This window comes from Oncorhynchus mykiss, chromosome 25 (assembly GCF_057628025.1).
Source record: "Oncorhynchus mykiss isolate SJ-2025 chromosome 25, ASM5762802v1, whole genome shotgun sequence".
Lineage (NCBI taxonomy): Eukaryota > Metazoa > Chordata > Actinopteri > Salmoniformes > Salmonidae > Oncorhynchus > Oncorhynchus mykiss.
Window position 1 is genome coordinate 53,750,276 of NC_143046.1, and position 113,286 is coordinate 53,863,561.

Below are 113,286 nucleotides of genomic sequence, written 5' to 3' on the forward strand. Positions count from 1 at the left end.
TTGCCCTAATTTCGTCCACCTTGTTGTCTAGAAACTGGAGAAGTATACTCGGAAGCGGTGGGAGGTGTGCACACCTTCAAAGCCGGACCATGAGGCCGCTCCGTCTACCTCTTCTGCTGCGACGTTGTTTTGGGTCAGCCTGGGATTAGATCCAATGTCCTGGGTGGTGGTCCAAACAAAGGATCCGCTTCGGGAAAGTTGAATTCCTGGTTGTAATGTTGGTAAGTTGACGTCACTCTTATATCCAATAGTTCTTCCCAGCTGTATCTAATAACACTTAAGATTCTGGGCTAACAACTTAAGATTTCTGGGCTAACAATGTAAGAAATAATACATAAAAAACAAAATACTGTTGTCATCTATGCATAGTCACTTTAATTAACTATACCAACATGTACATACTACCTCAACTAACCGGTGACCCGCACTTTGACTCTGTACTGGCACACCCCTGTATATATTGTTATTTTTTACTGCTGCTCTTTAATTACCTTTTTCTCTTATTCTTATCCGTATTTTTTTAAACTGCACTGTCGGTTAGGGGCTCGTAACTAAGCACTTCACTGTAAGGTCTACATCAAATAAAATTTGATTTGATTTCCTAAGGTCTCAAAGCGAGGCGACCATCTTGACTGACATTGTGTGGTTGGTTGACAGTATTGCACCCTAGCTGCTGTATTATTTTTGCGCACCATTTTCCCTCAGACTGTTTCATGCCAATGGAATTAATGGCAGGAAGGAAATGCTTCTCCGCTCCTTTCCCAGTTAAAGACACTTTCATTTTATATAATTACATCCAAATTATCACAGAATATGTATGAACTAATGTTAACATGCTAACATGTTAGCTATGCTAGCTCTTTTCCTGTTAGCCATGTACTAGCTTATTTTCAAAATATGCGCCCGTCCAAATCTAGGTAGAAGGTTCAAATTTTTGTTGAGTTTTTAAAAATCCTTTTATGTTGTAGGAGTGTGAGAGAAGCCATAAGTCAACGAACACTGTGGTGTATGTTATTGTCTGTCTCAGGTATGTGAAGGAATTTGCTGTCTGGGTATTTGATCAATGTATTTGTTATTCTACATTTTTATATGGAGCTCGTATGCATTAAGAAAAAAATACTATAGATCAAACAAGAATAATATGACTGTTTCATGCTGATGGTATTAATGGAGTGTGACAGAAGCCATAAGTCAACTAACACTGCATTGTTTGTTATTGTCTGTCCCAGAAATAGCAAATAAAGATTGCATGAGCACCATTGTGTCCGTGGCTGCTGATTGGTTGCCTCAGAAAGGAGTTAGAACCGGAAGGTTACACCTATAGCTGATGATGCAAACAACACCTTACAGATAGTTTTATTATAAGAGACACACAACGAGTATGATTTATAAATAAACAGAATAACATAATTATATATAGGTAATACTGAACACAGAAATTCTGAGATGATAAAGGTAGCGAACATATGAGTCTGAAAGTGCTTTGTCTGCTGTAAAGTGATGAAGTCCATTGGGATCATCAGAAAGATTAGTGGTTTGGTTCACCAGGCTTGCTTCGTAATTATATACTACAGTTTCATTTACCCATCTCATTTACTGAACTATTATGTGGGCCAGTACATATGCTTCCTACCTACACAAATTAGCAAGAAATCCGCCTCTTAACTACTTGGCTCAATCTGCTCTTCTGTTTAAAAAAGTAAATATCATGTCAATCTACAACATGAATATACTCCAATTATGCACCATCATCTACAAGTACACACACTGTACCTCCCAGACATTCTGCACAAACACTTCAATGCATTATTCCAGGTTAATTCCCAAATCCATGCATACAACACAAAACACTGTGATACACTTTACCCTCCCCACTGCTGCACCTCACTATCATGTTCAATTGTAATTAGTATGCTTTGTTTAATTGCTTGAACAAACTGTTTTGTATGTATATATTGTTTATTGGGGGGTTGACGAAAATAATTGACATGGTGGGTAGTGGGGAAAGAGAGAGCAGGGTGATGGTCCGTGCTATCCGGGATCCTTGTGAGGTCCTTACCCTAAACCCTAACCCTTACCTAACCTTAACCATTTGAAATTTCAACGTCAATGGGGTAGGGACGTCCCAAGGTACGGAATAGCATGGACAGTCCCCCTGCTCTCTCCTTCCCCAGGACCCACCATGCCCCTTCTTCTCTTCAAGGATGATCAATGGAAACAGGATGCACCTGAGCTCAGTCTAGAGTCTCATAGCAAAGGGTCTGAATACTTATGTAAATGTTATATTTCAGTTTTTATTTTCGATAAATTTGCCAAAATTGCTTTGTCATTATGGGGTATTGTGTTGAAATGAATGAGGGTAAAAAAAAATAATAATTAAATACAATTTTTGAATAAGGATGTAAAGTAACAAAATGTGTAAAAAGTCAAGAGGTCTGAATACTTTCCGAATGCACTGTATAACCAGAGACTTTGATACAGATGTAACCCCCTCAACCTTCCTACCCCATCCACCCTCAGTTCACCCACATGGTGTCTTATAGTGCAACATATACAGTATATCGATTTATTTATTTGCACACACTTTATTTATTGAGTGATAGTGTAACATACAGAACCCCACCTCTCTCTTTCAATAGTACCCACCTTGCCTCTCCCCCTAAGTACCCACCGTGCCCCATGACCTATATGTAACATATACACCATATATACAAAAGTATGTGGACACCCCTTCAAATTAGTGGATTTGGCTATTTCAGCCACACCTGTTGCTGACAGGTATATAACATTGAGTACACAACCATGCAATCTCATTAGACAAACATTGGCAGTAGAATGACCTTACTGAAGAGCTCGGTGACTTTCAACGTGACACCATCATAGGATGCCACCTTTCCAACAAGACAGTTTGCCCTGCTAGAGCTTCCCCGGTCAACTGTAAGTGACGTTATTGGGAAGTGGAAATGTCTAGGAGCAACAACAGCTCAGCCGTGAAGTGGTAGGCCACACAAGCTCACAGAACTTGATGTTAACTTTCACTGCTATGCGGCTGACACACAGCTGTACATTTCAATTAAACATGGTGAAGCCCCAAAATTGCCCTCGCTAGAAGCATGTGTTTCAGACATACGGAAGTGGATGGCTGCAAACGTTCTACTTTTAAACTCGGACAAAACAGAGATGCTTGTTCTAGGTCCCAAGAAACAAAGAGATCTTCTGTTGAATCTGACAATTAATCTTAATGGTTGTACAGTCGTCTCAAATAAAACTGTGAAGGACCTCGGCGTTACTCTGGACCCTGATCTCTCTTTTGAAGAACATATCAAGACTGTTTCAAGGACAGCTTTTTTCCATCTACGTAACATTGCAAAAATCAGAAACTTTCTGTCCAAAAATGATGCAGATTGCAGATGATGCAAATTAATCCATGCTTTTGTAACTTCTAGGTTAGACTACTGCAATGCTCTACTTTCCGGCTACCCGGATAAAGCACTAAATAAACTTCAGTTAGTGCTAAATACGGCTGCTAGAATCTTGACTAGAACCAAAAAAATTGATCATATTACTCCAGTGCTAGCCTCCCTACACTGGCTTCCTGTCAAGGCAAGGGCTGATTTCAAGGTTTTACTGCTAACCTACAAAGCATTACATGGGCTTGCTCCTACCTATCTCTCTGATTTGGTCCTGCCGTACATACCTACACGTACGATACGGTCACAAGACGCAGGCCTCTTAATTGTCCCTAGAATTTCTAAGCAAACAGCTGGAGGCAGGGCTTTCTCCTATAGAGCTCAATTTTTATGGAATGGTCTGCCTACCCATGTGAGAGACGCAAACTCGATCTCAACCTTTAAGTCTTTACTGAAGACTCATCTCTTCAGTGGGTCATATGATTGAGTGTAGTCTGGCCCAGGAGTGTGAAGGTGAACGGAAAGGCTCTGGAGCAACGAACCGCCCTTGCTGTCTCTGCCTGGCCGGTTCCCCTCTTTCCACTGGGATTCTCTGTCTCTAACCCCTATTACAGGGGCTGAGTCACTGGCTTACTAGGGCTCTTTCATACCGTCCCTAGGAGGGGTGCGTCACTTGAGTGGGTTGAGTCACTGATGTGATCTTCCTGTCTGGGTTGGTGCCTCCCCCTTGGGTTGTGCTGTGGCGGAGATCTTTGTGGGCTATGCTCGGCCTTGTCTCAGGATGGTAAGTTGGTGGTTGAAGATATCCCTCTAGTGGTGTGGGGGCTGTGCTTTGGCAAAGTGGGTGGGGTTATATCCTTCCTGTTTGGCCCTGTCCGGGGGATGTCAACGGATGGGACCACAGTGTCTCCTGACCCCTCCTGTCTCAGCCTCCAGTATTTATGCTGCAGTAGTTTATGTGTCGGGGGGCTAGGGTCAGTTTGTTATATCTGGAGTACTTCTCCTGTCCTATCCGGTGTCCTGTGTGAATTTAAGTATGCTCTCTCTAATTCGCTCTTTCTCTCTTTCTCTCTCTCGGAGGACCTGAGCCCTAGGACCATGCCTCAGGACTACCTGACATGATGACACATGATGACTCCTTGCTGACCCCAGTCCACCTAGCCGTATTATGTTATAATCTCCACCCGGCACAGCCAGAAGAGGACTGGCCACCCCACATAGCCTGGTTCCTCTCTAGGTTTCTTCCTAGGTTTTGGCCTTTCTAGGGAGTTTTTCCAAGCCACCGTGCTTCTACACCTGCATTGCTTGCTGTTTGGGGTTTTAGGCTGGGTATCTGTACAGCACTTTGAGATATCAGCTGATGTACAAAGGGCTATATAAATACATTTGATTTGAATTTGATTTAGAACGAGACCGCCAAGTGTTAAAGCACGTACCACGTAGAAATTGTCTGTCCCCGGTTGCAACACTCACTACTGAGTTCCAAACTACCTCTGGAAGCAATGTCAGCAGAACAACTGTTCGTCAGGAGCTTCATGAAATGGGTTTCCATGGCCGGGCAGCCACATACAAGCCTAAGATCACCATGTGCAATGCCAAGCATCGGCTGGAGGGGTGTAAAGCTCACCTCCATTGGACTCTGGAGCAGTGGAAATTAGTTCTCTGGAGTGATGTATCACCCTTCACCATCTGGCAGTCTGATGGACGAATCTTGGTTTGGTGGATGCCAGGAGAATGCTACCTGGCCCGAATGTCAAGTTTGGTGGAAGAGGAATGTTCTGGGGCTGTTTTTCATGGTTCGGGCTAGGCCCCTTAGTTCCAGTGAAGGGAAATCTTAACGCTACAGCATACAATGATATCCTAGACGATTCTGTGCTCCAACATTGTGGCAACAGTTTGGGGAAGCCCCTTTCCTGTTTCAGCATGACAATGCCCCCGTGCACAAAGCAAGATGCATAGAGAAATGGTTTGTCAAGACAAGTGTGGAAGAATTTGACTCGCCTGCACAGAGTCCTGACCTCAACCCCATCGAACACCAACTCCAACTGCAAGCCAGGCCTAATCGCCCAACATCAGTGCCCAACCTCACTAAAGGGGGGACAAATTCCATATTAATGGACATGGTTGTGGAATGAGATGTATGACTAGCAAGTGTCCACATACTTTTGGTCATGTAGTGTATTTCCCCCCTCCCCCCTCCTCTTCCAACCCTCTGTCACAGATATGACAGACCCCATCCCCCTGCTCTCACCTTTCTCTCCATGATCGCCATGCCCGTATCAAGAAACAGAGGAAGAATCAGGGAGAACATAACATTATTAAAATAATTATACTTATAATTAGAATACTGCTCGAATAAGTCGACATGATATATGAAATGGGTGAAACACTAAGAGTTGACGGTAAATTCAATTATTGAATCAATCAATTGTACTGTAACATTTTCATGCCACTGTTGCTCTGCTGCCAGACACAAGTAAAGGTTTCATAAAAAACAGACCTTGTTTCTGTTCTCAATTTTCTTACTATGTCTAAAACATTGAATAATACTTACTTAACAATATAGCAAGAGACATATTGATTGGTATGCACTGGGGCAAAAAAGTATTTAGTCAGCCACCAATTGTGCAAGTTCTCCCACTTAAAAAGATGAGAGAGGCCTGTAATTTTCATCATAGGTACACTTCAACTATGACAGACAAAATGAGAAAAAAAATCCAGAAAATCACATTGTAGGATTTTTAATGAATTTATTTGCAAATTATGGTGGAAAATAGTATTATTTTAAGTATTATAAGTATTATTTTCTGGTGGCTTTTGGGAGAGATAAAATGATTAAAAAAATAATGTTCAATGGCCTACATACAGTACATTTACAGTATATAGTGCATGTACAGGGTTGTGTAGGTTGCTTTCTAAATGCAATCCGTTACAGTTACAAGTTACCTGTCCAAAATTGTAATCAGTAACGTAACTTTTGGATTACCCAAACCCAGTAATGTAATCTGATTACATTCAGTTACTTTTAGATTACTTTCCCCTTAAGAGGCATTAGAAGAAGACAAAAATGTATCTTATCAATTGAACGACATCTATTGCAGGTTAAAACAATGTTAAAGTTTACATAGCTGGTCATACATGGATGTTAAATGTTACTTTATGGGTTGGTTAAATAGGCTTCCTCTAACCCATCGCTTTCTACTACATATAAAAATAAGATTAAATTATATATTTACATTAATATATTATTTATAAGTCTAAAAATGGATGAAGCAACTACATATTGCCCTTTAAATGTATCAAAAGTGTGCGAGTTTGAGCATGTGTCTATTAGACCTATGGATGTATTGTTTTTATCAGCATGGATTAGGTTGAGTAATAAAAGCCCTACTTGTATTGCATAGGCTGGGATCCACACTATGCATCTGTTGCAAGAGCACATTTTTCATTGGCTGTTCACTAGTTTCAAAAACAATGATTGATAGGCAACTTAAACTTCTTGAATTCAACCATTATTGGGTTCAAATATACATTTAGATTTGTGAACAGCTATCCACAACAACCACAAGGCGCAAATAGCTAAATGAGAGAGCAGCAGTGTGATTCACTTCACATCGATGTGCTATGTAGATATAAATAATAAGTGATATCCGTATCACCGTAGACTACACCACTGCTGTGATCCTTACCTCCAAGCGTTTATTCAAATTGGATAATCTTTGGATGCCGACATCAAACGCACCATTGGAAGACATAGCTTGTAGCCTACAAAAGCCTATTCCTGCTCTTTTCCCGGGATCCATCAAACACATTTGGTGTGTCATCAACAGATTGTACCCTTCCAGCTCCAGCTTCTCCAGAAGGACCACACACCATCTCCTCAGACCAGGCATGTCGAGCTAAAGGAAGTGCACAGTCAGAACGTATTTTCAATTGCAAATTTTGAGCATCTGTAAATACAAAACAAATACCTATTCTGCATTTGAAATAATACCACTTATGAAAAGTGTCCATAGCAAAATACCATGGGTACTGGAAAGAAAACATAATCAATAAAACATAATTATGTGAATTACCATTTAAAATGTCTGTTAAATAAAAAATTATGATATTAGATCAGTGAAATCTGACCATGAGCATAAAGACGCCACAATCATTGCCATATGGTTGCCCAGGAAGTCCCTGTTTCAAGAGATAAAATAATAGTTTGCGTTACAAAATGTGCAACAAAATATTTGAAACCAAATAATAACATTAAAGGCAAAAAAAACACTCAATGCAAACGATCACCTTTAAGTCCAGGCCTAATATTATCATGTCCACATCCCAGGGACAAGCTGCTTTGCCAGTTCACTGAGAGAGCAAGAGACAAATGTAGCGTTATAAAAAAATATTTATGTAAAAAAATATATATACTATATATATAACTTCTATAAAGAACATAATACCAAACACAAACGTGAATAGAAGATGTGATTCTGCAGAGAGCAGAGATTATCCATAACAAACACGGAGAAACGCAATAAACAAGGTCAACGTAGCATAACCAGAAACAAGCACAAACAGGACATGCATAGTCAGCAGAACAGGACCATTGGGTAGCATTGTTTCTGAACCTCTATGGGATCGGTGTCCCCCCTCATGGGACGGTTGAGCTAACGTGCACTAATGTGATTAGCATGACATTTTAAGTAACAAGAACATTTCCCAGGACATAGACATATCTGATATGGGCAGAAAGCTTAAATTTGTGTTAATCTAATTGCACTGTCCAATTTACAGTAGCTATTACAGTGAAAGAATACCATGCAATTGTTTGAGGAGAGTGCACAGTTATGTACTTGAACATGTATCAATAAACCATAGGCACATTTGGGCAGACTTGATACAACATTCTGAACAGTAATGCAATGGTTCATTGGATCAGTCTAAAAGTCTGCACATACACTGCTGCCATCTAGTGGACAAAATCTAAATTGCACCCGAACTGCAATAATACATTGTCGCCTTTCTCTTGCATTTCAAAGATGATGGAAAAAAAACACGTTATTTTCTTTGTATTATCTTTTACCAGATCTAATGTGCTATATTCTCCTACATTAATTTCACCTTTCCACAACCTTCAAAGTGTTTGCTTTCAAATACTATCAAGAATATGCATATCCTTGCTTCAGGTCCTGAGCTACAGGCAGTTCGATTTGGGAATGTCATTTTAGGCGAAAATTGAAAAAAAGGGTCCGATCCTTAAGAGGTTTTTAACTTTATAAGCAGGTCATGGGAACGTGGCCGCCAAAGAACATGTCATCCTCAGGTTGATCTTAAAACACTCAGAGAGCCTTCATGTCCAAACCCTTGTGCTCTCTCTGTATACTTGGAGTCCAGAAAAATATTTATTTATGTTGTGGCCTCATAACCTTTAGGGAACATGCAGTCTGGATGATGAGCAAACAGCAATGCCACAGAAAGAGACAGCTGTAATAGACAGGACCGTAACAGAACAACAACAAAAATGACATTATTCATAACTTCAGTGAACACACACATCAATTGCCCATCCCATGCTGTTATTGGATCTACAACTGGGCTTTAATCAATCCAAATCCATCCAAATAATGATGGCTAGTAATAAACATTGGCACAAAAGGTCTCAATTTACACAGAGCAGAAAGTGCCCATGGGTCCACAAGGTGTCTTTCATGTGAGCGTTCTCGCAACACAAGGGAGGTAATGCACAATAAATTGACTGTCATGTTTTAAAAGGTGGCCATGTATGTGTTTTACCAGAAAGTTTAGCTTACCGTGAAGCTGCTAAGAGGAAACTGGTTGGTGGGTGCTAGTCATGTCGGAGGGGCATAGAGATCTGGGATATAACACTTTTTTGGTTACTACATGATTCCATATGTGTTATTTCATAGTTTAGAAGTCTTCACTATTATTCTACAATGTAGAAATAAGTAAAAATAAAGAAAAACCCTTGACTGAGTAGGTGTGTCCAAACTTTTGACTGGTACTGTGCTGGGAGATACAGTTTGTAAATGTTCAATATAAATATACTTCAAAAATGGTTTCAACATAATGATTACATTAGTCATTTGCATTGTAGTTATTTTAAGTCAATCTAGGAACCTTTGCTTTGGCAGTGATCAACAATGGTTAACCAAGTGGCACATACCCAAGCATTCTCTGCAAAGATCTCCTCTGGCACTAGTTCTTTGGGGACTTCTATTTCCCTAAGATGGTCCAAAGCGTCCTCTGACAGCACAGATGGATGGTCATTTCTTATGTTCATAAATATAGTGTACCATCCTTGTCAGACCTTCATTCCTGGGTGTGTATTCAGTGGTTGTTTGCTCAAGATTGTCTTCGCAAATGTTTTCTGGACATACATCACATGGCAAGTGCTGTTTAACATTCTCAGTGCTGGTCACTGTGTGAAAGACGCCTCTATTCATTTGGAATAGATACCATTTTCCAATGCATTTATAGACACAGGAAACTATGGCCTTGGAGCAAGGGCAGTGCCACGTGTTTTCCTTTGAATTAAACCACCATTACTTTGCCTAATCAGCTGTTATAAGACACGTTTCCTTCAGAGATGATTAAAAACAGATTAAAAATGGATGATTAAAAACAGATTATAAACAGAAACAGATTACCGATCCACCTCTATGCAGACGACACCATTCTGTACACTTCTGGCCCTTCTTTGGACACTGTGTTAACAACCCTCCAGACGAGCTTCAATGCCGTACTACTCTCCTTCCGTGGCCTCCAATTGCTCTTAAATACAAGTAAAACTAAATGCATGCTCTTCAACCGATTGCTGCCTGCACCTGCCCGCCCGTCCAACATCACTACTCTGGACGGTTCTGACTTAAAATATGTGGACAACTACAAATACCTAGGTGTCTGGTTAGACTGTAAACTCTCTTTCCAGACTCACATCAAACATCTCCAATCCAAAGGTAAATCTACAATTGGCTTCCTATTTCGTAACAAAGCGTCCTTCACTCATGCTGCCAAACATACCCTTGTAAAACTGACCATCCTACCGATCCTCAACTTTGGCTATGTCATTTACAAAATAGCCTCCAATACCTTACTCAATAAATTGGATGCAGTCTCCATATACTACCCACCACTGCGACCTGTACGCTCTCGTTGGCTGGCCCTCGCTTCATACTCGTCGCCAAACCCACTGGCTCCAGGTCATCTACAAGACCCTGTTAGGTAAAGTCCCCCCTTATCTCAGCTCGCTAGTCACCATGACAGCACCCACCTGTAGCACGCGCTCCAGCAGGTATATCTCTCTGGTCACCCCCAAAACCAATTCTTCCTTTGGCCGCCTCTCCTTCCAGTTCTCTGCTGCCAATGACTGGAACGAACTACAAAAATCTCTGAAACTGGAAACACTTATCTCCATCACTAGCTTTAAGCACCAGCTGTCAGAGCAACTCACAGATTACTGCACCTGTACATAGCCCATCTATAATTTAGCCCAACCTCTCCCCCTACTGTATTTATTTATTTTGCTCCTTTGCACCCCATTATTTCTATCTCTACCGTGCACATTCTTCCACTGCAAATCTACCATTCCAGTGTTTTACTTGCTATATTGTATTTACTTTGCCACCATGGCCTTTTTTTTGTGCTTTTTTTGCCTTACTTCCCTTATCTCACCTCATTTGCTCACATTGTATATAGACTTACTTTTCTACTGTATTATTGACTGTATGTTTGTTTTACTCCATGTGTAACTCTGTGTTGTTGTATGTGTCGAACTGCTTTGCTTTATCTTGGGCCTCCCGGGTGGCGCAGTGGATGAACGAACCAGAGGTAACTCATTTAAATTTTTTAGGACTACAAGCTGGCAAGCTCTATTTTTCCCTGATATTGGCCCTGAAGCTAGATATACGTATGCGTTGTGATTCATTAAAATACCATGAATGTGAGTATAAATTGCTTTAAAAGTAGTTTCCTTTTAAAAACTATTTATCCTCCTGATATGTACCCTAAAGGTCAAAGGTCAGAGTTCTGTTGACCTGAACATTCTCGAAAATGTGTCTGATGGATAGCTGTGAATCTACACTTTCCAATCATACATGATTAAAGGGTATACATGAGCAATAACTTGTTGTATACGGACATTGTATGTCTTAGCGTAAAATCCGCATGTGAAAAATGAATTGGAATGGAGGGATGAAAATAAGTGATAACACGGAGAAACATACCATTGCTGCACTGCTATCATACATTTTCCAACTCTAGGGACATAGACCTAAAAGAAAATCACAATGAATCCTCATCACCCCAGGTGAGCCTGACCAATCCTCCTGTCTCATAGACTATGTGGGAAAAACATTGTGAGATTTAGCAGATGTATTACGTATGGCTGTATGACTGTTTACTTAGCTTTTTTAAGTGGTTCCTATCATTGTGTTATTCCAATAATTAAAGACAGACACCAGAGATGTTATTGAAAGAAAATATATTTAGACAAGTGTTTTCTCATGCCAATGAAATTCAGTATCAACATAGGTGATCGACAGTCTAAACAACAGGGTCAATAAATAAATCATTTAAATGTCTCCATTGGAGTGCAGTCCATTTAATTTTCTAAGACTATGGCCTATGCAGCACTCTCCCAGTCTACTCTCCCAGAGTAGCTGCTGCCCTTGGTCTGGAGAACGTGCTGAGAGCAGTGTGGGGAGGAACAAGATGGGGCAGCTCGATGTGAACCATGATTCTCCAAGGTTCTCTTCATAGCAGTCAGTTTCAATTCCAGCTGCTTGACTTTGATCAGCAGAGGGCTTAGCCGCCTTTTTCTGGACCTTCGCCACTCCACTTTCTCTGTTAAGTTTGTCCAACTGGCTGGACATTTGGTCACCCAACTCCAGGCAGCCTTAATGAAAAAGAGATTGTATAAAAACTGCCAATTACTACATTTTTAATGAACACAATCAATGGTTGGCTGAAGCAAAGATATTTGGTTATAGAAAATGGGTTTATGGCCTCTTCATGATCATTTAATAGCTATCATTCACTAATGGTAATGTTTTAAATTAAACGTGGCAGTCAACAAGCTGCCTAGTCTTCTGCCACTCTGATTGTGATTGTGGTGATGATAGAAAAGACAGGAATCAGGACCAAACTAACTTGTGAAGCAAGCTCTATGCTGTCCCAGTAGATGTAACACAGGTATGCGAGAGCAGCCATAAATAAAGCTGTGAAGCATGCCCATCCTTCAAAGACAGTCAGGGGCGAAGGGACAACTGTATTGAAAGTTGCATGTCTGACTCTGTTGCTGCCAGTAAAGCCGCTGTTGCTGCCTTTAAAACCAGTCAATAATGCAGAACGCATTCTTGCCCATTCGGATTGAGGTTCAGCTCCTGGAATCCAATCCATTTCAACCAATGTTTTCGTATATATTTTAATTGGTTATATGGATGTAATGCGCTGCTAAAATGTGTCTGCCACAATTTCCCACAAATTGGTCAACATTCTAGAATCTAAATCGTGATTTAGATTCTAATCGTTCTACATGGATGTCACAAACAATGCAGATAGTTATGACAAGGCCTACATTTAGGTGGCTTTTCCGACAACATTTCAACTATCCACCGCATTTTCGAATGCTTTTAAAACACAGAAGCCAAACGTAGAAACTATGGATACAATGCATTAGCATAATTAATAGTAATTATTCAAAGGACATATACATTGCAGTTTACAGCCTAGACTAAAGTGGCCCGCTAATTTAGTACCTTTCTGGTCCTAAACTTTGGAGAATAGACCCAAACTGATCCAAATGGTTGCATAATCATACCTAGGCTGTAGGCCAGTTATTTTGTCAGGAAACTAAACAGGATGCCTACATCACTGCAGTTTACAGCCTATGGACAATAATTGTGTACTCATTTAATAACAATAATACATTCCTAATTGCACTGTGTTGTTGTTGCCCAGGTATAATCATTTTTGTGTCCAAAAACTTAGGCCTGGGCCCAGCAGCGGTGCGTGGGTAAAATCACTGGGGAAGCCAGAAAGATAAGCCATATTACAACCTATGTGTTGTGATAATTGCGTTGTTTGCTCTATAACCTGTTAGTTCATATGTCTTGCGACGGTGATATATAGGCCTAAAGGCAAAGACAATAAGAAGACATAGTGACAGAATAGATTCAACCAAACCTTTGTTTCATCACAAAACCGGAGAGCAACATCTGTCCGGTGAAGTCCACAAAACATATTGCATTTAACAAACCGTTACATGACCTAAAGCAGTGGTTCCCAAACTTTTTATAGTCCCGTACCCCTTCAAACATTCAACCTCCAGCTGCGTACCCCCTCTAGCACTAGGGTCAGCGCACTCTCAAATTAGTTTTTTTTTGCCATCATTGTAAGCCTGTCACACACACACTATACAATACATTTGATAAACATAAGAATGAGTGTGAGTTGTCGTCACAACCAGGCTCGTGGGAAGTGACAAAGAGCTCTTATAGGACCCAGGCACAAATAATAATGTCATCATAATCAATAATATAGCTCTTTATTTAGCCATCTTACATATAAAACCTTATCTGTTCATCAACAAATGTGAATAACTCACCACAGGTTAATGAGAAAGGTGTGCTTGAAAGGATGCACATAAGTCTGCAATGTTGGGTTGTATTGGACAGAGTCTCAGGCTTAAATCATTTTCCACACACAGTCTGTGCCTGTATTTAGTAAGGCCCGAGAATCCACTCTCACATAGGTACGTGGTTACAAAGGGCATCAGTGTCTGAACAGCGCGATTTGCCAAGGCAAGAAACTCTGAGCGCAGCCCTATCACAGAACCGCTTGTTGCAATTTCGATTAGGCTCTCTTGTTCCGATATCGGTAAGTGGACTGGAGGCAGGGCATTAAAGGGATAACGAATCCAGTTGTTTGTGTCGTCCGTTTCAGGAAAGTACCTGCGTAATTGAGCACCCAGCTCACTCAGGTGCTTCGCTATATCATATTTGACATTGTCCGTAAGCTTGAGTTAATTTTCACAGAAAAAAATCATATAATGATGGAAAGACCTGTGTGTTGTCCTTATTAATGCAGACAGAAAACAGCTCCAAATTCTTATTCATAGCCTCAATTTTGTTCCGCACATTTAATATAGTTGCGGAAAGTCCCTGTAATCCTAGATTCCGATCACTGAGGCGAGAAAAAACATCACCCAGATGGGCCAGTCATGTGAGAAACTTGTCATCATGCAAGCGGTCAGACAAGTGAAAATTATGGTCAGTAAAAAAAACTATAAGCTTGTCTCTCAATTCAAAAAAACATGTCAATACTTTGCCCCTTGATAACCAGTGCACTTCTGTATGTTGTAAAAGCGTTACATGGTCGCTGCCCATATCATTGCATAATGCAGAAAATACACGAGAGTTCAGGGGCCTTTCTTTAACAAAGTTAACCATTTTCACTGTAGTGTCCAAAACGTCAGGTGCGCGTAATGATGATTGCCAGGTGTGCGTAATGATGAGTCCCAGGGCCCGTGGTTAGAACTCTGGCGATGTCGTATGCCATAGGGAAGGAGCAGGAGCAGACGTGACAGCCCCGTTGGAAAATATAAATGTATTGCTTGAAAGTGTGAAGATTTTTTTTTTTTACAAAAATATATATATAGACATACAGTTGAAGTCAGAAGTTTACATACACTTAGGTTGGAGTCATTGAAACTCATTTGTCAACCACTCCACAAATTTATTGTTAACAAACTATAGTTTTGGAAAGTAGGACATCTACTTTGTGCATGAAACATTTTTGCAACAATTGTTTACAGACAGATTATGTCACCTATAATTCACTATCACAATTCCAGTGGGTCAGAAGTGTACATACACTAAGTTGACTGTGCCTTTAAACAGCTTGGAAAATTCCAGAAAATTATGTCACGGCTTTAGAAGCTTCTGATAGGCTAATTGATATAATTTGAGTCAATTGGAGGTGTACCTGTGGATGCATTTCATTGCCTACCTTCAAACTCAGTGCTTCTTTGCTTGACGTCATGGGAAAATCAAAAGAAATCAGCCAAGACCTCCACAAGTCTGGTTCATCCTTGGGAGCAATTTCCAAACGCCTGAAGGTACCACGTTCATCTGTACAAACAATAGTACTCAAGTATAAACACCATGGGACCACGTAGCCATCATACTGCTCAGGAAGGAGACGCGTTCTGTCTCTTAGAGATGACTGTACTTTGGTGCGAAGAGTGGCAATTTGTTAAACACTTTTTTGGTTACTACATGATTCCATATGTGTTATTTCATAGTTGATGTCTTCATTCTTATTCTACAATGTAGAAAATAGTAAAAATAAAGAAACTACCTTTAATGAGTAGGTGTGTCCAATCTTTTGACTGGTACTGTAGATAGGAACGATTTATCTTGTCTGATTTAGTATCCCAGATAATGCGAGGAGGAGTCAGGTGTAGGCAGCACCATAAGTAAGTGAGTAAACTGAGATATGACTAAGGAGTTCATCAGTATCATTTTTCCATTAATCGACAGGCATTTACCTCTCCATGTTTGCAGGATCTTGTCTATATTTAGTAGTTGTCTATTGAAATTCATTGTGGAGAGCTCATTTATATATTTTGTGATATAAATACCAAGTATGTCTACTTCACAATCAGCCCAAGTTATAGGTAAACTGCAGGGTATTTTATTTTACCTTTATTTAAGTTCTAATTTACAACTGCGACCTGGCCAAGATAAAGCAAAGCAGTTCGACACATACAACAACAGAGTTACACATGGAATAAACAAAACATACAGGCAATAATACAGTAGAAAAGGTATATCAGTGAGGTAAGATAAGGGAGGTAAGGCAATAAATAGGCCATGGTGGCGAAGTAATTACAATACACCAATTAAACACTGGAGTGATAGATGTGCAGAAGATGAATGTGCAAGTAGAGATACTGGGGTGCAAAGGAGCAAGATAAATAAATACAGTATGGGGATGAGGTAGTTGGATGGGCTATTTACAGATGGGCTATGTACAGATGCAGTAATCTGTGAGCTGCTCTGACAGCTGGGGCTGAAAGCTAGTGAGCGAGATATGAGTCTCCAGCTTCAGTGATTTTTGCAGTTCGTTCCAGTCATTAGCAGCAGAGAACTGGAAGGAAAGGCAGCCAAAGGAGGAATTGGCTTTGGGGGTGACCAGTAAGATATACCTGCTGGAGCGCATGCTAAGGGTGGGTGCTGCTATGGTGACCAGTGAGATGAGATAAGGCGGGGCTTTACCTAGCAAAGACTCGTAGATGACCTGGAGCCAGTGGGTTTGGCAACAAGTATGATGCAAGGGCCAGCCATCGAGAGCGTACAGGTCGCAGTGGTGGGTAGTATATGGGGTTTTGGTGACAAAACGGATGGCACTGTGATAGACTGCATCCAATTTGTTGAGTAAAGTGTTGGAGGCTATTTTGTAGATGAACAGGCTAGTAATAGGGGTTGCAACAATTTTGGCAGATCATTTTAGAAAGAGAGGGTCCAGATTGTCTAGCCCGGTTGATTTGTAGGGGTCCAGATTTTGCAGCCCTTTCAGAACATCAGCTATCTGGATTTTGGTGAAGGAGAAATGGGGAGGCTTGGGGGTGTAGGCAGCTGTGGGGGGTGCAGGTAGCCAGGTGGAAAGCATGGTCAGCCGTAGAAAAATGCTTATTGAAATTCTCAATTATAGTGGATTTATTGGTGGTGACAGTGTTTCCGAGCCTTAGTGCAGTGGGCAGCTGGGAAGAGGTGCACTTATTGTCCATGGACTTTACAGTGTCCCAGAACTTTTTTGAGTTTGTGCTACAGGATGCAAATTTCTGCTTGAAAAAGTTAGCCTTAGCTATCCTAACTGCTTGTGTATATTTGTTCCTAACTTCCCTGAAAAGTTGCACATCACGGGGGCTATTCGATGCTAATGCAGTACACCACAGGATGTTTTTGTGCTGGTCAAGTGCAGTCAGGTCTGGAGTGAACCAAGGGCTATATCTGTTCCTGGTTCTACATTTTTTGACAGCACGAGCTCTGTGTAATGTAAAATTATTTTCTTCAGAGCCAATACGTAATAGTGTACACTTAACATAATTAGGTTTTAGTGCAGAGACCAGAAAAGTTATCTAGATCTTCAATGAGATATTGCAGGGATCTATCTTGCGGTCTTAATATAAAACTTGAATCATCGGCATACATGGACACTGGATTTCTAATCTTCTAATCTTATTTGATCTGATTTTAATATCTAGCATTTCAATGGCCATAACAAATAGATATAGTGACAGCGGACACCCTTGATTAACTCCTCCTGGTAATTCAAAAGTTTCTGAGAAGTAGCCGTTATTTACTATTTTACACCTGGTGTTGCTATACATTATTTTTATCCATTTTATAAGACTCCCCGAAATAGAAAAACTCCAGGCATTTATAAATAAAATCCAGTCTTACTTCATCAAAAGGTATTTTCAAAATCCGCTATAAATACTAGGCCTGGCTTCTTAGATGTTTCATGCCGTTCTATTATTTCTAGAAGTTGTCGTGTATTATCTCCAATGTATCGTCCATGCAAAAAACATGTCTGATCAGGATGAACAATACCTGGTAAAACCTTTTTAATTCTGAGTGCTATGCATTTCGGTAGTGTTTTTGCAACACAACATTGAAGTGTACGAGGCCTCCAGTTTTTTAGATGGACTGGATCTTTATATTTGCCATCTGGGTCTTATTTTAATAATTGTTCAAATCAGACCTCCCTGCTGAGTACCTGACATAATACAATTTTATCAGAGTAGTTAAAACAAGCTAATAATGGAGCTTTGAGTATATAAAAAAGGATATTCCTCTACCAGTATGTCATCAAGCCCTGGGGTTTTCCAGACTGAAAGGATTTAATAGTATCAAAAAGTTTCCTCTGTAATTTGGCCATCACAACTGATCTTGTTGTACATTTTGTTAACTCTTGACCTGACTGCAGTTCGGCATCGTAAACCGACTTTAGTGGGCAAATGTTCACCTTCGATGACCACTGACACGCTGGAGAAGTGTGCTCTTCATAGATGAATCCCGGTTTGAACTGTACCGGTCAGATGGCAGACAGCTTGTATGGCGTCATGTGGTCGAGTGGTTTGCTGATGTCAACGTTGTGAACAGAGTTCCCCATGGTGGCGGTGGGGTTATGGTATTGGCAGGCATAAGCTACGGACATTGAACACAAATGTATTTTATTGTTGATAATTTAAATGCACAGACATACCGTGAAGAGATTCTGAGGCCGATTGTCGTGCCATTCATCCGTCGCCTCAGGCCCCATGTCGCAAGGACCTGTACACAATTCCTGGAAGCTGAAAATGTCCCAGTTCTTCCATGGCCTGCATACCCACCAGACATGTTACCCATTGAGCATGTTCGGGATGCTCTGGATCAACGTGTACGACAGCATGTTCCAGTTCTCGCCAATAACCATCAACTTTGCACAGCCATTGAAGAGTGGGACAACATTCCACAGGCCACAATCAACAGCCTGATCAAATCTATGCGAAGGAGATGTGTCACGCTGCATGAGGCAAATGGTTGTCACACCAGATACTGACTGGTTTTCTGATCCACGCCCCCTACCTTTTTAAGGTATCTGTGACCAACAGTTAAGTGAAATCTATCTCGAACCATGAAAAACAGCCCCAGACCATTATTCCTTCTCCACTAAACTTCACAGTTGGCACTACAGCCTGCATTCGGGCAGGTATCGTTCTACTGGCATTCGCCAAATCCAGATTCGTCCATCAGACTGCCAGATGGTGAAGCGCATTTCATCATTCCAGAGAACGCGTTTCCACTGCTCCAGAGTCCAATGGCGGTGAGCTTTACACCACTGCAGGCAACGCTTGGCATTGTGCATGGTGATCTTAGGCTTGTGTGCGGCTGCTCAGCCAATGAAACCCATTTCATGAAGCTCCTGACGAACAGTTCGTGTGCTGACGTTGCTTTCAGAGGCAGTTTGGAACTCGGTAGTGAGTGTTGCACCCGAGGACAGACGATTTTTTACGCGCTACACGCTTCAGGGGCCCAGTTTTGTGAGCTTGTGTGACCTACCACTTCGCAGCTGAGCTGTTGTTGCTCCGATATGTTTCCACTTCACAATAACAGCACTTACAGTTGACCAGAGAAGCAAAGCAGACATTTTATGAAGTGACTGGAAAGTTGTCATCCTATGACGGTGTAACTTTTAATGTACAGTGCCTTCAGAAAGTATTCGGACCCCTTGACTTTTTCCACATTTTGTTACGTTACAGCCTTATTCTGAAATGAATAAAACAAATCCTGGGTTCGATTCCAGGCTGTGTCCCAGCCGGCCGTGACCGGGAAACCCATGAGGCGGTGCACAGTTGGCCCAGAGTAATCCGGGTTAGGGTAGGTTTTGGCCGGCTGTGATTTCCTTGTTCCATTGGGCTCTAGTGACTCCTTGTGGCGGGCCGGGCGCCTGCAAGCTGACTTCGGTCGCCAGCTGCTTCAAGAAGCAATGCGGCTTGTCAGGGTCGTGTTTCAGAGGACGCATGGCTCTCAACCAACGCCTCTCCCGGGTCCGTAGGGGAGTTGCAACAATGGGACAAGACTATTGGATATCAGAGTAAAAAAAAGCCATGAGGTTGAAGGAATTGTTAGTAGAGCTCCGAGACAGGATTGTGTCAAGGCACAGACATGGGGAAGTGTACCAAAACAATTCTGCAGCATTGAAGGTCCCTAAGAACACAGTTGCCTCCATCATTCTTAAATGGAAGATATTTGGAACCACCAAGACTCTTCCTTGAGCTGGCCGCCCAGCCAAACTGAGCAATCGGGGGAGAAGGGCCTTGGTCAGGGAGATGACTAGGAACCTCTCACAGAGCTCTAGAGTTCCTCTGTGGATATGGGAGAACCTTCTAGAAGGACAACCATCTCTGCAGCACTCCACCAATCCGGCCTTTATGGTAGAGTGGACAGGCGGAAGCCACTCCTTAGTAAAAGGCACATGACAGCCCTCTTGGAGTTTGCCAGAAGGCTCAGACCACGAGGAACAATATTCTCTAGTCTGATGAAACCAAGACTCTTTGCCCTGAATGCCAAGCGTCACGTCTGGAGGAAACCTGGCACCATCCCTACGGTGAAGCATGGTGGTGGCAGCATCATGCTGTGGGGATGTTTTTCAGCGGCAGGGAGACTAGTCAGGATTGAGGCAAAGATGAACGGAGCAAAGTACAGAGAGATCCTTGATGAAAACCTGCTCCGGAGTGCTCAGTACCTCAGACTGGGGCAAAGGTTAACCTTCCAACGGGACACCAACCCTAAGCAAACAGCCAAGACAACGCAGTAGTGGCTTTGGGACAAGTCTCTAAATGTCCTTGAGTAGCCCAGCCAGAAACCAGACTTGAACCAGATTGAACATCTCTGGAGACACCTGAAAATAGCTGTGCAGCAACGCTCTCCATCCAAACTGACAGAGTTTGAGAGGATCTGCAAAGAAGAATGGGAGAAACTCCCCAAATACAGGTGTGCCAAGCTTGTAGCGTCATACTCAAGATGACTCGATGCTGTAATCACTGCCAAAGGTTCTTCAACAAAGTACTGAGTAAAAGGTCTGAATATTTATATAAAATGTGACTATTATTTCTAATTTAAATGTTAAAAAAAAACATTTTAGAATAGAGCTGTAACGTAACAAAATGTGGAAAAAAATCAATGGGTCTGAATACTTTCCGAAGGCACTGTATGTAGCCGTCAAACATTGGACTACGCTAGCTACATTTAGGTTAGTTAGATTAGTTTATCTCACGACAGCCAGCAATATATCTAGCTAGTAACAAGGTAAGCTGATCTTTCTCAACCAGTATGGACAAATTTCAATCTCTGAGTAGGTAGGTTAAAATAATAAATCCTACATCAAATTATCTTGTGGAAACAATCATGCTTTTTCTCCGTCAGCTGCATGGTGAATGCATCATTCAATTTTTACATGCTACATTAGCTCCAATGTTGCTGTGACGTTACTAATGTCTGTTATTTGAGCGGGTCAAGATCCTCTGTCCTCAATAGATGGAAATAATAAAACCAGGCATAAACATGCCATTTTGGTCGGTCACTTCACCCCCTTCTCTCTTTTTTAAGACTGCATTTTGTCATTGATGATATTACTACACTCATAAAATGTTAGTATTTGGGCAAACTAGTGATATCACTACAATCAATGACAAAATATATTTGTAATTGGTGGTGATTGACATGTCGGTGTTAACTCAAATAATGCTTAGACTGCGACGACAACTATTGGAAGCAGTGCCCATCAATAAAATAAAATTAATTCATAGACATCCAGTGTGGAGTAGACAAGTCAGAACCAACTACCCAAACTGGAAAAAACCTTTAAATATATAGGTAACCCCTCGTTATGTTGTGTATATTAAAAAAAACAACATGGCAATGGAAGCGCTTTTTTCTGGGACACTATTTGGACGGTAAGCAATATAATAATGTTTTTCAGAGACCGTGTCACTATCTACAATGCTAACAGCAGAGGCTGGCAACGTTTTTTTCAGAAGTTGTAGAATGTGAGCTATTACCATCTGTGTTTCTGTTTTTCTACCAGGAAGCTGTACGGTGAGATTGGAGAACAAAACCATGTACTGTATTGTCAGTGTCTTTGGGTTGACTGTCTGACTAGTACAACCACCATGTTCCATCTTCCCCATTTTGCAAATCTGACATTTTCCCAACCCTAGTGAAACCAGTCTATGACTTTCTGTATAATCAACTAATAAATGTATCCCTTTCTTTTGAAGAATGTAACTTATCAATATTTTTTTATACACCGGTCTTACTCCTTATATTAAGCAATTTAGAAGTTTCAAATGTATAAATCTGAAATAAACAGTTAGACATGGTTGGAAAATGTGATGTCATTTGGCAAGAAAGTATGACTGCACTAACGTTATTGCTGTTCCATAAAGCACAACAAACTATTTGAATAATTAACAGTTTATATAGTATGCCCCTATAAAATATTTTTTATATACTCTCAATGTAAAGTGTTAACAGGCTAAATAAATAGGTAATACTTTTAAACAAGAATCATCCATTGATATTTGACTGGCATCTTCCTATATACAATGGCAATACTGTGTTACTGTAGTGCACACTGCAACTAATTCTGAATGTGACGTTTTCTGGACATTTAGAAAATGGGAACATGACATTCTGACATCCTGGGGGGGTGGAGAAAACAAGAGCCAAAGTAAAATGGCTATTTTTTCACCATCTATGTCCCTTTCATAAGAAATACAGATTCGTTTCCTGAAGAGTTTACGGGCTAATCAATGTTAGGAATAATAAGGAAAAAGTAAACAATTCAATTTCATATTTTTGAAAGGGTCAATTCAAACATTTATTATTCTTAGAAAGCATTACATGTCTGCCTACTGGACTGAAGAAATGGTGTCTTGATACTCAGAGGGGACAAAAAATGGCAAATAAGATGATTCTGTAGAAAGCTATATTCAGACAAATTCATAGCATTAGAATAGGCAAATGAGCTACATTGTTCTTCTGAAAGTGTTTTATAAAAGTTAATTATGTAGTGAGAAGATACATACAGTGGCAAGAAAAAGTATGTGAACTCTTTGGAAATACCTGGACTTCTGTATAAATTGGTCATAAAATTTTATCTGATCTTCAGCTAGATCACAACAATAGACAAACAGTCTGCTTAAACTTAAACAATTATACGTTTTCATGTCTTTATTGAACACACCGTGTAAACATTCACAGTGCAGGGTGGGAAAAGTATGTGAACCCTTGGATTTAATAACTGGTTGACCCTACTTTGGCAGCAATAACCTCAACCAAATGTTTTCTGTAGTTGCGGATCAGACCTACAAAACAATCAGGAGGAATTTTGGACCATCCCATTCTTGGGATGTCTGGTGTGAACTGCTCTCTTGAGATCATGCCACAGAATCTCAATCGGGTTGAGGTCAGGACTCTGACTGGGCCACTCCCGAAGGTGTATTTTCTTCTGTTTAAGCCATTCTGTTGTTGATTTTGGGTCATTGTCCTGTTGCGTCACCCAACTTCTGTTGAGCTTCAATTGGCGGACCGATAGCCTAACATTCTCCTGCAAAATGTCTTGATAAACTTGGGAATTCATTTTTCCGTCAATGATAACAAGCTGTCCAGGCCCTGAGGCAGCAAAGAAGCCCCAATCCATGATGCTCCCTCCACCATACTTTACGGTCGGGATGAGGTTTTGATGTTGTGCCTTTTTTTCTCCACACACAGTGTTCTGTGTTCCTTCCAAACAACTCGACTGCAGTTTCATCTGTCCACAGAATATTTTGCCAGTAGAGCTGTGGAACATCCAGGTGCACTTTTGCAAACTTCAGACGTGTAGCAATGTTAAAAAAAAACAAAAAAACAGCAATGGCTCTTTTCGTGGTGTCCTCCCATGAACAACATTCTTGTTTAGTGTTTTACATATCTTAGACTCGTCAACAGAGATGTTAGCATGTTCCAGAGATTTCTGTAAGTCTTTAGCGGACACTCTAGTATTCGTCTTAACCTCATTGAGCATTCTGTGCTGTGCTCTTGCAGTCATCTTTGCAGGACGGCCACTCCTAGGGAGAGTAGCAACAGTGCTGAACTTTCTCCATTTATAGACAATGTCTTACCATGGACTGATGAACATCAAGGCTTTTAGAGATACTTTGGTAACCCTTTCAAGCTTTATGCAAGTGAACAATTCTTAATCTTAGGTCATCTGAGATCTCTTTTGTTCAAGGCATGGTTCACATCAGGAAATGCTTCTTGTGAATAGCAAACTCAAATTCAAAATGCCACTGTATCTACATTGAAATGTTCATCATCTGACAGAAATGTAATACAAAGACTGAAGAGGTTGTTTTTTTTTCAAAATCAGGGGGCCATTTTTCACAGGTTGAAACATGTAGGTAAATTAAGGAACTTGAGCTGCTCAGTTTGGCAACTTAAAAGATACTGATAATATCAGAGTAGTAATAACATTAGAAAAAAACACAGAGTCTTCATATTGGACACAAAAGTGCTCAGTTCTACAAACCTTCGAGAAGTAGCTTATCATTCGTTTTTGTGGGGAAGAGGTCAAGCAAGGAAGTGAAAAACCTTGGTCTCTCAAGAACCACTACAGGCCTTTGGTGCTGCAGCTGTTTAATGGCTAGGTCACCACAACCTGTAAGAGCCTTTTCTAAGATGACGTGTAAGTTCTGGACTGATGTGTATTCCCCTGTCCTGGGAAGAGGCTTAAGTGGGGAAGAATGAGCCAGCCTGCTACAGGTAGTAGTGAGTCCCACCTGGCTGTTCTCCTTTACAAAACAGCTACGTCTGTAGGAATCCTGCCGCCGAGCTGACACCACAGGTGGATCAGGCCGGGGGTTGTTGCAGTGTGAAGCCTGGGGCCTCTCAGCATCCTTATCCTTGGAGTTCTCCTGTATGAACTTCAGGAAAGATGACTCGAATCCCATAGGTCTGTAAGTAGCCAGGTCAAATGTGCGAGGGGTGGGGCTTTGAGGCTGGGGGTCCTTTGAAATGGGAGGGTGCTTAGGGAGCTCGTTCTTACGTTTAAGTGGCTGCCGGGCTTGAGGGGAGGGCAAGGGCACAGAAATGTTTGTTGGTTTGCCACCATCTTTGCCTGAACTGTCCAAGAAGCTCTCATCAACACAGAATCTGAGGGAGGATGGGGGAGAGAGATCAAGAGCCGGTGGGTTTGAGGATCTTCGCCTTGGCCTCGCCTCTTGGCTGTGGCTGTTCTGAGTAGCAGGGTCCTCCGTGTGCCCACAGGGTTCTCCATAAAGCAAGTCATCTGCACCGACCAAAACATTCCTCTCAGCAGTTGGCTCCTCTTTGAACCCCAGTGGGTCATAGTCATCCAGTGTTTCTGCTTTGATGGAGTGTAGACTCATAGGCACAGATGGACCACCAGGGTTCTCTGGCTCTGCTTGATACTCCATCTTCAGAACTCCGTTAGGTGCCCTCGTCATATCAGGCCACACAGACAATACAGTATTCCTCTGTATCAGCTCCTCCAGTTGCTCTGCTCTAAACACAAGCTTATCCTCATTCAATTTGAAAGCCCGATTGGTTAATTTGTGGCAATTCAAATAGTGACGTCGCATACTACGTATAAATTTGACTACAGAATCACAACCCTGCACCATGCATGGGTACGCTTCACGTTGACAGCGATCTTGGCACATCTGCAAGGCCTCCTCATGGGAACGGAAGACCATATCTTCAAACTTGTGTTTTGATTTGGACTCTACAATACTTGGGTCAACATTCAAAATTTCACCATCATCTTCATCATGCTCTTCACTAGTTTCTTCAGCCTTAACATCTTCGGGAGACTTTGGGCAGTGTCTCAGAGATTGCCCGAGAGGTAGTTTGGTTGCATCTTTTTGTGGCGTAGAGGATGTGAAGATAAACTTTTTTTGGCAACCAGTGACTGAAGTGTCGTTGTGAGTATTCTGGAGACGCAATACAAGTGAATCATAGTAATTGAGGTGGCTAGAGAGTACATGTTTTTTCAGACTACTGCTTTGGGTGAACACTTGTGTACAGCCCTCATACTTGCTGTACATGGTCGCCGGGTAAGGAGAACTCTTTCTGTGATGCTTTAGGCTACGGTTCACCTGGTAAGGATGCTCACTCTCCAAGTGACGCACCAGGCTACTGTTCAGGAGGTAAGAGGCATTACAGTTGGCGTAGCTGCACCTAAACTTCTGTAAAACTGGGTCTTCTGAAAGCATGGAAGGACGTCCCATCACCTGTGAATGATGCTTCTTCTTGTGGCGATAAAGACTGTAGGTGTGACAGAAAAGCATCCCACAGTCCTTGTGCTTGCACACATAAATGCTGCCTCTGCCCCTTTGCATATCTCCATCCTCACTTTCCTCCTCAAATTGATCCTGCACAGAAGATGGCGCGTGACTCCATTTTGTACTCTTGTCTCCAGACTTAGCAAATTGTACAACGTTTTGTCGCCTCCACATTATTTTCTTTTTTAGGTACTTCTGCTGCCAGGAGGGGTGTTGCCAGGTGAGGGTCTGAGAATTTTGTATAAATGAGACTGTGGGCTTGGTGGGTTCTTTGGGTTTACCCTGAACCCACTTTTTAGACCAGCTCATTTTCTCCACAACTGCCTCGCTAAGTCTATGAGTCTGAAGATAATGAACCCTCAAGTCGGTCTTCTCTCTATGGCATTTGAAGCAGAGGTGGCACTTAAATGTCAGTGACTTGAGGATCTTCATTCCTTTCACCTTCTCCTCTGAGAAATGATGCTTGTTCATGTAGTGGCGCCTTAGGGTAGTGCTAATCACACATCTAAAATTGCAGCCATTAAGCTCACATAAGTATTGTTTAGTAGAAGCTTGCAAAACATAAGGGCTGATCTGGTCTGACTCTAAGTGTTGCTCTGAGGGTAGACTGTGGGCAACAGATGGTTCAACGTTTGATGTCAATTGCCTCCTCTCACCAACAGCGGGTGGAGCTCTCTTTTGCAATAATACAATTGGGGACCTGGTGCCAACACCCTGATGGCAGGATATATTTGATGTGGTGGACCCTGACATTGGGTGGGAGGGCTCAGTATATCCATTTGTAGAGTTGGAGGGAGTCAGACTAAGCTGGCTAAGCCCAATCAAAATCTCTCTCAAATGGGCATTATCATTGGCAAGGCATGATGGAGATGTTGTGGTGTTCTTGGTAAGGGAAGGGCAAGCATTTCCCTGGCTTGATCCCTTCATTAGCAGACAAGCTGCATGTTCATGTTTGTTCTGGTCATCATTGTCCTGCTCTGTTTTGACCTTTAGACCTTTAGATTTCAAGCCCACTTCTTTGTCAAGACCGAGTTCCTTATTCTCTGCCTTGAAGTGCTCTGGATGAATACACCTCAGGTGCTTGTGAACATCTCTGGCTTTGGAGAAGGTCAATCCACACCTCTCAAAACCACAAGTGAACTTTTTTCCATCAAAGCACACAGCAACCGAGGTCATTGTGCCTTTGGGCTCCTTGCAGCTCGATACATGTGACGAGGACGCACTGCATGTATAGGAAGTAGCATTGTTTCCCCCACTGACTAACTCCTCCAGTGCAGTCTTTCTTTTACAATACTTTTTGGGTCTGGCTATGTCCTCAGTTATGGAATCAAGATGTTTTATTTTGGCCTTCCTCTGTGCCTCAAAGTCTTCCTCAGAGAAGGTAATGCCGTGTGTGGCTAAATGCTTGCTGAATTCCTTTTTAGAAAAGTAGAACTTTTTGCATTCAAGGCTTGTGCAGCTGTATGCAGCATCACGAAAGTGCTGTGCTTCATGGTGGTATACCTGTCCCAAGTCAGAGAAAGAAAGACGACATCCTTTGAGCTCACACTGGTAGCTAACTTGATAGCCATGGCTATGCTTATGTGCAACAAGCTTATTGGAGGTGCTGAAACGAGCACCACAACCTGTGACCATACAAATGTAAGGCAGGTCACCGTAGTGCAAACGCTGATGTCGTCGGTGGTGATAGGCAGACATGAAGTGGCGCCGGCAGTAAGTGCACTTTTCCCTACGTTCTTTCATTTCAAAATAATGTTTCACGTTCTGGTCCCCAACGTGGTATTCAGATTTTAAATGCACACCCAAGTACTTGGAATGCTTAAAAGTCTTTGTACAGTGAGTGGCAGGGCATGTATATATGTCATGATTCTGCAATTCAAAATGAAAGTTAATGTAATCAAATGTGACGTTATCTTCAAGTCCAGGGTACCTGGGGGCAGATGAAGCTTGTTCTAAAATGTGCTCCAAAACATCAGGATCATGTGTGGACTGGTAGTACAGCATTAAGGATGGATCAAGAGCAATCTCAACAGGCTCCAAGTCGTCCTCCTCCATTTCCTTATCCCAATCAATCCTCTTTTTGTCCTTTCTCTTTTGCCGAGTGCTTCTGGGTGGCATTCGAAGGTGTAGTTTAGTATGTGGGATAAAATCTTTTCTGCTTTTAAACCTCTTCAGGCAGACAGGGCAGGTGAAAACACCGTTGTTTTCATGCCTCTTAGAGTGAAGAAGAATTCGCGTTTCAGTAACACTTTTCTTACAAATCTTGCAGAGGAACTTGTATTTCTTCTGAAGTGAGCCCTGCTCAACATCTGGCTTCAAAGGTGGTTTACTGTCCCACTCATTTTTCTCATCTTTATTATGACCATCAATGCCAACAATTGTCCGATTTAAGTATTCTCTTGGCATATCAACAAACCCCCTCTCCACCTCCTCCTTTACATCCTGCCCAAGACTAATCTCCTGCTCCTCCTCATCTTCCTCTGGCTCAGGGTCAAGCCCCAGCAGCCTGATGCACTGATGCTTGAGTGTTTTCCAGTCCCAGAATTCAGGGTCGAAAGGCCAGTGGGCTTTAAGTGCCAGGAGCAGTTCACACCGCAGAGAGTTGGGGATGATGGAATTTTCCTGGTCATACTTCTGATCGGTCTGCAGAGAGAGCTCTTCAAGGGAGCTGAAGGCCACATGAGAGAGGCCTAAAAGAAACTCTGTCAGCTGGCAAGCACGCAACACCTCAAGATCGTCTGGTAGGAGGCAGGCTACAGTCTTGCACACAGAAATCCTCGTCTCTGTGTCCTCTTGGTCTGGGAGCTGTAGTGCTTTAACACATAACTCCACAGACGAAGCCAGACCAAGCACCTCTGCCTGTAGAAGAAATGGGGGAAATCAGTGGCCTACAAATGTAAATTTATTTTCAAAGCAAATATTTCACTAAAATAACAATTCAAAACCGCTTAACAATTTATTGCAATGACATTCAAAATGAGAGGGAGAAAAAGCGGTATTTTTCTACCTCTGTCCGAATGACGTGCACAAGGAAGAGCAGATGGTAAACGGTCTTAGCAATGGCGCCTAGCTGCAGGCAACGCTCCAGCAGTGATTCCAAAGATGGGTCAATCCTTCTCTGAAGCTTACTCCACAGCAGTGTGAGCTCCCTAGAAATGAAGCCGCATTGAGAAATATACATTAGAGAGACCCCAAAGCTACACACCAGCCCAGAACTAAGATTGGGCTAAGATTATTCAGGGTCCCTCTGCAAATGAGATCATTTTTTGCGCCTAACATGCATTCACTTCAATTTATCCATATGCTTCCCAAGATTTGACATTGACTACTAAAAACACACCAGGAGCAGTACAGGCTTTGCTGCTGCAGCTGTTGAGTTAGGAAGGTGGTACACAGGATGAAGGCCGTGTTTTCCTCCCCCCCAGTCTCCAAACTGCATGTAATATCCAGCACATCCTTACAGTCCAGTCTGGATATCTGTGGGATATATAATAAAGGCCAAATCATGTATAGAACTACAGTTTTGTGGACCATATCACTTACATCAAGGGCGAAGGAGTTCATACTCTACTTGTGAAGATTGCCCAACACACAACTGTCAGATTCACTATGCCATCACATTTTCTTTCGTAACAGCTTTCTCTGAACGCTATTTAAATAGCAGTATAAATAACATAACTGAGCTAAAAGACAAATGATGCTGTTCTCACAACAACACACTGACAGACCTCCATGATGGCCTCCTCACCGGGCAGCAGGTGGCAGAGGAGAGAGACGTAGGTCTGCCGGAAGGTGGTTTGGTTGGAGACAAGGTGGCATTCGGCACAGGACTTAGCCAGCACAACAGCCTTCGCCACCTCTCCTACTTTCTCCAGGTGTTTGACACGCATCTCCATGAAGCCCTCCCCCTCCAAGGCGATGTACGCCTCAACTGAAGGAGAATGACAGAGCAGCAGTAGCTGGATGACTAATACCAATACTTCAAAATCACAAGATTAGCCTTATTAGTCACTGCTGCTTCTTTGTCCAGCATTACCATGTCAATGCAGTAAGGTGGCGATACTGACCTTCCGCTATGTTTGTGGGGCGACCAGTGAGAAGGGCGCCTAGGACAGGGTTACTCCATGCTCCCCCCTCTCCTGTGATCTGGAGCAAGGCTTGCAGGTCTGTGCTCCCATACTCCAACAAGGCATCATGGGCCACCTGCAAAACCCGTGAGAACACACACAAAGGGGTCGGGCCACAAATGTCCCTTAAGGTAAGAGACGGCGTGGTAAAGTTGTTCATGTAGGACAGCCCTCACATCAAGAAGTGGATTGGATATAAAAATCACTTCCTCAACTTCTCTCAATTCCCTGGCTAATGTGTTCTCAACACATTTACTTTTCAATCAAACAGACCCCATCCTTTACCTGAACAGAACGGTAAAATTGAACCCAGGTCTCATAAGGGATTTCATTTTCAGGCACAGACAGCAACAGTTCAAAACAGCTCCTGAAAGCAAAATAACAAAAAGGACACAATGAGGGACAAGTGACAACTTGTGAAACTTCATGACACAATGTTATCCATTTCTAACATGCAGCACAAAAAAAATTAAGACATGTCTTTAAAAAAAAGAAGGCTATGTATTGCAGCACTCAGCAGAAAGTGTGGTACTGCTGAGGTTTTAAAAAAAAAAAAAAATGTATATGTTAGTACAACCATAACAGTTTCAAACACATTATTACTCTTTGAGTTGACTCACAATGCTAGTCTCTTTAACACGAGGGCCACATTATCAGAGTCTGCGGTGAGGTGTGGCCTTGCAGCAGCGAAGCAGTTGATGGACAGGCAGTAGACCTCCAGAAGGGGAAGACCATGCTCCACAGAATTCCTGCTCCCAGCATAGTGCATCAGTGCCTGCAAAGACAGTCATGGAGGAAAGAGGTAAAAAAAAAAAAAAAACACTTCCAATGACAAGTTAGTTAATAAAACATTATTTTTTTTTATTTTTATAAACATAACGACTTAGCCAACAGCTACAGCTAGCTTAACACTCAATTACTTTCCAATTAATGGTTGAGCAGCCATACTGAACCCAGTTTAGGGTTATCTTTTTTGTTACAATGGTCTCACAATCTTGCCAAAATAGAGGAAAAAGCATAGCAAAATATGATACTACAATTTCTGTAGAAAACAAAAAAACAGTCCTAATTTCCGAATTATGTCAGAAAGGAAGAGGCGAAGCAAGAGGATTAACCAAAATCGCAACAATAAAGCGATAAGCAGACATTTTTTTGTATGGGACGTCTACGAGTGTCAAATTTGGTCAACAAAAAATGTAATTGCTATTTTGCTAAGTGAGGCTTATTTTGTAATGTTTAGGTTGTTAGAAATGTACCGATATACAGTGCGTTCAAAACAGTATTCAGATCCCTTCACTTTTTTCAGATTTTGGTACGTTACAGCCTTATTCTAAAATCGCTTCAATTGTTTTTTTTACCCTTATCAATCTACACACAATACCCCATAATGACAAAGCGAAAACAAGTTTAGAATTTTTTGCAACTTTGTTAAAAATAAAAAACAGAAATACCTTATTTACATAACTATTCAGACCCTTTGCTATGAGACTCGAAATTGAGCTCAGGTGGATCCTGTTTCCATTGAGATGTTTCTAAAACTTAGAGTCCACCTGTGGTAAATTCAATTGATTGGACATGATTTGGAAAGGCACACACCTGTCTATGTAAGGTCCCACAGTTGACAGTGCATATGTCAGAGCAAAAACCAAACAATAAGGTTGAAGTAATTGTCCGTAGAGCTCCGAGACAGGATTGTGTCGAGGCACAAATCTGGGGAAGGGTACCAAAACATTTCTGCAGCATTGAAGGTCCCCAAGAACACAGTGGCCTCCCTCATTCTTAAATGGAAGAAGTTTGGAACCACCAAGAGCTGACTTCCCGGCCAAACTAAGCAATCGGGGGAGAAGGGCCTTGGTCAGGGAGGTGACCAAGAACACAATGTTCACTGACAGAGTGCCAGAGTTCCTCTGTGGAGATGGGAGAACCTTCCAGACAGACAACCATGGTAGAGTAGAGTGGCCAGACAGAAGCCACTCCTCAGTTAAAGGCCCATGACAGCCTGCTTGGAGTTTGCCAAAAGGCTCCTAAAGGACTCTCAGACCATGGGAAACAAAATTCTCTGGTCTGATGAAACCAAGATTGAACTATTTGGCCTGAATGCCAAGCATCACGTCTGGAGGAAACCAGACACTGCTCATCACCTGGCCAATCAATCACAACAATGAAGCATGGTGGTGGCAGCATCATGCTGTGGGGATGTTTTTCAGCAGCAGGTACTGGGAGACTAGTCAGGATTGAGGGAAAGATGAACGGAGCAAAGATCAAAGAGATCCTTGATAAAACCTGCTCAAGAGCACCTTCCAACAGGACAACGACCCGAAGCACACAGCCAAGACAATGCAGGAGTGGCTCCGGGACAAGTCTCTGAATGTCCTTGAGTGGCCCAGCCAGAGCCCGAACCCGATCGAACGTCAGCGACGCTGACAGAGCTTGAGAGGATCTGCAGAGAAGAATGGGAGAAACTCCCCAAATACAGGTGTGCCAATCTTGGGTCTTCTTGGGTATGACACTATGAAACTGTAATCACTGCCAAAGGTGCATCAAGAAAGTACTGAGTAAAGTGTCTGAAAACTAATGTGATATCAGTTTTTTATTTTTATAAATTAGCTAAAAATTTTAAAATATATATTTTTGCTTTGTCATTATGGGTTATTGTGTGTAGATTTATGAGAGAAAAAAAACTTTGCCTACACGGCAATCGGCAAATGCTTTTGGGAGTGGGCAGAAAAGGTTTGTCCATCTACAGAGTCAAAAAGCTGCGAAATAGAGAGACAAAAATAAAGAGAAGGGAAGGACATAAAAGTACCAGTGTCGGCTATGTTGTGTGTGATGGTTGTGATTGTCACAAGACGGGGAATTCAAATAAGCCTATGGCACGTCAAGGGAACTGTTCAGATGGGTTTAATGGAAACTGAACAGTGACTGTAGGTCAATAACCTCTCACATAGCCTTCATATTAACTACTGCAGAATTGAGCATTTCTTGCAGTAAAATGATACACCAAATGTAAGCTACATTTTGACTTGGGAACAGGAGTGGAGTTCTTTGATGCATGCGCAGTTAGATAGCACCTCTACAGATTGTATCTTTATTAGCATCATAAAAGCTGATAGTATATCAACCACATAAAATATGCATCCAAGCTGAACTGAAATCTTATCTTAAACGTTGGGTCATTTTCACAGCTGTAGTGGAAGAATGAGAGAAGGTGATACTGGCGACTGGTGACTTGCAGGTGCCGAGGCCCAGCGTGATGACTCAATCACGATTTATGACATTGTTTGGAAACACACCTTATCCGTGTCTTTCTCTGGGGAGGCACGTTCCCACAGAATCCTGTGAGCGCAAACACCGTTGGAGGAGTGAAATCCTGGCCTCAATCTCCAAACCTCAACCAAATTGAGATGGTTTGGGATGAGTCAGACCGCAGAGTGAAGGAAAAGCAGCCAACAAGTGCTCAGCATATGTGGGAACTCCTTCAAGACTGTTGGAAAAGCATTCCAGGTGAAGCTGGTTGAGAGAATGCCGAGAGTGTGCAAAGCTGTCATCAAGGCAAAGGGTGACTATTTGATGAATCTCAAATATATTTTGATTTGTTTCACTTTTTGGTTACTACATGACTCCATGTGTTATTTCATAGTTTTGATGTCTTCACTATTATTCTACAATGTAGAAAATAGTAAAAATAAAGAAACTCTTGAGTAGGTGTTCTAAAACTATTGACCGGTAGTGTATGTGCATATTATTGTGTGAGCAGATGATGGAGTGAGTGTTAGTATGCGTGTTGGAGTATCAGAGTTCCACTCCAGCCATTACCACGAGCCCGTCCTCCCCAATTAAGGTACCACCAACCTCCTGTGGTGCATAGTGTGTAGGGCACTGTGTATGTATAGAGACATTGCAAAAATAAGAATAAAATACAGAGGCCAACTCAGTCTGTTTAGGCATTTCATTTGTTATTTAGCAGTCCTATGGCATGGGGATAGAAGCTGTTCAGGAGCCTGTTGGTGTCAGACTTGATGCACCGGTAGCGCTTGCTGTGCGGAAGCAGAAAGAAGTCTATGGCTTGGGTGGTTAGAATCTAACAATTTTCCGGGTCTTCCTTTCACACCGCATGATAGGTCCTGGATGGCAGGGAGCTCGGCACCAGTGATGTATTGGGCTGTGCGCACCACCCTCTGTAGCGCCATGCGATTGAGGGCGGTGCTATTGCCATACCGAGCAGTGATGCAACCAGTCAATATGCTCTCAATGGTGCAGCTGTAGAACTGAGGATTTGAGGGCTTATGCCAAACCTTTTCAACCTCCTGAGGGAGAAAAGGTGCTGTCGTGCCTTCTTTACGACTGTGGAGCATTTTAAGTTCTTAGTGATTTGGACACCGAGGAACTTGAAGCTCTCGACCCGCTCCACTGCAGCCCCATTGATGTGGATGGGGGTGTGATCACTCCCCCTTTCCTGTAGTTTACAATCAGCTCCTTGGTCTTACTGATGTTGAGGGAGAGATTGTTGTTCTGGCCCCACACTCTCTCAAGTCACTGACCTTCTCCCTGCAGGCTGTCTCATCGTCGCCGGTGATCAAGCCTACCACCGGCGTGTCGTCAGCAAACTTGATGATGGTGTTTGAGTCGTGCGTGGCCACGGAGTCGTGGGTAAACAGGGAGTCACAGGAGCGGACTAAGTACACACCCCTGTGGGGCCCCGTGTTGAGGTTGGAGGTCAGACAGTTGTTGCCTACCATCACCACCTGGGGTTGGCCCGTCAGGAAATCTAGGATCCAGTTGCAGAGGGAGGTGTTCAGTCCCAGGGTCATAAGCTTGGTGACGAGATTGGAGGGACAAGTGTTGAACGCTGAGCTGTCGTCAAAGAACAGCATCCTCACATAGGTATTCCTCTTATCTAGGTTGGTTATCAGTGTGGAGTGCAATTGAGATTGAATGATCTATTGAGATCGCGCCATCTATATCCATCTGTGACGATGGAGTTCATGTGTGTCATAACCAGCCTCTCAAAGCACTACATGCTACAGGGCGGTAGTCATTGTGGCATGAAGTCAGAGTTCTTGGGAACAGGAATGCATGTGGTTAGCTTAAAACATGTGAGGATTACAGACTGGGACAAGGAGAGGTTGAAAATAACAGTGAATAAAACTGCCAGCATTATTTTTGGTGGATTTTGTGGTTTCAAGCTAGTGAGTTGAACATTCTTCATCAAGAACATGGGCAACATTTTATTATTGACAATGAATGAGGTGGGAAGGTTGTTCCCTTGTCATATACAGTGGCAAGAAAAAATATGAACCCTTTGGAATTACCTGGACTTCTGCATAAATTGGTCATAAAACTTGATCTGATCTTCATCTAAGATCTTCAACAATAGACAAACACAGTCTGCTTAAATTAATATCACAAAAAAAGTATATGTTTTCATGTCTTTATTGAACACACTGTGTAAACATTCACAGTGCAGGGTGGGAAAAGTATGTGAACCCTTGTTTTAATAACTGGTTGACCCTACTTTGGCAGCAATAACCTCAACCAAACGTTTTGTGTAGGTCTGATCCGCAACTACAGAACAGTCAGGAGATGCTCCCTCCACCATACTTTACAGTTGGGAGGAGGTTTTGATGTTGGTGTGTTGTGCCTTTTTTTTCTCCACACATAGTGTTGTGTGTTCCTTCCAAACATCTCAAATGTAGTTTCATTTGCCCAAGGAATATTTTGCCAGTAGCTCTGTGGAACATGCAGATGCTCTTTTGTGAACTTTGGACAGCAGTGGCTTCAACCGTGGTGTCCTCCCATGAACACTATTCTTGTTTCGTGTTTTACGTATAGTAGACTCGTCAACAGAGATGTTAGCATGCTCCAGAGATTTCTGTAAGTCTTTAGTTGACACTAGGATTCTTCTTGAGCATTCTGCGCTGTGCTCTTACAGTCATCTTTGCAGGACGGCCACTCCTAGGGAGAGTAGCAACAGTGCTGAACTTTCTCCATTTATAGACTATTTGTCTTACCGTGGACTGATGAATATCAAGGCTTTTAGAGATGATTTTGTAACCCTTTCCAGCTTTATGCAAGTCAACCATTTCTGAGATCTCTTTTGTTAGAGGCATGGTTTACATCAGGCAATGCTTCTTGTGAATAGCAAACTCAAGTTTTGTGAGTGTTTTATCTTTTGAAGAAGTCATTAGCCTAGGGGTTCAAATACTTTTTCCAACCTACACTGTGAATGTTTAAATTATGTATTCAATATAGAAAAGAAAAATACATTAATTTGTGTGTTATTAGTTTAAGCAGACTGGGTTTGTCTGTTGTTGTGACAGATGAAGATCAGCTCTAATTGTATGATCAATTTATGCAGAAATCCAGATAATTCCAAAGGGTTCAAACAATTTTTAATGATATATTGATAGTAACTGTAGCAATAACAGTGGCAAGAAAAATTATTTTTTCCTGCCACTGTTATTGCTACAGTTACTATCAATATATCATTAAAAATTGTTTTCCAGATTGTATTTTGGCAATTATTTTTCGCAATGTGAATATTGGGTCGCTACTGGGACAACCTGGTTCAGTTTGGGTCCCAAGGCAAAACCAGTTGAGAACAACCTTTGACACAACCTCTATCTTTCTCCACTGTCATCCCCGCTCTCTATCTGTTCAATAAAGTCTGAAAAGATCTTAAAAATATACTTTAAAAATGTAAAAATAAACAATAAATGCACTAGCTAGGAAAGCTATTTATTTCCTGGCTACCAGTCCACATCGCTCTGGCCAACTGACGTTTCTTCTCCACAATGAGTCTGGATTTGCCTCCCTCCAACGTTTTCTAGAATGCGAACACATTCTGATCATTCTGATTGGTCAGAGAAACTGATGGCTTGGGCCAGAGCCGGCCTACAAGATATCGTTATCAATTTTGATACTCTGATTGGTTAAAGACTAGTCAATTGCCGATTCATTTGTTTTGTACAACGCCTCTTATTTTGAAGTCACACAAACAACATCTAGGGTAGTGTTGTCACAATACCAAATTGTTGACTTTGATACCGATATGAGGATTAGTATCACAATACTCGATACCTCCAGCAAAAAAAGAAAGAAAAAAAAAGGCATATTAGCCAAAGTCACAGAATGGCACTTGATCCAGACAGATATTTTATTATTATACAACCATACAATCAATTTGACTGATTATTTAACCACATATCATAATGGTAATCCTTTATTCGAATTGTAAATCTCTCATCTGCTGATAAATTGGGTAAATCAAAATGTTGCCTAGGCCTATTCACAATAGGTAAATGCAGTGTGTGCATGGATTGAGTTTTTGAGCTTGTTTAGGATGATTTCATAGGGCTACAGATTTTTTTTAAAGTTTCCCTTCCATTTTGGGACTTATTTTATTGTACTGATTAACACTATTGCATAGAAGCATAGAAGAAGCAATCTCCTCTTTTATAAAAGTGTGCTGTTTCTTTAAGACTAATGATATCATTCACACACACATTCAGTACAGGATGGAGCAAATTTGATCTTGACTGGGAGAGACGCGAGGTGGGGGAGATGAAGTCAATTAATAAAGCTTTTGGTGACAATCAGCTTTGAAATCACCAATATTTTGCGTTACGTTTAGCGTTACGTTTTACATAAACAATGTAATAGGGTAGTGAATTGATGTTAGCTGTAAACTAGCAAGGAAATTTAACCCACAAAGCAGGAAGCTACTGGTATCTTTTTGCTTTGTACAAAGTGTTCTAGTCTGTATAGGACATTATTTTGCGAACAGTAATTAACAGTTTCAACATTTCTACATGCCGCGTTGCATTATTCAAGTGTGTTAACTTCTGTGCAGCATAAGTGATGATGCAGCCCAGACTCTCAGTGATTTCTCAGAATAGGCTAGAGCTAGCAATGAGTAAGTGGAGCAGGCTCTTGTGCTATAAGGGGACATCGGCTTCGCTGAGAGAGACTTGATCCTCTCTCAACCAGTAGACGACGTGAGACATTTGAAAGAAGTACCAAAAGTAAAACATATGAATTGAAAAAGTACCTAAGTTTCAGTATACCATGCAATACTATTGTAGGGTGGCATATTCAAACAATGTATGTAGCGATTGATAGAGCAGCAGAATTACATTCAGGGTGAGTCATCAGACAAAGCTAATTGATGAGTAATGAAGAACTCTTGCCCTGAAGGCCGGTCACAATTATGCTAAACCCTGCCTATTTCTACCATTTACAGTGCCTTGCGAAAGTATTCGGCCCCCTTGAACTTTGCGACCTTTTGCCACATTTCAGGCTTCAAACATAAAGATATAAAACTGTATTTTTTTGTGAAGAATCAACAACAAGTGGGACACAATCATGAAGTGGAACGACATTTATTGGATATTTCAAACTTTTTTAACAAATCGAAAACTGAAAAATTGGGCGTGCAAAATTATTCAGCCCCCTTAAGTTAATACTTTGTAGCGCCACCTTTTGCTGTGATTACAGCTGTAAGTCGCTTGGGGTATGTCTCTATCAGTTTTGCACATCGAGAGACTGAAATTTTTTCCCATTCCTCCTTGCAAAACAGCTCGAGCTCAGTGAGGTTGGATGGAGAGCATTTGTGAACAGCAGTTTTCAGTTCTTTCCACAGATTCTCGATTGGATTCAGGTCTGGACTTTGACTTGGCCATTCTAACACCTGGATATGTTTATTTTTGAACCATTCCATTGTAGATTTTGTAGATTTATGTTTTGGATCATTGTCTTGTTGGAAGACAAATCTCTGTCCCAGTCTCAGGTCTTTTGCAGACTCCATCAGGTTTTCCTCCAGAATGGTCCTGTATTTGGCTCCATCCATCTTCCCATCAATTTTAACCATCTTCCCTGTCCCTGCTGAAGAAAAGCAGGCCCAAACCATGATGCTGCCACCACCATGTTTGACAGTGGGGATGGTGTGTTCAGGGTGTTGCTTTTACGCCAAACATAACGTTTTGCATTGTTGCCAAAAAGTTCAATTTTGGTTTCATCTGACCAGAGCACCTTCTTCCACATGTTTGGTGTGTCTCCCAGGTGGCTTGTGGCAAACTTTAAACAACACTTTTTATGGATATCTTTAAGAAATGGCTTTCTTCTTGCCACTCTTCCATAAAGGCCAGATTTGTGCAATATACGACTGATTGTTGTCCTATGGACAGAGTCTCCCACCTCAGCTGTAGATCTCTGCAGTTCATCCAGAGTGATCATGGGCCTCTTGGCTGCATCTCTGATCAGTCTCCTCCTTGTATGAGCTGAAAGTTTAGAGGGACGGCCAGGTCTTGGTAGATTTGCAGTGGTCTGATACTCCTTCCATTTCTATATTATCGCTTGCACAGTGCTCCTTGGGATGTTTAAAGCTTGGGAAATATTTTTGTATCCAAATCCGGCTTTAAACTTCTTCACAACAGTATCTCGGACCTGCCTGGTGTGTTCCTTGTTCTTCATGATGCTCTCTGCGCTTTTAACGGACCTCTGAGACTATCACAGTGCAGGTGCATTTATACGGAGACTTGATTACACACAGGTGGATTGTATTTATCATCATTAGTCATTTAGGTCAACATTGGATCATTCAGAGATCCTCACTGAACTTCTGGAGAGAGTTTGCTGCACTGAAAGTAAAGGGGCTGAATAATTTTGCATGCCCAATTTTTCAGTTTTTGATTTGTTAAAAAAGTTTGAAATATCCAAGAAATGTCGTTCCACTTCATGATTGTGTCCCACTTGTTGTTGATTCTTCACAAAAAAATACAGTTTTATATCTTTATGTTTGAAGCCTGAAATGTGGCAAAAGGTCGCAAAGTTCAAGGGGGCCGAATACTTTCGCAAGGCACTGTATCTTCTCAAATCTGATTTTAAACCTAACCACACCAATAAACTTAAACCAACAATCAAATTGTTGTTTTCATGAATTTTTACAATAGACAATTTTGACTGACTGTTGTATTAACTAGTGACAACCCTGCAGGTCTATTCACATGCATGCCTGCAAGTGCCTGATTTCCAGCCAGCCCTGATAAACAAAACGTGATGCCACCCAGCCCAGTTCAGCTTTTACTGTAAACATTTAACAAACGTTGCAAAGAACAACAAGATAAACTAGCTACTTGTTTGTATGTACTGGATTTAGCATCAAAAATATTTTTGCAAGCCTTATTGTCATCCTGGAGCACTGACCGTCTCCCTCTCTGACTAGTCCTTGATCAGGACTCAGTTCCAATGCATTACACATAATAGGCTGACCACACCGTGCGAGCGTTGCAAAATAATTGTAGAAATCTATGTTATTCAATAATTGCGCCAACGAGCGTCTGCGTTGCCACGGGCTGAAATAGAAGTCATTCCTATTTCTGACGCAGATCGCGATGCAAGTCCTGCCTCTCCCATCTCCTCATTGGTTTATAGACGCAGGTACCCAGGTGCCATCTCGTCATTGGTTATACCCACGTGGGTGATTGAAAGACAACCTGTTGCCGTGGTAATACTATGAAAGTGTAGATGCCAATAAGTTATAAGTTAAAGATGAAAAAGCCTGGAAAGAGGAGAGATGATTAGAAACAATTCGGTTGACCGTTTTCATGTGCGGATTAATTGTCGGAGTAGAGAACCTTGTGCATTTCAGGTAAAATAACAACCTAATGTTTATATCCCAGGACAAATTAGCTAGCAACAGCAAGCTAGCTAAATAGGACAAATTCATTGGCCAAATTGCCATACATGTTTAACCCTTTCCGACCTGTCCACAAATGAATGTAATTGGTTCAGAGTTTGTTTAGATATTGTAACCTGCGTGTCGTGATCGCTTTTGGTGTAGGGGGACAAAATACATTTATGCACGATGGCGCACGCGCGGTTCCGTGTAAGTCATTGTTCAGAGCGCGACGCTCTGCCTGAACATTAACACGCATCGCTTGCCGTATGCTTTTGGAAACATTAAGGACCTCCTTATCTGTCATATTGGCGCGTATTTTTTTGTAAACAAAAGGTTAAATTGATAGACCTTAATCGGGTTAGGGTTCCCAAAGGGCCATATTTCAATGTAACAGCGCTTGTTTCCGAAAACAAACTTAAGATAGTTAATTAGCACAGGTATGTATGCATGTAAACTCAAGACAGAAAAATACTGTAGGCTGCAACTGTGTCAAAACAGTGTACAGTAAGTGTCTTTTGCCTTTGTGAAATAGTTTTGATGTGATATGAATGTAGATGGATTTATGTTTATAGAACTGTAACGTTACTGCAATTGATAACCGTTTCATGTTTAGATGGAGCATTATTTGGTTGTTTTGGCTTCCAGAACATAAGGTCCTTGGATTAAGGTGTAACATTATTCTCCTTTAGTCCAACACTGGGCTACTGTACCTCAAGCTTGTAGAACAACCATGTTAACATTGCTAACGTGTTTACTAGCTGGCTAGAGTTTGAACCACTGACGATAGCATGTTGTGTTTTGCACATTGGAGGCATGTAATAGATGTGTTATACTTTGCGGCTTATAGTCGCGCATTAATGTAGATTGTTCGCTTATCCTGGTAACTGTTCTACCTAGTTAGCAACTAAAGGCCATATTGGCGCATACAGCCAACATCGTTCCTTTTCCTTTCAGTTTTGCGTGCACGCTAGTTACCTGGCAGAAGTTGTCGCAATATTCGGTGGAAGATATTTCCGAAATGTCTTGTTGCAAGAGCGTTGCTTCCAGCGCCCTCAAGGTAGTCAGCAAGCCTTCCATGGCGACGAAAGTGTCCTCGGCAGTATTAGACAGCCGATTACTCCAGTCGGGTGCTGGTTCAACATCACTATCCGCCATCCTCACTCCCCGCCACCGCGCGTATGCAGCCTGTCATGTGATCGGCGTGCACTCACCACTGCTCCAGGTAATGACATTTGGTTATGGTAACTATACCTTTCATCTGTTGTTCCACCATATTTTTTTTGCATAGGAATTTAATTTATTGTAAACGACTATATATTATATTCAATCACATACTGCTGAAAAAAAGACCCCCAAATAGTCCACTCCCAGAGACGCTACAATTCTACACAGTTAGAGTACATTCGTGTCAAAGCCTGCTATACTACAGGTAGATAACATAAATATATATTTCAACCTTTATTTAAGTAGGCAAGCCAGTTAAGAACAATAATAATTCTTATTTATAATGACAGCCAAACTCAGAAGACGCTGGGCCAATTGTGCGCCGCCTTATAAGACTGTGATACAGCCTCGTTTTAATCGTTTGTAAACATTTTAATCAAACTATTATATATGAATCTATCTGCAATGATCGCATTATTGTGTGCATGTAACCGTACTCAATGTTTTTGTGTTGTCATGTAGCTTTTAATTTATTGAGCAGTTGTGTTGTGTAGGCCCACGGCACATTGACTCTGTACTGGTACCCCCCTGTATATAGTCTCACTATTGTTTTTTTTCACTGCTGCTCTTGAATTACGTGTTACTTTTATTTCTTATTCTTATCTGTATTTTTTTTAAACTGCATTGTTGGTTAGGGTAAGCATAAGTAAGCATTTCACTAAGGCCTGTTGTATTCGGTGCATGTGGCTAATAAAATATGATTTAATTTCTATAGTCCTTGGCAGCAATGTCAGAAATTGATGTACTGTATGTGTAGCAGCAATAAGCCAAAGATATTTTGGGAAAAATAAATCCAATGTACTCTGGCAAATCTAACATATTATGAACTAAGCAGATATTTCAGCGAATTACAAAATAGCACACTGGCCCGTTAAGACTGGCTTTGGGGAATGGATTGGATCTGGAAAATGAGAAAGCAATGTTGATACGCTTGCAGCAACAGGGAAGGTGCGGACCTCTCGCTACATAATTAATATTTATACAGAGTACATTTTAAACGTAATTTGTGGCTATATTTCCCAGAAATATTTTGCACCAATTGTCTAGTAGAGTGCATGTCTGCGTTTGTCTAATACGTAATGTAAATTCAACATGTCTTGAATCTGAAAAACACAATTGTTATTTTTCTTCTAACATGTTAAATGTTTTTAGCTGTATTTAAAATAAATGGACACATTTTATTTGACATTTTTTTTACTAAGATTTTATAAATTGAACAGTTGAAACAAATACCACGTATTGTTTTTTTTTTACCCCGTCGTTTTATTAGTGAGTTGGATGTCTACCACAGCTGGTAGCAAGCTCTCAATCCCCAACTTAAAGCATTATTTGTTTGGCTCACAAATTCATGTTCCTCCCTCCCCAACCTGGGGCCTGTTGCACAAAAGTAGAATTAAGACATCCGGGATAAATGACTCAGCTGAGCTCAATGAAGCCAAAACATGTGCGTCCAGGCTTAATTGGTTGCACAAAGACCAAGCCAGGATGAGCAGACACGGATTCATTAAGCCAGGTGAAACCAATCCTGGATAGGTGCGCGCTCACGGCTCACTCAAATAGACCCCGCCACAGATCACAGATTAACTGATTTACCATGGCAACTAGAGCCGCGTACTTTTCCCCGTCGGAAGCACAAATCCTCATGGAGGCATACGAGGAGGTAAAAGATATAATTAAGAAGAAAGGCAACACCGCCACAGTGATAAAGCAAAGAGAAAAAGCGTGGCAAAGTATTGCAGACCGCCTGAATGCGTAAGTAGTGCACAATTACACACTCACCGCTCCGCTGAAACATCACAATTACAATTCAAATATTTAATTCACATCTCCAAAAATGCAGTTGTACTGTAATTATGAAACGGTTAATTTTTTTTATTGAAATGCACTGCAGATATGAGTGAAATTGTGTAAAGTAACTCCATCACACTGTATAAAGCTATGATAAAATTTTTGATATTTTTACTGAAAACAAGACAAAAATACCAAGTAATTTTTTGCAGTGTGACTCCATTAAGTGTGTGTGTGTGTGTGTGTGTGTGTGTGTGTGTGTGTGTGTGTGTAGATTAAACATGAACGGGCCAAAACGGACATGGCAGCAGGTCAAAATCAAATACAAGAACATTCTGCAGAATGGTATGGTCCCTGACTAATATTTAACAAAGCACAAGCATATATTGTACCCAGAAGGTGCCTGCTCACACATTGTCTGTACTGTTTTAGCAGTGAAAAAGAATACCCACAGACAAGGCACGGGTGGTGGGTCACCAAAGGCTGACCTTACCCCAGCAGAGGACATGGCCTTGGAGCTAAATAAAGGCAGGCCCGTCTTAGAGGGGATCCCTGGGGGGAAAGAGACGAGCATAGGTTCCTCCCAAGATGCCACCCGCTTCATTCAAGGTATGTCCTTCCATCTCTACATGGGATACAACCACATTCATATTGAATCAATTTGGACTGTCTGACTTTGGTTTACCTATTGCCTTGCAGTGTCTGGCAGCACTGTGTTCCTGTTAGAGCCACCAGCACAAGCACCAGACGATGCTGATCCAGTGAGTACTCCATCAAAGGCATACTGTAGGCCTGGCATGTCTTGTCTACTAGCTTCAATATGAATCCGATTAAATGTGATAGGGTGAAGGCCCCAGTGCAGCAGCAACAGCACATGATGGAGACGATGATGAGGAGGAGACCATCTCTCTGGATTCCAGAAGGCATGAGGTATCATGTTAAGACTGTGAAAGTACTATTTACTCTACAATGGTGAGGAGTCCTCATCAAAATCAAAAAATCTAATTTCTTTTACAGGACCCAGATGCTATACAGTGGGAAAACCAGCCTGGCAACATAGTGCGTATTAATAAAAGGACACCACATCCTGCCAAATTCCAGCTGCGCTAATTGTATTGTGTTCACAGAGCTCACAAGCTATCAGAAAGTTGTATGGCAACCACCTCCGGTGCCAAATAGAACTGGCAGACATAGACATTCAGTACAAGAAGAAAAAGATGGAAAATCTTGCACTGGAGTTCGAAATAAAAAAGAGGACAATTAGGAAACTGGACCTTGAAATAAAAAAACTTGAGGGAGGTGAGATATGCCTTCAATGTACACTGTATGCTAACTGTAACACAAATGTATTAATCATTATTTTTCTTTCCTCCCCCAGCTCCAAGAAGATGACACAGCTCAAAATAAAAATTAGGTATATTCTCGTAAAGTCAAGTGAGCCATGACATATGAGCTCTTATTGTGAGCACACAGGACGGTGGCATCTTTCTAAGGTTTTTTTTTTATTTTCCCAGCAATCAGTACAACCAAGTCATCGTTATAAGGCATCGCCCTCTTTTGCCCACCCCCCCCAGCACCAGGTGTGGCCACTAGCCTATATGAAGGCCCAAAATTGTGTGTTCCTTTCTGCTCTGACAATGGCATGCCCATTCGTGCGAGATGTGGTGGATGAAGAAGCACTTGTGCTGAGGAGAGCCTTCAGGTGAGAAAGGGTCTTTAGGGACCGGTTGGACCCACTGGCCTTCCCTGATGACCATCTATATGAAAGATACAGGTTTTCTGCAGATGGCATCAGGTATCTATGCAGACTACTGGGTCCCAGGATTAAGCACCGCACTGCACGGAGCCATGCACTGAGTGTGGAGCAAATGGTTTGTGTGGCCTTGCGCTTTTTTGCTAGTGGAGCCTTCCTGTACTCAGTGGGGGATGCAGAACAGCTGAACAAGGCCACAATTTGCCGCACAATAAGGAGTGTGTGTCTGGCTATCAAAGCATTAGCAGATGTCTTCATCTCCTTCCCTGGCCACAGAAGACTCTGTGACATCAAAGAGGAGTTCTATAGGATTGCAGGTAAGAGGATCTACAAATTACAGGACAACTGTTAACACATAGTAGGATACTCATTACTTTGTGTGACAGGTTTCCCCAATGTCATTGGTGCAGTGGACTGCACACACATAAGGATAAAAGCCCCCTCAGGTGCCCATGAGGCCGATTTTGTGAATAGGAAATCCTTTCACAGCATTAATGTTCAGGTGAACATAACTTTTTGATATTGTCCATTGACGAACACTCTGCATTGCCAGTGATGTGCATTGATTGGTGTAATATTCCTCATCTTATGATTTCAGATGGTCTGCAATGCTGACTGTGTGATCAGCAATGTTGTGGCAAAATGGCCTGGCTCAGTCCATGACTCCAGAATCTTTCGGGCCTCTGAAATCTATCAGTGCCTATCACAAGGTAAGCCACACAACCCCTATTTATAACCATCATGGCTGTGTCAAGAATATCACTGTGTTTATGAGGTAGTAATGATGAGATTTTGTGTTGACAGGTGAATTCTCTGGTGTGTTGCTGGGAGACTTTCACAGACCTTCTGTGAACTTTCACCTTTCACAGACCCCCAGGAAGCACAGCAGGCCTACAACCATGCCCATGCCAGGACCAGGGCCAGAGTTGAAATGACCTTTGGCCTCCTGAAGGCACGCTTTCACTGCCTTCACAAATTAAGGGTCAGCCCTGTTAGGGCATGTGATATTACTGTGGCTTGTGCTGTCCTCCACAATGTGGCCTGCCTGAGGAAGGAGAGGGCCCCCAGAGTGCCACCAGCCATGGACTGGGACAATCCGGCAATCTTCCCTGATGACGACAGTGGTCGGCTGCTGAGGGACCAATATGTGTTGAATTATTTTAGTTAGTATGTGTGCTTTCAATTTTGGTTAAATATGTCCTGCGGTGGCAGAGGAATTTGGTTTTTTTTGGGTTCGTTTTTTGACGAATTTGGCCTCTTATGATGTTTGTGCGGTATACTGTGTGTAATACAAGGCTGCAGGGAGGCTACTGCATCCATTCATTTGTCTGTTCAGTTGATGTGTATGGATTTGTCCTGCATTTATTTTAGTGTGCAGACATGCAGGGTGTGTTATACACATTCAAAGGTCTGTATATGTATCATTTTGTATAATATGCTTAGATTCTGTGCTTTCCATCTTGTAGAGTCACTGTGACTTCAGTTTTGAAAGGAGCTGATGGTTTACCTGCTTTGTTTTGTCCTTATTCAATAAAGGAACATAATGTTACACATTGTGTTTTTATATTCATATGGAATGTGTATTTGTTTATATGACAGAGTACTAGGGCCACACTGAAGAAAAAGGATAAAGTCATAAATTTATGAGGCTGGTTCTTTCTGCAGAAAAGCTACATATTGTTTTTACAGTTTTGATACTTATGACAATGTGATACTTAATATTCTGGCACATCAGCATGTCTTTGTTTATGAAACCATACTGAAGTACAATTTCACGAAATGCCCCACATCTGTCATTTTAACAACTGTCCTCCTTTAAAACAACTGGTTACAATATTATGACTTGTGTTTTTTTCCCCTCTGTGGCCCTAATATTCTAGCATTTTATATATAGCCTTATAGTCTATGGGAAACTGTAAATTATCTAATGATAGCAACATCATCTAAAAATCATTTTTTATCCAAAATCATTGAAATTAATGATCACAAACGTTTAAATAACAGTGGGTCTAGTTATATGTGATAACAATGTATAGTGAGCAGTGAAATAACTATTGGTTTCCATTTGTGGTGACTGCTGACTGACATTAGGGATGAGATTAAATAGATCCTGGAATTTAGCCTGGTCTGGAGCAGGCTAGCTCCACAGAATAAATCTCCATGGTAATTTATACCATAACATATCCTCCTGCCCCCTATCCATCTTTAGTGCAACCGGATTACGGATCAATTGAGCCAGGATCACCAAGATATCCTGGCTTAATCCCTTATCCTAGTTTTGTGCAACAGGCCCCTGGTCTCAGAGCATTTAGTATTATTCTGTATGTAAATCCGAAACATGACATTTAGTATGGTATGCTAACTTCCGTATGGTATTTATTAATTTTTGGATGTCCATCACCCATTTTCTATGAAATATTACAGCCTTATTGTAAAATGAATTAAATAGTGTTTTCCCCTCATGAATTTTGCAAATGTAGAAAAAATAAACTGAAATATTACATTTATATAAATACTCCGTACTTTGTTGAAGAACCTAAGGCAGCGATTACAGCCTTGAGTCTTCTTGGTTATGACGCTACAAGCTTGGCACACCTGTATTTGGGTAGTTTCTCCCATTATTTTCTGCAGATCCTCTCAAGCTCATCAAGTTGGATGGGGAGTGTCGCTGCACACCTATTTTTAAGTCTCCAGAGATGTTCAATCTGGTTCAAGCCCGGGCTCTGGTTGGGCCAGTCAAGGACGTTGAGACTTGCCCCGAACCCACTCCTGCATTGTCTTGGCTGTGTGCTTAGGGTCGTTGTCCTGTTGGAAGGTGAACCTTCGCCTCAGTCTGAGGTCTTCATCTAGGATCTCTATGTTCTTTGCTCCGTTAATCTTTCCCTTGACCCTGACAAGTCTCCCAGTTTCTACAGCTGAAAAACATCCCTACTGCATGATGCTGCCACCACCATGCTTCACTGTAGGAATGGTGCCAGGTTTCCTCCAGACGTGGTGATTGGCATTCTGGCCAAAGAGTTCAATCTTGGTTTCACCAGACTAGAGAATCTTATTTCTTATGGTCTGAGAGTCCTTTAGGTCCCTTTTGGCTAACTCCAAGCAGGCTGTCATGTGCCTTTTACTGAGGAATGGCTTCCATCTGACCACTCTACAATAAAGGCCTGATTGGTGGAGTGCTGCAGAGATGGTTTTCCTTCTGGAAGGTTCTCCCATCTCCACAGAACTCTGGCGCTCTGTCAGTGAACATTGTGTTCTTGGTCACCTACCTGACCAAGGCCCTTCTCTCCGATTGCTTAGTTTGGCCTGGCAGCCAGCTCTAGGAAGAGTCTTGATGGTTCCAAACTTCTTCCATTTAAGAATGAGGGAGACCATTGTGTTCTTGGGGACCTTCAATGCTGAATAAATGTTTTTGTGCCCTTCCCCAGATCTGTGGCTCGACACAATCCTGTCTCAGAGCTCTACGCACATTTACTTCAACCTTATTGGTTGGTTTTTGCTCTGACATGCACTGTCAACTGTGGGACCTTATGTAGACCTGTGTGCCTTTCCAAATCATGTCCAATCAATTTAATTTACCACAGGTGGACTCCAATCAAGTTGTGGAAAGATCTTCAAGGATGATCAATGGAAACAGGATTCACCTCAGCTCAATTTCGAGTCTCATAGCAAAGGTCTGAATACTTATTTACATAAGGTATTTCAGTTTATTTATTTTGAATGCATTTGTTTTGTCGTTATTGGGCTATTGTGTGTAGATTTGAGGGGGAGGGAAACGATTTAATCCATTTTAGAACATGGCTGTAACGTAACAAAATGTGGAAAAAGTCAAGGGGTCTGAATACTTTCCAAAGGCACTGTACATCCCCTTGCATTGTCAACTAAACAATTCAATATTCATTTTGTAATATAGTAAATAGCCTAAAGGCTAGCTAATGTAACATTCAACCTTAAAATGAGGAATAGTTCCATGTCCACATTTTGAGGTTACCGTTAATATAAATGTCTTCTTATGTAATGATATTAAGCGTGCATGTTCAAGATAGCATGCATAGGTCATCGCAGGTCTGTGGAGATTTTCAGTTGCTCTAAAAATCTGTGCAGAATCTTGAACGAAAGCACTGACCGACAGCGAACGTCAATGGATGTTGAAATTCAGACATCTATTTTTTACAAGTTTGAACAGTACAGTCGGGGGTTAGGGTGATTCTAAGGGCCTGTGACCCTAAAAATGGGCCTTAAAAAAATGACATTTAGGTCAAAAAAAATGCAATATTAAATTATTAACCTATCATCATTAATATAATATTTTATTTACAATGTATTAATAAAACTAACGGTTTCTTCTTCTTTTATTGTTTTTGGCAAAAACAAAGTACACATCCAGAGAGCCTCTGTATTGCCCAACCTTCACCCCTCTATTTATATGAAATGGTTCGGTCCTGCCCCCAAACCAGGCACGAACTGTACTTGCTAGCAGTGAATTGCTAGTGAGGAGTGCCGGTAGAGCATCATGTCTCAGCTTCCTAAAGATAAATCTGGCTTCCAAAAACGGAAAGACAGGAGAAAGAAAAGAAAGGGCGACAGCATGTCATTCAATTTTTCATAGAGGAAGGTGGGTGTAGTCCGTGAATGGTGGAAATGAACCTGTTAGCTTAGTCCATATTGAAATAGGGTCTTTTTGCTCCCCCAACATTCTCGTTAGTTTCTTAATATATTGACAGAAAATTCGGTGTTTACATTTCGCTCCTTTGCCGACATTTAATCAATGCCATATATATATATATATATATATATATATATATATACAGTTAAGCATATATTGTCAACCAGCACATTAATAAAGTAAGTAACAACTGGTTTCCGTTTCCTGTGTAACATCAATATGAGTAACATCAATATTGCTACATGTTCTCTTTTTTTTATTTTTTTAAATATTTTTTACAACAAAGGCAGACTCCACCTAACTTTGGCTTGTAAGTCCATGTCTGCAATAAATTGGAATGTGAACTGAATGTTCGTTTACTGTCTCTGACTGTCCATTATTATAATTTTTTTTTTTTTTACCTTCACACAAATTCTTTCAGGTGTATATGTCTTCGGATGGCCCTACCAGACCTTGTGTGGGCAGTGTTGATTACATCAGGAGGTGCTTGACCTGAGATGTTTGGATCTTCTTGTTGAGGTGCAGCATTCAACTCTAGATTGTGTTCAGTACCCTGCTGGGCGTCAGCTGGAGCTCTGTTTACTGGCTCTGTGCCAGGCTCCTCAACAGTGGGGAAATCCTTTATTTCTCTGTTCTTCCTCAGGTGTCGCCTGTACCTCCTGAAGACTTGGCCCTGTTCTGTCTTCACCTCGTAGGACCTTTGCTCCACAGGTCTGACTACTGTGCCCCTCTGCCACCACTGTTTCTGTCCTGTGAGTGGCTGAACTCTCACCCTGTCATCTCGTTGCAGCTCTGTGAGATCCTGAGCGGAGGTGTCGTAGTACTTTGCCTGTTTCTATTGTGTTTCTTTTAACTTCTCCAGCTGACAGTTTTTAACTCATTGTAAATAGTGTCTTTGTATGTCTTCCCATGAGCACCATTGCAGGGCTGCTGTCTGTTCCTATTGACAGAGTATTTCTGTGATACAGCAGGGCCAGGTATGGGTCAGCATCTGCTCTCTTTACTTTTGCCATCAGTCTTTTGGCTGTTTTCACTGCCGATTCCACTTTCCCATTACTTTGCGAGTATCCTGGAGACAATGTTTTGTGTGTAAAGTCCCAAGCCTTGCTGAAATGTTGGAACTCGTCTGAAGAGCACTGGGGTCATTGTCTGAGTAAAGGATGTCCGGTATCCCATGATGTGCAAAGTGTGTCTTCAGTTTTCGAATGACTGTTTTTGACTGTGTGTTCTCCAAATGGTCCACTTCCCAGAAGTTGAAGAGATAATCAACTGTGACCATGTAGTCTATGTCGTTGAACTGGAACAGGTCAGTCCCTATTTTTTTTCCCAGGGACGCTTTGGTGCTTCGTGTGGCCTCAACATTTCTTTCTGCTGCTTCGTACCCCATGCAGTGCAGGTGCTACATTGTGCCATGCATGTTCTCAGCTGTGCATTCATGCCTGGCCAGTAGACACACTCACGAGCTCTTCTCAGACATCCCTCTGTTCCTATGTGTGAGGAATGGATTAGCTGCATTATCTCTGACCTGAGGGCAGTAGGCACAACGACTCGCTCACCTCTGAAGATAACTCCATTTTGCACACTCAGCTCACCTCTGTTGTGGAAATACATGGCTACTTCCAAGGGTGCATGTCCTTTCACTTCAGGCCACCCCTGCAGGATCACATTTTTCAGTGTCTGGAGCTCCTTGTCCAGCTCAGTGGTTCTCTGGATGTGCTTTAGTCTCTCGCTTGACACAGGCAGGTAGTGTATCATATTGATTGATTCCACTTCGACCTCCATAAGGCCTCTGTTGTCTTGTTTTGTGAGGTACGCCCTGCTCAGGGTGTCGGCCAGCACCACATGTTTTCCCGGAACATATCGGAGACTGACCTCGTAGTTTTGGAGTCTCATGAGCATGCGTTGTAGTCTTTTTGGTGTGCTGAGGAGAGGCTTTGTCATGATGCTCTCTAGAGGTCTTGTGATCTGACTGCACGTCGACAGTTTGTCCATATGTGAATTGGTGGAACCTCTCCATGCCAAACATCACTGCAAGCAGCTCCTTCTCTATCTGTGCATACCCTTTTTCAGTCTCTGTCAGGGCTCTGCTGGCGTAAGCTATTGGTTGTCCTCCCTGCATCAAGGCTGCTCCTAACCCACTCTCTGAAGCGTCACACGATAGTACAAGCTGCTCTGTTGGGTTGTAGTATTTCAGCACAGGGGTCTGTGCAATGCTATCCCTGATTTTATTGAAAGCCTGCTCATGTCTCTCTGACCACTCCCACAGTGAGTCCTTGTGTGTTAGCTGTCGCAGTGGCTCGCAGAGCTCCGTGGCTAGGTGGTTTACCATGCCCAGGAAGCGCTGCACCCCCTGCACATCTGTAGGCCTAGGCATCTGTTTGATGGCTGTCACTTTTCCTGGGTTCACTTTCAACCCCGCTGATGTTAGCAGGTGGCCAATGTAGGGCACTTCCTTCAGCCTGAGCTGCAGCTTCTCCGGATTCAGCTTGAAATTGGCTTCCTGCATCTGTCCAGGAGCATTTTCAGGTTTTTGTCATGGTCCAGAGTCGCCGCTTTATCATTGTCTCCTCCTCCCACAATCAGGATGTCATCTGCAATGATTTTGACTCCTGGAAGACCTTCCATTGCCTGGTTCAACTTCCTCTGAAAGATTCTTGGGGCCTGGACTGATTTCCATTGGCATGCGCTGCCACCTGTAGCATCACATGGGAGTAGAGAACGTGGTGAGATAGCTGATTCCTCCTCCAGTTCCACATGCCAAAATCAGTTTTTTTTTACATCAAACAGAACACGCGTGCTCTGTTCAGATCTGGCAGCACGTCTTCAATAGTGGGAAGTGAGTAATGGCTCCTCTTGAGAGGTTTCAGATCAATACACACTCTTAGCTTTCCTGGCGGTTTCTTCACTACGATCAGGCTGCTAATCCAATCTGTGCTTTTTTTCAACTGCTTTTATCATCCTTCTTTTCTCTAGACCACTGAGCTCCTCTTTGAGTGGTTTATATAGCGCTACTGGCACTCTTCTCTTTGGCAGCTGGACGGGCGCCACTCGCTCATCCACTTCCAGCTTCATTTTGCCGGGTAAGCATCCATCTCCCTTGAATACATCAGAGTACCCCTGTTTAATTTGCTCTTTAGTCCAGGATCCTGTTGTTTTCTCAATGGCCAGGATGTTGTGATGCTGCACAGTAATCAACTCCATTGCCTGGATAGCCTTACTGCCTAGAATGGGCCTGTGCACATTCTTGTTGACTACGATGAGCTCAACTCGGTAGGTTTTCTTATTGTGTGGATTGATCACTTTAAGTGTGCACTGCCCCAGTGGCGTCAGAGTGCTCTTGTTTATACATCACCAATACCTGACTGCAGGGCTCTATGTGACTGGCTTTTATGAGGTTTGCAGGGATAACATTACAACTAGCACCACAATCAAGCTGAAGTCTGACATTTTGTTGACCTGCATGGTTGCAAAGAGAGCTGCCTTGGGGTCTGTGGTTTTCTCCTGCACCACGTTGATGCTCTCTGACTTTGGCCCTAGTGTGATGCACAGAACATCCTCACCGCTCTGAGTCAGCTGACGCATTTTCCATTGCCAGGACTCTGTTTCTCTTGCTTGTCCCTGCACTTTTGCAAACCGTAGAGAAGTGATAGTTTTTTCCACAATATTGCTACACTATTCATACTAAATCAGTTGTCCCTGCCGCTGCCTGACCGAGGTAAAGACAGTTTCAGGTAGGATATTTGCGCTTTCAAATCACTTGAGCCACAGACTCCAAATAAGTTTCATGATGTTGAAAAATTTGCGCACGACATTGCACAGGTCTTATTTTCATGATTTGGACATTAATACGCTTTGCAAAGCTTATAAACATGTGGAAAGGTGAGATTTTTGAATTCCTAGTTATGTCTCCTTGGTCATGTGACCTACTGACCTCAAACAAGGTTCAGAAGGTACACTCAGTGGGCCTACACATTGCACACCCTTTATTTTGTCCCCTTTCATCTAACACAATTTTACTTGAATTCTTCCAACTTTCTAATTTAAATAGCTCCTTGGTCATGTGACCTACTGACCTCAAACAAGGTTCAGAATGCCAACTTCCCTTACCTACATTGTTATAACATGCCAGAGGCTGTTCACCTTGGAGACCTGCTGCGGATATGAGTACGGCCCGGCATGAGATTTCCACCCTTTCCCCCGGATTTTTTAAGGGTCAGGGAGAGCTCACCGGACTTCGCCGCAACACTTTCCAGGGCTTGGGCCCCTCTCTTGGGGCGAACCCATTCCAGGGCGCCCTGCCCTTCACAAATAAAAGAGAGCTCTCCCTGGGGCTCCCGCCAGCTTCTCCGGGATTGGTCACTTTACCACAGTGGATGCCTCACGGCGCCCGTCTCCGCCAGTCCGTGGAGATTCTGAAAGTAGTTTGAGGTCAGTAGGTCTCATTACCAAGGAGCTATTGAAATGATAAAGTTTGGAAAATGTATGTAAAATCATGTGAGATGAAAATGGACAAACTAAAAGCTGTGCAATATAGAAGGGTAATCAGTGGACATTCTGAACCTTGAGGTCAGTACGTCACATGACCAAGGAGCTATTGAAATTAGAAACATTGATAAATATTTAACATTTAATGTGAAAAGAAAATGGACAAACTAAAGGGTGTGCAATGTGTAGGCCCACTGAGTGGACATTCTGAACCTTGTTTGAAGTCCGTAGGTCACATGATCAAGGAGCTATTGAAATTTGGAAAAATTCATGTAAAATCGTGTGAGATGAAAATGGACAAACAAAAGGGTGTGCAACAAACTCAGCAAAAAAAGAAACGTCCTCTGTCAACTGCGTTTATTTTCAGCAAACTTAACATGTGTAAATATTTGTATGAACATAAGATTCAACAACTGAGACATAAACTGAACAAGTTCTACAGACATGTGACTAACAGAAATTGAATAATGTGTCCCTGAACAAAAGGGGGGGGGGGGTCAAAATCAAAAGTAACAGTCAGTATCTGGTGTGGCCGACATGGACTGCACCAGATTTGCCAGTTCTTGCTGTGAGATGTTACCCCACTCTTCCACCAAGGCACCTGCAAGTTCTGGGTCATTTCTGGTGGGAATGGCCCTAGCCCTCACCCTCCGATCCAACAGGACTCAGACGTGCTCAATGGGATTGAGATCCGGGCTGTTCGCTTGCCATTGTACAACAATGACAGTCTGGTCCAGCAACGGTGGGTTTGTGCCCGTAGGCGACGTTGTTGCCAGTGATGTCTGGTGAGGACCTGCCTTACAACAGGCCTACAAGCCCTCAGTCCAGCCTCTCTCAGCCTATTGCGGACAGTCTGAGCACTGATGGAGGGATTGTGCGTTCCTGGTGTAACTCGGGCAGTTGTTGCCATCCTGTACCTGTCCCGCAGGTGTGATGTTCAGATGTACCGATCCTGTGCAGGTGTTACACGTGGTCTGCCACTGAGAGGACGATCAGCTGTACGTCCTGTAGCGCTGTCTTAGGCTTCTCAGTACCGACATTGCAATTTATTGCCCTGGCCACATCTGCAGTCGTAAGGCACGTTCACGCAGATGAGCAGGGACCCTAGGCATTTTATTTTGGTGTTTTTCAGAGTCAGTAGAAAGGCCTCTTTAGTGTCCCAAGTTTCCATAACTGTGACCTTAATTGCCTACCATCTGTAAACGGTTAGTGTTTTAACGACCGTTCCACAGGTGCATGTTAATTAATTGTTTATGGTTCATTGAACAAGCATGGGAAACAGTGTTTAAACCCTTTACAATGAAGATCTGGGAAGTTATTTGGATTTAATTATGTTACCGTCATTCTGTTGTCAGGTGTTAATCCCCTTCACTTACTGTAGTTCAATAATCAAAATAGATTTTTTTTCAAACTCAAGGGGCTATATTGTCGGCTGTCATTTAAGCAAGCGCAATTGTCAAACGCACGCTCGTTTGCAATTTCGACCTGTTAATGCCAGCTCTCTTCTGTTTTCAAACCCTAGCGCCAGGATTGGTTTTATAAGCTTGCTTGCGCTGAAGTGAGAGGGGTGCAAGTAGCCGAGGTGTGTTCTTTAGTGTGCTAATTTCAGGCAGCGCTGTTGGGGTTATTTAAGACCAACCAAAAGCTGGTCTTAGTGGTAAAGCAGTTGGTTATGGCATGGATTTTGACAATGGAAGCACAGCCTATCCAGCTGTGACGCACAGTGCCCCTATGCACATGGAACAAGACAGCAGCACCTAGATATTCTGCCAGACCTGGGCCCTGACAGTAAATCTCAGTAAGACAAAAAATAATGGTGTTCCAAAAAATGTCCAGTCGCCAGGACCACAAATACAAATTCCATCTAGACACTGTTGCCCTTGAGCACACAAAGAACTATACATACCTCGGCCAAAACTATGATCACTTGGCTACATAGCTGGTGCCTGCTGGACTGTCCATTAATCACGGTACTCCATTCTGTTTGTTTATTTTTTATCTGTCGGCCCCAGCCGCGAACTCAGGCTCTGTGTGTAGTTAATCCGACCCTCTCTGCCTAGTCATCGCCATTTTACCTGCTGTTGTTGTGTTAGCTGATTAGCTGTTGTTGTCCCACCTGTTGTTGTCCCACCTGTTGTTTTAGCTAGCTCTCCCAATCAACACCTGTGTTTACTTTATGCCTCGCTGTATGTCTCTCTCAAATGTCAATATGCCTTCTATACTGTTGTTCAGGTCAGTTATCATTGTTTTAGTTTACAATGGAGCCCCTAGTTCCACTCTTCATACCTCTGATACCTCCTTTGTCCCACCTCCCACACATGCGGTGACCTCACCCATTACAACCAGCATGTCCAGAGATACAACCTCTCCAGTGCCTGGGCTTACCTCCGCTGTACCCGCACCCCACTATACCCCTGTCTGCGCATTATGCCCTGAATATATTCTACCACGCCTAGATATCTGCTCCTTTTATTCTTTGTCCCCAACGCTCTAGGCGACCAGTTTTGATAGCCTTTAGCCGCACCCTCATCCTACTCCTCCTCTGTTCCGCGGGTGATGTGGAGGTAAACCCAGGCCCTGCATGTCCCCAGGCACCCTCATTTGTTGACTTCTGTGATCGAAAAAGCCTTGGTTTCATGCATGTCAACATCAGAAACCTCCTCCCTAAGTTTGTTTTACTCACTGCTTTAGCATACTCCGCCAACCCTGATGTCCTTGCCGTGTCTGAATCCTGGCTTAGGAAGGCCACCAAAAATTCTGAGATTTCCATACCCAACTATAACATTTTCCATCAAGATAGAACTGCCAAAGGGGGAGGAGTTAGCCTGCAAAGTAATGTCATACTTTCCAGGTTCATACCCAAATAGTTCGAACTACTAATTAAAAAAATTAATCTCTCCAGAAATAAGTCTCTCACTGTTGCCGCGGTGCACCTCAGCCACGCTCAAGGTACTAAACGATATCATAACCGCCATCGATAAAAGACAGTACTGTGCAGCCGTCTTCATCAACCTGGCCAAGGCTTTCGACTCTGTCAATCACCATATTCTTATCGGCAGACTCAGTAGCCTCGGTTTTTCTAATGACTGCCTTGCCTGGTTCACCAACTACTTTGCAGACAGAGTTCAGTGTGTCAAATCAGAGGGCATGTTGTCCGGTCCTCTGGCAGTCTCTATGGGGGTTCCACAGGGTTCAATTCTCGGGCCGACTCTTTTCTCTGGAAATATATCAATGATGTTGCTCTTGCTGCGGGCAATTCCCTGATCCACCTCTATGCAGACGACACCATTCTGTATACTTCTGGCCCTTCCTTGGACACGGTGCTCTCTAACCTCCAAACGAGCTTCAATGCCATACAACACTCCTTCTGTGGCCTCCAACTGCTTTTAAACGCTAGTAAAACCAAATGCATGCTTTTCAACCGTTCGCTGCCTACGCCCGACTAGCATCACCACCCTGGATGGTTCTGACCTAGAATATGTGGACATCTATAAGTACCTAGGTGTCTGGCTAGACTGTAAACTCTCCTTCCAAACTCATATCAAACATCTCCAATCTAAAATCAAATCTAGAGTCGGCTTTCTATTTTGCAACAAAGCCTCCTTCACTCACGCCGGCAAACTTACCCTAACAAAACTGACTATCCTACCGATCCTTGACTTCGGCAATGTCATCTACAAAATAGCTTCCAATATTCTACTCAGCAAACTGGATGCAGTTTATCACAGTGCCATCCGTTTTGTTACTAAAGCACCTTATACCACCCACCACTGCGACCTGTATGCTCTAGTCGGCTGTCCCTCGCTACATATTCGTCACCAAACCCATTGGCTCCAGGTCATCTACAAGTTCATGCTAGGTAAAGCTCCGCCTTATGGACAAACACCAAATAATGCATGCAGAACAGAATTAGGCCGATACTCGCTGATTATCAAAATCCAGAAAAGAGCAGTTAAATTCTACAACCACCTAAAAGGAAGCGATTCCCAAACCTTCCACAACAAAGCCATCACCTACAGAGAGATTAACCTGGAGAAGAGTCCCTTAAGTAAGCTGGTCCTGGGGCATTGTTCACAAACAAACACCCCACAGAGCCCAGGACAGCAACACAATTATACCCAAGAAATGAATGAGAAAAACTATATATAATTACTTGACACATTGAAAAGAATTAACAAAAAAAACAGCAAACTATAATGGTATTTGGCCCTAAACAGAGAATACACAGTGGCAGAATACCTGACCACTGTGACTGACCCAAACTTAAGGAACACTTTGACTATGTACAGACTCAGTGAGCATAGCCTTGCTATTGAGAAAGGCCGCAGTAGGCAGACCTGGCTCTCAAGAGAAGATAGGATATGTACACACTGCTCACAAAATGAGGTGGAAACTGAGCTGCACTTCCTAACCTCCTGCCAAATGTATGACCATATATGAGACATATTTACCTCACATTACACAGATCCACAAAGAATTAGAAAATAAACCCAATTTCGATAAACTCCAATACATACTTGGTGAAATACCAGTGTGCCATCACGGCAGCAAGATTTGTGACCTGTTGCCACAAGAAAAGGGCAACCAGTGAAGAACAATCACCTTTTATAAATACAACCCATATTTGTATTTACATATTTATGTTTATTTATTTTCCCTTTTGTACTTTAACTATTTACACATCGTTACAACACTGTATATATATATGACATTTGAAATGTCTTTTCTTTTGGAACTTTGAGTGTAATGTTTACTGTTCATTTGTATTGTTTATTTTACTTTTTTTACTCTTTGTTTTGTCTACTTCACTTGCTTTGGCAAAGTTAAAATATGTTTCCCATGCTAATTCCCTGAATTTAATATAATTTCTGTGCTTTTTGTGCCATTTCCTTGTAGGTTGTTTTTTTGGTCCTGCTCAATGCATTCGCCAAGTAGTTAAGACTGTCAAAGGTTTTGGCTCCTTAGACTGCTTTGAAATAAATCTTAATCACCAAAGCTTTATTAAAAGATTAAGTTGGGAGCATCACCTTTTTTTTATCTACGTATGTGATTGTACAGTATTTTAGATGTGCGTAAAAACCCCTCCATGTAGGCTATACATATGACTGAACGATGATCTGGTGACTTTTTTTTACTTGTTACTGTAGCCTATGCTATTTAATAAACTGTATCAATCTACAACAGACTAGATAGAGAATATTCCGTGTCCCCAGATGAATTGAAGTTGATGACAAAGCAAAGATAGTCAATAACCTACAGAATTTGAGACAATTACATGCAGTATTGAGCCACGAAGGTGGCCAAGCCGTTGTCACACCTATAATTCATTTATTCATCAAAATCCAGCCATTTTACGTCACCTCCAGCTCTTGTCCTCATAATTTCCGCAAACATATTTCTGACACACACCCAGATTTACCAATGTGTTTTTAGGTTTGTTAAAATAGAGCCCAAGGTGTCATTTCATAGCTGACACTGTCACGCCCTGGCCTTAGTATTTTGTGTTTTCTTTATTATTTTGGTCAGGCCAGGGTGTGACATGGATGATTTATGTGGTGTGTTTTGTCTAGGGGTTTTGTAGGTTATGGGATTGTGTTTAGTTAAGTATTCTAGGTAAGTCTGTTTGCCTGGAGTGGTTCTCAATCAGAGGCAGGTGTTTATCGTTGTCTCTGATTGGGAACCATATTTAGGCAGGAAAATATTCTTTAGGTATTTTGTGGGTGATTGTTCCTGTCTCTGTGTTTTGCACCAGTTAGGACTGTTTTCCACGTTGTCTTATTTTGTATTTGTATAGTGTTTACGTTTTCGTCTTTAATTAAAGATGTTTAATAATAACCACGCTGCATTTTGGTCCGCGTCTCCTTCCCAGGAAGAAACCCGTAACAGACACTTCATTTTTTCTGCAGCCATCTTTTGAATCTTAATTCAGAATAGACATTTAAGAGTTTTTGGAAAACTTGGTCACAAACTGAGGGAGATTTTACTGTCATTCTGTCACAAAACTTTACATGTGCACTGTTCTTCAATTGCATGTGTTTTTGCAAAATTGTTAGTGGAAATAGTCATTGGGCATAGAGTTGTATGATTTGTTTAACATTGTAATCAATGGTTTTTGTTTGGCATACATTTTGAGAGGAAAAATCAGAGGCTCAGCATCATTCCGTATTTTTATTTAACTAGGCAAGTCAGTTAAGAACAATTTCTTATTTACAGTGACGGCCTACACGACGCTGGGCCAATTGTGCGCCACCCTATGGGACTCCCAATCACAGCAAGTTGTGATACAGCCTGGATTCAAACCAGGGTGTCCGTAGTGACGTCTCCAGCACTGAGATAGTGCCTTAGACCGCTGTGCCACTCGGGAGCTCAACTCGCCAGAAACGAATCCCCTCACTTCCTTGCCATGTTTTCTTTCAACTCCCAGTACACTACTTTGGTACATTTTAATAAACTGATACATTGTAGCTGCTCGAGTGCAATATTTATTTATCCAAAACAATGTTTTCATAATTGTAGAGCTCTTAGAAGTTGGGGTTACAAAAATGTACTATGATCTGTCCCAAACATATTGTGTGGGGCATTAAATTCAATGTCACTGGAGCGTGAGAAATGACACAAGACAAAAGGTGCTCTCATTGTGTGTTCCTCCAACAGGAAGTGGCAGAGAAAGCACTGGGTGCAGAGGGCCTCTTTCTCTTCTCCTCCTTGGACAAAGACCATGACCCTTTCCTCAGTTCAAACCATCACAGAGAAACTCACAGGTTCACCACCAGCCTTGCTATGCATCCTAACACGTTAAAATCCAATATGCTTCATCTTTCTGGTTCTCTGTAAATCAGTTAGTAGAGCATGGCACTTGCAATGCCAGGATAGTGAGTTCAATTCCTGGTACCACCCATACGTGGTCCCGGGAACGCATGCATGACTAAGTTGCTTTGCATAAAAGTGTCAGCTAAATACCATTTATTATTAAACCCAACACACACACAATCATTTGTTGGTGACCTCTTGCGCACCTTCCCGCAGGGATCACACATCCAGTGGATTTTGAGGAGCAAGTGACCGATGACCCTAATGGAGAGACCCTAACCCTGGAGTCCAAGATGCAACCTCTGCAGCTTGACAAAATGATGAAGAGTAGACCCAGCAAAACACTCGCATAATTACTGGGTTTTGCCTTACTGTGATTTAAGCTAAAGTTATTTGTAATCCAGCTCAAGAATAGATTACATCCTACCTTGTAAACGTTTTACTGCTGTCTATGACTGGGTTATAAAGTATGAAATTACTTATGGTGATAAATGACAAAAAAGAGAATAAGGTTCAAATAGGCATTCCAACAGTTAGCAGAGAAAGCCTCAGATGGTTTCACCTGTCTCTGTGCTTGTCTCCACCCGCCACCAGGTGTCTCCCATCTCTCCGTGTTCTCTGTCTGTTGCCAGTTTGTTTTGTTTGTTTGTCAAGCCTACCACCATTTTTCCCCTTGCGCCTGTATGTTTCTAGTTCCTGTTTTTGACCATTCTGCCTGCCCTGGATACTGACCTCTGTCTGCCCTTGACCTGTCGTTTTGCCTGCCCCCTGTTCTAGTAATAAACTTTTGCTACTTTGACACTGTCTGCATCTGGGTCTTCCCTATAACGTGATCCAGATTTCACAATTAAGTCTGTCTCACCAGGTTACCCATAGTTCCCTGAGTGGGCTGAGATCCTGGTAGCATTCTGCTGTGACCTCCACATCCTTCTCTGCCAGCCAGTTCAGGGACTTCCTGCCCCCCAAAAAACACAGGGGAGCTGGGATACACCTGGTTGGTCATTCAGAGTGAGCTCAACATATTCACTGGGTACCTGCCAAACAATCGCTACCACCCTTCTGCACCACGAGGAAAAAAGGTACTGTCTCTGGAAGTGACTGTATCTGATCTTTCATATTCAGTTTGATTTAAAAAATAATAATAATCCTCACATAAACCCTTAGCAAAGACTAAGTGTTACTTTGACTATGATACGTCTACATTATTATTAACTCAGTATAGTCTGTCTAGTGTTATCAGCAGCAAATTGTATCAAATTTGTTTGAATGAAATACATGATCATAGCAGTGACTGTGTTTGTTTCCCCACAGGTTCTCATTCACTCCCTGCTGAGTATGTTCCACCCACGGCCTTTCAAGTCCCGCTTCGCCGCTCCGTGGCCTGCATTCGGGCCGCCAGAGACTTCTATCTGGACATAGTCTTCAGGTGAGGAAACTCTGGGATTCCTCATCAAGCCTAGTCCAGTGAGTTTAAAACTTGTTTCCATGTTATTACCCCTGTAACAGCTGCAGATCCCAGCCTATGGAATAAAAGTTCTTACCTTCTAAACTCCTCTGTGGTAATAATGTGCTCCATACGGTCAAAAACAAGTTTAATTTAAGAACACGAGTGGGGCTTTTAATATTAAATCTAATTTGTGCCAACAAAAAAATTATCCACAGGCCTAATGAACACATGCTCAAACTCGAGCAGTTTTGATAGACACAAAGGGGAAATTTGTAGTTGGTAGATCCATATTTTTGATTTTTTGTACTTACCAACATTTTCGTGATATCCATAGTTAGTTAGTCTTGTCCCATCGCTGCAACTCCCGTAGGGACTAGGGAGAGGCGAAGGTCGAGGGACATGTATCCTCCAAAACACAACCCCGCCAAGCCGCACTGCTTCTTGACACACTGCTCGCTCAACCTGGAAGCCAGCCACACGAATGTGTTGGTGGAAACGCAGTATAGCTGGCAACCGAAATCAGCGTGCATGTGCCCGGCCGTCACAAGGAGTCGCTAGAGCGCGATTGGACAAGGACATCCCAGCCAGCCAAACCTTCCCCTAACTTGGACGACCCTGTGCCAATAGTGCACCGCCTCTGGATCAAACCTGGATCTGTACTGACACCTCTAGTGCTTTAGACCGCTGTGCCACTTGGGAGGACACTACATCCATTTTTGTTACTTGTAAATTAATTATATATATATACCTATTGAAGAATAAAACCTATGAATGCCTCATGAGCTTAGTTCAACTATCACACCCCATGAGAACCCAAAATATAAGCTTGTTTTTCTCCAATGTTTGAAAACATAAATGTAAACAAACACCCTTATAGCCTCACTGAACATGGTTAAAACAATAATTGTGATATCATGGATGGTCAGTCCTTGCATCCATAGCGGTCTTAATCTGAGAGTGGATACCTTTCTCCAGGCCCATCCCTCAGCTTTTTAACCAAAAGACGCAACTTTGTTATTGTTTCAACTGTGGATTCGCCCTTTAAAACAGCTGCAAATGATCAAGATATCAAAGTGTCACCAACAAAAATGTAAACAACAGGCCTATAGCAAATGCAGAACATGGTATACATTTTTCGGTAGTGCTCAAAGCATTCCATTCCATGAGAGCAGCATTTATTTTTCAACTCGAAGCAATGAGCCCAATCAGTCCTCCATGAAAACAAAATCATAAACAACAAGAGTAGGGCTGGCTAATAAGTCCTTCATTTTGGGGTTATGCTCAGGTGTAACAATTTGGCTAATCTATACTTCCATATTTCCAAGTCATATTCTTGAAGATCAAGGGGTATTAACTGAATTGGAATGACTGGAAATCTGACAGACGTTGGTTTTTAATGTAAAGATAATCTAAATTGTATTATCAGTAGTAGAAAGCAATGGGATAGAAGAAGCCTACAAAACCAACCCAAAGTGCAATGCAACATCCATTTATGACCAGCTATGTAAACTAACATGGATTAATCCTGCAGTAGATGTCATTCAATTTGTAATTAATTTGTGTAATGCCTCAAGGGGAAATTAATCTAAATGTAACAAAGGAATCAGATTAAATTTGACTAACGGTTTACAATTAGAAAGTGACCTACCCAACCCTGCCTGCAAATCTTTATGTGCGACCAATAAACTTTGATTCGGATACTTAACAAATGTAACTGGTTTGGAGGAAATGACAACAGCCTAGGGAAGTCGAAAAATAAGCCAAAACTTCAAAATAAAACTGAACCATCACTTTAAGGGAATGTAATTGGATCCTGTGCCAGACCCAAGTAAAAAAAAAAAAAAGCCAATAAGGTTGTGTGAAAATGAATTAATTTTTCCCCTAATGACTCTAGGTCCACCACATCGATGCTAATTACTTCCTGGACGAGACATCCATGAAGCCTCAGGAAGACGCCACATTTAGCTTCTCTGGGGGAGGGGGGGTTCGAGGACCCCTCCACTGCGACTTACAGCAATTTTCTCAAAGAGGGGCTGGAGAAAGCTAAGGAATACCTAGCACAGTAAAGGCTGACAGCAGTCAATTTTGTGTTTGTAAATTAGGGTAATTCCTCTGAAGGATAATGATCAAATGAAACGCTAAAAGTCTAACTTCTGTGTAGGGATCCGATTCCTTCGGCGCTGGCAACTTTTCAGGTTGTTTCATTAGCATCCAACATGATCAGTATTACAAGAACCTCTTCAAATGACCGTGGCAGCTATACCAGTTGAGCCCTTCTGAAGACATGTTTTTTCTATAACTAAACTCAATAGCTAGACATACTTCTCATCCGTCAGAAAAGTAGCCAGCTTTTAAAACGTCGCTTTGGTCTTTGATACTATTGACCAATTCATATTTAATTGTTGTGAGTTCAAATTTGTTTTACTCACTTAAAACGGTTTCACACCAAAACAAGCAGACACACCATAATGCATTGTACTAATTTGTGTTTTCTTAATAAGCACTGTTTTGCAATATGTAAAGAACCATAGATTTCTGTAATACTTTGTCAGTCATTGTTGGAGTGGCAGAGCAGGTCAAGTCGTTCCCTCTGGAGTTTTAGCCGTTTGTGAGGGCCTGCCTGAAAGTCCAAAGTTGGCTGGCCTGATGTCATTGCTAAAACTTCTGCAGGCAACACCCATGCTCTGTTCCCGATGTCACCAACAGCTGTCATGGAAACACAAAAAGTTGGATGCTGGCACAATTGTAATGTAATTGCTTCACTATGAAGCAAAAACATTGTTGATGTAGATCTCACGTTATGGAACAACAGGTTAAACACCTTACCCATGAGATCAGAATTTAAAGTGTGACTACACCAAAGATTATCTAACACAAGCAACAGTTAGTAAGAGCGAGATTAAATGGACTTAGTGATATTCTTCGGGTTCTACCACGTGTACATTGACACTTGAAACAGGTAATATCTTAAAATGTTATTTCTCCATCCTCTAAAAAGGAAAGATTCACCCATTTTGAATGTTATAGCGTATGTGCATCACTGTTCTATCAATTCCTAGGGTCCTTTCATGTGTATCTGAGCTATTCGCTGTTCAAGCAGGCTGTATTTTTTTGCCTGTTTGAAGAGATGCACAAATACAATAAAACATTCAAAATGGTTGAATCTTTCCTTTTAAGCACTGCAATGTAGGCACATGTTAGCATTGCAGAGGTAGTCATCCCCTTGAAATAACCTTTGACTATTTGTGCAAACAAAATAAAAATAGATTGAGTCTTGATTGTTATTTTCAGTCCGTAAGCTTGCAATGACCACTGGATGAAATCGACGTTTCTCAAAAAGTATCAGATAAAGACATGTTAGAATAATTTTAGCCCCATTTATCACATTTTGTCTACTTGTTATATTGTGGGAACATAGATCTAACTTCTGATCAGTGACAGCAACTTTCATGTATTGTTTGATTGGGTAACATAAAACATTTCTAAAGATATTTAGGTTAGACCATGTTCCCCCAAGTCCTTTTTTTGTTCACTTTGACTAAATGTGTACACCAGTTCATATAATTTGGTCTATATGCAAAAAGGGGCATAGTGAGCCCCTAGTTCTTCGAATTTCAGTTCCTCCATTTTACAAAAGAGACAGCCACCTTCAGGTTAGCGATTCACAGGCAGCAAAAAGATGTGTAAAAAAAAATGGTGCCAGAATAACAGTGCCAATTGTGCTGGGGTGGAAATGCAGGCTTACACATGCAGGTAGGCCTTCAGATGGAGATCCATTGCTAGAAGATGTGAATTCCACCACTGAACTACAGTATCCACAAGGCAGAGTCAGATGACCGTGAGGACCATACCAACCTGCGAAAGAGTGTGTGTGTGGGGGGGTGGGGGGGTGGGACTGCACTTCCAATGCAGTGAGGCTACAACCTCAGCCCCAAACCACCAACATCCCTCCTCCACCTAGTGGTTTGGTCCACATTCAGAGATGGGGTTCAGAATAATCACAGTTCAGTTCGTAGCCCAAAACCACAGAATTAAGTCAAAATAGTGAGGTACAACTCATTGTTCTAGAGTCTTGTTTAAAGCAGTCATTGGACAGCCAGACATCATGAGTGGGTGTTGCTAGGCAAGTTGAAGAGGGCAGGCCTTCACCAGAATGTCCACACCTCCAGCTCTATGACGTGGAAGTCGTCTCTTTCTGAGAGGCAGCAGTTGTTGAAGGTGTAACAGGGGCTACTCCTGCCCAGGTACAGAGTCTCATCCAGCCACAGGCCAAAGTGACCACTGCGGAAGAGAGAAAGAAATGCAGTTCATTGTTTTAGAGTAAAGTAATGTGTTCTCCTAAACATATTGGCACATACTGTAACACAAAGCAATGGACAGTAAGTGTCACGGAAATAGAAACAGCATCAAGAAAACCATAATGTAACACATTTCTATAGCTGGGAGTGGCTCTACCTTCCTCCTCCGATAGCAAAAGAGTCCAGGTCTCCCTTTATGAAGAAGGAGTTCTCTCTTGTCCATCTGAAACACTATGGCAGGTGACAAGGGCAGAGTCCGTCACCAACACAAGAGTACCTTAGGGTCCTATCTGATTAATGCTTTACCTCTCCGACAGCCCTTTCCGCATTGCAGACCAGGTGAATTGCAGATCAATGAACTTGGCCTTTGTAATGCTCTGCATATACAGTACACTATTTATAGCACAGGAGGCTGCTGAGGGGAGGACAGCTCATAATAATGTCTGGAACGGAGCTAATGGAATGGCATCAACATGGAAACTGTGTGCTTGGTACCATTCCCCCTATTCCTCTCCAGCCATTATCACGAGCACATCCTCCCCAATTAAGGTGCCACCGACCTCATGTGATTGATAGCAATGAGTTCCTAACTTCTTAAATGTTGTTTGTGCTTAAAAAGGCAAAACGTGACCTTTCATAATCCAGTCATGCATTAAATTGATCATGTGACGTTGGTAGAGACCTTGACGTGAATAGTAATTTGGCTGCTGTGGAAACTCCTGCAATATTACATCAGCAAGATTTGCAACAAACAGTATTGTCTTCACTTAGGTTGACAAAACAATCCTGCAGCAATACCTTAAGACACATTTCGGATTAGAAAATGTGAGAGAGAATTGTTTGGCAATGGTTGTGTATGCATCATAGTGTGTGTGTCTTGTCTGACCTTGAATCGAGGATGCAGCATGAAGAGGAATGTCTCTCCTGTGCCATAGAAGGTCTCGCTCGGCCTCAGTGGGTGAGAGAGAAAGCTCCCAAACACCTGGGGCACAGAAACATACCTACCATTAACAAAAACACAACCCTCTGGTAACCAAACAAGACCGAGCTCATACAATGGAGGTCTTCATAGGTGACCATAAGTCCAATGAACTCTTGTGACTCCTGGCAAATCATATGTTATTCAAACCAACCCCACCATAGTTTCTGGAGCAGTTGTGAGTGTCTGAAGTCAATAGTGCAAATGCCATGAAAAGCAAGTGCTCTATGGTACGCGTTTGTGTTGAATCTCTAAAGCGGATAGATATAAAAAATGTTGAGGGTGGTGCGTGGAACATTGGAGAGTTTGACTATTACATTTAAAATCTGAGAACATAAAAAAGGTCACCTGATTGAGCGAGTCCTTGATGACCATGAGTACAGGCGAGTCGCTGCCGTTCAGCTTCCGGTAGAGGGACTTGAGGCTGGAGCCATGAAGAGAAGTGCTGTAGGCCAGATGCCACATGTGGCCCACTGTCCTGGGAGGCAACTCGGCTGAGAGCTGGAGAGAGGGAAGGATTGAGAAGGAGATAGGGTTGGAGAGCAGGGGCACAAGTGGGCTTCCGAGTGGCGCAGCAGTCTAAGGCACTGCATCTCAGTGCTTGAGGCGTCACTACAGACACCCTGGTTTGAATCCAGGCTGCATCACAACCGGCCGTGATTGGGAGTCCCATAGGGCGGCGCACAATTGGCCCAGCGTCGTCCGGGTTTGGCCGGTGTAGGCCGTCATTGTAAATAAGAATTTGTTCTTGACTGACTTGCCTAGTTAAATAAGAATTTTAAAAAATGGGAGAATAGACCCTTATTACAATATTAAGATCAAAAATCTCCTCTGTTGAGCTAAAGAAAAAGGGAGAAAACGGTAATAATTGATATCCAATTGTATTACTCTTTTCCTCTGTTGAGCTAATCATCTATCCAACAAGTGAATGAGCCTGGACATGAGACATTTGAAGATCCAACCTGCAGATGCCATAGCTAATGTATTGGTTCAAAGTGCTCACAGCACTGCTCTGCTTAAATCTCTACACAGGAGTTCGCTACCAGCATTCTACCTTATACATAACCCCCTTTGTGAGACATGACCACAGTAGGGGTTGAGTATTTTCAGTACTCTACTCAGCACAAAGGTTCAGTCATGAATGGCTCTGTATGTATGACTGAAGGCCAATGCTGCTTGAGGGAGACCGAGGCAGAAAAGTCAGGTTGTCTCTCAGACTCTGGATTGATCTTTAACCCCAGACCAGTCTGGGAATGCTGAACTTGTAATGCATTTGTGGAACTAGAGGCAAGAAGAGGAATGTGTGCAATTTCTTCTATATGTGTGGTGCTGACCAGTGACATGTCATGAGAAGCTTTCATTCAATTTCCCCTTGGGGATTATCTCTTCCTTCCCCTTGGGGAGGTCATTATCTCTTCCTTATCCAATAATGGATGAGAATAATCTTCCATTGTGAATTTGTGCATGTGCGATTAGATCAGACAGAGTTTTGTGAAGCTCCGACATACATGTCTATGGTTGGGTGCTTACCTCTCTGACAAGCGTTGCGTCCAAGATGCGACTCTGCTCCACGATCTCACACAGTCCCTCTGGATCTTTGTCCATGACCAGAGGTAGTCTCCCGCCACCATCCTCCACTGACACCATCTGCAAGACAAGAGACAACCTAGTTATAAACCCATTAATCTCGCACTCAAACTTGACACACGTCGCACTCAAACAACAACTCCGGACCCCACTCCACCTAAAACACTGCTCAAACTTCCCCAGGGCAAGATGTGCAAAAGATGCATCGTCACCACTGACGCTCTAGTCAAAGTTAATGGAAATAGCCATTTTTGTGTTCAGCCACTACAGACTTTAAGACTTTTCTCGATGACTTTAATATACAGACTTACCTCCCAGTCCTCCCCAGTCCGTCCGTGGTTCTTGGACACTTCTTCCTCCTCCTCCTCCCCGTTTTCAACCAGTACAAACTCGTCTTTGTCGCCCTCCTCCTCCTCCGACCCTCCCTCCAGTACGCATAGGTCAGGCCTCCAGTGGCTCAGATAGGCGTAGAGCTCGTCTGAGCTACAGACAACAAGACATGAGAGCAAAAATATTTAGTGTTAAAGACCTTTGACTTACTTCTAGTGAGAATTGTAAAATTCTCTATATTCCTCAGCAGGGGAGGCCAATGAAATTGCTGAACAAGACAAGTAAACATTATGTAAATGTTAGACAGTGTCAGTGCGAGGTGCTAATGTTCACAGAATGTAAGTAGAGTGTTAATGCTAAACTAAAACAGTCTTTCTGTGGCTTCAGACTGTTACCTCTCCTGGGAAAAGGCGAACCAGGCATCCCTCCGGGGTAAGGTTTTTGGTGTCCCCAGCTGCAAGCCTGCAGCCACACCCTTCTTCCCAGCGGACCCCTGGAGCCGCAGCCTGACAAACATGAGACACCCAAAAGTCCCTGAAGGTCTAGAGAGGCCTGGAGAAGGAGAGAAGTAGGGGGAGGGGGGGGGGGGGGGAAAGAGCGAGAGAGAGAGAAAAGGGAAGAGGAGAGAAAGTGAGGGTGTAGCAAAACAAAGGAAATGAGTGGGAACCATTTGTTATGATACCATATTCCTACAAACTTATCAAGCAGACTTCAACTGCTGCTTGGGATAAAACAATGACATAAAACTATTGACTTGATTCATTTCATTACCTGACGTCTGATTCCTCACAGACTGCTCCTTCTCCGTCCCCTCTCTGTCCACCTGCTCCATTCTCACTCGATTTCTCGTCCCTGCTGCCACTTGTCCTCCACAACAAAAGCTGCTCAACTCAGCCCCGGATGACTGCACAACCAGCTCTTCCAGTGGGCTTCCCTTCCCCTCCAGCTGCTTCTCTGCCTGAGTCATGTCACTGCTACTCTCCTCCTCAGCGAACCCTTGGACCAGGCTGAGAGCCAGGGCAGACCTCAGCTCCGACGTAGCAGCAGAGACCAGCACTGGGACAGTCTCCCTCTTGTGCTGTGGGCTACGGCTGCTTCGCCTCCCACCCTGCTGGAGCGTCTTGCCAGTTTTGGAGACAGTTTTCTGGGTCTTTTTAGTTCCTTTCCACCTAGTAACAGAAAAACAACCACCCATGTATGTTGCATGTTCTGCAATGTGACCCAGCAAGCACTCCTCGATACCATAGAAATCCATGGACCAATATCATTGGCTATACTCCATTTGCACTGCTAGATATCAGAGAACATACAGAATATTAGAATACACACCCACAGTGATCCAGTCATAGTGCGTATTTGCGATCTACCGATTTGACAGGTCTGCCCAGCATATAGGATTATTTTAGTGACCTCCTCGGTTAAAAGGTCTTTCCAGACAATGTGAAGACACAGTATGTTGATCTGTGAAGAGCTGCACCAAATATGTGTGTCTCAATCATGCACATAGTCATTTAATGCTGACCTGTGTGTGGAGGTGTTGAAGTGCACGTGGGAAATGTCCGAGTAGAACGAGACAGAGTCCAGGCTGTCCACTGAGCAGGACAGCAGGTACTCCTCACAGCCGTGCTCCATCACCAACGGGTGGGTCTTACACGGGTCAAAGAAGATCTTATTGGATGTCACTAGCAAGATACCAGAAACCACACCCTGGTGAGAGAGAGAGAGAGAGAGAGAGAGAGAGAGAGAGGTGAGAAAGGTAAGCGGGTGGTGAGAGGGATGCGAGAGCGAGGTACGTGAGAGTTGAGTGAGAATGGCGCTAGTCTCCACCCACCTTGCGGTCAGTGATGTAGCGGCAGAACAATTTGAGATATGGCATGGCGGCTTGCCCTTCCCTTTGGGAGCACTCGGGTGGGAGGGCCAGTAGGCAGAGCTGTCCGTCAGGCATTGGCACCGCCTCCACATCCTGGGACAATCAAAACAAGCACGGAGCAAAAACACAACCGTAGCTCAGTAATATGCACTTCTCCGCTTGACTTAGTGTCTAAAGCAGGCATTAGCCACTCGTTAGACAGTGCTTTATATACACAGAGCTGACTTAGCTGGTTTTAAAAGAACCGTTCTCACAGAAATCAATCATTGCCATTAGCCAGTTAGCCAAGTTTTTCCAGTCCTGCATTGGCTCTTATTCTATTGAACAATTTCAGCCTAATTTAAAAACTGTTAGCCACTCCTGACAAGAACATTCAATTCTACCATCGGAAAAGCAAGAACACACTCCATTAAAGGCCTGATAGGAGCCAGATCATCATGGTTAAATCATTTTAAAACATTGTCAAATGTACTTCCTCTTCTGTATGATTTGTGGAATAAAGTCATTCACATTATCCTTACCAGTAGTTTGTCATACTCTGCATCTGGTGACGGGGAGTGAGGGCTGGCAGATGGGGCCGGAAAAAGCCCAAGCCCTGGGTTAGTGTCCAACTCTGGCTCCAGCCTGAGGTTGGGGTCAAGGTGCATCACTGCGGGAGATGAGCATTGGCCAGAGCCTTTACTCTTGGGAACGCGGAGATTCTTCAAATGAAAGCACAGGGTAACATCACAACACAGTCGTGCACTGCTGTAAATATAACTGCCGAGCCTAAGACCTCCCACTTCCTCTTTCCATTGTACTGTGAACTTTAAATCTGCTTTACTGTCGTCTTATCTGTAGCCTACTGGAGTGGAGGGGTGGATGCTTGATTTGGTAACCATGCAAATACAGGTAACTGCCAAAATTAAGGAAACAAGTAAATGAGGGATACAAAGTATATTGAAAGCAGGTGCGGTCCCAGAGTTAAGCAATTAACATAATCATGCTTAGGGTCATGTATAAAAATGCAGAGTTGCCCATTATTTTGGCTAACATGACTAGAGGAGATCTGTGACTTTGAAAGAGTGGTCTCAAAGGAGCATAGGGGGAGAGTGTCAGTCACCAGACAACCCAACTGAACACTTATGGAAGATTTGAGCGGCAGCTGAGACAGCATTTTCCACCACCATTAACTAAACACCAAATTATGGAATGTCTTGTGGAAAAATTGTGTTACATCCCTCCAATAGTTAGACAATTGTAGAATATATTCAAAGGTGCATTGAAGCTGTTCTGGCAGTTCATGGTTGCCCAATGCCCTATTAAGACATTTCATGTTGGCGTTTTATTTTGCCAGTTACCTGTAGCTTCTCTGAAGGCTATGTGGTGAAGGCTACATAGTATTTCCCTCACTTTGCATGTCAAATCAGTGGAAGGTACAAGTAAAACATTATACACACACACAAAAGTATGTGGACACCGCTTCAAATTAGTGGATTCGGCTATTTCAGCCACAATTTGCTGACAGGTGTAGAAAATTGAGCACAGTCATGAAATCGCCATAGACAAACCTTGGCAGTAGAATGGCCTTACTGGAGAGCTCAGTGACTTTCAACGTGGCACCGTCATAGGATGCCACCTTTCCCACAAGTACCTGTGCTGTTATTGTGAAGTGGAAATGTCTAGGAGCAACAACGGCTCAGCCGCGAAGTGGTAGGCCACACAAATCACCTTCACTATGTTCCAAACTGTCTCTGGAAGCAACGTCAGCACAAGAACTGTTCATCCGGAGCTTCCTGAAATGGTGGAGCTGCACACAAGCCTCAGATCAATATGCGCAAAGCCAAGCGTCAGCTGGAGTGGTGTAAAGCTCGACGCCATTGGACTCTGGAGCAGTGGAAACGCGTTCTCTAGAGTGATGAATCACGCTTCAATATCTGGCAGTCCGACAGACAAATCTGGGTTTACCGGATCACAGGAGGATGCTACCTACCCAAATGCATAGTGCCAACTGTAAAGATTGGTGGAGAAGGGATGTTTTTCATAGTTCGGGCTAGGCCCCTTAGTCCCAGTGAAGGGCAATCTTAATGCTAGAGCATACAATGACATTCTAGAATATTCTGTGTTTCTAACTTTGTCGCAACAGTTTGGGGAAGGCCCTTTCCTGTTTCAGCATGACAATGCCCCCATGCACATACAGAAATGCTTTGTTGAGATCAGTGTGGAAGAACTTAACACAGAGCCCTGACCTCAATCCCAACGAACACCTTTGGGATAAATTGGAATGCTGACTGCGAGCCAGGCCTAACTCGCCCATCAGTGCCCGACCTCACTACTGCTCGTGGCTGAATGGAAGCAAGTCCCCGCAGCAATGTTCCAACATCTAGTGGAAAGCCTTCCCAGGAGAGTGGAGACTGTTATAGCAGCAAAGGGGGGAACAACTACATATTAATGCCCATGATTTTGGAATGAGATGGTCGACGAGCAAGTGTTCACATACTTTTGGTCATGTATTGTATTATGTCACTACCCTGAAACTTCATACTGGGAAAAACATATGCAGATATAAAAAGATAATGTACATCTTGTCAGTGTCTGCTCAAATGATGAGGTTGATCGTACCCATAGGCCTGTCACATGTTGAGTGAGGAGAAGTTACAGAACATGTCATATATATACAGTATAATGTGTCAATTTAGGCTCTGGAAGATACTGTATGTATGTGTACAGGATGTAGGATCTGATAAAGGGTGGGAACCATGGTGACTCTTACCTGCCGGGAGATGAGGGAGGAAGAGATGGAGAGCTGCCTGTTCAGCTTAGTCTGATCTGCCAGGCTTCTGCACTTGGAGGTGACACTGAACACCGTGTCTTCATGGTGAGCCTGTGTGTACGCAGTGCAGAAATCCATTTTAGGTAGTACTCCAATATTTTAAGAAATCAGACCAAATAAATGCAAATCTGTTCCCTTCATTTGAGGCTCCACAGTCCTCTGACAAGCCCAATATCATGTGAACCCACCATCCGCTCCTACACAACACAGGATTTAGCTATTGATAGATGGTCCATTGACCTAAATTACGTTCCCGACCCTTGAGACTCCATGTCTGCGGGCATTATTCACACTCCGCTACTGTATGTGTGTGTGGGTATGAGAGAGTGTGTAGGAACATGCCTAATTGCTTGTATGCTTTTTGTGTGTGTAAAACATTTTTAAACAAGACAGTGATACAGGCCACCAGTTCGGCATTATTTGAATACTGGTTTAGTGAATCAACTTCATACATGGAACTCATTGATATTTTCATAACACAGAAGTTTATAGACCAAGTATTAACTGCAAAGAATACAAAGAGTGTAAAATAGACATATGGAGTACTCAGAATGTGTTGCAGAAATCAATATACAAACAAACACGTCACCCCTATCCCCCTACACCAGACTCAAAGCAATATTGGTCCTTGAAAGCATCTTGATATGCTGTAGATATTTTCAATGTATATTTTCTAAACAGAAAGGCATTGCAAAGGGATTTTCTAGACCGAAAAAAAAAAACAAAGTTATTGAATACATGTTTTTGCCTTGATTAAGTTGTTTAGGCTACAGTAAGATTTACAGTAGTTCCACATACAGTTGAAGTCAGAAGTTTACATACACCTTAGCCAAATACATTTAAACTCAGTTTTTCACAATTCCTGACATTTAATCCTGGTAGAAATTCCCTGTCTTAGGTCAGTTAGGATCACCACTTTATTTTAAGAACGTGAAATGTCAGAATAATAGTAGAGAGTGATTTATTTCAGTGTTTATTTCTTTCATCACATTCCCACTGGGTCAGAAGTTTACATGCACTCAATTAGTATTTGGTAACATTGCCTTTAAAATGTTTAACTTCAGTCAAATGTTTTGGGTGGCCTTCCACAAGCTGCCCACAATAAGTTGGATGAATTGTGGCCCATTCCTCCTGACAGAGCTGGTGTAACGGAGTCAGGTTTGTAGGCCTCCTTGCTCACATGCTTTTTCAGTTCTGCCCGCAAATGTTCTATAGGATTGAGGTCAGGGCTTTGTGATGGCCACTCCAATACCTTGACTTTGTTGTCCTTAAGCCATTTTGCCACAACTTTGGAAGTATGCTTGGGGTCGTTGTCCATTTGGACGACCCATTTGTGACTAAGCTTTAACTTCCTGACTGATGTCTTGAGATGTTGCTTCAATATACGCACATCATTTTCTTGCCTCATGATCCCATCTATTTTGTGAAGTGCACCAGGCCCTCCTGCAGCAAAGAACCCCCACAACATGATGCTGCCACCCCAGTGATTCACAGTTGGGATGATGGTGTTCTTCAGCTTGCAAGCCTCCCCCGTTTTTCCTCCAAACATAACAATGGTCATTATGGCCAAACAGTTCTATTTTTGTTTCATCAGACCAGAGGACATTTCTCCAAAAAGTACGATCTTTGTCCCCATGTGCAGTTCCAAACCATAGTCTGGCTTTTTTATGGCCGCTTTGAAGCAGTAGCTTCTTCCTTGCTGAGCGGCCTTTCAGGTTATGTCGATATAGGACTCGTTTTACTGTGGATATAGATACTTTTGTACGCGTTTCCTCCAGCATCTTCACAAGGTCCTTTGCTGTTGTTCAGGGATTGATTTGCACTTTTCGCACCAAAGTATGCTCATCTCTAGGAGTCAGAACGTGTCTCCTTCCTGAGCGGTATGACGGCTATGTGGTCCCATGGTGTTTATACTTGTGTACTATTGTTTGTACAGATGAACATGGTACCTTCAGGTATTTGAAAATTGCTCCCAAGGATGAACCAGACGTGTGGAGGTCTACATTGTTTTTCCTGAGGTCTTGGCTGATTTCTTTTGATTTTCCCATGATGTCAAGCAAAGAAGCACTGAGTTTGAAGGTAGGCCTTGAAATACATCCACAGGTACACCTCCAATTGACTCAAATTATTTCAATTAGCCTATCAGAAGCTTCTAAAGCCATGACATCATTTTCTGTAATTTTCCAAGCTGTTTAAAGGCACAGTCAACTTAGTGTATGTAAACGTCTGACCCACTGGAATTGTGATACAGTGACTCATAAGTGAAATAATCTTTCTGTAAACAATTGTTGGAAAAATTACTTGTGTCATGCACAAAGTAGATGTCCTAACCGACTTGCCAAAACTATAGTTAGTTAACATGAAATGTGTGGAGTGGTTGAAAAACGAGTTTTAAAGACTCCAACCCAAGTGTATGTAAACTTCCAACTGTATCAATTTCCCCTTTACGAAATCTGATAACGTTCAAAAGCTGCAGTAATAGAAGCTTTTTCATCTGTACGTGATATAATTACGAACATTTATTTTCAACACATATCTTGCAATACAAAGTCCTTCCATTATAACTGTTGTAGAGCCTCAGAATATACCTGTGCATACCCATTGACATAAGGAAGATCTGTGACTGATCTGTGACCACTGTTTCACTGAAATACAGCTGGTCTGACCTTTGAACCCTCATTATCCGAATCTATCTATACCATATATTATGCACTGTATTGGTTATCAAATGTGAGGGTGCAGCAGGTCTTAATATCATTGGCATAGGATTAGGTCTACATACATGTACATTTCGGTGTTCCTCAAGGTTCCGTTTTCGGACCACTATTGTTTTCACTATATATTTTACCTCTTGGGGATGTTATTCGAAAACATAATGTTAACTTTCACTGCTATGCGGATGACACACAGCTGTACATTTCAATGAAACATGGTGAAGCCCCAAAATTGCCCTTGCTAGAAGCATGTGTTTCAGACATAAGGAAGTGGATGGCTGCAAACTTTCTACTTTTAAACTCGGACAAAACAGAGATGCTTGTTCTAGGTCCCAAGAAACAAAGAGATCTTCTGTTGAATCTGACAATTAATCTTAATGGTTGTACAGTCGTCTCAAATAAAACTGTGAAGGACCTCGGCGTTACTCTGGACCCTGATCTCTCTTTTGAAGAACATATCAAGACTGTTTCAAGGACAGCTTTTTTCCATCTACGTAACATTGCAAAAATCAGAAACTTTCTGTCCAAAAATGCAGAAAAGTTAATCCATGCTTTTGTCACTTCTAGGTTAGACTACTGCAATGCTCTACTTTCCGGCTACCCGGATAAAGCACTAAATAAACTTCAGTTAGTGCTAAATACGGCTGCTAGAATCCTGACTAGAACCAAAAAATGTGATCATATTACTCCAGTGCTAGCCTCTCTACACTGGCTTCCTGTCAAAGCAAGGGCTGATTTCAAGGTTGTACTGCTAACCTACAAAGCATTACATGGGCTTGCTCCTACCTATCTCTCTGATTTGGTCCTGCCGTACATACCTACACGTACACTACGGTCACAAGACGCAGGCCTCTTAATTGTCCCTAGAATTTCTAAGCAAACAGCTGGAGGCAGGGCTTTCTCCTAAAGAGCTCCATTTTTCTGGAACGGTCTGCCTACCCATGTCAGAGACGCAAACTCGGTCTCAGCCTTTAAGTCTTTACTGAAGACTCATCTCTTCAGTGGGTCATATGATTGAGTGTAGTCTGGCCCAGGAGTGGGAAGGTGAACGGAAAGGCTCTGGAGCAACGAACCCCCCTTGCTGTCTCTGCCTGGCCGGTTCCCCTCTTTCCACTGGGATTCTCTGCCTCTAACCCTATTACAGGGGCTGAGTCACTGGCTTTACTGGGGCTCTCTCATGCCGTCCCTGGAGGGGGTGCGTCACCTGAGTGGGTTGATTCACTGATGTGGTCATCCTGTCTTGGGTTGGCGCCCCCCCCTGCCCTTGGGTTGTGCCGTGGCGGAGGTCTTTTGTGGGCTATACTCAGCCTTGTCTCAGGATGGTAAGTTGGTGGTTGAAGATATCCCTCTAGTGGTGTGGGGGCTGTGCTTTGGCAAAGTGGGTGGGGTTATATCCTTCCTGTTTGGCCCTGTCCGGGGGTGTCCTCGGATGGGGCCACAGTGTCTCCTGACCCCTCCTGTCTCAGCCTCCAGTATTTATGCTGCAGTAGTTTATATGTCGGGGGGCTAGGGTCAGTTTGTTATATCTGGAGTACTTCTCCTGTCCTATTCGGTGTCCTATGTGAATCTAAGTGTGCCTTCTCTAAGTCTCTCCTTCTTTCTCTCTATCGGAGGACCTGAGCCCTAGGACCATGCCCCAGGACTACCTGACATGATGACTCCTTGCTGTCCCCAGTCCACCTGGCCGTGCTGCTGCTCCAGTTTCAACTGACCTGAGCCCTAGGACCATGCCCCAGGACTACCTGACATGATGACTCCTTGCTGTCCCCAGTCCACCTGGCCGTGCTGCTGCTCCAGTTTCAACTGACCTGAGCCCTAGGACCATGCCCCAGGACTACCTGACATGATGACTCCTTGCTGTCCCCAGTCCACCTGACCATGCTGCTGCTCCAGTTTAAACTGTTCTGCCTTATTATTATTCGACCATGCTAGTCATTTATGAACATTTGAACATCTTGGCCATGTTCTGTTATAATCTCCACCCGGCACAGCCAGAAGAGGACTGGCCACCCCACATAGCCTGGTTCCTCTCTAGGTTTCTTCCTAGGTTTTGGCCTTTCTAGGTAGTTTTTCCTAGCCACCGTGCTTCTACACCTGAATTGCTTGCTGTTTGGGGTTTTAGGCTGGGTTTCTGTACAGCACTTTGAGATAACATCTGATGTACGAAGGGCTATATAAATACATTTGATTTGATTTGACATAAGATTGTGACTCACCATAGTGTCTACCTTGTCATCTGACAGGTGATCTCTGCCCATGGACTTGGCCATGGTTCCCTCCGTTCCCCATCTAGGCTCTATGAAGGCAAGATGTAAAAACATGATGTTGAGAAGCGATAACTCTTTCCACCAGTACTCAGCTTTCTGCTGCTGACTTACAACTTGTTTGTGGTACTGTATATCGTTTAATTCATGCAAAACAACCCCCCACTCTCTCTGGCCATGTGTGTGGGCTCCTTTGTGTATCTCTCCTGGGGTACATGCAAGAAATTACATACATTTCAGAGGTTAATTAAGGTACCGAGGTTTCTCTTTGAGAGCCTCAGGTGTGCAACAAGGCAGCACTGTTGGCCTTGACACACCGACATAGAAATGTCAGATCTCTGGCTCAATGGCATGTGTCAGCAAACTAGATCAAATTGAAAGCTCGCGGGAGGAGTGATCATGTTGATCCAATAAGTCCTTCTATAAAAATGTCAACATTAACAGGGGCAGATCTGTGGTTCTGTGTACAGTGCTTTCAGAAAGTAGTCATACCCCTTGACTTACTCTACATTTTGTTGTGTTGGAGCCAACAGGTCATTTTTCTGTCAGAAGTTCAAGCCTTCCTTGCTGCAGTGTTGCAATTCCTCAAAAGTTAAATAACGCTACATCTAGAGAGGAATTATCCTTAACAACCTTCCTTTGTGTGTGTTCTGTCAGGCTCTAGAATGGTTTGCTACGAAAATACCCAACACATTTATAAATGCCATATGAATAATTGGCTATGGATCTACTGCAGCTACCAAGCCCCTGCTAAAGCAAACAAACCAGCGATATCGCTATAATCTTGTTGAGAGATACCTCACCTTGGAGGTAATACTGTCGCAGTCGGGGGTTCCGGATGTGGGGGACGTGGTCAAGGGGACGCCCCACGGCACGGTGGCCCTGACCGTTGGCCCTGGCCTCCTTGGTTGAGTCGGTCTGAGGCCCTGTCTCCAAGGGTCTGGAAATGAACCTGGGGGACTGGGTGTCCCCAACAGGGAGCTTGGACCCCAGTCTGGAGGGGAGAAAGAACAAAGGGATGCTGGTGGTAGGGAAAACTACTGGGATGTTTATTAGTTCACCATTGATTATGGTCATTAAAGCCTTCTGACCCCATCTACAGTATATGAGCACGTAAGGGTAAAAATAGTTGATAACCCATCCGAGGCAATCAGCTATGATTCTTTATAATTTTGTCTTGACATTTAAAAATAGACTGCTCTATATTGGCGATCACATTTGTGATTCATAGGATAGTGGGTGTTAGGGATATGGGTTGTTACTGTTTCTGGCAAGCACCTGCACTCCTCTTGCCCACGTAATGCCCATGACTGTTTGTGTTCCTTTATTCAAACCATAAGTAAATTCAAAAGAGTGACTATAACAAAGAAGGTGTTGAAGTTCTACTTTGAGCTGCTGTGCTCCATTCATCGCAACATGTAGGGAGAGCAACACAACATGTAGGGAGAGCAACCCAAAAAAGGATAGGACGTATTCTGGGATTAACTAAACGCGTCACAATTCTAAGCAGTGCTTTTCCTCATTTTTTGCCAATAATCAGTTAATCACAGGCCTGACCTGGTCTTGACGTTGCCAAAGTAGCTGGACCTGTTTTTGTCCCTCTGTTGTATTTTGTGTTCCATGGCTCCAAGGGTTTGCAAGAAGGCCTTCTCAGGGGCCTAGCTAAGAATTCTGGGATATTGACAACAGCGATGGTCTGGTGAGTTGAGGGGCTCAGCTGGCATCCGTCCTCCTATGTTGGGTCCCCATGCTTATTAGGCACCCGTAATCATACCTACAGGAGAGTGTAAGTTAGTGCACATATAAAAAAGAATGAGAGAGTGAGACAGTGCATATACTCCAAGTAATGTAGTCAGGTCTTTCAGGAGAATCAATGATGCAATCTGAGCATTTTAGCAGGCATATAACCTTGCGCTGGAAAAATTGTCAGAAAAAAGGTTAAGAAATAAAAAAGAGTGGATTCGGCTATTTCAGCCACACCATTGCTGACAGGTGTATAAAAATCAAGCACCCAGCCATGCAATCTCCAAGAGCCAGAGCTCGGTGACTTTCAACATGGCTACAGAGTTCCAAACTGCCTCTGGAAGCAATGTCAGCACAAAAAGTTCCTTAGTTCCAGTGAAGGGAAATCTTTTTGCTACAGCATACAATGACATTCTAGACAATTCTGTGCTTCCAACTTTGTTGCAACAGTTTGGGGAAGGCCCTTTCCTGTTTCAGCATGACAATGCGCCCATCCACAAAGCGAGGTCCATGGTTTGTAGAGATCGGTGTGGAAGAACTTGACTGGCCTGCACAGAGCCCTAACCTCAACCCCATCGAACAGCTTTGGGATGAATTGGAACGCTGACTGCGAGCCAGGCCTAAATCGCCCAACATCAGTGCCCAACCTCACTAATGCGCTTGTGGCTGAATGGAAGCAGCAATGTTCCAACATCTAGTGGAAAGCCTTCCCAGAAGAATGGAGGCTGTTATAGCAGAAAGGGGGGGACCAACTCGATATTAATGCCTGCAATTGTGTAATGAGATGTTCGATAAGCCCTTGTCCACATACTTTTGGTCATGTAGTGTATATTGCATGGCATTTTGGTGTAATCTATTTTCCTTTTTCTTCTAGCACATTGTCAGAAGAGATCGGTTTCGCCACTTAGCTCAAGTTCATAATGAATAAGGGGTTCTACGTGCAATACTGTACGAAGCATGCCGACAAATCATTATGCCGTGGAGAAGATTGCAATTACTGTAGTCTTCCTACACATGAATGATCCCACTTCCATATCGAAAATCCGGGGATGCGGCAATAAAACGTAGTGGTGGGGTACCCTGAATTCAGCAACATATTACAAGCATTTGGGGACTGACCTGTCACAAAGACTGCCCGGAATGTTGATGGAGAGCGGGTGATTTCGGCAGACTTCATATTGCGGTGTTACTGTAGACTGTGATAGCACTGCAGAGTAGAGCTCAATACTGCAGCGCCAACAGCAACACGTTGAGCATGTATGCTCCGCCTATTTCCCTCATCCTCCATCCTTTTTAAAGGGCCCGTGGTTGAGCAGAATCATTGCAAGGCTGGAATAACGGTTAACTCACTGTAATAATCAATCCAACCCCCATGTTTTTAAATTCCCCATACAAACGCCTTAAAATAGCATAGATTACAATGGTAACTTTTCAAAATGACTTTGGTTTGTTGCACTAATTAATTGCAGATAGAAAAAGCCTATACATAACTTTCGCAGAAAATAACATGGCCTTTCTTAGAATAGAAAACTGGAGTGTCTTATACCTTTGGGAAATATATATAGTTTATAAATAAATTCCACAAAAGGCCTAGCACATGCCTTCTGCCACTCGAAGCGCTTTCATTGCGTCGCTTCGCTCGTTGATGCTCAAATTCTGGAGAAAAACACGGTTCTGACTAGAGTGGGTACAGTTAAAACCAAACGTAACTTTTTCGTAGCAGGTTAAAGGCGCTCCACGGTCAATCTGCCATCAGCATTGGCCGTGCAGCTGATACGGCCTCTGCAGAAGTCAGGGCATTCATACTTCTTCCGCTTCGCCGAGCAGAGTAGTTGTAAAATAAATTGTCAATGAAGTTAGTTTGTTTTACAGGACCTCCCATATAGCTCTGAGAAGCATAAATATGAATGCACTCCCTGACTTCTGCAGAGGCAATATCATGTAAATGCTGCAAGGCCAATGCAGACCTCAGATTGAACATGCAGCGCAATTTATGCTTGATCCGAAATGTGGTCGGCGGTGCCATATGGATGGTGTGACTCAGTAGCGGATCCTACAGAGGCATGTAACGTTACAGTAGAGGCGAAAATGAACTCAGTACCGCATCGCCATTAGCCTCTCAAATGTTGTAACAATATGGACGGCTCCATATAGCTACGCATTAACATGATTGACGACGGTAGGTGAAGGCGGGAGGTCCTTATAAACACAAACGCACTTCCTTGACAACTCTGCAAGAAGTATGAATGCCCTGACTCCTGCAGAGGCTGTATCACCGTAAATGCTGCACGGCCAATGCAGACATCTGATTGCCCATGGAGCTCCTTTAAGGGTTAATTTAGGCAGCAGGTTAGGAAAGGGTTAGCTAAAATACTCTAACCTGCTAGGAAAAGCAACGCCATTCTTTATTTTGTGTTAAGATAACCGACATTAGCTACAATACATGGTATCATTCGATGTCTAAACTGAGGGTCAATAAAGCCAAGAAGACCGGTTGAAGGGCGAGTTAACGTTAACTGGCAAGCGTCGTGAGCTAACAGTAGAGCGCAACTAATTAGCTAGCCGTGCTTTAGCTTTCTCAAACTCTAGGCGGCATTCTGCATTCTCCATACAGTTAACAGCCATAGCTTCGCCCACGACTGCCTCATGTGAACTCGAATCCCCTAAGCTGTGGTTAACGTTTAGAAACGTCAGTAATCATCGCTTTCGAAACATATGGCCGTTATCTTTCATCAACGAGAAATAATCCTTCAAATAAAAAAATACTTAATGTTGCAGTTTTAATCCATAGCGCTATGGGTGCCTCCATCCAGCGAAGCTAACCAAGGTACAGTTTGTTTTATAGGCACACATTCAGACATTTTACAGACATTCGCCAAAAGCTAATTAAATTTGTAAAAATCAATAACTAATTCATTGTCATAGAAACATACAATTAGATTTGGTTTGTTCTATAAATGTCTAGCATACTTTTACAACCTTTGTTTTGAATACAAAATCCAGTTTTAATTTGATGGAAATAGATACAATCTTTAAAATGCTATTTAAAGCTGTACAAATCAATAACTAATTCACAGTTTTTCACAATCAAACTAGATATGATTTATTCTATAAATGTCAAGCATACTTTTACAGCCTTTGTTTTGGATTTTTTTTAAATCCAGTTGATTTGATAGAAATACACATCTATAAAAGGCAATTTAAAGCTATATAAATCAACGTTTCACTGATCAAACTAGGTATGATTTATTCTATAAATGTGTAGTATACTTTTACAACCTTTACTTTGAGTAGAAATTCAGTGACCATACGATCACCTTCCTTTTTAAGGGAACATTGCATTGGGCTAGCTACCAACTAGTAACCTAACCATAGCTGCAGGAAGTAGGGGTGCTGCAGCAACCCTATAAAATAAAAGTGCACAAAACTAGTGCACTGGACCTTTACTAGTACTATATTAGCGGACCGATAAGTCTGTAGGGCTGGGCGATATGACGATATATATCGTGTGGCGATAGACAAACATTATTGTTTCATATTACGCGCTATCGTTTATTTCGTTGTGTCGCAAATCACACTCCTTTGGGCAATATGTTTTGTAAATTGGACGACGGTTTGAGTGTGGAAGGAATTTTGCATCACAAACAAACATGGAGCGTGAACTTGACAGAGCATGGAGACACGGAGCTCGTACCTAAAAAAGGGTCTTCGTCGGTCGCATGGACATGGTTTGGGTATGAAAAGTCTAACACGGACCAGAAAACCGTCCTCGGCAAAATATGCCGCAGGCCGGACCCAACAACAGGCTCAAACACCACTAACTTTTTACCACCTACGCAAGAATCATGTCGAACAGTACGGAGGGAGTCTACGGATGAGACCCAAAAAAGTAAAGTTGAGTGCTCAAATCAAACCCCCGACTCAGACGTTGCAAGAGGCTTTTGCCCGCGGCACACCATATAGCAAAGGATCACAAAGATGGAAGGAGATAACAGCTGCCGTTACAACTTACAGTTGAAGTCGGAAGTTTACATACACTTAGGTTGGAGTCATTAAAACTCGTTTTTCAACCACCACACATTTCATGTTAACTAACTATAGTTTTGGCAAGTCGGTTACAACATCTACTTTGTGCATGACAAGTAATTTTTCCAACAATTGTTTACAGACAGATTATATCACTGTATCACAATTCCAGTGGGTCAGAAGTTTACATATACTAAGTTGACTGTGCCTTTAAACAGCTTGGAAAATTCCAGAAAATGTCAGGGCTTTAGAAGCTTCTGATAAATTATGTCAATTGGCCTGAGTCAATTGGAGGTGTACCTGTGAATGTATTTCAAGGCCTACCTTCAAACCCAGTGCCTCTTTGCTTGACATCATGGGAAAATCAAAGAAATCAGCCAAGACCTCCAAAAATAGTGTAGACCTCCACAAGTCTGGTCAATCCTTGGGAGCAATTTCCAAACGCCTGAAGGTACCACGTTAATCTGTACAAACAATAGTATGCAAGTATAAACACCATGGGACCACGCAGACATCATACTGCTCAGGAAGGATACGCATTCTGTCTCCTAGAGATGAGCGTACTTTGGTGTGAAAAATGCAAATCAATCCCTGAACAACAGCAAAGGACCGTGTGAATATGCTGGAGGAAACAGGTACAAAAGTATCTATATCCACAGTAAAACGAGTCCTATATCGACATAACCTGAAAGGCCGCTCAGCAAGGAAGAAGCTACTGCTTCAAAGCGGCCATAAAAAAGCCAAACTACGGTTTGCAACTGCACATGGGGACAAAGATCGTACTTTTTGGAGAAATGTCCTCTGGTCTGATGAAACAAAAACATAACTGTTTGACCATAGTTATGTTTGGAGGAAAAGGGGGAGGCTTGCAAGCCAAAGAACACCATCCCAACTGTGAAGCACGGAGGTGGCAGCATCTTGTTGTGGGGGTTCTTTGCTGCAGGAGGGCCTGGTGCACTTCACATAATAGATGGCATCACGAGGCAGGAAAATTATGTGGCTATATTAAAGCAACATCTCAAGACATCAGTCAGGAAGTTAAAGCTTGGTCGCCAAATGGACAATGATCCCAAGCATACTTCCAAAGTTGTGGTAAAATGGCTTAAGGACAACAAAGTCAAGGTATTGGAATGGCCATCACAAAGCCCTGACCTCAATCCTATAGAACATTTGTGGGCAGAACTGAACTGAAAAAGTGTGTGCTAGCAAGGAGGCCTACAAACCTGACTCAGTTACACCAGCTCTGTCAGGAGGAATGGGACAAAATTCACCCAACTTATTGTGGGAAGCTTGTGGAAGGCTACCCGAAGCGTTTGATCCAAGTTAAACAATTTAAAGGAATTCTACCAAATACTAATTTAGTGTACATAAACTTTTGACCCACGGGGAATGTGGTGAAAGAAATAAAAGTTGAAATAAATCATTCTCTCTACTATTATTTCACATTCTTAAAATAAAGTGGTGATCCTAACTGACCTAAGACAGGGACTTTTTACTATGATTAAATGTCAGGAACTGTGAAAAACTAAGTTTAAATCTATTTAGCTATGGTGCATGTAAACTTCCAACTACAACTGTACATCTGCAAAGACATGGCTCCAATTTACAGGGTCGAGAAATGACCCAAGGTACCAAATGCAAATTGATATGTTGCATGTATTAATGCCAAAATAACATGCAAGCCCCCAAAATATAGTGCTCTTATTTTTTTGCACATTTGTCACACTTAAATGTTTCAAATTTTAACATTACACAAAGATAACCCAAGTAAACACAAAATGCAGTTTTTTGGTGATCATTTTATTTAATAAAGGGGAAAAAAAGCTATCCAAACCTTCATGGCCCTATGTGACTAAGTAATTTCCCCCTTGTTAAATCATGAATTTACTGTTGTTAATCATATTTTTTAGAAAGCTGAGTTCAATTTCACTAGCCACACCCAGGCCTGATTACTGCTAGACCTGTTGAATCAAGAAATCACTTAAATAGAACCTGTCTGACAAAGTGAAGTAGGCCAAAACATCTCAAAAGCAAGACATCATGCCGCGATCCAAAGAAATTCAGGAACAGATGAGAAACAAAGTAATTGACATTATCAGTCTGGAATTTACAAAGCCAGTTCTAAAGCTTTGGGACTCCAGCGAACCACGGTGAGAGCCATTATCCACAAATGGAGAAAATTTGGAACAGTGGTGTACCTTCCCAGGAGTGGCCGGCCTACCAAAATTACCCCAAGAATGCAGCGATGACTCATCCAAGAGGTCACAAAAGAACCCACAACAACATCTAAAGAACTGCAGGCCTCACTTGCCTCAGTTAAGGTCAGTGTTCATGACTCAACCATAAGAAAGACTGGGCAAAAATGGCATCCATGGCAGAATTCCAAGGCAAAAACCAGTGCTGACCAAAAATAAAAGGCTCGTCTCACATTTGGCAAAAAAACATCTTGATGATCCCCAAGACTTTTTGGAAAGTATTCTGTGGACTGACGAGACAAAAGTTGAACTTTTTGGAAGGTGTGCGTCCCGTTACATCTGGCGTAAAAGTAACACAGCATTTCAGAAAAAGAACATACTAACAGTCAAATATGGTGGTGATAGTGTGATGGTCTGGGGCTGCTTTGCTGCTTCAGGACCTGGACGACTTGCTGTGATTATGGAACCATGAATTCTGCTCTCTACCAAAGAATCCTGAATGAGAATGTCCGGCCATCAGTTCGTGACCTCAAGCTGAAGTGCACTTGGATTCTGCAGCAGGACAATGATCCAAAACACACCAGCAAGTCCACCTCCTGAATGGCTTAAAAATGTGGTGTGACCTTAAAAAGGCGGTTCATGCTCAAATCCTCCAATGTGGCTGAATTAAAACAATTCTGCAAAGAAGATTGGGCCAAAATTCCTCCACAACGATGTGAAAGACTCATTGCCAGTTATCGCAAACGCTTGATTGCAGTTGTTGCTGCTGAGGGTGGCACAACCAGTTATTTGGTTTAGGGGGCAATTACTTTTTCACATAGGGCCATGAAGGTTCGGATAGCTTTTTCCCCTTAATAAATAAAATAATCACTTAAAAACCCAAGTAAACACAAAATGCAGTTATCTTTGTGTAATAAAATCTATTTGAAACGTTTAAGTGTGACAAATGTGCAAAAAAAATAAATCAGGAAGGGGCAAATACTTTTTCACAGCACTGTATATATTTTAGGCCTATATTTATTTTGTTTGCAACTATAGTTGGTGTTTTCTATTTACCTTTTTAGATTTTATACATCATTTTTTTACATGCTTAATTGAACATCTGCAAAGGTTCGAAATAGAAGGATAAATAATCTAATGAGTAAGTAAGTACCTCTTATTTGTTGAGTGTAATTCGAAATGCAATAATAGGCCTTTACATGAGGTCATTTTATATAAACTATTAATTAATTGAATTTACAGAAAATGTGCTATATATTGACATGTATCGTTATCGGGATATGAAATGACCTATCGGGATATTATATTTTGGCCATATCGCCCAGCCCTAGCAGTCTGTAGCCCAGGCCCCCAAAAATGTACAGTGCCGTAATACATATTTTTATTGCATAAATCGTGCATACATTAGATTGCAATGTTGGTGCAGTAAAATAATCCAAATGTAGCCTATGACACAATGTAAATGGAGAAGGCTAAAACTTGGTCAGCGGCAGATCAAAATAGCGACACGAAGTCTTCGGGTGAAAGGAGTTGTCCATGGTGCTGTCATTAAAGGTATTTTACTTACCCTGTTCGTAATGAGTACGTGACGGTTGCATTTTGGCTTCTGCGCAGATGGAAGAACGCATGCGGCATACAGACACCACCCGCTACAGACCTACCACAGATCTTACTTGTAGTGCTTTTTTTTTTAGGTAAGGGAGCGGAAAAAATGTAAATGGTGTCACAATTTCCCCAGTCTATACTTACAGATGTAGCCTATTACTACAGGGTTCAACCCTGTTCCTGGAGCGCTACCATCCCGTAGGGTTTCATCCCAAACCCAGTTGTAACTCACTCGATTAATCTTGTAAACCAGCTAATTATTAGAATCCGGTGTGCTACATTAGGGTTGGGATGAAAACCTACAGGTTGGTAGCGCTCCAGCAACAGGGTTGGAGAGCCCTGTTATAAAATATGCATAAAATGCATCCTCCAATTGCAACGTCTGCCTATGCCCACACATGGGCCTATTGTCTCAAGAAAATTTTATATTTTTAATACCCTCAAACACCAAGTTAGGAATACCTCTTTTCAAAATAGGCCGTCATCACTGTCAATCGTGAATGATAATTCTTCATGTTTTACCGGTGAAACTGCATCTGCATGCCAATCATTTGATTGATCTCAATCAGTTTCATGGGAATAGCCTATGCATTTCGATCTTCTTGAATTACTGTTTTGTGAGCGTGTTAGAGCAGATGATAAACTATTAGCCTTTCTTGTATCAAATCAATTGACCAAGTAGTGAACATAAATGATTACTACGTAGAATTGTAGGATATTTGTTTTAAAACAGCCATAAAATCAAGCTTTTGGTGTGGTAGTTTCATGCACTTCAATAAACCATAACCTAAATGCAGTATTACCTCCAACTTGGCCCAATTCACTTTTCCAATTTCCCACTCCGACATAGCCTACCAAGCTGGAGCGGGCCACGAGTCTCAACCAATAGCCAATATAGGCTAAATATCCCAAGCAGACCTACAGCAACTTCCAGAGAGGGTCAGGCTCTTGGGCTTTGCGGTGGCCACACTGGTTTAGGTGTCCGTCCTCGGCAGAACGTTGTTGCTGTAACCAAGTGGTCACATATCGTTCTGGGTTCAACTGAGCAAGAGCAGGTCGGTGGAGTTTTATGAATATCAAGGCAGACATTCTGACGTTCTGAAGTTGTCAAGCCTCCAACAGGCCTCTACAGTTATTCATAATTTGCCGGAGAGAAGACAGGGAAGAAACCACCATTATTTGGTTGTCATTCTATTGTTTTTCGTGGATTTTGTGTGTTAATTAAATATCATTTATTTATAATGGATTAAAAAAGGGTTCTGTGTATTCTCACATTGAAAGCACTACATGCCTACTGACTTGTGAAGCGAAGACAGCTTCACTGCGCTATTACATCAATAAAAAATGTTTTTTTGGGTAGGGAATGTTTTTGTCACAGAAGTAGTGCACTGGGCCTTTAATAGTCCTGTATTAGCGTACATATATAGCCTTCTGTAGTGCGAAATAATTGCAGTAACCACACCCCCCAACTTCCAGTGGCTATGAAGCAAAATAATAATTTTATAACTTCCAGGTGTTTGTGTGTGGTCTGGGGTGTAATCTTTAGTGGACGCTGTATCTTACAGTTGCAAAACGTTTCGCATCGGACAAATTCAGGTAGATCCCTCCTCGTTTGTTTTCGTTTGGTTGCTAGTAAATACCACCACCCATTCTGTTGATAATCTATTGCTCCTCAATGCTCACTGTGAACATGTGTGTTTGTCTCCTTTACAGATGTTGGAAGACCTAACTATCAGTGTCTGAAGACTGCTTATTAAACACACAAGTAGCCAACTGAGCCCAGCACTGATTAGGTGTCCTCTGCACAGTGAATAAGCAAGATCAATCACCATGGAAACCGAAGCAGAAAGTTAGATAGCTAGATACACTACATGACCAAAAGTATGTGGACACCTGCTCGGCAAACATGTAATTCCAAAATCACAGGCATTAATAATGGAGTTGTTCCCCCCTTTGCTGAAATAGCAGCCTTCACTCTTCTGGGAAGGGTTTCCATAGATTTTGGATCATTGTTGTGGGGACTTGCTTCCATTCAGCCACTTGAGCATTAGTGAGGTTGGGCACTAATGTTGCGCGATTAGGCATGGCTCGCAGTTGGCGTTCCATTTCATCCCTTAGGTGTTCGATGGGGTTAAGGTCAGGGCTCTATGCAGGCCAGTTAAGTTCTTTCACAACAATCTCGACAAACCATTTCTGTATGGACCTCGCCTTTTGCACGGGGCATTGCCATGCTGAAACAGGAAAGGGCCTTCCACAAACTGTTGCCACAAAGTTGGAAGTACATAATTGTCTAGAATGTCATTGTATACTATAGTGTTAGGATTTCCCTTCACTGGAACTAAAGGGCCTAGCCCGAACCATGAAAAACAGCCCCAGACCATTATTCCTCCTCCACCAAACTTTACAGTTGGCACTATGCATTGGGGCAGGTAGCGTTTTCCTGGCATCTGCCAAACCCAGATTCTTCCATCAGATTGCCAGATGGTGAAGCGTGATTCATCACTCCAGAGAAAGCTTTTCCACTGTTCCAGAGTCCAATGGCGGCGAGCTTTACACCACTCCAGCCGACACTTCACATTGCGCATGGTGATCTTAGGCTTGTGTGCGTGCGGCTGCTCGGCCATGGAAACCCATTTAATGAAGCTCCCGACAAACAGTTCTTGTGCTGACGTTTCTTCCAGAGGCAGTTTGTCACTCGGTAGTGAGTGTTGAAACAGAGGAAAGACTATTTTTACGCATTTCAGCACTCGACGGTCACGTTGTGTGAGCTTGTGTGGCCTACCACTTTGTGGCTGAGCCGTTGTTGCTCTTAGATGTGAGCTGTTGTTGCTCTTCCACTTCACAATAACAGCACTTACAGTTGACCTGTGCAGCTCCAGTAGAAATTTGTCACACTGACTTATTGGAAAGGTGGAATTCTATGACGGTGCCATGTTGAGTCACTGAGCTCTTCAGTAAGGCCATTCTACTGCCAACGTTTGTCTATGGAGATTGCATGGCTGTGTGCTCGATTTTATACACCTGTCAGCAACAGGTGTGGCTGAAATAGCCGAATCCACAAACTTTTGTATATACACTGTAGCTATTAGCTAGCTATTTCTAAAGATTAAAAGCATGCATTCTGCAGAGTAAGGTTACTAACAAGAGTTTGTGGTGGCCTGGGCCCTGGGCGCCAGTTGTTTTCTACTCTCCTGCCAACTCCTGACGGAATTGTCATGTGTGGCTTGACAATAACAGCAAAGCTGGCAAGAACACAAACAGATCTGGGACCATGCTAAGTTTGTGTATGTTTGAAAAAGTAACATCACGTTTCTTACCACTATTCAGGAGGTTATTCCTATTTGGCAGAACAAGCCTCATGGATCGACTCGATGTGTGGTGAGGAGAATAGGCTCCCTTGTGCCCATGAAACCCCATCTCAGGGCATGTTTCCAGGTAAATATGGTATTTTCCAAATTCAACACATGCCATAATAGTACACATAGTACAGACATTGACTTTGTCAGAAGGCAGACTTAGTTGCCAAATTCCATTAAAGGTGCTAATCAAGAGTACTTGCATCTGTTTACCAGGAACTTCTAGGCCTCCCTCCGCTGCGGCCCATGGATGGCCCCATGATGCCCACACTGGCAGACATTGCCTGGATCGCAGCAGATGAGGAGTCTGAGACCTATGCCAGAGTGCGGTAAGAACGTGCTTCTCTCACCCACAGTGCAGAATAACGGTCTGCTAATCTCGAGGATATTCCTTTAGTGGGGCAGCAAAAATTGTCGGCAGCTATCGTCGGGGTCTAAATGATTGGCTTGTGAATGTTTTTTTTAAAACCTTTATTTAACTAGGCAAGTCAGTTAAGAAAAAAATCTTATTTACAATGACGGCCTACCAAAAGGCAAAAGGCCTCCTGCGGGGACGGGGGCTGGGATTAAAAATATAGGACAAAACACACATCACGACAAGAGACACCACAACACTACATAAAGAGAGACCTAAGAGACAACATATCATGGCAGCAAAACATGACAACACTGCATGGTAGCATCACATGACAACACAGCATGGTAGCATCACATGACAACAACACGGTAGCAGCACAACATGGTAGCAGCACAAAACATGGTACAAACATTATTTGGCACAGACAACAGCACAAAGGGCAAGAAGGTAGAGACAACAATACATCATGCGAAGCAGCCACAACAATATTGGTTATGTCAGCATTCGTGGTGGCAAGGGACTCTTCCAAATTTGGAAGATTCCACTGTGTTTGTGTCTGTCAATAAGCTTCCTGTTCTGTTAATGCAAGAGTGTTTTCTTATGGTCCATTGTGTTTTCTCAGAAGCGACTCACGCCCGCGAGTGGCAGCCCATGTGTCTTTCCTGGTTATGCAATGGAACTCCTCTGTGCCCTACTTCCGGCGTTACGTCAAGAAGGTGGAGACGCTGAGGAAACCCGCGGTGACGGCTATGAACCACACCAGCTCCCTGCAGGACGAGCTGAGGAGACTCCACTCTCTCCATTGCCACAGAGTCTGGTCGGGAATTTGTAAAGGAATTGTTTACATTAAGTTCAATTCCCCAGTGAAAGGGGCTCTTTCTCCGGCCAAGTTAGCTATATTAGGCCTATTCATGGGTTGCACCTCTGTCACGTAGTTGCCATTATTATGAACATTCTACCAACGCCGTGGCCATATTGTTGCCCAAACGTCCTGTGAATCACAGTATTCTGAAAGGGGGCTAATGACTGTTTAGTCTAAAATACATGGTAGTGATCTGGAAATATGATGGCATTGCTAAAATAGGCAACTATTTAGTAGGAATAAGCTTTTCCATTATCATGTTGTCAAATTTGCTTTAGACAGATGACAATGCTGTCATTAGCTAGCAAAGTTTGTCCAAAATAGCTACCAATGTTAATGTTAACTAACTCAAAACCGGTGGTCTCCCCTCAATCCTAGCTAGCTAGCTAATGTTATACTGCTTCTAAAGTCAATCTGGAGACATCAAATTTTAATTGTCACATGCGCCGAATACAACAGGTTTAGTTAGACCTTACCGTGAATTGCTTACTTACACAAGCCCATAACCAACAATGCAGTTCAAGAAAGTGTTAAGAAAATGTTTACTAAATAAACTAAAGTAAAAAATAAAAGAAAAAGAAAAAGTAACACGATAAAATAACAATAACGAGGCTATATACAGGGGGTACCGGTACAGAGTCATTGTGTAGCGGTACAGGTTAGTTGAGGTAATTTGTACATGTACACTGCCGTTCAAAAGTTTGGGGACACGTAAGACATTTCCTTGTTTTTGAAAGAAAAGTAACTTTTTTGTCCATTTAAAATAACATCAAATTGATGAGAAATACATTGTAGACATTGTTAATGTTGTAAATTACTATTGTAGCTGGAAACGGCAGATTTTCTTTTAATGGAATATCTACAGTGCCTTGCGAAAGTATTCGGCCCCCTTGAACTTTGCGACCTTTTGCCACATTTCAGGCTTCAAACATAAATATATAAAACTGTATCTTTTTGTGAAGTATCAACAACAAGTGGGACACAATCATGAAGTGGAACGACATTTATTGGATATTTCAAACTTTTTTAACAAATCAAAAACTGAAAAATTGAGCGTGCAAAATTATTCAGCCCCCTTAAGTTAATACTTTGTAGCGCCACCTTTTGCTGCGATTACAGCTGTAAGTCGCTTGGGGTATGTCTCTATCAGTTTTGCACATCGAGAGACTGACATTTTTTCCCATTCCTCCTTGCAAAACAGCTCGAGCTCAGTGAGGTTGGATGGAGAGCATTTGTGAACAGCAGTTTTCAGTTCTTTCCACAGATTCTCGATTGGATTCAGGTCTGGACTTTGACTTGGCCATTCTAACACCTGGATATGTTTATTTTTGAACCATTCCATTGTAGATTTTGCTTTATGTTTTGGATCATTGTCTTGTTGGAAGACAAATCTCCGTCCCAGTCTCAGGTCTTTTGCAGACTCCATCAGGTTTTCTTCCAGAATGGTCCTGTATTTGGCTCCATCCATCTTCCCATCAATTTTAACCATCTTCCCTGTCCCTGCTGAAGAAAAGCAGGCCCAAGCCATGATGCTGCCACCACCATGTTTGACAGTGGGGATGGTGTGTTCAGGGTGTTGCTTTTACGCCAAACATAAAGTTTAGCATTGTTTCCAAAAAGTTCAATTTTGGTTATATCTGAAAAGAGCACCTTCTTCCACATGTTTGGTGTGTCTCCCAGGTGGCTTGTGGCAAACTTTAAACTACACTTTTTATGGATATCTTTAAGAAATGGCTTTCTTCTTGCCACTCTTCCATAAAGGCCAGATTTGTGCAATATACAACTGAATGTTGTCCTATGGACAGAGTCTCCCACCTCAGCTGTAGATCTCTGCAGTTCATCCAGAGTGATCATGGGCCTCTTGGCTGCATCTCTGATCAGTCTTCTCCTTGTATGAGCTGAAAGTTTAGCGGGACGGCCAGGTCTTGGTAGATTTGCAGTGGTCTGATACTCCTTCCATTTCAATATTATCGCTTGCACAGTGCTCCTTGGGATGTTTAAAGCTTGGGAAATCTTTTTGTATCCAAATCCGGCTTTAAACTTCTTCACAACAGTATCTCGGACCTGCCTGGTGTGTTCCTTGTTCTTCATGATGCTCTCTGCGCTTTTAACGGACCTCTGAGACTATCACAGTGCAGGTGCATTTATACGGAGACTGATTACACACAGGTGGATTGTATTTATCATCATTAGTCATTTAGGTCAACATTGGATCATTCAGAGATCCTCACTGAACTTCTGGAGAGAGTTTGCTGCACTGAAAGTAAAGGGGCTGAATAATTTTGCACGCCCAATTTTTCAGTTTTTGATTTGTTAAAAAAGTTTGAAATATCCAATACATGTCGTTCCACTTCATGATTGTGTCCCACTTGTTGTTGATTCTTCACAAAAAAATACAGTTTTATATCTTTATGTTTGAAGCCTGAAATGTGGCAAAAGGTCGCAAAGTTCAAGGGGGCCGAATACTTTCGCAAGGCACTGTACATAGGCGTACAGAGGCCCATTATCAGCAACTATCGCTCCTGTGTTCTAATGGCATGTTGTGTTAGCTAATCCAAGTTTCTCATTATAAAAGGCAAATTGATCATTAGGAAACCCTTTTGCAATTATGTTAGCACAGCTGTAAACTGTTGTACTGATTAAAGAAGCAATACAACTGGCCTTCTTTAGACTAGTTGAGTATCTGGAGCATCAGCATTTGTGGGATCGATTACAGGCTCAAAATGGCCAGAAACAAAGACTTTCTTCTGAAACTCATCAGTCTATTCTTGTTCTGAGAAATGAAGGCTGTTCCTTGTGAGAAATTGCCAAGAAACTGAAGATCTCGTACAACGCTGTTTTCTACTCCCTTCACAGAACAGCGCAAACTGGCTCTAACCACAATAGAAAGAGGAGTGGGAGGCCCCGGTGCACAACTGAGCAAGAGGACAAGTACATTAGAATGTCTAGTTTGAGAAACAGACGCCTCACAAGTCCTCCACTGGCAGCTTCATTAAATAGTGCCCGCAAAACACCAGTCTCAACATCCACAGTGAAGAGGTGACTCAGGGATGCTAGCCTTCTAGGCAGAGTTCATCTGTCCAGTGTCTGTGTTCTTTTGTCTACCTTAATCTTTTATTTTTATTGGCCAGTCTGAAATATGGCTTTTTCTTTGCAACTCTGCCTAGAAGGCCAGCATCCCGGACTCGCCTCTTCACTCTTGACATTGAGACTGGTGTTTGACCACCTAGCTAGGTAGCATTATCATCTACAAACCAAACACACTAACGTTATGTTAGCAATTTGCATATCTAGCTTTAGCTAGCTAAAGTTAGCTAGTTTAAATGAAGGTATGGCATCTTGTGGGGTTTATGCAGTGTAGCTGCATGACGCTATTATTAGATTCCTTTGAATACAAATGCAAGGCAATTGATAATAGAGGTCGACCGATTATGATTTTTCAACGCCGATACCGATTATTGGAGGACCCCAAAAAAAAGCCGATACCGATTAATCAGACTATTTTTTTTTGTATTTTTTATTTTTGTTATTTTTGTAATAATGACAATTACAACAATGCTGAATGAACACTTATTTTAACTTAAGATAATACATCAATAAAATCAATTTAGCCTAAAATAAATAACGAAACATGTTCAATTTGGTTTAAATAATGCAAAAACAAAGTGTTGGAGAAGAAAGTAAAAGTGCAATATGTGCCATGTAAGAAAGCTAACGTTTAAGTTCCTTGCTCAGATCAATATTCCCAGGTAAGAAGTTTTAGGTTGTAGTTATTATAGGAATTATAGGACCATTTCCCTCTATACCATTTGTATTTCATTAACCTTTGACTATTGGATGTTCTTATAGGCACTTTAGTATTGCCAGAGTAACAGTATAGCTTCCGTCCCTCTCCTCGCTGCTCCCTGGGCTCGAACCAGGAACACAATGAGAACAGCCACCCTCGAAGCAGCGTTACCCATGCAGAGCAAGGGGAACAACCACTCCAAGTCTCAGAGTGAGTGACATTTGAAACGCTATTAGCGCGCACCCCGCTAACTAGCTAGCCATTTCACATCGGTTACACCAGCCTCATCTCGGGAGTTGATAGACTTGAAGTCATAAACAGCGCAATGCTTGACGCACAACGAAGAGCTGCTGGCAAAATGCACGAAAGTGCTGTTTGAATGAATGCTTACGAGCCTGCTGCTGCCTACCACCGCTCAGTCAGATACTTGTATGCTTGTATGCTCAGTCAGATTATATGCAATGCAAGACGCGCTAAATAAACTAGTAATATCATCAACCATGTGTAGTTAACTAGTGATTATGATTGATTGATTGTTTTTTGTAAGATAAGTTTAATGCTAGCTAGCAATTTACCTTGGCTTACTGCATTCGCGTAACAGGCAGTCAGTCTCCTTGTGGAGTGCAACGAGAGGCAGGTGGTTATAGCGTTGGACTAGTTAACTGTAAGGTTGCAAGATTGGATAGCTGACAAGGCAAAAATCTGTCATTCTGCCCCTGAACGAGGCAGTTAACCCACCGTTCCTAGGCCGTCATTGAAAATAAGAATGTGTTCTTAACTGACTTGCCTAGTTAAATAAAGATTAAATAAAGGTGTAAAAAAACTTTTTTTTTAAATCGGCCAAATCGGTGTCCAAAAATACCGATTTCCGATTGTTATGAAAACTTGAAATCGGCCCTAATTAATCGGCCGACCTCTAATTGATAAGCATCAAAAACTTTGGATTGAGCCTCCAGAGTGGTGCAGCAGTCTAAGACACTGCATCGCAGGGCAAACTGCGTTGCTACAGATGCTGGTTTGAAGCCTGAAATGTGGCAAAAGGTCGCAAAGTTCAAGGGGGCCGAATACTTTCGCAAGGCACTGTACATAGGCGTACAGAGGCCCATTATCAGCAACTATCGCTCCTGTGTTCTAATGGCATGTTGTGTTAGCTAATCCAAGTTTCTCATTATAAAAGGCAAATTGATCATTAGGAAACCCTTTTGCAATTATGTTAGCACAGCTGTAAACTGTTGTACTGATTAAAGAAGCAATACAACTGGCCTTCTTTAGACTAGTTGAGTATCTGGAGCATCAGCATTTGTGGGATCGATTACAGGCTCAAAATGGCCAGAAACAAAGACTTTCTTCTGAAACTCATCAGTCTATTCTTGTTCTGAGAAATGAAGGCTGTTCCTTGTGAGAAATTGCCAAGAAACTGAAGATCTCGTACAACGCTGTTTTCTACTCCCTTCACAGAACAGCGCAAACTGGCTCTAACCACAATAGAAAGAGGAGTGGGAGGCCCCGGTGCACAACTGAGCAAGAGGACAAGTACATTAGAATGTCTAGTTTGAGAAACAGACGCCTCACAAGTCCTCCACTGGCAGCTTCATTAAATAGTGCCCGCAAAACACCAGTCTCAACATCCACAGTGAAGAGGTGACTCAGGGATGCTAGCCTTCTAGGCAGAGTTCATCTGTCCAGTGTCTGTGTTCTTTTGTCTACCTTAATCTTTTATTTTTATTGGCCAGTCTGAAATATGGCTTTTTCTTTGCAACTCTGCCTAGAAGGCCAGCATCCCGGACTCGCCTCTTCACTCTTGACATTGAGACTGGTGTTTGACCACCTAGCTAGGTAGCATTATCATCTACAAACCAAACACACTAACGTTATGTTAGCAATTTGCATATCTAGCTTTAGCTAGCTAAAGTTAGCTAGTTTAAATGAAGGTATGGCATCTTGTGGGGTTTATGCAGTGTAGCTGCATGACGCTATTATTAGATTCCTTTGAATACAAATGCAAGGCAATTGATAATAGAGGTCGACCGATTATGATTTTTCAACGCCGATACCGATTATTGGAGGACCCCAAAAAAAAGCCGATACCGATTAATCAGACTATTTTTTTTTGTATTTTTTATTTTTGTTATTTTTGTAATAATGACAATTACAACAATGCTGAATGAACACTTATTTTAACTTAAGATAATACATCAATAAAATCAATTTAGCCTAAAATAAATAACGAAACATGTTCAATTTGGTTTAAATAATGCAAAAACAAAGTGTTGGAGAAGAAAGTAAAAGTGCCATGTAAGAAAGCTAACGTTTAAGTTCCTTGCTCAGATCAATATTCCCAGGTAAGAAGTTTTAGGTTGTAGTTATTATAGGAATTATAGGACCATTTCCCTCTATACCATTTGTATTTCATTAACCTTTGACTATTGGATGTTCTTATAGGCACTTTAGTATTGCCAGAGTAACAGTATAGCTTCCGTCCCTCTCCTCGCTGCTCCCTGGGCTCGAACCAGGAACACAATGAGAACAGCCACCCTCGAAGCAGCGTTACCCATGCAGAGCAAGGGGAACAACCACTCCAAGTCTCAGAGTGAGTGACATTTGAAACGCTATTAGCGCGCACCCCGCTAACTAGCTAGCCATTTCACATCGGTTACACCAGCCTCATCTCGGGAGTTGATAGACTTGAAGTCATAAACAGCGCAATGCTTGACGCACAACGAAGAGCTGCTGGCAAAATGCACGAAAGTGCTGTTTGAATGAATGCTTACGAGCCTGCTGCTGCCTACCACCGCTCAGTCAGATACTTGTATGCTTGTATGCTCAGTCAGATTATATGCAATGCAAGACGCGCTAAATAAACTAGTAATATCATCAACCATGTGTAGTTAACTAGTGATTATGATTGATTGATTGTTTTTTGTAAGATAAGTTTAATGCTAGCTAGCAATTTACCTTGGCTTACTGCATTCGCGTAACAGGCAGTCAGTCTCCTTGTGGAGTGCAACGAGAGGCAGGTGGTTATAGCGTTGGACTAGTTAACTGTAAGGTTGCAAGATTGGATAGCTGACAAGGCAAAAATCTGTCATTCTGCCCCTGAACGAGGCAGTTAACCCACCGTTCCTAGGCCGTCATTGAAAATAAGAATGTGTTCTTAACTGACTTGCCTAGTTAAATAAAGATTAAATAAAGGTGTAAAAAAACTTTTTTTTTAAATCGGCCAAATCGGTGTCCAAAAATACCGATTTCCGATTGTTATGAAAACTTGAAATCGGCCCTAATTAATCGGCCGACCTCTAATTGATAAGCATCAAAAACTTTGGATTGAGCCTCCAGAGTGGTGCAGCAGTCTAAGACACTGCATCGCAGGGCAAACTGCGTTGCTACAGATGCTGGTTCGAGACCCGTGCCGGTGGCGCCCGGGAGACCCATGAGGTGACGCACAATTGGCCCAGCGTTGTCTGAGTTAGGGGAGTGTTTGGCTGGCCGGGATGTCCTTGTCTCATCCTTTTGGCCCCCCGTAAGAGGGTTACTTCTGGGCCGATTCCTCATTGCTAGCTGCGAGAGCCCAAGGCAGATCAGGGCTCAATCCCTTGTTTTTTCGTTCAAAGTGAAAACCCTACACAAGAAGTGGGGCGGCATAGGTCGAAGACCTGCAGATTTCTGCTTTAAGGTGTCATCACCTTCAATATTTTATTTATTTATTTTTATTTTACCTTTATTTAACCAGGTAGGCAAGTTGAGAACAAGTTCTCATTTACAATTGCGACCTGGCCAAGATAAAGCAAAGCAGTTCGACAGATACAACGACACAGAGTTACACATGGAGTAAAACAAACATACAGTCAATAATACAGTATAAACAAGTCTATATACAATGTGAGCAAATGAGGTGAGAAGGGAGGTAAAGGCAAAAAAGGCCATGGTGGCAAGGTAAATACAATATAGCAAGTAAAACACTGGAATGGTAGTTTTGCAATGGCAGAATGTGCAAAGTAGAAATAAAAATAATGGGGTGCAAAGGAGCAAAATAAAGAAATTAATTAAATACAGTTGGGAAAGAGGTAGTTGTTTGGGCTAAATTATAGGTGGGCTATGTACAGGTGCAGTAATCTGTGAGCTGCTCTGACAGTTGGTGCAGCTAGTGAGGGAGATAAGTGTTTCCAGTTTCAGAGATTTTTGTAGCTCGTTCCAGTCATTGGCAGCAGAGAACTGGAAAGAGAGGCGGCCAAAGAAAGAATTGGTTTTGGGGGTGACTAGAGAGATATACCTGCTGGAGCGTGTGCTACAGGTGGGAGATGCTATGGTGACCAGCGAGCTGAGATAAGGGGGGACTTTACCTAGCAGGGTCTTGTAGATGACATGGAGCCAGTGGGTTTGGCGACGAGTATGAAGCGAGGGCCAGCCAACGAGAGCGTACAGGTCGCAATGGTGGGTAGTATATGGGGCTTTGGTGACAAAACGGATTGCACTGTGATAGACTGCATCCAATTTGTTGAGTAGGGTATTGGAGGCTATTTTGTAAATTACATCGCCAAAGTCGAGGATTGGTAGGATGGTCAGTTTTACAAGGGTATGTTTGGCAGCATGAGTGAAGGATGCTTTGTTGCGAAATAGGAAGCCAATTCTAGATTTAACTTTGGATTGGAGATGTTTGATATGGGTCTGGAAGGAGAGTTTACAGTCTAACCAGACACCTAAGTATTTGTAGTTGTCCACGTATTCTAAGTCAGAGCCGTCCAGAGTAGTGATGTTGGACAGGCGGGTAGGTGCAGGTAGCGATCGGTTGAAGAGCATGCATTTAGTTTTACTTGTATTTAAGAGCAATTGGAGGCCACGGAAGGAGAGTTGTATGGCATTGAAGCTTGCCTGGAGGGTTGTTAACACAGTGTCCAAAGAAGGGCCGGAAGTATACAGAATGGTGTCGTCTGCGTAGAGGTGGATCAGAGACTCACCAGCACCGACCTCATTGATGTATACAGAGAAGAGAGTCGGTCCAAGAATTGAACCCTGTGGCACCCCCATAGAGACTGCCAGAGGTCCGGACAACAGACCCTCCGATTTGACACACTGAACTCTATCAGAGAAGTAGTTGGTGAACCAGGCGAGGCAATCATTTGAGAAACCAAGGCTGTTGAGTCTGCCGATGAGGATGTGGTGATTGACAGAGTCGAAAGCCTTGGCCAGATCAATGAATACGGCTGCACAGTAATGTTTCTTATCGATGGCGGTTAAGATATCGTTTAGGACCTTGAGCGTGGCTGAGGTGCACCCATGACCAGCTCTGAAACCAGATTGCATAGCAGAGAAGGTATGGTGAGATTCGAAATGGTCGGTAATCTGTTTGTTGACTTGGCTTTCGAAGACCTTAGAAAGGCATGGTAGGATAGATATAGGTCTGTAGCAGTTTGGGTCAAGAGTGTCCCCCCCTTTGAAGAGGGGGATGACCGCAGCTGCTTTCCAATCTTTGGGAATCTCAGACGACACGAAAGAGAGGTTGAACAGGCTAGTAATAGGGGTGGCAACAATTTCGGCAGATAATTTTAGAAAGAAAGGGTCCAGATTGTCTAGCCCGGCTGATTTGTAGGGGTCCAGATTTTGCAGCTCTTTCAGAACATCAGCTGAATGGATTTGGGAGAAGGAGAAATGGGGAAGGCTTGGGCGAGTTGCTGTTGGGGGTGCAGTGCTGTTGACAGGGGTAGGAGTAGCCAGGTGGAAAGCATGGCCAGCAGTAGAAAAATGCTTATTGAAATGTTCAATTATGGTGGATTTATCAGTGGTGACAGTGTTTCCTATCTTCAGTGCAGTGGGCAGCTGGGAGGAGGTGTTCTTATTCTCCATGGACTTTACAGTGTCCCAGAACTTTTTTGAGTTAGTGTTGCAAGAAGCACATTTCTGCTTGAAAAAGCTAGCCTTGGCTTTTCTAACTGCCTGTGTATAATGGTTTCTAGCTTCCCTGAACAGCTGCATATCACGGGGGCTGTTCGATGCTAATGCAGAACGCCATAGGATGTTTTTGTGTTGGTTAAGGGCAGTCAGGTCTGGGGAGAACCAAGGGCTATATCTGTTCCTGGTTCTAAATTTCTTGAATGGGGCATGTTTATTTAAGATGGTTAGGAAGGCATTTAAAAAAAATATCCAGGCATCCACTACTGACGGGATGAGGTCAATATCCTTCCAGGATACCCCGGCCAGATTGATTAGAAAGGCCTGCTCGCTGAAGTGTTTCAGGGAGCGTTTTACAGTGATGAGAGGAGGTCGTTTGACCGCTGACCCATTACGGATGCAGGCAATGAGGCAGTGATCGCTGAGATCTTGGTTGAAGACAGCAGAGGTGTATTTAGAGGGGAAGTTGGTTAGGATGATATCTATGAGGGTGCCCGTGTTTAAGGCTTTGGGGAGGTACCTGGTAGGTTCATTGATAATTTGTGTGAGATTGAGGGCATCAAGTTTAGATTGTAGGATGGCTGGGGTGTTAAGCATGTTCCAGTTTAGGTCGCCTAGCAGCACGAGCTCTGAAGATAGATGGGGGGCAATCAGTTCACATATGGTGTCCAGAGCACAGCTGGGGGCAGAGGGTGGTCTATAGCAGGCGGCAACGGTGAGAGACTTGTTTTTAGAGAGGTGGATTTTTAAAAGTAGAAGTTCAAAATGTTTGGGTACAGACCTGGATAGTAGGACAGAACTCTGCAGGCTATCTTTGCAGTAGATTGCAACACCGCCCCCTTTGGCAGTTCTATCTTGTCTGAAAATGTTGTAGTTTGGAATTAAAATGTCTGAATTTTTGGTGGTCTTCCTAAGCCAGGATTCAGACACAGCTAGAACATCCGGGTTGGCAGAGTGTGCTAAAGCAGTGAATAGAACAAACTTAGGGAGGAGGCTTCTAATGTTAACATGCATGAAACCAAGGCTATTACGGTTACAGAAGTCGTCAAAAGATAGCGCCTGGGGAATAGGAGTGGAGCTAGGCACTGCAGGGCCTGGATTCACCTCTACATCGCCAGAGGAACATAGGAGGAGTAGAATAAGGGTGCGGCTAAAAGCAATAAGAATTGGTCGTCTAGAACGTCTGGAACAGAGAGTAAAAGGAGGTTTCTGGGGGCGATAAAATAGCATCAAGGTATAATGTACAGACAAAGGTAAGGTAGGATGTGAATACAGTGGAGGTAAACCTAGGTATTGAGTGATGAAGAGAGAGATATTGTCTCTAAAAACATCATTGAAACCAGGAGATGTCATTGCATGTGTGGGTGGTGGAACTAATAGGTTGGATAAGGTATAGTGAGCAGGACTAGAGGCTCTACAGTGAAATATGCCAATAAACACTAACCAGAACAGCAATGGACAAGACATATTGACATTAAGGAGAGGCATGCTTAGTCGAGTGATCAAAAGGGTCCAGTGAGTGGAGAGGTTGGTTGAGGGTCACGGCGATTTAGACAGCTAGCCAGGCCATCGGTAGCAAGCTAGCATAGAATGGAGGTCTGTTGTTAGCCACCTCTTGCGTTCGGTCAGAAGATTAGTGGGGTTCCGTGTGGTAGAGGGGATTAATCCAAATCACACAACAACAACAAAAATAAGAACAATAGATATAGTTATAGAGGCCCGAGAAGAAAACATAATAATAATACAAATAAATAAATTGTCCGATTGTCTATTCAGATAGCAGCCGGTAAGACAGCTAACGGTTAGCGGGCCGCAGATGGGCGTTCAGGTAACGTCGCGACGGAGGAGCCAGCCGGATCTCCTTCAGGTAGATAACGTCGGCAGTCCAGTTGTGAAGGCCCGGTGGGGCTCCGCGTAGGCAGTAAAACGGGTCCGGATAGGTGACTGCAGCCCAGGAGTGAATGATGGAACTCAGGAGTGATTGACGGAGCTGGCTAGCACCGGAACAATCGATGTTTGCTCCGGAATCGACGAAAGCCGACTGTCACACGGATAGCAGCTAGCTAGCTGTGAGATCCGGGTATGAATGTCCAGAGAGCAGTTTAAATCCAGGGACATGGAGAGAAAAATTGGTCCGGTATGTTCGGTTCCGAGCCGCGCTGCGCCGTACAAAACTGGCGATAGATTTTCGATAGATTTTCGATAGATTTTCGAGCTAAAGGATAGCTGATGACCACAAACCGTGGTTAGCTGAATACTAACGATTTGCCAGTAAAGAAGCTAACTAGCTTCTGATTAGCTTCTGGATTAGCTTCTGGGCTAGCTCCTGGCTAGCTTCTGGTTAGTTTCTGGCTAGCTTCTTGGAGTTTCTGGCTAGCTTCTTGGAGGATTACAGATCTGAGGTAAATAATACTTTTTTATAAATATAAATTGGTGAGGCTGGTTGCAGGAGAGAGTTTTGAAGATGAGTTGATGGAAAATAAAAATAAAATGTATGTGAAAAAAAGTTGTAAATATATAAATATACAGGACACGACAAGATGAGGACAAAATACGTCTGAACTGCTATGCAGCCTTTAGGGAGGATGTCAGAGACCTGGCAGTGTGGTGCCAGGACAACAACCTCTCCCTCAACATGAGCAAGACAAAGGAGCTAATCGTGGACTACAGGAAAAGTAGGGACGTACACGCCCCCATTCAATTCGACGGAGCTGTAGTGGAGCGGGTCGAGAGTTTCAAGTTCCTTGGTGTCCACATCAACAACAAACTATCATGGTCCAAACACACCAAGACAGTTGTGAAGAAGGCACCACAACACCTTTTCCCCCTCAGGAGACTGAAAAGATTTCGCATGGGTACCCAGATCCTCAAAGTTCTACAGCTGCACCGTCGAGAGCATCCTGACCACTTGGTATAGCAACTGCTCGGCATCCGACTGTAAGGTGCTACAGAAAATTGTGCGTACAGCCCAGTACATCACTGGGACCAAGCTTCCTGCCATCCAGGACCTATACACTAGGCGGTGTCAGAGGAAGGCCCCAAAAAATTGGCAAAGACTCCAGTCACCCAAGTCATAGACTGTTCTCTCTGCTACCACAGGGCAAGCGGTCCCGGAGTACCAAGTCTAGGTCCAAAAGGCTACCTAACAGCTTCTACCCCCAAGCCATAAGACTGAACAATGAATCAAATGGCCACCCATACTATTTACATTGACCCCCCTTTGTTTTTACGCTTGCTGTTTATTATATATGCATAGTCAATTTACCCCTAACTACATGTACAAATGACCTCGACTAACCTGTACCGCCACACATTGACTAAGTACCGGTACCCCCTGTATATAGCATCGTTATTGTTCTTTTATTGTTATTTTTTATTTATTTTGTAATTGTTTTCTTAACTCTATTTCTTGAACTGCATTGTTGGTTAAGGGCTTGTAAGTAAGCATTTCACGGTAAGGTCATCATATATTGTATTTGGCGCATGTGATCAATAAAATGTTGTTTTATTTGTTACTGTGTGTATATTTTTTTGTAGGCTTGTCTATTGGTCATTAAGATTGTATGTCTTTCTGCATGGATATGCACAGGAACTCTGTGGCATAAAGTCATGTCATTGTTGCAGAGATTATGATGACCTGTTTCAAATGCTCTAGCCAATGCGCTTTTCCTAGACAAGCATAGGGCTTGTCTTCTTAAAGTGATGGGCTTTGGAATTGAAACTGAAAAAACACTGACCCACCCATGCCTCAGAAACTCATCAAGGACATTGTATTAAAAATAGACTAACTATGTTACCAAAAACAAAATTTGCCACTGAACACATTTCAGGTCTGCTGAGCGCAAACTTGAATGTTGTGAAACTGTGCAACTTCCAGTGTGTTTACTCTGAACACTGAGGCTGTACCCACTTTAAGTTACAGTTTTAAGTGGCTTAGTAGGCTTGTGTGTGTATTTGATCATAATTTGGGCTCCCGAGTGGCGCAGCAGTTTGAGGCACTTCATCTCAGTGCAAGAGGTGTCACTACATTCACTGGTTCGAATCCAGGCTGTATCACATCCGGCGTTGATTGGGAGTCCCATAGGGCGGCACACAATTGGCCCAGCGTCGTCCGGGGTAGGCCATCATTGTAAATAAAAATGTGTTCTTAACTGACTTGCCTAGTTAAATAAAGGTTACATTTTAAAAAATCTAAATAATAATAATAATGTAGGCCTACCATCAAAAAAAGAAAATGTATCCCATAACATTTTAACATATTCTATCATTCAGTCTACAGTAGCAGCCAATGTGTGGTGTTCAAGGTAGGCCTACATTCCATGACACAAAATAAATACAAATGCAGGGTTTGAAATTAACCTGTTTATCCACTTGTCCTTCAGACAAGGAGGTGACTGCAAATGTTTTCGTTTGATGCAAGAAACTACTTTACAAAATAAAATGCGTTATTATTTCCAAACCATTATTACAGAGAATCAGACAAATGAGCCTACACCTCTACCTATTGGCTACTTAGCTTATTCAAGCCTGCATCAAAATACAACACTGCCTATTTTAAGCCAAAAAAAGCTCTTTACCTGATTCACTTTTCAAAGATGTGTAGAAAAGTACACGTTTTATGCTCTTGTAGGAAGCAATCAGACTACAAATTAACTATAACTGGGCTAATAACTTGCAGGGAAAACTCTAGAAAGTGAAGTTCAATCTCAAGCTTCTCTCAGTGGGCTGATATTTCTTCTGCTTGGCAGTCCTGTGAGAGCTGCGCGGCAGTCTCGGGGCTACTGCGTGCCCGCGAGCAGCTTAGAGGGAACATTGCATGTGACAACAGTGCAGGAGACGAGTTGATTGCCAATCTGTGTCCCTTTTTTAAGGCTCCGTCTGTCACAATTCTGAGGTTTATTAATGGGAAAATTATGTTATCTAAATTAACTCTGACAAGTTCAATAACTTGCCTGTCACTGCTCTGCTCTGTTTTCACCACTCAAGCTCAAACCCCTTGACACCTGACCCCCTCTCCCCCGACGACACCAGCATGAGCTTTTCAATGGCGGCCTTCAAGATGGCGCCCTACCAGCCCGCCGCCTCTGCCTCCTTCGTCATCAGCGACGTGGTGAGGAGGATGAGGTGTCCATTGTATCGGAGCTGATGCCAGACCCCCTGCCACTTGCGAACATGTCGGCCTTCATGACGACCTTTGACCTGGACCGTCCCAGCATGGACTTCCAGGAGGCGGAGGAGGACATGGTGTTGCTGTCCAAGTCCACCAGCTTCGCCGACGTCAGGGACATCCTGAAGGACATGAACCGCATGAAGATGAGCAGGGACAGGTAGGTTTAAAGGGCGAGTCAGGACACTGAGGAAAATGCCTCCCTCTCCATTAGTACACACACACACTGTCTAAATATCATGTTAGCAGAAGGGCTGTGATAATGCATTGGCAGCTGACTGTCATCCTGTTTTCCACAGGTAAAACATCTACGAGAGGAAACAATTATTAGGTAATACGTTTCAGATTATGTCTTTGTACCAGACCATGCTTTTAACGTGTGTGTCCATGCAGGTATAACAGAGGCTGCACCTCCCTAATGGGGGGAGTCAGACACTGCCTCGCTGATCTCAGAGGCCCTGAGGAAGAACTTTATCCTGAAGGATAGACATTGTGGGGATGAAGAAACTCAAGTAACCTACCCACCCAACTCCACCTACCCACGTAAGTCAGGCCACATAGAAAGTAGTCCATGTCGACAGACATTCATACACAATACGGAAACATAAATAAACATTTATCTATCAAGCTTAACTTTTAAAATGTCAATTGCCAGTGGACACTCCTGTGTGTTGCATGCCAGGATTTTACTCTTGGTCTACAGAGGACTGTGTTTCATTGTTTCCGTGTCTCTCCCTTCTGTTGCCAGGCCTGTGCCTAAGGACCCAGTCCCCATGGAGACCCGGATGCACCTCATCAACCATGGCAATGGCTAAACAACATGTCTGGAAAAACAAGCAACCACCTCCCAGCAGGCCAATTCGGTCTGAACCAAACCAAATTGAAACCATACCCCAATGTCCAGGCACGACATCTCCTGTTATTCAATCAACACTCCCCCGTACGCTCACTATCTGGGCCCACACACCTCCCCAAAAGGAGGATTTCTTATCCCATTGGTTCAAAAGCAATGTCATAGCAACTTAATTTTGTGGGTGCTGTACAACTTCCACTTCAGATTTCACCTACTTTGATGTCTCTTGCTCACCATCAGACTGTCTCCAGTGCTGCCTAGTAACTTTTTTCTCTTCGGTATAGTGCCTGCCTGGTACCATGAGAGAAACCATTCCCCCCTTTTTTCCCCGACAAGCTTCAACAGAAGAGTTGTGGATGAACGCATTTGTTGGAGTGGAATAGTAATTTTTTTATCTTTTCATTTCTGTATAGTCCTTGAAGTTTTATGTACAAATAAGACTGCAGAAAGTAACAGAGTACTGCAATACCTACACAATTCTTTGTTCATTTACAGCAAAACATCTGTTCAAGTTTGTTAGTCATGGTCAATGTGTACAGCATAAGTTTGCAAATAACCATTCTTCTTCACATAGCTCTTAACCTACTCATAACCCCATTGTACCAGTGTTACCAGTGTTATCGCTGTCCTTAGGGTAATAACTCTCAGAATTTAGCTTGATTGATGGACGCTGTGCAACATGATACAGAGAAATAAATCCCAATTTGAAATCGGTCGACGGCCATGACTAAATAATAATGATGTGTGTGGTCTTTGAACTTGTCTGATACAAGGACAGCTTGGAAGACTTGTAAATCTACTGTAAAATTTTAATATGTGTTCTCCTTCCTTGTGTGCTGTTGTGCTATATCTGCCTGTTAAGACACCAGCGATAAACTGCCAGTTTTTTTTTTTTATTACAGAATCTGTGGCTCTTAGGTGTAGGAGACAATGTGCATGTGTGCTGTCACAATATACTAAAGATATGAGTATGAGTGTCACTAGTGTGGCTTTTGAAAATAAATTATCCTGTGCACGCCTTACTACAAATCCTATTGCCTCTATCAATATGACAGTTTTTCTTTTAATTCATTGGTTAGTGTGCTTTTTTTTATCAGCCCATCCCCATTTGTCTTTCCACTGTTTTGGCTTTTTCCTCCATTTACATCCTCTGTAGCCCCATAAACTTGTATGTATCCACCACACTTTTGATGACGTTTGCATAAATCAAGTGACTGACTGCTTCAGGAGCCAATGAGGTGTAATTTCTTAATCTTTGTCACAAAACTCCTACCCCTTCACAGAAGAAATCCTGCTCTCCACTTATTTTAAGCTCTTATATCAGGATAAGATTTTTGATAATTATATTACTGTACTCTTTGAGATGTTTGAATAGCAACTTGTGTCTAGGAAGGGGAACTCTAGTTCCCTGCAGTGAAAGGGAAGTCCCACAAAGGTACACTTTTCAAAAGTATGTGGACACCTGCTCATTGAACATCTCATTCCAAAATCATGGGTTTGACCCCACTTTACTGCTATAACAGCCTCCACTCTTCTGGGAAGGCTTTCCACTAGATGTTGGAATATTGCTGCGGGGACTTGCTTCCATTCAGCCACGAGCATTAGTGAGGTCGGGCACTGATGTGGCCTGGCTCGCAGTCGGCATTCCAATTCATTCCAAAGGTGTTCGATGGGGTTTAGGTCAGGGCTCTGTGCAGGCCAGTCAAGTTCTTCCACACCGATCTCAACAAACCATTTCTGTATGGACCTCGCTTTGTGCATAGGGGCAATGTCATGCTTAGGGTACTAGTACGAACCATGAAAATCATATTATTCTCCACCAAACTTTACAGTTGGCACTATGCATTCGGGCAGCTAGTTTTCTCCTGGCATCTGCCAAACCCAGATTCCTTAATCGGACTGCCAGATGGTGAAACGTGATCCAGAGAACGCGTTTCCACTGCTCCAGAGTCCACCACTCTAGCTGACGCTTGGCATTGCGCATGGTAATCTTAGGCTTGTGCTTGGTGCTTGGCCATGGAAACCTATTTTAATGAAGCTCAATGTTATTGTGCTGATGTTGCTTCCAGAGGAAGTTTGGAACTTGGTAGTGAGTGTTGCAACTGAGGACAGGTGATTTGTAGATGATACGCGCTTCAGTACTCGGCGGTCACGTTCTGTGAACTTGTGTGGCCTACCACTTTGAGGTAGAGTCATTGTTGCTCCTAGACGTTTCCACTTCACAATAACAGAACTTACAGTTGACTGGGGCAGCTCTAGCAGGACCAGAATTTTATGAACTGGTTTTCTCAAAAGGTGGCATCCTATGACGGTGGCACGTTGAAAGTCACTGGGCTCTTCAGTAAGGCTAATGTTTGTCTATGGAGATTGCATGGCTGTTTGCTCGATTTTATACACCTGTCAGCAACGGGTGTGGCTGAAATAGCCGAATCCACTCATTTGAAGGGGTGTCCATATACTTTTGTATATATTGTATATATATCAAGTGGATAAGGATTTGCCCCGCTCTGTTACTGAGTTATTTTCAGTGTCTGGCTCACCAAATAGGCATTTTTTTGAGTGCAAAATCGAGACAACAAAGCTAAGCTTTGAGCAGAGCATTTCACAAAGTTATTTTTAAGGTTTGACATTGCTCATTTCTCGTCAAGAGTTTATGGGAACGGAATCAGTGCAGTTATCATTATTCTTGGTGCACCACATTCTCATTGATAAAAAGGGATCTTTATTGACATTTCAGTCACCAGCTTTGTGTTTGTATTCTACTTTGTCACCATTTTTGTTTTGGCTAACTAGTGACCATGCCATCTAATGGTCTCTGATTAAATGCATGCCATGTGTCTGTATGCTGCCAAATGGAAGAAAGAGCTGTGTTTGTTTGTTTTGTGTTTAAACTTAAATAAAGATGGGCTGACATGTTAAACTCCAGACTCATTCTTTATAATTCCTGCTTGATAACAGACCATTCTTTTAAAAGTCTTACTGACTTTCACAATGCTGTAATTTAAATCCTTACAAGTTGTCATTGCTGTAAATAGTGTCAAAAGTTGATGGTATGATTGGCTATATTTTGATTGTAAACACAGAACAGGCCAGAATTACCACCATTAGGTAGTTGTGCATTCCCAAAAAGTGACACTAGATCACCACTGGGTTGCAGTGTAGATTCACTATTGACTGAATTGTTATACTTTATCAAGAATTAAATCATTAAATTGTTTTACATTTTTTGCATATGTAACAAAGTGGTAGAGCACATTCTTTGTATTATAATGTGCAACCCCTTTCTCGTTTTTTGGGTGTGTAGGCACT

At 42.6% G+C, this 113,286-nt stretch overlaps 3 protein-coding genes, 1 long non-coding RNA gene and 1 pseudogene across 7 annotated transcripts; 3 read left to right on the forward strand and 2 right to left on the reverse strand.

The window, feature by feature from the left end:
• Positions 1-22,822: 22,822 nt before the first annotated feature.
• LOC110505292 (zinc finger protein Rlf) lies at positions 22,823-42,291 on the reverse strand. The gene is made up of 8 exons (XM_021584438.3): positions 42,091-42,291; positions 31,058-31,212; positions 30,723-30,804; positions 30,378-30,513; positions 30,039-30,241; positions 29,651-29,787; positions 29,318-29,459; positions 22,823-29,169 (listed from the first exon to the last, which is right to left on the reverse strand). Exons 1-8 carry the CDS (start codon positions 42,268-42,270, stop codon positions 24,529-24,531), a joined length of 5,676 nt encoding a protein of 1,891 aa, XP_021440113.3. The 5' UTR covers positions 42,271-42,291; the 3' UTR covers positions 22,823-24,528.
• On the forward strand, positions 42,215-63,390 carry LOC110505293 (uncharacterized). Its single transcript, XR_005039577.2, has 4 exons — positions 42,215-42,337; positions 61,683-61,789; positions 62,704-62,917; positions 63,150-63,390. It is a non-coding gene; the product is annotated as an uncharacterized LOC110505293 (long non-coding RNA).
• On the forward strand, positions 43,650-45,536 carry LOC149972044 (uncharacterized). The gene is made up of 7 exons (XM_090220504.1): positions 43,650-44,472; positions 44,560-44,736; positions 44,827-44,888; positions 44,971-45,057; positions 45,145-45,186; positions 45,255-45,426; positions 45,506-45,536. The coding sequence occupies exons 1-7, from the start codon at positions 44,409-44,411 to the stop codon at positions 45,517-45,519; spliced, it is 618 nt and encodes a 205-aa protein (XP_090076630.1). The 5' UTR covers positions 43,650-44,408; the 3' UTR covers positions 45,520-45,536.
• A 1,053-nt stretch (positions 63,391-64,443) lies between the features above and the next one.
• Positions 64,444-89,866, reverse strand: LOC110505294 (oxidation resistance protein 1A). Of its 3 annotated transcripts, none has more exons than XM_036962942.2 (16): positions 89,671-89,866; positions 81,697-81,913; positions 80,943-81,133; positions 80,092-80,171; positions 75,102-75,212; positions 72,871-73,050; positions 72,311-72,442; positions 72,002-72,186; positions 71,251-71,648; positions 70,875-71,031; positions 70,461-70,632; positions 70,093-70,209; positions 68,911-69,063; positions 68,470-68,565; positions 67,741-67,814; positions 64,444-67,566 (listed from the first exon to the last, which is right to left on the reverse strand). In XM_036962942.2, the coding sequence occupies exons 2-16, from the start codon at positions 81,759-81,761 to the stop codon at positions 67,431-67,433; spliced, it is 2,247 nt and encodes a 748-aa protein (XP_036818837.2). In that variant the 5' UTR covers positions 81,762-81,913; positions 89,671-89,866; the 3' UTR covers positions 64,444-67,430. The 3 variants fall into 3 exon arrangements, with proteins under 3 accessions (XP_036818837.2, XP_036818836.2, XP_090076628.1); XM_036962941.2 differs by lacking the exon at positions 89,671-89,866 and adding an exon at positions 83,002-84,706; XM_090220502.1 differs by lacking the exons at positions 67,741-67,814; positions 89,671-89,866 and adding an exon at positions 83,002-84,706.
• Positions 84,125-109,640, forward strand: LOC110505295 (mitochondrial fission regulator 1-like; annotated as a pseudogene). Its single transcript, XR_016491547.1, has 8 exons — positions 84,125-84,151; positions 84,674-84,709; positions 93,036-93,143; positions 93,281-93,393; positions 94,045-94,234; positions 106,021-106,037; positions 108,944-109,284; positions 109,518-109,640. The product of XR_016491547.1 is annotated as a mitochondrial fission regulator 1-like (transcript).
• The last annotated feature ends 3,646 nt before the right edge of the window (positions 109,641-113,286 follow it).

Excerpts from the sequence above, each read along its gene's own strand:
- LOC110505292 (XM_021584438.3), bottom strand. The coding sequence starts at position 42,270 with ATGGCGGATAGTGATGTTGAACCAGCACCCGACTGGAGTAATCGGCTG. Across the intron at positions 30,805-31,057 it reads GTGTTAAAGAGACTAGCATT|GAGCTGTTTTGAACTGTTGC; the intron begins GTGAGTCAACTC and ends TTTTGCTTTCAG. Across the intron at positions 29,460-29,650 it reads CAAAGCCTGTACTGCTCCTG|GGAGCTCACACTGCTGTGGA; the intron begins GTGTGTTTTTAG and ends CTTCATTTCTAG.
- LOC149972044 (XM_090220504.1), top strand. The coding sequence starts at position 44,409 with ATGAACGGGCCAAAACGGACATGGCAGCAGGTCAAAATCAAATACAAG. Across the intron at positions 44,473-44,559 it reads CAAGAACATTCTGCAGAATG|CAGTGAAAAAGAATACCCAC; the intron begins GTATGGTCCCTG and ends GTACTGTTTTAG. Across the intron at positions 45,187-45,254 it reads AAAACCAGCCTGGCAACATA|AGCTCACAAGCTATCAGAAA; the intron begins GTGCGTATTAAT and ends TTGTGTTCACAG.
- LOC110505294 (XM_036962942.2), bottom strand. The coding sequence starts at position 81,761 with ATGGAACACAAAATACAACAGAGGGACAAAAACAGGTCCAGCTACTTT. Across the intron at positions 68,566-68,910 it reads TCAAGGACTCGCTCAATCAG|GTGTTTGGGAGCTTTCTCTC; the intron begins GTGACCTTTTTT and ends TCTGTGCCCCAG. Across the intron at positions 67,567-67,740 it reads TTTGCTATCGGAGGAGGAAG|TGGTCACTTTGGCCTGTGGC; the intron begins GTAGAGCCACTC and ends TCTCTTCCGCAG.